Below are 121,896 nucleotides of genomic sequence, written 5' to 3' on the forward strand. Positions count from 1 at the left end.
CTAGAACAATGTCACTCTGTTCCAGTGACAGAGTTATTCTGTGTTTTTGTGTCATGCAGTGTGATGCCTTTCTTTGCTTCATAGATTCACCACAGTTCTGCCCCTCTGGAGTTCCCATGAACCCCACCCAGCTCAAGTGTGTGTCCATTACTAATTTTCTCTTAACGTCTTTCACTTCACATCCCCATGCTGAACGCTTTCCGCTGGGAAGCAAAAATTATGGATTTATTTGGCAACTCAGCAAATCCAAACTTGGCAGAGTGGAAAAGCCCTTTGCAGCTAAATTCTCCTGTCACACAAACACACAGAAGCTGAGAGACGAGAATTCCCACTCTTGTTCACTCATATGTTCAGAGTGATTCTGGAACTTTTTCTTAATATGTCCCTGGTCTTAGTGTGTACAAGAAAAAATGTTTTAAATACCTCTAAATATTTGTTTATTCCAAAATACACCATTTAAAAGTTTAGGGTCGCTAAGATTTTATTTAATTTTTTTGTATGTTTTTGAAAGAAGTTTTACCAAGGCTGCATTTATTTGATAAAAAATACAGTAATGACAGTAAGACTATGAAATATTATTACAATGAAAATAACAAAAATAATCGTTTTCCATTTTAAAATTTAATTTATTCCTGTGATGTAAAGCTGAATTTTCAGCATCATTTCTCCAGTCTTCAGTGTCACATGATCCTTCAGAAATCAGTCTAATATGCTAATTTGGTGCTCAAGAAACATTTCTTTTTATCATCAATCTTGAAAACAGTTGCACTGCTTAATATTTTTTGTAAGTTCAAGATAACATTTATTTTAAATAGAAATCTTTTGTTACATTACACAATTTTGACCAATGATATGCAGTCTTGCTGAATAAATCTTTGAATTACTTTAAAAAATATGTGTGTTACTGATCTCAAACTTTTGAACAGTAGTGTAAGTCATAATGTAGAATATTGCGAAATGTCATGCCATATTGATTTACAGTGACAGGACACATTTAGGGTTTCAGTGCTTTTTCTGTAGCCATAGACCAAAGACACACACACACACACACGTAGCAGGCTTGACTGGACAATAGTGACACAGCCAGTGACCCCGGTCATATCTCTCTCTATTACTGCCGACCCTTCACTGATTCCCAGACAGCTGCCTGCCCACACACACTCATTATCCCCTTCCAAACACACCAGACAAATCACATTCCTCTGCAGAGATGCAGGAAGCTGTCCATGATGCTACATAGTTTCAATGTGAGAAAACACACATTCACAGGCTCGACTAATTTCAACCACAGGTAAAAAAAACACTGGTGTAATGTCTTTAGCATTGTGTGGGAATATTAAGGTATCGGTGCTGTTATGTAATCCTTCCCAATCTTGCCAAAAAATTTAACTGACTTCCTCGTAAACATCTCAGACACACACAACTTTGCCTCATGCTCTGATCCACATGGAGTATCTGCTAAACAATGTTGCCCCATTGGGGCCCTTTGTTCAGTTTTGTCCGGAAACACACACACATTTTGACCCTTTCATAGCATTGAAAGAGGTAAAGTACACACCCTCTTGCTAAGCAAGAAGGTCAGTCTGATTGTTTAAGCTGAAGTCTGGAGCTGCTGGTACTGATTTGACCTTTAAACATTTCTGATCTTTGATCTTTAGGTTAAACGCACACATACATATTTGGTAAAATGTGTCTTGTCAACCCTAGATTTGATCTCTTTGTGTGTGTGTTTGTGTGTGTGTAGGCTCTCAAGAGTCGGATAGCTCCCAGACCGCTAAGAAGGACATGTTGGCAGCTCTGAGGGCCAGACAGGAAGCTCTGGAGGAGACGCTGAGACAGAGAATAGAGGAACTCAAGAGCATCTGCATCAGAGAAGCGGTAAGGATCGAAACAACTTCTCACTTCTGCATAACGGCTCTGTTGGAAAACCTGAGCTTACGTGCTGTATGCAGTCTACATAGGAAGCTGTTTTGAAACATTTTGATATTTTTTAAGTACTTTGTTTAAATATACAGTCAATCTTAAAACCTTTAATTGTATAACAGAATCTCTTAAATAAAAATCACTTAAAAGGTCATAAATTAAGGGACAAAACAAACCAGGAAAATTGCAATATGGGTTCTTTATTAAAAGAAAATTGTGTTGCAAATAGTCAAGCCTGGATTTACTGCTCACAGGTGTTGATCAGAGCTAGAATCTTGCTCTCACTCACTCAAACTCACACAACAACAGCTGGATTAAGAGTGTAACATAGTGTGCTGTGTTTCAGGAGCTGACAGGAAAACTTCCGAAAGAGTACCCTCTCGACCCCGGGGAGGAGCCGCCCACCGTCAGACGTAAAATTGGCACTGCCTTCAAACTAGACGAGCAGAAGATCCTGCCCAAAGGAGAGGTCAGTGATTATAGTATTTATAGTGTGATTTAAAGTTGGTATCATACAACCTCTGAACCCCTGACCACAGCAAACGCTGCACAATAGTTTGATCATAAACTGCTCTTCAAGCCACTATTAGATATTCATGTATGTGTGCAGGGGTTTATAAATAGCTCCAGTCTGGCATGATCAGAGGAAGTGGCGATAGTGCAGTGTATGCGTTGAGTGTCAGCCAAAGGAGCTGGATTACAAAACCCAAAAAAAGGGCTTAGCTGTGTGAATGAAGAATGCTGATTTATGTAAGAGGTCACAATGTCATCTGTGCCTTTGTATGTGTGTTTTACATGGCTGATGATTGTTGATTTTGGGTGATTAATCGAAGGCATTGATAAGAGGCCACAATATCTTAGCTGTCTCAATGTGTGTGTGAGAACTAGACAACTAGGCGGCCGTAGTTGTCTTGTTATTCTGATGGAGTGTGTTTTGCTCATTTCACAAAAGGGCAATTTGAATGATTGTTTTTTTGCTTAGTTTACTCATTTGGTGTGTGTTTACATCTGTTTTTTTAGGAAGAGGAATTGGAGCGATTGGAGAGGGAATTTGCCATCCAGTCTCAGATAACAGAGGCAGCGCGGCGGTTAGCATCAGATCCTCACATCAGCAGCAAAAAGCTGAAGAAACAGAGGAAGACGTCGTATCTGAACGCTCTGAAGAAGCTGCAAGACATCGAGAATGGCATCAACGAGCACCGCGTTCGCTCTGGGAAGAAACCCACACAGCGTGCCTCTTTAATCATAGAGGGTGAGGAATTCTGTTCTTTGTGTTTGTTTGGACGTTTTTGCAGCGCTCCTGTGAGTTCATTAAGTGCTTCCTCCATAAAGTCTTTCATGCTGAGAGCAAGAGTTATTGCACCTCCCTATAGACCTATAAAACTGTGAACGTATGTGTCTGTGTGTAACCTCCGCTGTGAAAATTAATTTAACGCACTTTTGTTCATGCTCAGGTTGCAGAGATTTGTTTGACATGTTGGTGTGTGTGAGTTTTCGCTTTTAAGTCGTCGTTGTCTTTGTCTTTGTTCGGCAGAAGCGAATATTGGCTCAGAGGACAGTTCATTGTCTGACGCCCTGGTGCTGGATGATGGTGAGTTTTGTCAACTTTTTATGCATAAATATCAATTTTAAATATCTGGTTTCAAATTGAAGCAGAAAATTAAAAAATAAAAATTCAGGTCAGGGTTTGATTATATCCATCTGTAATTAACTGGATTGTGAAAAGTGGGTGTTGCAAACCAGATTGAAGCCAACTTAACCACGGTTTTACCTGAATGTTATGAAAGACTCAATAAGCTATTCTTTTGCCAAATATTTATAATAATAAGAGGTTTACAAATACAAAACAGACATTAATATTCATTAATTTGGTCCATTTATATTTATAATAGAATTTGATATGTTTTTCTACAATAACTTTGATAATGACTAATCGAATCAAATAATACACACCAAGGCAATTTACGAACCATTTTCTTTTTCTTTGCTTTTGATTTCTTTGATTTAATTTTGGTTATTATTTTTAATTTTTTTTTGTAAAATTGGCGTTTGGATATCATCAAGATGCAATAAACAATTATTTAGCCAATTAATACAGTTTACATATACAAACCAGGCATTTGCCTCTTTAATAATCATTCTTTCTGCTGATTAATATTTAGTATACAATTTAGTTTTTACAAGAACTTTGAATGTGGCTCATTAAATCAGATAATACACATCAACTAATTTTATGAACATTTTACCAAAAAGATGTCCTTTGATTTCATTTTCTTAATTTCTATCTTTTCTTTTAGCAATTTTGTCCTCAAAAGTAAAAGGAACATACACGTGCACCATTTTAACATTAAAGGTACACTAAGCGATTTTTGCCAAATGATGTTGATATTTGAAAGCACCAAAACAAACACGCCCATACCCCAACAGGACCTCGCCCCTATTTTGATAACTCCACCCCACACATACAAACACAACCCTGGCAGCAGCGGTGGAGGAATCTGCTGTGCCTGCCGTCGAATGTCGTCCAAAAGTTGTGTAAAAAAGCAAAATCCTTGGCGTCCGGTTCCCTTCCGTTCCTTGAGTTTCTCCACAGCTGGAAAGCTGCACTGAGGAGAATATTAAACTGCTTCAGTGCCTGATCGTAACCCTTCTTTTTAATGTTTTGTTCCTCAGAAATGTTCCTCTTTTTTTATCTGCCATCTCTCGCTATCTATAATCCTAATATCCGTCCTGTGCACTCACTGAACGCTCTCTTCTCTCGATCATTACTAGACACGCCCCTTAATGCTGATTGGCTGCGAGTGTGTTTTGGGACTCGGTGGTCAAAAGCGTTTTTCAAAAATCGCTTAGTGCACCTTTAAATGATATATATATCTAATTTCCTCTCAATCTTTTCTCCAGATGACCCCCAGGTGACAGGAACCCCCACGTTCTCTCCGGCTGCCTCCCCACACAAAGGTCTCCCTCCCCGACCCCCGTCCCACAGCCGGCCGCCTCCCCCACAGTCCCTGGACGGACTGAGACACCTGCACTACCAACGCAGTGACTACGACAAGTCCCCGATCAAACCGCGCATGTGGAGCGAAAGCTCTTTAGACGAACCCTATGAACGGGTGAAGAAACGTTCCTCACACTCTAGGTACGGAACAGTCTGAAAATTTATGTTGGTATGACTAGTGTGGTGCACATTTAAATGAATAAATTATGTTTATTCAGCAGTAGTCACAGGCGGTTCCCCAGCACTGGCAGCTGTGAGGCCGGAGGGAGCAACTCTCTCCAGAACAGCCCTGTGCGCTCGCTCCCTCACTGGAACAGCCAGTCCAGCATGCCCTCTACCCCTGACCTGAGAACACGGAGCTACGTCCACTCGGCCAGGTGCTGTCATCATGAGAACATCACCTATGGTTTTATTTAACATAATATTTACATAGTTATATTCTTAGGCTATACAAGTTGTACATTCTTATTTTATATGAATGGTTCATGTTTTAATACATTCATATTTTATATTATGTAATAAATATAAAACTGGATTTCATATAAAATTAAAACCAAACATAAAATCACCATGCAAATTCAAAATCAACTCTATTTACTGTCCCAAAACTCATTTATTCCAAAGAAAAATTATGTTTGTTTCTAATCATTCTTCAAAATACACTACCTGTCTTTTATTATCATTATTATTATTATTTATTTATTTATTTATTTTATGCTTTTGAATTCACTTATTCTCACCAAGGCTGCATTTATTTGAAGAAAAATACTGTAAAAATAGATGTATTGTGAAATATTATTACAATATTATAGAACTGCTTTATATTTTAATATATTTTCAAATGTAATTTATTCCTGTGAATAAATTCATTACTCCAGTCTTCAGTGTCACATGAACCTTCAGAAATCATTCTAATATGCTGATTTGCTGCTTAAATATTATAATATATTATTGGTGCTCAATTATTAATAATATTTCTTCTCATTATAAAAACATATTTTATTACTATAAAAATATTTACAACATTTATTTAAAATAGAAATCTTTTGTATCATAAATTTTTACTGTTGTTGTATTTTGATCATTTTAATGCATCCTTGCTGAATAAAAGTATTTTTTTTAAATATAAATATTTAAAAAATAAATAATCCACTAAATTTTATTTATTTTTTTTCTTTCTCAGTATAACTCAGCCATTCCGTGGCCGAAGTTCCAGTTTAGAGTCTCAGGGGAAGCTGCTATCCTTGGAGGCGGACACAGAGCCGGGACTTAGCCCTGACCTGTTTCTATCAGGACCACAGAGGACAGGAAGCAATGGCTCTGTTGTCCCCGACGACTGCTCATCTTGCACCAGCCACTCCAGTTCAGAACATTACTACCCCTCATCCATCTCCAACCCTAACTACTGTACGCTGGCTGAGGACTCGCCCTCCAAAGCCCGACAACGGCAGCGGCAGCGTCACAAGTCTGCCGGACACCTGGGTGCGTCCAGTTCTGGCAGTATGCCCAACCTAGCAGCCCGCAACGGGAGCACCCACGGAGGGGTGTGCGGAAGCCATCAGGGGGTTTACCTCCACAGCCAGAGCCAACCTTCCTCACAGTATCGCATCAAAGAGTACCCACTGTACACGGAGGGCAGCAGCCCCAACGCCGTGGTTGTCCGCAGCCTGGAGAATGACCAGGAGGGGCACTATAGTGTCAAGGCACAGTTCAAGACCTCCAACTCATACACAGCTGGGGGGCTTTATAAGGAGGGGTGGGGCTCCGGGGAGGATGGGGAAGTGGGTGGTGGCAGCGGGAGGTTGACGCCCTCACGCTCACAGATTGTGAGGACTCCATCTCTAGGCAGGGAAGGAGGAGGAGGGGGACGGGCAGCGGTGTCAGAGGAGCTGCGGTGCTGGTACCAGCGCTCTTCTGGATCACTGAAGGAGCACAGCCGTGTCACGCACACCAGCTCCAATGCTTCAGACGGCCGTGGAGGACGAATAGGGACACTAGTGAAGGGGTCACCAGGTGAGAAAAGATATATGGATACCTGCCAGACCTCAGTCAGAGTAAACATCATAAACATCATAAATTAGATGCAGGGTTCCTGATTGTGGCTTTTTGTGTGGGTAATATATATATCAATGTTATACCGATATATAGCCAAGGTCAATATATCAGCTGATATTTGCAAACTTTTTTTCAAATATCGGCATTGGCCGATAAGTTTTTCTGCATTGACGATGTGTTCAAAGCGGGACTATTATTTTGACGGCACCGAGAAGTGTGTCCTTTTTTATCCAGCATGATCGCGTGTTCTCTGTGTGATGGTCGGTCCGTGTTAATTGAATGCTTTAAACTTTAAACTCGTGATTTAAAATTATGCTGTCATATTCATGTCATTTTCACTGTGTGGTGTATGTAAAATGAGTGTTACCCTGGTTTTATTTGAAAAATATGATTCCCAATGAACACAAACTTCCCAGAATACTGAGTGCCCTGTTGGTTACAGTGTTTAATTCCATTTTAATTATATTTTTATTAAATATTTATTTATTTGTGAAAAATACTTTGTCATCTAAACAAATTTATTTTTTAATCCATTGTCAAATTATTTCAAATTCCTTAAATATTAATAATATAAAAAATTATATCGGCTCTATGTCGGCTATTGACCCCCCTACTTTCCAAGATATCGGCATCGGCTGTCAAAAAAAAAAAAAACAATATCGGTTGACCCCTAATATATATGGCGCAAACTGTGTTTCTTAACCTCACAACCCTGATTTTCATTAACATTTACGTAAGGCCTGTACATTTCACTTCATTGTGTACATATTTATGCTACTGCATTGATTTAGTGTGTGTGACAGAGAGAGAGAGAAAGTGGTGAAATGAGATCTATTTTATGTGTCAACTTCAGTACATTGCTGTGAGTTGTGTGTGTGTGTATGGAGGCTGTCAGGGTGGTCTGGTCAGTGTGTGTGTGTCGTTGGGATTAGCACCTCTCCCTGGGTGGCAGAAACACTCAAAACGTTTTCCAGAAGCTCAAGAGGGTGTTGGCAGCAAACAGTCAGCTTTATCTCTGACAAATTCACCACGTGCATAAGCATATGTGACTATAGTTCAGCTGTATGCATTAATGTCTTACAGTGGAGTATGTGTGTGTTTCAGCTGCATCTCCACACAGTCAGAGGAGTGGAACTCCCTGCAGTGACCCTGCAGCTACACCCCCCTGCAGCCCTCAACACATACTCAACTGGCAGAGCGGGTAAGACACTATATATATACTTTTATATATATATGCACACATAAATGGAAATGCCTCGTAGTCCAATATTATTTTCTTGAAATATAGACGGTCAAGAAGAAACTGTAGTTTATGTCTAATTAGTAGTTAGTTAATCTAAGTAACACAACATAGTATCTAGTATTCCAGTGGCTCGATAGATAAAGTAATGCATCTCTGTAGTTTCTTAGATGGACTGACCAATCAGAATCATGTAATAATACTAAATAAGTAGGTGACACTTTTTCAGACTAATACAAAGGACAAATCACTTTAAATTAGCTTAGTTTTTTTTCTCATAATTAAAATTGCATTGCAGTTAATTTTTATTTGAAAAAAATCACTTGCAATATTATTTGTCAGTGATTTCCGTCACTCTAGACATGAGTATGCTTTTAGACAAGGCTTTTAAGGTTTTCCTTGCACTAAACTTTGACCAAGAATGTTTATATATATATATATACTTAATATTTTCATTGGCTTGGTTTTCCCGTAGATTGTACAGCTTTGTTTGTCAGTGGGTATTTACTTCAAAGAACTGTATAAATTCAGACATATTTGAGGATGTTGGTCAAAGTCTGGGTTAAGGAGCACATTCTCTTGGTTTAGACGTCTACCTAACTGCACCAATGCTTTGTCTGTGTTGTTCACTTTAATAGTGTGTAACAGAACTACCTGTGTCAAAATTACACCACTCACTCTACATTAACTGATCACGGCTACCCACAAACGCTAACATCTCTCTCTCTCTCTCTCTCTCTCTGTCTGTGTCTCACTAACCCACCTCTTCCTGAATGTGTATGTGTGTGTTTTCTCGGGGCAGTGATACGACTGAAAGTCCTCCTAATGAAGACCGTTCTCCCTCTCACCAAAGCACTGAACAGTAGAGAGGTACACTCTCTCTCAATCTCTATCTCTCTGCATGTTCTGTATCTCACTCTTTCACTCCTTCACCTCTCTGACGGTGTCATTTGCTTGTGTTGGAAGTGGATTTGTATTTCAGAATACAAATTTTATTTAAGTGTTATTTTATTAAGAAATTACTGAAACAAAACTTAGTTGTGGGCAGTATGACCAAAAAATTGTATCACAAAATTGGAAATTTTATATTATGTGGTGTAACAGTTTCTTTAGATTTATATTTAGATTATATTTTTATTTCTAAAAATAAGTTTTTAAATATTTTTTTTATTCATTGGTTCCATGTGCAAAAAACAGATGCAGGTGTTCCCACTGTTATCCAGGTCCAGACTAAGTTTTTTGCACTTTTTACAAGCACATGGTAGATGGTACATTCTACATGGTTAAGGATAGTTTTCCTGTTTATTCAGATGACATTCAATTCCGTATGGGTCTTCTGATAGTTGCACAAAAAATAAATCTAGCAACCAGAGTATAAATGGTACAGCCTGTTAAATATACCTATTAAAAATGTCACTTTCCTCTACTTCATCATCTGCAGATCGCCGTTCACCGATAGTTGTTTCCTGAGCAGTCCCCTGTGCTCTGAGATAGTGGACGTACAATGGTACGGGCACGAGAAGGCAAAGCCGGGAACACTCGTCTAAACCGTCATCCCTCACCCCTATCTCTTTAAAAGAGTGTTCAGAAGGCAGGCCTGACCTCAGTCTGGACTTCAACTCATCTGAAAACACCTATGGCTGGAGCCAGTACCACCTCGCCCTCTCCTTCCTCTCTGTGTCTCTGTATATCCGGCGGTACAGTGCTTATGAACTATGGGAATACAAGAGTCTGAATGAACTGAACTTGACCTTGTCTGACCCTCCCACTCTTGACTTTTGAACTTTGACCCAGTTAGCTGGCAGCCGGTTCCTCTGTATGCACAAACCCTCTGTGTTTGATCCATCGCTGGATTGATGTGCATAAGAGAGACGTCTTATGCGCGTTGTACTATAAGTGAACCCCACTCATGCACACACATGCTAAAACAAATGTTCGTCACCTGCTGTCGTGTGTGTCCCTCTGCACTGTTGTCAGAGAGCCGCCGTCGTTCTCTCTCATGCACATGACATGCACAAAAAACATTCCAATGGATTGCTTTGCCGTTTATAGAACCTTTATAGAACTTTATGTTCTTAGTTCTGTTTAAAAAAAAAAAAAAACTGTATGTGACCACAAGCCCCTCCTTCATACTACAGCACCCCATCTGATTGGACCGGAGTGCATCATAAGCCCCTCCCACTGTCTGTGAACTTTGATATTTTGTGAATAACAATAGAGCATTTAAAAAAGGCAGAAGCCTTTCTTTGGTCGTTCTGGATTGTACGATGAGCCCCGATATCATATCGCTCAAGATTATGATGTCACAAGTATGTCATTTCAAGGAAATTCAAAACATTGTGGTCTTTGTGCGTAATGTTGATTTGTCATTCTAAATTTCATTGATTCTGGTCCAGGAAGTTTAACCATTTTTGCAGAACATTAGCTAACTTAGAAGCCATAGCTGTAAAACAAATCTGAAACGTTAGAGGTTAGCATGACCCTCGGCTTTGAGTGACTGATCTGTGAAGTACTGCAACTCAGGCTGCAACCGGCAACTCGCCACCATGGTGCTCTGAGCTTGAACTGCACATCCCACAATGCCCTGCTGTATGCCAACACTGCATGAACAGTCACAAACCCCTGCGTATAGTGTTGTGACATCAGTGAAGTAACGAGACACACAAAAAACCTTCTCCAAACACTCCTGGCCTTATCGGGTTTCTGTTTTTATGTATGTTTTTAATTCAGGATTTTACTTAACTGTAACACCACTATGACATTACGTTCAATATTTATAAAACAGTCAAAAGTCAGATGAGCACAACGCATCGTGGCACACCAACACAATATTTTAACGAAAATGACATTACCTCTTCCGTGACCTGTTAAAGGCTTTCAGGAGAACAGCATTCCAGAATGTGACGTGATTAAAGCAGGTGCTTCATTTTAAAAGCAGCCGGTGAGAAACCACAAGCTCAGACAATACAGGGTGTTTAATGCTTTTATCATGCAGTCAATAAGATCCGAAACCACGTGTGCCCCTCACCTCGATCGCCTGACCGAGGAAACATCAAGCCATAATGCTAAAGACCGCATTTGTTACACATTCTGCAAGATACGAAACATTGTACACGCAAAGTACCTTAAGAAACAGGTTGCTAAAAGCACACCCTTTGCTGTTACAACTCAACAGATCTTCAAAAAGTCAACAGTTTGTGCATTAACATAAGCAGTCATTACAAATGTGTATTTGAAAGGGTCCAAATCACCAGACATTCAATCTAAAAGTCATTCATGTTCCATGAAAGGCCTATAAGTAAACCAGATGTTTTTATCTGCCCTAAAATTGATTGTTCATTATTTTTGTGCATGCTCAGCACACTGTGTTATGCATCTTGATGTTAAAATTAAAACAGCGTAGGGGTGTAAAAACAGCCCTTCATTTAGAGGTCGTTCAGACCTCGTATCCTCTTAGGCCAATGTGAGCTCACTGCTCTCGTCTACCTGTACACTATAACAAAAGCATAAATCTTTTATATTAAAAAAAAAAACCTAACACATTTATCATCATTTATAGGCAGGACTGTGGAAACTGGGTTCTTTTAAAAGAAAACATAAAACCATTCAATTAATGATTTTTATAAATCGGTATTCGTTTTATTTTCGGGTCTTTAAGCTGGGAAATAGCAACAACACGTTCAGGTGCTACAGGAAGACCAGTTACTACTTTGGTTTCCTAGCTGTAGACTTTTCCTAACTGTTGTTAATAGTTTTAATACCAGTGCAAAATGAAAAGGACGTTAGTTACTAAACTGTCTTCACACTTCATCTTGACAATAGAGCATGTTTCATGAGTTCATTTTCAGACATAACCGGACAAAATAAAATGGTGTTGTAGAAAAAACTTAAGTGGAATTGCTGGGCGGGTTAAATATAAGCAAATTCCACAGTTAATTTATTCTTTTTTCTATTAAGAATTTGTATAGTAACATTTTTCAAAAAAACGTGTTGTTGGCAACTGATACTGAATTTTCCAGATGAGAAATGTGGTGGTTCTTGAGATCCTGAAATAAATTATTGCTGAATGTTCTCTAAACCAAAGCGTGAAATCACTTTATTGCTGTTTTTCAAATCTCTTGTGTCCCGTGTGAGTGAGTAGGCATGGTTAATGTATATATATTGTTATTCATAACACAACATGCTGCTTCAGGTGGATGAAGGTGATGATCTGCTTCCTCCAGGCGTGATTAAAATTCTTCCACACGTCACCTTTGTGGATTATGTTCCTGCATGTGTAATGAGATCAGCCGCAGGTGAAGCTGACAATCACACCCGCTGATTGAAATACCAAGTACATGAAACTGAAATTTGATTTGCCAGATTTGAATGCTGCTTAAGAATATGCAAATGTATGTCAATGTCGTGTCATGGAAAACATTAATAATTTTAACGGGGGAAAAGAGAAAGAAAATTGTTTTGCTTTGATCCTTCATTCAGGGTCACACATATGGGATGTCCTGTTTTGGACAGAAATTACAAAGTTTTTTTTATTATGTATTCTATTTTTATATATTTTAAGCTTTTTTTTTTTTTTTTTTTTTGTCTGACCATACATATACACACATATTCACAAAAAAACTGACATTTGAAAGAATAAAATTATAATATTGATTATAAAATATAATTAAAAATAAGATAGCTTTTAGATTTTAATTTTATATTTTATTCAAAGGTAAATAAATAATGATTGACCCGTGACATTTCTATTCCTTAATTAATATTTACAATTTTATTAAATTATATATAAATATTAATCTTTCATCTATATTTAAGTTCCACGGAAGAAAGAGAATCATGTTTGGAACATCATAAGGGTGAGTAAATGATGACAGAACTATTACTTTTAACTCTGATTGCATACATGCAAGTAATTCTCGTAAGTCCCTGTGACCACTTCCTGTCTTAGACAGGACTCTATATGCGATGCCTACTAAGGTTGTGATCATCTCCCTACAGTCTTCTTGAATACTGTTAATATGACTCACAGGTTTTGTGCCATCATCCCACAGGAAGTGTGTATGTTTGTGTCCTGGACAATGGCTTGGGGTCTCCCCCGGCAACAGGAACACAACACTGGAAAACCAAACACTGGAGATGTGGCCACTATTATTGTGCTAGCGGTCAAGCCAGTGTGATGCTGGAGCTGAGTCTATTGTACCTACTGCAGCTGTAATGTGAACAACAAGAGACGCTGTGTTTATGTAGAAATCTTCCATTTCCTGTGAAGCTCAGTGGACGCTTTGTTGAATTAAATATTTTCTACACTGAATCCATGACATTCCCCTGCTGTGTGCGACAGGCTTGAGGAACCCAGAGGAATGTTGTTTTCAGTGAACATGAAAGCTTGACTTCATAGGGCATCACCGTGACCCTTAGTATGGAGGGTCAAGGCATTTGGAGTTATTTTGGAGAATTTTTCGAATTTGGCAGCTGACTATAGGCCAAAATAAACACTAGAGGCTGTAGAAAGCACCACTGCTATCAGTTCAAGAAGTGGTGGGATGTAGTATTGAAAGATCTGGGCTCGAAACCATAAGGTAGGTGGTTCATTCTCCACAAGAAATGATTTATCAACCATTTAACATTGTACCCTTGAGAAACACACTTACAGTTACTTGAGTCCAGGAAAACCAAACCTTGTCCAAACTAGCACAACATAGTAAAACAACGTGTCTTTGAGGTGAATCAGATTTAAATTCATAAACTACTAGGGTTTTTCAGTGATTCTTTCTGCAAGTATTCTTTCTGAATCGTCCATTCAAACCCAAACATAGATTCACTGAGAATGAAAAAAGAAACTGCCACTGATCTATATAAATATAGACTCTATTATAATATACTCTATTACTATATTCTATTCTCTGATCTGTATTATATACAGTGTTGGGGAGTTACAACAAGTAACATGATTACGTAATTTAATAAAATAAATTTAACAGTAATCTGTTACAGTTACTGAGAAAAAATGTAATTATTAAAATGTGAACAATAACAAAGGGGGTTATAACTGAATATTTCCACACACACACAAATTTGATCAATTTCTTTCCCAAATTGCACTGACTACTCTAAAATCTGAGATGCCAATGTTTCAGGAGTTTAGGACACAGAATAGGACCAGTTTTGATAACTTTTATTTCCTATTTAGGTTTATGCATATGCTTTTATTTATTAAGGGTAACTGTTTTTTTTTTTTTTTTTCCAAGGCAACAACAAGAACAAAGAAACAGTACCTACAATTTTGAACGCAGCAATTGGATCATCCAATTAACCGATTAGCTGATTCTTTCAGGAAACGATGAGAACGTCACTTGAATCATCAAGCGAACCGATTCATTCAAAATACTGAATCGCTAATTCATTCAGGAGCTCCACTTACTGCGTGTTGCTTGGAGACGCAGGACAGTTAACTTCGTTTGGACCTATTATCTTTGTCAACACTGCGTCTGAAATGTAAGTTAATCAATATTAACTTGTTTACTGTACTGTTAAACGCACTAACAACCAAATATATCAACCATAACTTTTTTAGAAGACAAGACAAAATAGAAGAAAACTAACGTACGGCCTCTACTTTACTGCGTCAATGCATTTACCGGTTACTTTCAAGCATATGTGACGTTAGTCGCTAATAATTCATTTGACGCATAAATACCCACACACTCGCTATACCATGCTAAGAAAGCCCATTCTTCCAGAATAATGTTTCTGTTTGAAACCTGCCAGGTCTGGAGCAGAGCAGTTTATTCTGTTACAGCTTTCAGAAGCAGCTGGAAGCCGTTATTCTCTCGTGTGATGAAAGTGCGCGTATTGTCAGGGTTGCCAGGTTTTCACAAAAAAAGCCCGCCCAATTGCTACTCAAAATAGACCTATCGTGTTTCGTGGGGTAAAATCATACAGTCTGTGGGTAAAATACACGTTTTTTTGGCGGGTTTCCCCTGATAAAATTCGCAATCCAGCGGTTATTGGGGTTGCTTCAACCCGCGGCGGCAACATTGTTAAAGTTTAACCCAATTCCGCGGGAAAACCGCGTACTTGGCAACACTGGTGTATGTGTGCGTTTCTCCTACAAAACGTGAGAACAGCGCGCGTGCTGGAATGCTGTGTGAAGGAAGGGACGTCCTGGGAGTTTGGGATTGGTGTGTTTATGATCGTAACTCTTTCATCACCGTGGAAACTGCAGTAAGGGGTGATGGGAGCTGGAGTCTGGAGTTTTTCCACAGACCTGAGAGAGCTCTGTTCTAGCTTATGGTTATGAATATTTATTTTGCAACATTTTAAACAATGAACATATAGAGGTAATTATGATTAAAGCAAAAAAATCTTCATCTTGATTAGCTAATGGCATATTGTGTAAAAGGTTATATTTAAGGCTTTGCTTAAATATATATTTCCCTTGTTGTGTCTTTGTGTTGAGTATTAAGGTAGTGGCCTATTTTTATTTAAAAATGAGTAAGAATAGGTTTTTGTGGATAAATAATTTTTCATATGTTAACTTGTAATACACAGTATTTAAAATATCATTATCCCAAAAATGTAATCTTTTTCTCTGATGTTACATTGCAACATTTGTTAACACTTTATTTTAAAGTGTCCTTGTTACATGTAATTACTATTATAATAACAATTACATATGCATAATTACATGCAAGTAACCCTAAGCCAAATCCTAACCATATAGTAAGTACATGCAGTTAATATTACTCAGAACCAAAAGAAATTAATGCTTTTTATCAACTCACAAACCCCCTGCAGTTCCCTCACTTTTGAGAACATTTTAGATCAACCTCTTAAGTAAACCTCTTAAATTCAAGGAAATCTGATTTGGTCCCAGAGTGAGGAAGTCAGTCGACTCTTCCTGTGACTCAGGACTTCCTTTAACTCATCTCAAGAGGTCAGATTAAGTCATGAGATGTTGTTTTAGCATTTGGACATTTTTTGATAGTGACTCAAATCACCCTTAAAAGGAATATTTCCTGTGTGTAAAGGAACAGACCTACTTCTCTTGGTTTGCTCATGAATGTACAGTTTCTGTAGTGTTCAGCTCAGTATCTATGAGACCTTAATATTAAAATGCATCAAGCATCAGTAAATGTAATGAAAATATCACTCCCGTGTCCGACAGTAACATTATCATTTATTAAAAAAAAAAAAAACACTGTAGAGATCCACGCGTTCTCAAGATTGTTGTATATTTACAGTAAATAATTGATTTACAGCATGAGCGAATGATTGACAGCCGTACATTATACAATATGACATGACTTTGAATGCTGCACGTCACAGGGCTTTGTACTCCACACACTTTGAGGGATCCGTTGGGAAATGTTTCTGACAGATTGTGATCAATCTTTTCAGCCCCTGAAAATACAAAAAAGACAATCACTGATCTGATGAACGCTAATATAATGCACACAATGCAATCACACTTTTATTCATGCTGTCATTTCAGACCTGAATGTACTTCCTCTGGGTCTCGTCGTTGAGCACATGGGCGACGTGTTTGGAGAAGATCTTCTCACGTCCAGTACGAGCGTGGATACCCACCATGGTCACACCGATGGGCCATGGAGCATTTCCTATAGCCATCTGCAGATAAGCATCATTTGCCTGCATGTACACAGAGAGTGTTAATCAGTTTCCTCACAAATATACCAATTACAAACTGAAATTCAGAGTATTGCAATAAGTACAACATACCTTAACATATTCTCTCTCCAGCATGAACTTTATGATGTCTGTGATGGACTCCTTAATATCTGCTGGCAAAATCTGTACATAGAAGACACAATGAACCTGTGGGTCTTTATCTAATAATACTGTATATTAAAAAAAGCTTGTAGAACAGCATACCTTCTTCCGTAGTTTTCTGAACATAGGTCCCAAATAAGATTCCGTCTGTTTTTGGGTGGCACTGGCGAGTTTGCCCTGGACACTACGCTTCACATGGTCCTCTCGGCTGTTTAGATCTTTAGCCCACACTCCTAGCAAGAACTATAATAAATAAACAAATAAAACTTTATTTAACTTTAAAAATAGGCATACAAGCTGACAAAATAAAATGATTACATTTTATAATTATGCATCAGATGCTCATTGAATCAATAATTAATTTTTGTAAACAAAATTAAATAATTAAAATATTGTCTAAATGCATTACTATCAAAAGTCAGTACAAGACTTAAACACTCCAACAGGGCTTGAAAAAAAAAAAAAATCAAATCACAGCTAAATGCAAGAAAAGAAGAAAAACATACCCTTAAAACTTTATTTATGACGTCCATGTCTCTAAAATCATCACCAGTGCCAAGAGACGCTCCCAAAGCCTGTTTAATACATGTTGTTAGAAATGAATGTAGCATCACATCTTTTGTTAAATCATAGCAGGAACAATAGTATCCATTACAGACAGTTATTATACCATTGCATTGCTAATTCAGGGTTCCCCAAACTTTTTGTCAGCTAAAAACCTTCGACCTAAAAGCTTTACTTGTAAGTACCCCCTTTTAATAATTTAACAACACATTTGCATGTCCACTGCTCTCTTTTGTTGGCTAATGGTCGCATTGCAAACAGGTAAACAAAATATTCTTATTAGGAAGTGTTTTATTGTAATGGTTTCTATTAAAAAATTATTGTAATTTCTACATTTTTGAGATTTCTTTAAATTACTAGTGTTTCATCACCACACGAACCCAGGTCTTATGAAGAACATTAGATTTCAGATGTAGGACTGTAGTGCCACCTAGTGGGACCATGATAGAAGTACTTCTCATCAGGCACATTAGTACAGATTCTGGAATTGATGTGCTCTAATCATATTGCTATGTGGAAGTGAGATTTTTCTGTGAATGTGCGAGACTTATTATTTATTAGCTGCTAAAGGTAAAAGTTTAGAAGAATAACAAAGTGCTGTAAATGGTAAAACTATTTGCACTAATTACGCTAAATGAAAATAATGATAACAAATATCAGTTTACAATGTCAAGCAGCAAAAAGGACTGTTTTTGTACAGCTAAAATAACCGGAAGCTGGCAACACCGGAAGTCTCGCACATTTACAAATGGATGCACCTGCTCTTATATTAAATATGAGGATGTGAATTAGTTAATGTTGTGAGTTCTTTGTGCCTGTGGGTTTACCTCTAGCTCCTCAATGGTGGTATTTTCTTCATGCACTTTGAGATCATGTTGTGTGTCCAGTTCAGCACCTTCTGTTCCACCGACAATCTCATTCAGATACTGCTGATCGATCTTATCCATGGCAGCCTTCAGATCATTCCTCAAACCCTACACACACAGACAAGGTAAGCCTTACATAGTGTGTAAAATTCTATCATATAGTATACTATATTCTTGAAAGCACATTTCTTGCAGGGAATTTTTTTTTTTTTTTAAATAAACATACACTATATGACAAGAATGTAAAGATGGCGAGAGGAGATGTGGTCTTACCTTGTTTACTTCTGGTGCTAGAAATTCAATCTTCCGGAGTCTCTGGAATGCATCATAATCGGATTCACCAAACAGACGGATCGGCTCACCACGTTCCCTCAGACGTCTGATCACCTGCACACAGCCACAAGATTTATTATTCATCCAAGAACAAAAACAACCTCATCAGGTGAGCTCTGATTGGACGACCCACCTCCTGTCGAGAAAGTGTCATTGGCAGCTTCTCCTCTGTGAGCTCCAGTTCTAATACAGGATTGGATGATGTAGATGAAGGCGCCTCCTCCTCAGTCTTGTCCAGTGAAAAAAAAATAAATACATTTTAATGACTGTTACATCATTCTGATACCACAGCAAAGCATATAATTGTGAGATCGAGAGGGGCTGCTTGCAAAATAATATTCATAAACTGATAAATAACAAAAGTAACAATCCTTACAAGAGTTTCCAAAATGAAAGACCAAAAACAAATACTTCTCCATATAATCATGCAGCATTTTTAAATCCTCATCTAATCTTATATAAATAGGAGTGCATAGAATTCTCTCAAGATGCAATAAGTGAACAGCAAAGAATTGAGCCTGCTGACCATGCTCTGACATCGAAGCTGTATCTTGACACTGGTTTTAATTTAACACACCATGCAAGCAATATCAAAACCAAATAAAGAAAGCTTAAAAACATTGAGCATTGCACAAATGAGAGCAGGCAAGGCATCTAGAATTCAAACAACTTGTGCTTTGCTCCTGGGTGGGCGTCTCTGTCACATAAGGGCACTGATTTTACTATGATTATTATGCGGCTGGGCTGAGAATTCAGATAGTGCTGCCTCCAGCTTTGTGCAACACTGGGAGCAAAGGCAATTAAACACACAAACGTTCTTGAGTCATGCTGAAACCCGGTCAAACATCTGTCTGGCAGCATGCATTCTGTCTGCCTGAGCCCTACCTGTCTCACAGGCTGCTCATTAGAAACCTACACTCACAGAACACACACACACACAGACAGACAGCAGGAAAGAGAATATGAGAAGAGATACACAGCAAACAGAAGACACCACTCCAGGATGAGAAGAGAACTGGAGAGAAAGAGCTTTTTGAAAGAAATAGTTAGCCAGAAATCAACATTTGCTGCAATTTGATTCACCCTCAGGCAATCCAAGATTTAGATCAGTTTGTTTCTTCATCAGAACAGATTTCAAGAAATGTCGATTAATCCATAATTTTGTTTTGTCCAGTTAAAAAGTCAAACAGTCTGAATCAGGAGAGAAATATGCACAGATCAAGCACTGTTTACAAGCGAAAACAGTTCTAAACAAATATGTCAGTCGATTTTGATTGAAAAGGACAACAGTGGATGGACTTTTTTCCCTGGAAGAACTGGTATTATGAACTCGGAGTGACTAAATTATAGACAATAAAATATAGATAACTCACATTTTAGTTTGAAGCAACAGTTTGAAGTAAAAAAAAATGTCTTGATGGATTTGTTTCTTACAAACAAGCTTTTCACTGCACAAGACATTAATTGATGGACTGGAGTGGTGTGGATTATTGTGATGTTTTTATCAGCTGTTTGGACTCATTCTGACGGCACCCATTCACTGCAAAGGATCCATTGGTGAGCCTGTGATGTAATGCTACATTACTCCAAATCTGTTCTGATGAAGAAACAAACTCATCTACATCTTGGATGGCATCAGGACAAGGACAATTTCAGTGAGTGAGTGTGTGAGTATGGGATGGAAGACACATTATTAATGGGACAGTTATTTCTTTTAAAGCCACAGCGGATGACTGACAGACAAGTAGATGGTCCCTGTATGTCATCTAAAACTGCGGTCTGGGAACTCCAAGGGCCCAAAGAGAGTTAGTGGAAAGGTAGAGAAAAACAGAGTAAAAAAAACGAAATAAACAAAGACAGAAATTGATTAGAATAAATAAAAACACTATATTAATAAAATAAAAAAATGCAATTATGTAACAATAAAAAATAAATATTTTCTAAATAACATTTTACATATATATCAAATATTTTTTTTACTGCATCAATTGTGTCTTTATACATGAAAATATAGTTGTAGTTGCGTTTTAAATTTTAGGAAGATCATATTTGGGATCCGTCGCAGCTAAAAGATTGAAAACTAAAAACGTATTAAACGGATAACACTACAAATACAGTGTGGTTAAATGTGTTTCTGGGCAGCTGAGCTCAACCTCATGAGGAAATGTGTGTAAGTGAAGAAGTGCATCATGAGGAAATGTGTGTAAGTGATGATGGAAATACATCATGATGTAATGTTGTCTTCTATCACAGCTGGAATTTATACCTTGTATCCACATCTCCTGTAATATTCCTCCTCTTCCTTACGCGCGAGATCAGCCCGTTTAAAGTATGTCTTTGAGTCCTGGAGAAACAACAAGAGTACATCGTTACACGATCCACACATCTGCTCACAGCAGCATTAAGATAACATCCCGATCTGGGGTTCTAGAACAGTCGCTAACGCTACTCACGTCTACCAGCTCTTTCTCCTCTATGTGTTTTCTTTTCCTCGCGATCTCTGCTTTGAGGATGTCCATAACTCAACAGGTCACAAAAACTCTTTAGATTGTATCAAAAAGTGTGTCTCTTTTCTACATATTACATAAACAAACATCCAACGAGAAGCAGTTTCCGCTTCCGTTCACCGTTCCTCGTTCATCTGCTGCTGGAGATCACTCTGTGTAATGAATTGTACCGCCATCTAGTGAACAAATGTGAGACTAACGCTGGAAAAAGTTTGATGAGCGCACGTAATCGCAAACTTCATCTCCGTAATCGCAATATAAATTACAAGAACGAAGGAACACTGTATTTTTATCTTTTTCAGATTAGCTGTGCAGAATCTTCTTCATGTCATATATTAAGTATTATTTTTGTAGTAAGAATATTAGTTGAATTGAAATGTTAATTGTTTTAAAATAATTATTTCAGTTTGTTTATTTTAGGTGGTATTGTGTGTTTTTTTTATTTATTTGGTCCATGATGCTTTTTAACTGAATAGTTTTCATTCACTAGGCCTACATTATTTTTTTATGGTGATATTTCAGGTTTATTTTAAATGGATAAATGTTAGGTTTCATTTGATCTATTTCTATATTTTAAAGATTATAACTTTCAATTATCTTATTTATTTATTTATTTATTTTTAATTTCCGATTTTGCTTCCCGTTCTCCGTTATTAAAACACATATATGATTAAAAAAAAAAAAAAGTTTACACTTTTGAACGCATTACTCCTTTGTGAGAGTAGTCGCCGACTGCCAAAAACTGATAGGAAAGTTTCTTCTCCTCTTGACAACAGAACGCCAGTGACTCATTTCCTCCAGTCTGTCCAATCTAAATCTGGACCCCACAAATATTAGCGACCATCAGGTGGCGCAAAGGAATAGACGTGACGAATTCTGAAAGAATTAAGAGGTTTATTTATTTACACCATAAACGAGCAGCCCCGCAGGAGAATGTAAACGCGTCCTGTCCGTCCTCCTCCTCTTCCTCACCAGCACCATCATCATCTTCATCAGTCCAGAGAGACCCGCGCTTATGATTAAAGCTCAGGTTCGCTTCACTCATCATCAGCTGGACTTAATGAGTTTGTCAGTGATTAAAGAGCCTGTGTGCTGCTGATGAACTGGGCTGGATTCTGCCTCTTCACCGCTCTGCTCTTAAAATGGAGTTTGTGGAGAGGAAGCGGAGCAGGAAATCACAGAGCTTTAAGCTGGTGAATGATGCAGGTAAGCAGACAGACAGATGACAGCAGACAATAGAGCGCATCGGAGGCGTTACGTCAGCACTCTGAGTCTGGAATGCACGTGTGATACAGTGTTTCATTCCCTCATTGTCCTGCTCGCGTCATCACAATGTCAGACGCTTCATTCTGTTCGGGTTATTCGTTTTGTTTAATCACATGTTTTTCGGCAACGTTCACAGTAAAAACATTTTCATCTTCTAATGCGTTTAGTCTGTCCATGTGCACTTGTTCAGGTGTGATGGAATATAATAAAGGTCTGTTTGGTGCTCTTCATAGTCACGCAGCCTACAGGTGGTCCTGCAGCACTTCTGCAGCGCACAGACGTCAGGCATGCACGCGACAGTAGTGCATGACCTCTCAGGCAGCGTCCTGCTGTACTTCATCTAAAAGTATTTAAGACGCTTTCAGAATTATTATAGATGCATTTTTAACAGCTCATACAATTGAGAGGGTATATGCAATATCTGCTATTAAAATGAGTTTACTGTAGGATTGTTAAAAAATGCTAAAAACCCTTTATGTTCTGATAAGAACTCAATAGTTTTTATTTTTCCTCACTTTTTTTTTTCTGACCTAATCCAAACCGAGTTGGATCATTGCATGCACTTTCAGAAATTTGACTGATATCCATTCTAGTATGTTACACTTTACATTGTCATAAAAAAGTTATTATCACATAGCCGAGCAAAAATAAAAACAAAAAAACTAAAAAAATCTAAATTAAACAAAATCCATAATGATTTTATACCATTTATGTATGGTGTATAATTTATTTTGTCTTGGGTGATCTTTATCCTCAGCACTGTATATATATGTTTGGGAGAAAGAAATAATACAAATAAAATACTAAAAATACAAAAACAAATAATAATAAAATAATAAAAGAAAATTAAAATAAAACGGTTTATTTTAAATATTGTTATCAGTCAGAGATATAATTATGTCAAAATTCATAGCATTTTCATAACATTCATTTCATGTATACTTTATATATCATCATGAAATATAAAATTTAATTCGAAGTTTTTATAAGAATAGTCACATACACTTAAGCTTATACTGAAGTGTTAAGCATATTTTTAAGCCATTGACATGATCTGACATTGTGAATAGGTAGATAGCTAGATAAATAGATAGATATGTATTTTTCTCTACTCTCCTATGAATAAAAGGCTAAAAAGGTGTTTTATAAATGAAATTGTGTCATGAGCTCATAATGATGTGAAAACTCTGCTGTGATTCATTTAGATTTTAGCCATGAAATGGATGATGTAGACCAGAATGACACTGAAGGAGATGCCTTGGATGCTTCTGAGACTGAAGGTAGCTGTTGGTCATCGTAACACACTTCATGACTGTGTGCAGGCTCTATGTGTTAACTGTGTCTCTCAGTCTGGTTAGGTGATGAAGGGATGGAGATAAAGAAGCAGATAACAGGCATGATGCGCTTGCTGAGTGACAAGACAGGACGAGTGTACCAGCGCGTTGGACGAGAGGGTGAGACCCTCAAACAGGAGCCTCAGGAGGAGCCTGTGGCTCAGAACCCGGCCCCTGAACATCTCCAGTGTGACTGGAGCTCAGTCCTCATGGCTCAAGGGCAGTACGGCACCCGCTCCAAAACCCAGAGACTGCTCAACCACTCGAAAACTAACGGTGAGTCTCTAAACAATGAAGTGATTTTATTACAGTACCTTCAGAAGGTTTCTTAAATGAGCAAAATCTGTTTAAATGCAAAACAAAGCATGTTTACCTGTGTTCCTCACACTATGATTATATTTATATGCAGTGGCCCCAAAACATATTTGGACACGGAAGTCATGCTTTAAAATGTATGAATCTGAAATCAATGACAAATGCATTGCATTGGATAATAAGTTGTCAAAATAAGTGACATTTATTTTAAAGAAATATAGCACAAGCACACTTTTCAAGCAAACATTTCACAAAAGAGGTTTGGTAGGTGTTAAATGATTGCATTTACATGCAGACGCTTTTCTCCAAAGCAACTTCCTCTGCATTCAAGATAAACATTTTCTTAGTTCACACACTTTCATGACCTTGGCATTGCTATGCTTGTGTTTTACTGTTTGAGCAACAGAAATGCTGTTTTAGCAATTTATTTATGCAAAATACAGTTTTATGTTCTGCAACAAATATTCATGGCCAGCACATTTTCTCAATTTACCCATTTACTTAATTCACTCAATTCATCATTACCAGGTAAAACAGGTTTAGCGCATTTAATTTAATTTAGTTTTATTTTATTTTCACTTAGCTTAGTATTTTATTTTTATTTATTATTTAAGTACATTTATTATTTTTTGAAGTTGTTTATTTTAGTACATTAACTTTATTATATTTTATTTTATCTCTTAACCTTTAGTTACTGCAGTTTATCAAGAGGTTAACTTTGAGTGGCTCTGCTGTTTCTTTCTTTCTTACTTTTTTTTTTTTTTGGTATTAAACTCAGAGAAGCTAAGAAACATAGGAACACATAGAAACACAGGAAGATATTACTTGAACCCCTATTGGGATTCTTTCCAGGGGAAGTTGTTTTATGTGACTGTGGGCTACAGAAAGATGTGCAGTCTGCCACTGCAGCAGCCAGTGTCTAGACAGCTCTGGATAACACCGCAAACACGTAACGTCTTCCTTCTGTACACACACAAAAAGACACAATAACTCCCTTACTGTCAGTCAGACACACACACACACACTCACACTGGAGTCAATTAGTCAGACAGCTTTAGTGCCGGATGCTTGGAGCCTCTGGGTGTTAGACATCATCAGTGATGGCCGTTGTGTTGACGATGCATGTGTGTTCTGATTCAGTCATGGCCTTGCCCCCTGCGCCTGCTGCCATGGCAACTGAGCCCAGCTGCTGTATGTGCAACTGCAAGAGCACCCTGCAAGCCATTCTGCTGGAGTTACGTACCATGAGGAAACTAATCCAAACTCAGAGAGGTAAATCAAACAGAACTACACTCAAACTCAATTGAACACATGTACAGCCGCATTCACCTGTGTTCTGCCATACTCTCAGGATCTCAGGACAAACAGGGCTCCCAGGTCTCACTCTCATCCCGAACCTCCATCTCCAGGAGGAGGACCCGAAAGAGGAGGCCGGGTCACAGAGTGACAGTTCTGGCCACGCCCACTAAAAGAACCACACCTCCGCCGCCACCCACTGAGGCTGATGCTGTTAATGAGTGTAATCAGTCAAGAGAGGACACGCCTCCAACAATGACATCATTTATCCCAGATCTCATTCCCAGTTCCAAGACTCCTCCCTCTCACTACAGCGACACCAGAGGCCAAAGCACCACAGAGGTACACTGTGAATAGATTTGGTAATGAATTTGTGAATGAAGAAAAACTGCTTGGCATATATATATATATATATATATATATGATATATATATATATATATAGATATATATATATATATGTATATATATATGTATGTATATGTATAGACAGTACAGGTCAAAAAGTTTGGAAACATTACTATCTTTAATGTTTTTGAAAGAAGTCTCTTCTGCTCATCAAGCCTGCATTTATTTGATCAAAAATACAGAAAAAACAGTAATATTGTGAAATATTATTACAACTTAGAATAAGAAATTTCTATTTGAATATACTTTAAAAAAATAATTTATTCCTGTGATCCAAAGCTGAATTTTCAGCATCATTACTCCAGCCTTCAGTGTCACATGTAACATCCAGTCTATCACATGATCATTTAGAAATCATTCTAATATTCTGATTTATTATGAGTGTTGGAAACAGTTCTGCTGTCTAATATATTTGATGAATAAATATTATGAGTGTTGGAAACAGTTTTGATGTATAATAAAAAATTCTAATAATATATATTCTAATAATATATTTTCTTAACTATCACTTTTTATCAATTTAACACATCCTTGCTGAATAAAAGTATTGATTTTATTTAAAAAAAGAAAGAAAAAAAAATTACTCACCCCAAATTACTGACCAGTAGTGTATATTGTTATTACAAAATAATTATATTTTTAAAAACATAGCTTCTTTTTCTTTTTTTTTTTTTTACTTTTTATTCAAAGTATCCTAAAAAAGTATCACATGTTCTGAAAAAATATTAAGCAGCAGAACTGTTTCCAACTTTTATAATGAATCATCATATTAGAATGATTTCTAAAGGATCATGTGATAATGATCCTAAAAATTCAGCTTTGCATCACAGAAATAAAAGATAATTTAAAGTATAATAAATTTAAAAACAATTATTTTAAATTGTAATATATCACAGTATTAAATTTTTTTTTTCTGTATTTTTGATCAAATAAATGCAGGCTTGATGAGCAGAAGAAACTTCTTTCAAAAACATTAAAAATAGTAGTGTTTCCAAACTTTTGACCTGTGCTGTATATATATATATATATATATATATATATATATATATATATATATATATTTATATATATATATATATATATATATAATTTCAATTAAATAATTATTTTAGTATTTATTAAAGTAATAATTATTAATATATATTAAAATATATTCATATTCATTCAACCAATTAGTTCAACAGCACTGATTTATTCAGGAATGAATCAAACGGCTTTCTTTATGAATGAGTCAGTGTATCGTTCTCGTAACCAAACACTATCTGTAATTTCGGTTCTGCTGATGTGGTTTTGTTCGGAACTATTTTCATTGGCATGTCAAAAGCAGACAAAGTAATTGGCAAATTTTTATATATATAATTATACTATCTAGTTAACTACATAGTTACTATGTAGTTAAGTCCCTATACGTACACACACACAAGTTCTGAAGTTGGCAAGTCCTGATTTTGGACCATGTTTGCACCCATCAGACTGATAGCCGGCCATGTCTCCCTCTCTCAGCAGAATCAGTGAAGGTTCGAAACAACAGAAGGAGAAGGAGTGTATATAAATATGGTTTCACAGTTGTCTACGTTATGTTTATTCTGAAAAAAGTGTTTATGTATGAGTATATGTCTCAGAAAGTATTGTTAATATGATCTTCTTTTGTCTCACCTGACTAAAAGTGAAAATTTGGATGATTACAGCTTGTGTGTCAGTGTTTGTGTTAATTCCAAAGTACACGAGTGTGTATTAATTCCTTTTATTAATATCTCGCCCGTCTGTCTCTCCCAGCCGGAGGTGCAGTTGGCCGAGGATTATGACGTATTTATTCCTAAAGCACAGTTGGACTCTATCTTACTGAACTACACTCGCTCTGGCAGCCTGCTCTTCAGGAAACTGGTGTGTGCGTTCTTTGATGATACCACACTGGCAAACTCACTGCCCAACGGCAAGAGTAAGAGAGGTCTGAACGACACCAGGAAAGGACTCGATCAAAACATAGTCGGAGCCATTAAAGGTTTGTGAACGTAACTAAACCAGACCAGAACTTACATCAGTGTAGAGGAGAACATTATCATGAGTTTTGCCTGACATTGATCACTGTCATACATATAAATGGTCCTAAAAAGTAATAGTAATAAATAATCAAGCCATGTGGTGTTTATTTAAAATATTACATTTTTCTTTCATAACATTTCACAGGAAGATGGTTAAGTGATAAAACTCAAGATAAAATGTTTTAAAAAGTGATGTTAGATTTGAGACTTATGTAGAATTTGATTTGATATATTATAATAAAAATATATAAAATATATGAATAAATGTTATTATTTATGTAATTGCATTTCTTTGACATTTATTATAAATTTACTATAAATATTTATTATTATTACAAATATTTTTTATTATTTATGTACTTGCGTTTCTTTGTAATTAATTGTTACATTTCCTAAAAATTTCTAAGTGAAAATTGTTTCTATACCGTTGTTGTCGTAAGCTGTATTTGTTTACTTGTATGTGTATGAATCTAGTGTTCACAGAAAAGTATTGCACAGCCAATGGAATTGAGAAGCTTCCTGGCCCTAGAGACTGGGTCCAGATTCTGCAAGACCAGATTAAACTTGCCCGTCGACGCTTAAAAAGAGGTGAGAACATGACAGAAAGAGAAAAAGAAAGAGAGATAGCGGTGCCGTACATTACCAAGGATTCAGAGTTGTAACATAAAGCTGTTGCCTCATGATTGATGGTTTGCTAGATGAGTGCTGTTAAAACAATTAATTGATAATTTAAATGTTAATTTAACAAATGCCTAAATGTCATCATTTATTTGATTTATTTTTAATGATTTGCAGCAGAGACAACCTCAGACTGTAGTGATATTCAGCACAAAACAGGTATTCAGACACACTGACCCAAACCCACACACAGCATGAATGAAAGCACTTCAGATTGATGAGTGTCCTTCACCTCATGATATTGCAATATCAAACAGTCTATTAGAATGATGTCCATGTGTTAAAATATTCTAAATAATATGCTAAATAACTTCAGAGGGCAACATTCCATTGGAATATTATTCCCATTAGTATTTCTGTATGTTATTTTTCAGAGAACTTTCAGCAAACTGTTGATAAAGTGGAAACTGTGACACAAAAAGGTAGCAGTCTTTAATATTTCACTCTCAAAAAGTGGCATTGTTCTTAAGTAACCCTTTCTTCTGTACCACAGGTGCTGCTTATGAGAGAACAGAATGTCTAGTTGCTATGGACACTGCCTGAGAAGAGATTGTTTTCAACAAAATGCAACCTCCGACTTCTGCAAAGGAGTCATTTTAATTGTTTTGTCCGTCTGGCATGTATGGAGAGACACTGCTTTGAAATTCTCATGGTCAACTGTGCAACAGACAGAAAGTTTGTCTGGAAGGAAATGGCAACATTTTGCTGATCAATTGGCGCTCCCAACAACTATGGACACACTTTTATAACACAAGTACTCTCATTTGATAATTTTAAAGTGGGTTGTCCCAGGTGTCACTAGTTGTCTTTTATGAATATATGTACACCCTGGAGCACAAAACCAGTCTTAAGTCACTGGGGTATATTTGTAGCAATAGCCAAAAAAACATTGTATGGGTCAAAATTATAGATTTTTCTTTTATGCCAAAAATCATTAGGAGAGTAAGTAAAGATCATGTTCCATTAAGATAATTTGTAAATTTCCTACCGTAAATATATAAAAACTTGATTTTTGAGTAGTAATGTGCATTGTTAAGAACTTCATTTGGACAACTTTAAAGGCTATTTTCTCAGTATTTAGAATTTTTTTTTTTTTTGCACCCTTAGTTTCCAGATTTTCAGATAGTTGTATCTCAGCCAAATATTGTCCGATCCTTACAAACCATGCATCAATGGAAAGCTTATTATACTCAATTTAAAAAAACTGACCCTTAGGACTGGTTTTGTGCTCCAGGGTCACATATGGAAGTGTTTGTAGGTTTTCAGCTTCATCCAAATGCTTCACCAACAAATATCAGCAGAACTGCTGAGAAAACATGACTGTGCCTTTAATTCACTCTGCCATACCAAGCAACAAACTGATGTCATTTCACAACTGTGCTGTTTATTGACACTTTCTGGTGAAATATGTGGCATTTTCTATATGAATAGTACTTAATTTAATATTCGCTGCACATAGTCTTACTAATGTGTTGTTGGTAATATAATCTGGCAGACTGGTTATGTAGACATGTAACTGTTTGACTTCCTGTGTAAGAGGATTTAGTGTATTGAATGTGTACAAATGAGTGAATATGAGCATTGTCCTGCGTCTGTGTAACAAAGGGTTTTTACCTCACGGTCAAATGCTTGAATAACTATTCATGTTAATATTCGGGTTAAAAAGAAGTAATGCTTTTTAGACAGCATCTGGGGCTTGATTCATGTCTCAGTTTGTAAAAGCAATCCTAAAAACGCACATACGGAAATGCACTTATATTGTACACCTGCCCCATAGACTTCCACTGTAAGTGCATAACTGAAACTCAAACTGATGTTTGCTTTGATGAACTGAGATACGAGTCAGAATGAATGCCTCTGATGCTGCTGACAGAGCTGAATCATTCCTTTAAGAGCACAGATATTGCGTCTGGGCCTCCGTTTTAATATTCCTGTTTTACAAAAGCTCAACTTTATGTTTATTAGTGGAAAGTTGTTTGGTCTGAGATGTCAAATAAACATGGCTGTGTCTTACATGGTTGACCAAAACTCATTTCAGATGCTTCCTTTCTTTCGTAAACTTTTTCATGAACGTTTTTGATTTTTGCATAAACTAAGATAATTTACACTTACAGTAACGTGTCCATATTAAAGAAATTACTAAATTAAGTGTTCTGCTTTTTTCTTAACCTCACACTGATACATTTATTTATTTATTAATACACTTAAAAGACAAAATACTTGAACAGAAAAAGGGCAAGGGTAAGTTTTTGATTGATTTGTTAACAGATTTTGTATTTATATCTACATTGTTTAATTTCTTTCATGAAACTGTGAAAAGGGTCTTAAAATTGGTATATTTGCATGCATAATTTATAACGAAACAAAATGTACAATAATTCATTCATAATCACTTATATAGCAACCAAAACAGGCAAGACCACAGTAAGTTTAAAGGTACAAACTAATGCAGACATTTTTTGTTGCCACACTCCGATCGCATTTAAAGGGGAGGTGATGACGTCACGCGGGAAAGAAGGACCCATGTAGAATTTTGACTTTTTAATTCAAATATTCAAAATATCAAATATTTCATCAGACACACAAATTAGCTCGCATTGGTCTTCGAAAGGGACATATCACCGCCTGCGATGCATCGTGAATATGGTGCTGTTCGTCAAGAAAAAGGCTATTGACTTCAGTGTCGGTCTGTTCAGGCACATTTTCCAGGCGCCCTTTCTGCGCGCGGTGCATTGCGGGAGCGTCGCGTCTCTTGTATCGAGCGAAACCGGTAAGCGCAAACCGAACAACACAATTAAAGGGGAAATGGGGCACGAATATAACTGTGCCACAATGCATTACTTGTGAGGAGAGCTATCTTAATTATTCAAGTAGAAGACATAATCTGCGGAATCTGTGTAAAGTGCACCAAATAATTTTAATTCTATATTATTACTCAGTTGTGCACACTGCAATCATGGCGCGGGCGCTTTAAGGGTTAATTTTTTCCACCGCCGACATTTTTATTAACACTAACACACTCGTATTAATTTGATTCATTTTACGTTATACGCGTTTTCTGCTTAGCATGCATAAACTATATTGTATATTAGAAGCGATGAAATGTAATCGAGCAGCGGGAGGCGTTGCGTTGGCTCGGCGCGTGCAGCGGTTTTAGTGATTCTTGAGGGAATCGTTCATTTGACTTGATTCTTTTTAGTGACTTGTTCAAACAAGCGCTTGACTCAGCTACGAGATGTTTGTTATTGTTGATTCTTTTATATGTTTGCATTCATAAATGCAACTCTATGAAGTCAAGCCCTTATTTTTCGCGTATCTTGGTAATCGAGCATACCAAAAATTGATAAAAGAGAAACAATTCAACTAACGCATTATATTTTAATCGTGTGCTGATGTTCTAAATAGATAGTTTCGCTGTCTGATGTATTAGTTCAGTGTCTGAATCGCCATTATACATGTTTTATATTTGTTGTGCTCAATGAAAACAGTTGCGCGGAGACCTTCGGGAACTCTTGGATTATGGCTAAAAACGAGTCGCGAACTCTTCAAACGAACCGAATCACTAAGGAGATTCTATCTTGGACAGAGAGCGCGCGCCACATCAACTATAGAATTCCAAGAACCCGAAACCCACATATTTGCTCATAGAAATGAATAACATTATCTATTTTTTTTAAAGAACACATTAATTATCACAATAAATAATAAAAAAAATAAATAAAAAAAAACAGAATACGTTATATACGTATGCTTGAGTGTTTTGTTCTGTATGCAGTACTGAGCAGGACAGTTAACAGAGACACATGTTACCATGTACACAAAGCAGGCTGGACAGTGAATTCAGCTCAGCAAGAGCTTTGAAAAGAGCTGGTGTATTATAAGGGGAGGATCACCTCTGAGCATCTTTGCAAAGACATTTGAACAAGACTTGCATTATTATGATTCATGTTTAGGGTGAAACCGCAGGATATTCATGCTGTATTTATTATTATGACCTGTTGCATGTTGTTTGCATGGTCACACTAAATGTCCTCATCTTGTATCCCTTTATACACTTTAATGTTTGTTTATTTCTTCTTCAGATTGACTGTACCATAGTGTGAAGGTGGGTGCCAGTGAGGTTTTTAAACATGTCGGTGCGGGAATCTTTTAACCCGGAGAGTTATGAACTCGACAAGAACTTCAGACTAACACGCTTCACAGAGCTCAAGGGAACGGGCTGCAAAGTGCCTCAAGATGTGCTCCAGAAACTTCTAGAATCCCTGCAGGAAAATCATTATCAGGAAGATGAGCAGTTCCTTGGGGCTGTAATGCCCAGACTAGGTACACAACTATACACACACTCACAGCTGGAACTGAAGGTTTTTAAGATTAAAAACAAACAAACCCAGAAACAGTTACTCGAAGGAATGGTTCAGCAAAATGAGAAAAATCTATCAGTAATTACTCTTTATTTAGACCTTTATGTAATATCTAAACCTTTATGACTTTAATTTGTGGAAAAGAAAACAGACCTTGTATTTGCATGAACCGTTAAGCTTCAACACTTCAGAAAAAACACAAAAATTATTTGAAATAACAATGTTTATTTTAAACAGGCATTGGTATGGACACCTGTGTGATTCCGTTGAGACATGGAGGCTTGTCACTTGTGCAGACCACAGACTATATCTACCCCATAGTGGACGACCCATATATGATGGTAAATACTCACTTTAGAATATCACAAACGATCAAATGCATCATAAACTGATTTTATTTTTCTTCTTTCTAGGGGAGAATTGCTTGTGCCAATGTGCTGAGTGACCTGTATGCTATGGGGGTAACGGAGTGCGATAACATGCTGATGCTTCTTGGTGTCAGCAACAAACTCACAGAGAAGGTGAAACAGAATATGATCCATCAGGCTTTTGAAGAACGTTTATTTTTCCATCTCTCAATCAGGATTGTATTGCATTGCATTATGGCAGATTTTTTCCCCCTTACAATAAAAACTACAGAGCTTTAATTGTAAAACAAAGCACTCCAATATAATATAGAGTGGCAACTGATATTTCTATGCATTTTTGTATGTAGTCTGCAATGCTGTAATAAATATCTGATTGGTTTACTTTACAAGTTATCAGAATTTTATCTTTCTTTTTGGCCATATGAATGCAGCAACTGCTCCAAATTGCATATTTCTGCTCACTTTGGGCCTTTGAATAAAAATTTTCCCTCAGGAATAAGCTCCATGTTCTTACTATATCATACTATATAATAAACTGTTCTATTTATAGAAAAAAAATATATTTCTGTTATACTGATATACCAGGCTTTACATGGTTAAAAATGTGGTGTTTTCAGAAGGTGATGATGATGTAGGTATCCAAAACAGAAGTCACATTACCTGTGTGTGTGTTTTGTAGGAGCGTGATAAGGTCATGCCTCTGGTCATCCAGGGGTTTAAGGATGCATCGGAGGAGGCAGGAACCTCCATTACAGGAGGTCAGACTGTTATAAATCCTTGGATAGTCCTGGGAGGCGTGGCCACAACAGTGTGCCAACCTAATGAGTTCATTATGTAAGTTATTTTATGCACTCTTGTCTGTTGTTAAAACATGCTTAACTAAAATGTGAGTCTATTCCTCTAACTTTGTGCATGTGTTTTTAAAGGCCAGATAATGCAGTCCCAGGGGACGTGCTGGTTCTCACCAAACCTCTAGGAACACAAGTGGCGGTCGCAGTGCATCAGTGGCTGGACATTGTGAGTGTTTTAGATATTTTTAGTTTTATTTTATAGCTTGGACAGAGTCTAACTGCTTACCGTCTTTCTTTGGGTCTCAGCCAGAGAAATGGAATAAGATAAAGTTGGTCGTCTCTCAGGAGGACGTTGAACTGGCTTATCAGGAGGCCATGCTGAACATGGCTCGACTCAACAGAACAGGTCAGTGTGTGACGTGTTTGTGCGGCTCATAAATAACAGATTCCAGCAGACGTTTGACCTTTATCTGTGTCTCTGTCCAGCGGCCGGCCTGATGCACACCTTCAATGCACACGCAGCAACTGACATCACAGGGTTTGGGATCCTGGGTCACGCTCAGAATCTGGCCCGGCAGCAGCGCACCGAGGTGTCCTTCGTCATTCACAACTTGCCGGTTCTCGCCAAGATGGCCGCTGTCAGCAAAGCTTGCGGCAACATGTTTGGCCTCATGCACGGCACCTGCCCGGAGACCTCAGGTATAAGATCTTTGTTAAAAATGCTACTTATTTATTGATTTATTTATTTTATTTAAATATACTTCATGATGAAAACTGTATAATGAAATACTAACACATGAAAAATACTCAAATATAATTTAAACTCTAGTTTAATAAAAGCCTTATGCATTTTATTTATGATAAACAAAAATAATAAACAATTAAAAAAACGAATCAGTTAAAAAAATTATATAGAAAAAAGGAAAATGTTCTTTAAAATTGTTTTTATTTTAGAATGAATTTTCCACATTTTATACATGATAAATTAAAAGTAATAAACTATAATTTAATTTATTTTAATGCCATTTATATGTGAAAAAAATGATAAAAAATAAGGCAACATCAATTTTAAAAATTAATGTGAAGAAAGGACATTGCTTTTTATTTATTTATTTTAAATTAGTTTTTTTCATATTTTGTATTTTATACATGATGAAACCTTTATAAGGAAATAATAATAAATGAAAAATAATCAAATAATATTTAATTTCTAATTGTATTTAATTAATTCATTATATATATATATATATATATATATATAAAACAAAAATAAATTAAAACAAAGTCAAATCAACTAAAAAAATTATATTTAAAAAGTGATTGTAGAACAAAAGTTGTAATTATATGTAATTCTATGCAGTGGCATTCAAAAGTTTGGTGTCGGTAAGATTTCTTTAGAAGTCTTTTATGCTTCAACAAGGCTGCATTTATTTGATCAAAAATACAGTAAAAACTGTAATATTGTCGAATATGATTGCAATTTATAATAGATGCTTTCTATTTGAATATCTTTTAAAATGTATTTAATTTCTGTGATGCAAAGCTGAATTTTCAGCATCATTACTCCAGTCTTCAGCGTCACATGATCCTTCAGAAATCATTCTAATATGCTGATTTGCTGATAAAGAAACATTCTTATTATTATCAATTTTGATAAAAGTTTGTCTGCTTCATATTTTTTTGGAAATCTATTTTTTTTCAAGAGTCCTTCATTTTATTTGAAGGTTTTTTTGTTCATGCTATAGCTTTCTGTTTTGTGTGTGAGAGAGTGACGTGACATACAGCCAAGTATGGTGACCCATACTCAGAATTCATGCTCTGCATTTAACCCATCCAAAGTGCACACACACAGCAGTGAACACACACACACACACACTGTGAACACACACCCGGAGCAGTGGCCACCCATTTATAGAAAATAAACCCCGGGGGGGTTTATTTATGTTTTAATTATGTTTAAGTTAAAATAGGGAAGAATGTTTTCAATGTGGTCTCAAGACATTTGTTTCCACTGTACCTTCATTTTATCCCTGTGTTCAAGTATTCTTAATAAGCTGTTATTACACATTCACTTTATCTTTGCAGAAACATCAGTCTGAATCGAATCTTAAACAAATGTTTCTCTTCTACTTTTCTGTAGGAGGTTTGCTGATCTGTCTTCCACGTGAGCAAGCAGCCCGTTTTTGTGCCGAGATCAAATCTCCCAAGTACGGCGAGGGTCACCAGGCGTGGATCATCGGCATCGTAGAGAAAGGCAACCGCGCGGCACGGATCATCGACAAACCCCGCATCATCGAAGTCGCACCGCAAGTGGCCACACAGAATGTCAACACCACCCCAGGAGCCACGTCTTAAACCTGACCCCGTGACCCCTGCGTGGCCCGAATGGCTAGTGTACTCTAGCCTCAGCTGAAAATATATCAACGTAATGATATATAAAACATCTGCCCACCTTGGCCTTCGGGGCAGATTCCTCTACATGGACACGGTTATAAAGCAGAAGAACATTTCACAAAGAAAATTCAATTGCCTTTTTATGTCTATAGATTTCTGTTACATTAACCGAACATGCACCTGATTGTGAGGCAGCATCCAAGTAAAACGAATAATTAATAGTATAATTCTTACCCGATACTGTTGATTACTTCCAAATTTCTTCTGCTCACACATCACCTGCGGTTCCATACTTAGCCATGGTGTGTTTTATCCTTTCCTCTTAGTATGCACAGCCCATGTGGTAGTACACATCATAATCTTTGCCTCGACAAATAGTTAATGAAGCTGCAGTGATGAGGAAGAGTCGGGAAAGGATTGCTTTTTTACTTTTGTATTATCCCTCGTATGTTGGATTCAATAACCCTCCATTACTGTTCGGTGGAAACATTGGACTGAAGGAATCCAAGGTAATACCTCTCTAATAAATCAAGTCCTCATATTTTGGGAAATGCACTCCTGCCTTTAACGGCGGTGCTGAGGTTTCTCAAAGAATGTGCTAAACATTGGAGATGCAGTTTATATTGTGTGATATTCACTGTTTCACATGAACATCATTAGTTCTGTTCTGTGGTAGATCTGTTTTTATATTCTGTACAAAGGTCATACTTTCTTGTGCTCTCATTTGCTAATCATTATATATATAAGCATTGAAACCCCTCCAATAAATCTGTTCTTTTTTTTTTTTAATTCTTGAAAAATGTGTGTGTGATTGTGTGCATGTTAAGATCCAGATGTACAGTTTTTCAGTTTAATTAAGTGCAGAGTAAATTCAACATTTTAGAAGTAAATATGCACAGATTAAATATTTACAGTGATTTGCCAAAGACTACATGCTAAAATATTTACAATTAAATACAGTATGTGTTTTTACACTTTCTTTTCCCCAACATAGATCCCTTTTGCTCTAAAATATCTGATGCACTGATTCACTATAAATGTATATATTATATACATGTTTATTTAATACTAACATAACCTACTGGTTGCTATTTGTGGTGCTTGTTCAGATTATTATCTTTAAACTGGTGCTTTCAGTTTGGGTCAGCTTTGAAATTGAAGCTTTCTGTTTTTAGGAGTCACATCTTCTTCTCTTTCAGGTTAAATAGAGCTCTTATGTCCAGCATGGCCTGTCTGATGTTCTGCCCAAAGCGGAACGAGTCCTGAGGACAGAGAGGAAGATAAGGAACAGATTCAAAAGTGTACTATAGTGATACTAAATCAGCATATGTATACATAATAATAACTGGATTCATATTTAATCCAGAATTTTCTTTAACAGTTTTGTTTTGTTTCACAGAAGTCATGAGCTCTGAAATATTTGAGATTGATGACAGAATTTTTTATTTGTACTTATTTATTTTGCATGTACTTTTGGATACACTCAAATCGTTAATTTTTCCTGTTTGATCAGCATCTGAACTTTGTGTTATTACGTTAAAAAGGCTTGTTTGCACCAAGAACTATAAAAGTGATTTTTTTTTTTTTATATAAAATTAAAATCCTCAAATGACCAAATAATAAAACTGTAATGATGAATTCAATATTAAATGCAATTTGTTTGTCAGGATCATGTATTCACAAGTGGCACTTAGGAAAAATAACAACGTTTGAAATTCTCTTACCGTCTCGGGGCTGGAGAACTTGCTGGAAATGTGGAATGTAATGAGATTCTCGGCGACAATGATGTAAGAAACACCATAACCATCATCAGCAACCTGCATATAAAAAGCTTTCAATGAAAAATCATCAAATGCCAGGTTCATTCATTCACTAAACTTGTTGCAATGACACGTTGTGTACTGTAGGGGTGTGAGTGAGACGCACAGGCCCAAACCCGCCTCCAGCTCCCACATATTTGGGAAACTTCTGGATGTCGATGAGATTGAGCTGCTGTTGAGGGGTCTGACTGGTGGAGAGGCGCCAGGGCTCTGACAAAACCTGTTAAAAGAAGATGTCCTTGACTTAAGCAAAACTAAACAGGTATGTCATATTCTACACTCATGAACGGACTTCTACAGACCTGTTTGAGGAAGGGTGAGTCAATGCCCATTACTTTGGACACAATGTAGAGGCAGAAGAGATGGCGGTCGATCCCGGCTCCTGTCATGGCCAGGCGGTACATGTTCTGATGTTTATCTGCAGCTTTTTTGAAGAGCGCCAACCTTTGCTCATTCTGGTAAACAAGAAAAAGTCAGACAGGTCAATTTAAATTTCAGAAAGATTCAAATTAATACAGATTTTCAAATCAAAGCATATACCATTGCTTAAGTGCTGATATTCCACTGGATTTTTAAACAGTGGTCTTGAAAAATGCTGAAATCTTTTAATGTGAATGCAGCATTATGCAAAACAAGTTTTTAGTTTACCTATATATATATATATATATATATATATATATATATATATATATATATATATATATATATATATAGGTAACTAAAAACTTGTTTTTAACTTTTTATATATTGCTCTCACCGTGGTGCTCTCGTCCTCCATTGCTCTTACAAACGCCGTGGACTCACAGGTGCATGAGCGCACAGTTTCCGTCCGGCCCTCGCGGAACATGCGCGTCATGGACGATTCATAAGTCAGACAAAATTCACCCTTGTCCTACTCCAACAAACATCCTTCATTAAACAGTTTGTTCACAATATACAGACACATTATTGCAGAGGGATTATACGTAAATATGTGTGGCTTGTACCCTATAATGAGCTAGCTGCAGTGCCAGCTGGATAAAAGCATCCGGACTTGTTCTGCATTTCTTTATCAGGCCCTTCCCAAACTCGTTAAACAAGCAGCCATGGAAATCCACATCATTAGCAATTCCCTTTGCAATCATATATGAACTTTCAATAATCTCCTGGCACTGAGAAAGACATAAGGAACTTTAATCACTTATCAGTGTAGAAATTATTTTACAGTTATCAGGATGGATGCCAGGACATAAAACCCATTAGAATTAGTTCTTTATAATAGTCCATTATTATTAGTTAATTTATACCGCTTTTGGGATGTCCCATTGTAGTCTGGTAGGGGTTGCCAGACTTTTGTTGATATCTCCTTTGCAATGTCCCTCCGCAGTATATCCTAGCTGGAAACAGTCTGTGGCTAAAACATACTAAACAGAAAGTTAAAATGCATGTTAATTCTTACAGCCCAATAGTGTCATTTAAAATAAACGTATTTGCAGTTATTATTATTGATTGTTTACCTCCCACATATGTCCTATGATAGGGGAGTCAGCCCATGAATGCTCAGTGTTGACACCAATTTTACCATTCTTGTAGACAATCAAAGTGAAGGATTTATCAAACCACCTGACAGGCGAGAGAAGATGTTTCAGATGTGTAGACGTGCAACTGGTCATGCTCACCAAAAATAATTATCAGTTAATGAGACTTAAAAGTGTTACTTGCAGCGTTGCTGTCATTAACAAAAATGTCAACTATTTTATACTGAAAAACTTTTTCATTAATGAAATAAAGCTAAAATAAAAAACTAGTACTAAAGTGCTTACATTAATAAATTTCATATAAGATAAAGCTAAATATAAATATTAAAAACTAACAAAAATGAACATAAGAAAATTACAAAAAATTTAAAAATAAAAACTGAAAACATAAAAATGAAAGCAAATACAGTGCTATTAACAAAATATGAATAAATACCTTGAAAATAATACTTGAAATAACACTGGTTCCTACCTGTCATAGCACTTTCCATGCAGTAGTGATTTGGCATTGAGGTCTAGGGACCGTTTGTTCTCTGGATCGTATCCATGTGCTTCATCGTCCAGGGTCAGAAAAAATGCAGCTGTTTCAATGGCCTCCAGAGATGCCTGGTTGATGCCCTCAGTGAAGTACTTTAAACGGGCCCTGGCCCAGGGAACCCTGGATATGTGTTAAAGCAGAAGATTTCATTCAGCATTTATTCACTCTCGTTTTGTTCCAAACATGTACTACTTTCTTTTGTAGAACATAAAACCAGATATTTTGTAGAATTTTAGTAAACAGTTTCAGTTCCCACTGACTTCCGTTGTATTTTTTTTGTCCAATACATTGGAAGTCAATGGGAATTAAAATGGTTTGGTTTCCAGCATTCTTCAGAATATCTTCTTATGGGTTCCACAGAAGAGAGTCTGTTCAAACTGCCTCCTGGACCTCATTTTGAAAACCTCTGGTCTAGTACACAGTCGCAGGACTATAGCGAGGTCATCTTCACCTGTTCCCGGCAGTCAGTGAAGGCAGCTTGAGCTCTCCTGGTTGAGGTTCAGACTTGTCATCCAGGATACGTTGAAACTGCAACTCAAGCTCTGAGGGCCAAAGGTGGCGACCACCATAGTATAGCCACACCTTAAAGAAACGGCCACGATGGTACACAACCAAGTGCTTCCTGTCCTTCAGATGCTGCACGAAATCTGAGCATGAACATATCAGTATAAGAAACCATCATGTCATGGTTTAAAATAAGCATCTATGAATCTGTAGGCCTACCGTTAAGTAGTATGTAAAGCTGGAAATATAGGAAAAATGTCATTACCAGTCTCAATGCCAGGAATACGGGTGGTGTTGAACATCCTCTCATACTGAAAGGAGCACATGGGGACAATCCCAAGAGCTCTCAGCTGACAAGAGAGAACAGAGGGCATGATGGGAAACTTTCCTATATTTATATTTTGCATGGCAATTCATTGTTGTGGATGAAAACGCTATTTTGTGTTTGTCAGTACCGGGGTGAGTTCTCCTCGCTCCAGCTTACGCCGATACTGCAGCATGGCATGAACTACATTTCCTGCGCGTGCAGCCTGTCTGTGTGTAGGGATCACATAGAGCAAATCCTGGCAAGTGGAAAGAGAGTAATGGAAACAGTTTTAATAAATGAGGCTATTAAAAAGCAATAGCTATTAAAAAAAAAAATGTTTATGAAGGTCAACTGCTTTTTCCATAGTTAGTCAGCTGGTGGAGCCATGGACCTCTTTTAAATTTAGCTCACATGAATTTCGCCTTTCCATGATTGATTATTTTTTATATTTGAGATTTCAATTTAAGTAACTGTTTGAGTCACTAATTATTGTTTTGTCACCTGTCAGGTTTTCAACTTTCAAAATGCATTCAGAGATCAAAACTGGACTTTGCTGGCTTTTATTCCATTTTCTGCTAGTGTTGTACTTAAAATTGACAAAATTAACTTAAGGCAAACTTATAATGATTTAAAATGTACAGTATTTTTCTCTTATAAAATAATACAAATTTTAAATGCCAATCTAACCTCAAAACCACCTTGTGTCTGTGCTTCACGGCCTTGATTTAAATAAAATAAAACTGACTTTTTAAAATAAAAAGATTCTCTGCATACTCCTGTTTCAATAGGAAGTATGTCAACACAGGAATGAAAACTGCATTCCAAGCCAATTCATGGGCAACATTCTCAGTGCCTGATAGGTTTGATTAAAAACTAATTAGGCCTACGTAAAAGCCTTGTGGTTACACTGTAAGAGATATGCTACATGAAGATGTCTGCTCACCATTGTGTAGAAGTTGCTGTTGACCATGATGGGGTCCCGTCCTCTCAGGTAGATATACTCCTCCCACCAGTCACTCACCTGTTAACACACGCAATGACAGACCTGTTAGATTGCCAGTAATTATAAGAGCATTTCCACTGATTTATAGTCCACTCATGTAGAAGATATCTGGCTTTGTTTGCTTACATAATTTGTGGCCCACCAGGATTTGAGTTTGAGGTGTTTTTGGAATTTGGGTGCAGGATCCTTTTTGAAGTCATTAGCAACAGTCTCCATCTGTTTATATTGCTCATCATCCAGAAGAGGTCGAACAGATTCCAGATACTAAAACAATGAAAAGAAGAAATAACATAAAGGAAAACAGCCAAAAACAGAGTGTAATACTCCAACGCAGCATAAAAAAAAGAATGTTTAATGATTTTAATTTATGCTGACTTATGCTGATGTTAACATTACAATTTTTTTACCAGACAAAATGGCACTTTTTTTTTTAAACCAGCGTAAATTAAAAGCAGCATGACAAATATTACTTTACAATTAAGTTGTATAAATACCAGCATTTTAAATAATACTTGTGTATGCCAATGAGAATGACATTTCAAACCCACATGGCAAAAAAAAAGAAGAAAAAAAGAAAAGTATATATATATATATATATATATATATATATGTGTATGTATATGTATGTGTGTGTATGTATATTTATGTATATGTATGTATATATAGCTTTATATATACATATATATATATATATATATATATATTATATATATATATATATATACATATATATATATGTGTGTGTGGTGTGTGTGTATGTATGTATATATAGTACATATATATATATATATATACATATATATATATATATATATATATATATTATATATATATACCATCAAGACGCCTCACTGAGGGGGAAGTACATATCAGTATATTTTACCCTCCTGATTGTGTCATCAATGCTTGGTACTGGTAGACGGGGCAGAGATGCCTGAAAGCTGTAGAGCAATGGTCGCCGACCAGACAACAGCTTTACAAGACTCTAAAACAGACAGAATGATTCATAAATCTAGCCACATTTTCAACTGCACTATACATACATTTAATTTCATGGGAGACGCACCAGCCAGATTTTAGTAGAGAAGCTCATTTTGCCATGTGACTCAAAGATCCAGCTGTGATAGGACAGGAGAGCTTTCAGGATGTACCGCAGCAGGAAGATGAATGATAACCACAGGCCTGTGGCAAACAGGATGGCACTCAACACCATCTGAGTCTGAACAGTCATAAACTCACTACATAGGGAAAAAAATATATATATTATTAAAAAGTTATATATATTAAAATAACATTTATTAATAAATTATTTAAATGCATGCAATCTACACAAGGCCCTCTTCACAAGTTGTTGTTTAGTACTGTTTGTTTCAAAGCTGCTTTAACCATGGATGACACTGGCTTAGATTTATGTATCTGTGTTTATACATAACTATCATGGTTGTACCTGACATTTCCATGAAAGTGTTAATAAATTACCTCACAGGTAGAGATGTCTTGATCCTGTCAATCATGCCCCTGGAGGGGTCAATCCTGGCATACATGGTGCTCATTATCGCAATAACTACAATTAACCAGCTGGAAGGACTGGCGGGATACACACCTGTGAGAACACCGTTCTGCTCAAAATAAAATAAAATATAATTTTTATTAGATAGATAGATAGAAAAATAGACAGAGAGACAGACAGACAGACAGACAGACAGACAGACAGATAGACAGATAGACAGACAGATAGATAGATAGATAGATAGATAGACAGATAGATAGATAGATAGATAGATAGATAGATAGATAGATAGATAGATAGATAGATAGATAGATAGATAGATAGATATGTTTGTTTGTTTTGTTAGATAGATAGATAGATAGATAGATAGATAGATAGATAGATAGATAGATTGTCTGTCTATCTTGTCCATTAAAGCTGAAAACAACAGACATGGTCAATGCCATCAGGTGTGACAGTGAACTGAAATGCCACTGCCTGATGAGCTTCTGCCATTTTACAGGCTTAAAGCACAGCCTGAGGAAAGAGATGGGTCATCATAAAGTACCATTTGTAAACACTCAGTGTATGCATTGTTTACATGCCATTTCAGCTCAGCTGGTGTAGGCTAGTGGAAAGATCTGGGCTAGTATGTGAAAGGTTATGGTCTGGATAACTGATGGATTATCACCATTGTGCTATTTGTTACACTTAACCTAAGGTTGAATGTTTTTGTGATCAATGTATTGTAATAAATAATAAGTAAAAAAAAAAAAAATCTTAAACTGCTTAAATTCTAATAAAATCCAGAGAATTTATGTCCTTATGGAATGCTTGAGTTTGAACCCTGGCAGGGGAAATTTGCACACTGTAAGATCAAAGACAGGTCCAGATCAGCTGGAAATATCCCATGAAATTTATGAACGGGAGATTTATTAAGATCAATCACCATTCTCCAAGGAGAATATGCTTTAATAAAATTCCTGTCTTATTAAGTCTCTTCTAGGTTATAAGATTCTGATAAATGACAAAAATACATTTATGAGAAACTATGGACTACAAAGGACCTGTATCCCTCTGGAGTCACAGAGTTCAGTAATGCAGTGCCACGGTCAAGCTTATGTTTCTTTTTCCATGTCATATGACTGCAGTCAGAAGAAGTGGGGCAAAGTTGAACGGTCAGAAATAACATAGCAGGACACCTGAGAGGACTGAGCTCTTATGTGATTTCAGTGACACTGGCCAAAACACACGTGACATCTGATGCATGACTGCGTAGATAATATATTATTTTTTTAATAGACTATGTATTTTGTATGCTTAAAATAAACTTTTTATATTAAATTTGGCAGACATCGCTATATTTGTGAATGGTAAATTTTGTTGATCATTAGGCTAATATAAACAGTATGCCACGTTCAAACACAAATATGCAATAAAACATTACAATGAAATGCATATTTAAAAATTGTTCTTTAGTAAAACTTTAACAGTTGCTAAATATTTACTACTAAGAAAATATTTGCGATCACCAAAATAATTTTACAGAGACAGCTAGACAAGACAGACTCTGATGCAAATACACAAAACTCAGTTTAGCACAATCATGAAAGATTATCAAACAGAAAGATTCAGAGTGTCTCTAAAGGATTTTAATAAGACAAATAATGAATTTACATTACCTGCAAACACTGTAAGTCAAACACTGTAAGTCAGAAGAAACTTAATGGATAAAAAGATCCAATTTTCTTTCACTAGGGCTGGAATGTCCTTTATGGGAGTTAACTGTTCTTCACTCTTGTGCCCTTCAGTCGACTCCTCATCCACTCTGGGAGGAAGTCTGTAGCTCAGTGACTAGTTATCTCCTCTTCTACTCAAACTTTCTCCTCTCCCTCCCTCTCTGTTTTCCTTTATTTTGCCAGTTGCCTGTTTTCTGTGAGTGTTGCTTTCTTCTTGAACTACCTGTTCTTCTCTCTAAACTATCTGTTACATAGTGACCCTCATAAATGCTATGTGTGTAACTGGATACTTTCAGGGCAGAGTTAAACTGGTGGCGTTACAGTCAGTACACACACTGTATGATCAAACACAGGCCCAAATCTTAACAGTGCAGCTGGAAATATCCCACGGCTACATGCCAGAGCCCTCTGACGATAGTTGAGATTGAGAGACTTTATGTAAATGTGTCTTTATAAAGTATCTTTGAAGTGAGGCTTGTAAGTGTGTTATGTAATAGATCAGGCATCTTAGAGCCTTTTTTTTAAAATATTACATAATAGGGAACTTGATGGACAATAGCAGAAAACTGGATTTGTACATTTTGTTAAGAAAATGTGGGCGGTGCTTGTCAAAAACCTGCTGCCATAATGCCAGGGAGTTGTAATGTGATTGCCAAAGTGTTCTGATTGATTTTAGATGATTGCTTACTGATTCAATTTAAAAGATCCCACTTTAAAGTTTCTATACTAATGTGGGCTCTAGATATGGTTTGGTTCATCTTTCAAAATAAATCTATGGGATTTTTTGCCCTTACATTTTATTATCAGGTGAATTAATTCTGATTGATTTGAAAATTGGTATGATTCATTTTATATATATGGTTTTTTTTTTCCCTGTTAAATCTGAAACGGTTGAAGTATGTGAGCTAACAATTGGTCTGAATTACAGAAGATTACATTTCTGAAAAACTTAACCTCACCACTAATTGTGTACACATTCTGTGTAAACTGTAATTATGCCAAAGAAAGATTATGCCACAATAACAGATTCTCACAAAATTCTTTCCTTTAATCAAGTTGATACATTTATTTATGAAATATTTTGTTACATTTTGTTGCAATAAAACAAGAAGAAAAAGAAGGTCAGAAGTAGAGGTGGAAAAGGCTCTCGTAGCAGGTGGTGACAGGAAGGGAAGGAAGAGGACAGAGGGACAGTGAATGCAGGTTCAGTTTAATTACAGAATTGTCCTTCATCCCTGACATGTAGACCTCATTATGCAGAATGGTGCCCTGACCAATTAAAGTGGTTCTCTCCATTGCTCTGATACGGCCCCACTTATGAGAGTCCACGCAGAAAGATGTCAGCATGGTTTCAGAATTGTTCCCTCCAATTACAACCAACTGACTATTAGCAGCACCCAGGAAGTTCAAGATGGGGAGGTCTGCACTGGAGCGGGTTAGTGTGGGGAGCAGCTCACACCAGCAATCTGAGAGGAAGAGAGCATTGTTACAAAGAGAATGACAGGTTAAAGTCAGCATGAAATAGAAATTCACCCTCTCTATTTTCTGAATGCATCTTATTAATCTTGTAAATGATTTATCCATGCATATGACAATCTGGAGACATATGCTGTAAGTAAGTTTCACTTGAATGAACATAACAACCTGCTTAGTTCATATTTCAAAGCTAGAGGCTAAGAGTCACCCTTGAGCAACCTTACATCTTAAGCAAGGAACTCAACGGCAACAGCTCATGGATCAACCCTGAATGTTGTCTGATCCTTTCAGTTACCACCTCAGATCTTTAATCACTCGACTACATCACACCAAATTGTACCTTGTCTAGTATCGTAGCGCAACACCAGTTTCTCTCCAGTTCTCTGGATGTTCCCCAGTACATAGAGGCAGTGTCCCAGGCTGGTTGTGAGTGGGGAATCATGGGAAAGGGACAGGCTGAACTGGAAGTCTGTCAGAGGGAGAGAGGAAACAAATTCCCAGGTGTCCTTCCATGGATCGTACCTCTCTACAGCAGTGTAGACGCCTGTGCTAGAGTCAGGAGTCACAAGGGAATCCAGATACCAGCCGCCCACAGCAAAGATTCTCCCCTCACACACAGCTGCACTGAAGTGACGCCTGTGCTGAGAGGGATCATGGACAGTCACATTTGAACTATGACCTTTATTCCTGCATATCTGATACTTATCAGCTGGGAAACGTGGGTTTTGTGAATGAGACCTTAAAGGACAACATGTTCCAGGCAGAAATCTGTCAATGCTAGGTTATACTATTATAGGTCATCAGGTTGGAACATGCTAAACTGGTTTGTTACTGGTCAAAGGTGGTCTACAAGACCCAACCAACTTGACCAAGATGGTCTCGCAGTACAGTTCTATCTATGTAAACCACCTTGGACCAGTTTGAAATCTTAAGAGTAGATGAGTATACTATCATTGGCAAAGATATTGACCTTTATCGTAATGTTCATACCTTAATTAGAGGAGCTGTTGATACCCATTGATTGGTAAAAGGGTTGTAGCGGAAGGAAGCCATCTTGAACTCATAACCCTTCTTTACACGGTGTCTATAACCCCCTATGAGATAAAGGTAATTATAGAGAACCGCTGTGGTAAAGCACCACTTATCTGCACAAAAAGGCAGATCTGTGAGAGAACTCCATTTCCGATAATCCTGGTCTTCCTCCAGCCTGAAGAGCTTTCGAGCAGCATCTGTTTCTGGGTCATTCCTTGAGGTCAAGTTCTCCTTTCTCAAGCAGCATAAGTGTGGAGTTCCCTTTGACCTTAATCTGAGAAGCTTAGTTTTAAGGTGCGGATCCAAGCCCTGGCACAGGTGTGAACGCTCCAATAGATACTTGCTCAGGTATGTTAGCACAGTCTCTTGGAGCTCCTCACTGCAGAGTTCCTCAGCCAGCTGTAGATAGCCTAAGCAGGTGTGCTCTGTTAGAACCTGAGAGAGGGCAATCAGTAGACGATTGGTGAACCCGGAAGCAAGCAGGTAAGTGCTCACCCGTAGGTGTTCCCCAAGGAGGTCTTCAGAAATGCAGAACTGCTGTAGGAAGCAGAATTGTAGAAGGTTGTGGAAGACTATAGAGGGAACATGGTCAAGGTGTACCAGCTGTTCGGATGTCTCTCTCATGCAGGAGTGAGACAGAGCCTTGAAATACTCGCTGCAGTCTGCAAGCTTCTCCAGATCCACCTGGAAGTAAGTGCCGAAAAGCATGACATCATGTGTTTGTGGGCCAGGGTTGTTACACAGTCTGTGGTTTAGGTGTATGCCTATGTAGATACTCACATGGAAAGTATGTGTGCTGGTTTGCACCATTACCATTGATCCATTGCTCTGGTTCCGATAGGTCCTGTACTCTTGATTTGTTCTCCAGACGTCTGCCTGTATGTTATCAGACTTCTCTTCTACAGCATCAGAATCTGCCTGTCTGAACTGAACCCAGTTTAAACTACTTTTGAAGCACAAACATCTCTGTATCTGTTCTAAACTTCTTTTCAGCAATGTGCAAAAGTACATTAATGCCACAACTATAAACTGCCATACATTAGCCATGTTCTCATTTAGGTAGAATACCCTAATACTTGTAGGACTTAAAAGTTTTGTATGCCTCTTCAGCTGCAATTTGAATGCAGTTAAAATGTTGCATTTGGAACTTTTCTAGACTATCATGCTAATCCTGACTCACAATCCCAGCCAAGGCCATGTCATTCCATGGTGGATGGAGGATAAATCCAGCCTTTTTTTCTTTGGTAGATCATGCATAGAGGTTTTCAAGGCTTAATATGGCGCCTGTGTGCAAACGCAATCGCAGTAGAGCTATTTTAGGGGATTGCTGAAACAGGAAACTAAATATGGTGGCCCACTCTGTTCAGTTTACTGAATTACACAACACCTGAACCATGTTGGGAACTGATGATGCTCGATTACTGTACATAATATGGCTCTATGTATTTAAAACATTGTTTTTCTCAATTAAATATTTGAACTGGCACAGAAGTTGTTTTGAATAGTGCATTATCTTACATATTCTTATCTTACATAAAATATATTAAACTATGACATGTTATGGCAGAAGTTAACAAACAATCTCTACATAGGTCATTGCTACTTGAAACTGAATTCATAACCCTTCATAACCCTTCTGCTAACAACTCAGATCGTTAATCTTTAAGTTACTTGTATTTACAAGTTCAATTACAATATTCACACCAATGTCAGTATGATTTTTAATGAGCAAAATGAATGGATACCTGCATTTTCAAAGAACAAAAGGAAACATACCAGAGACGAGTCTACAGTATAACTTGAATTGGCCAAAGCAATTACAGAAATGAACATTGCTTCTAACAGTGTCATTGCTTCTTAACTCAATATTAAGAATCACAGATTCAATATCAACAGTGATATTGGAAGCATGTTAAATTGGTCTAGCCTCCAACATTCATGGTCTCTCAATGTTCTTTTTGTCTCTGAACTTGCTAATACAGGAAATAAAACATTGTGAAAATTATACAGATACAATTGTTTATAGACAGGGACAAATACAAGAGCATCAGTTTGACCATTCAGATTCTCCAACATGATTCCTACAAAATACCTGGATTCTTAAGCTGATGATCCCACTGATTCACTGTATAATGCTACTATCCTTTATTTGTATTTTTCTTCTTTTGACACTTTTCAGTTGAAGACTTATACAGAGATGGTTTTACCATTTGGTTGAACTTAAAATACAGTATACTTGCTTTGGACAAGTAAAAAATATAAATAAGCATAAAACAATCAAAAACAGAAAACCACATCAACAGTTACATAAAATAACTTTGTGTTTAGAAATGGGACAGAGGCATTTGTTAGTAATTAAACTTCTGTTCTTGAGGTGGCATTTCCTTAATGTGCAGTTCAAACTGTATATAAACCTATATAAAAATGTTTAGTAGATGGCTGCAGACATTAGTTATTGCCACATATCAATATGAAAGAGCAAAGACTGGTCAAATCCTAAATAAAACACAAAAGCATAGCTCAAAACATTATTTCCAATTATTAATATTTTTTTCAATTTAAAGTTAAATGAAATATAGCCATCAAATCATATCATAGAAAAAGAGTATTTTATGTGCCATTCTGAAACGAATTGACAGTGACTCAATGTTTAAAAAAAGACGTGTAATGTATTTCACAGTATGTTAATATTTGGAAGGATGCAATATGATCTGCATCCTTATCCAATATGATGAATATTTTTAAACTCTGGGGGAGGAAAAATAAGCAAACTACTACATTGTTTTTGGTTTCAGATGACGAGACAAACAAATATAGTATATGAATCTAGGACACAAAAATGAGACGACATCATTTGGACCCTGTGGTTTACACAGAAATTATGATGGATGGATTGATTCTTGATAGAATTAATAGATAATGTTGACCACACACAAGTTAGATAAAATGTAAACACACATTAAATATTCAAAAAATGTAGTTACATTGTAATAAATAAACTGACAAAATTAATTTTACAGTTTGCCTTGTACAATGAAGACGTACAAACTGTACAAGAAGAATTATATCTAGGTTTCAGTCACAAGTTGCAGATAATTTGTAACATTTTACCACAAGTTTTTTGGAAGGGACAAAAACAACTATAAAACCCTACAATGTGAATTTAAGGCAGGGTCTCTTTGGACTTTTTCATGATTTAAGATTAATGTTCCCCAGGATTAACCGTTATTTAAAAAGTCTTGATTGTTTGTACTGTGCCCTTTCTTGAATGGTTAAAAAAAAAACTATACCTAAACAATAGGTGATGCAAAATGATATCCTGAAGCTCATGCTGCAAGTGCGATTTAGGAAAAGAGCTTCTTCTGTTTGAAGTATGTGTCAAACCTGTGCTGTGCATAGTCCTGGGGAAAACCAAAAAGAGACAGAGACAGAAATGAGGTGGAATGGCCTTCAGATCAGTGATGAACAGAAGGGATTTGTTCTGTATGCATACTTATGTTTGCTGTATACATAACTATGATGCTGTTTCACCGCCCCCCTTAGAATTTAAGTGTATTCATCTGTTTTTGGGTAATTGACAAATAACATGGACGTGTACTACAAAATTTATATGAATGTATGAATGAATATTTATATAATTTAGATGCTGTACTGTACTGGCCGTAACTGATATGAAATTCATTTTATTAACTATCAAGCAATGACAGTCCTAAAAAATCATTATACAAGGATTAAAAAATATGTGATATTGTGAGGTTTATAATCTGTTTGTGTGTGTTTACCATGTATCCAAACTCGATTTTGGAGATCTTGGCTTGAATAATGGACCACAAACCCCAGAGGAAATGAGACGCTAGGGCAAACCTGTTTGTGTGCATGTGATTTTGAGACAAACAGATGGAAAGGTTACTGGGTAAAGGTGAAAATTCATCAAATGGTACACAGTAGCGTTTTTCGCATGTTATGTCAATAAAAGTCTGATAGTAAATACGATTCATACCGGTTTGCCTCAATGATCATGTCCTCTTCTATCCTGGCTTGGTCTGCAGGTGCAACACCCCTCCTTTCTGACAGATAGTGTCTGATAAAATGTAACTGAAAACAAACCACAAACAGGCTCAAAATAATATTCATAGGAATATCTATTTTGTTTTGATATTTAAAAGGTACTGTTTTTTTTTGATGTTTAATGAGGAATGATTTTGTTGATTTCTAAGTGATTTATGATTCTGTTAAATATTAACATTGTATCAGTCAAGCTGCTGACCTTATTGTGATAACCTTTGACACACTTTTTATGTCACGTCAGTTCCAAAACTTTCCGCTAGATGACAGCATTACCAAACTACATGTACATTATGTCCAACACAAATGATCTCTTACAACTGTATGACAAGTCATTTGACATCAATTTGTTAGACAACTACCAAGCACAGATTAATGTCAAATATAATTTATGATGAGGCTCTATTGCATGTGCATAAGAAAAAAAGTATTAAAAAAAATTAATAATAATAATAGTCTGGCATATTATACTGATCCTCAATTTTACTTTCTATCCTGTGTTTTATTTGTTAAGCTTATTTGGATTTGTACAACACAATATCCAAATAAACTGATATTTTGTCTTTCAGTTGATCATTTAGAAATGGACCTTTGTTAAGAGTTGTTGTTTTTTTGCTTGTCTCATCTTGTGTAATATTAAGGCCATTAATGATAGGCAGTACTGTAGTGTGTGGGGGAGCATGCTGTGACTCACCTGCTGTTGTCTGTTAGGGTAATTCTCCACCTTTGCCTTGTAGAAGGGCCACTGGTCATACGTGTAGTCATATATCCATTCACAGAAATGATTCCCAAAATCGAAGCCTCTACACTCAGAGCAGACCAAATTCATCAGAGCTGCATTTATTATAAACTATAAAATGATAAGCACATGTATGTTATATAGTGTAGTTTTACCTGTAGTTATAGCTGCTGTATTCAAAATCAATAAGCATTAGTTTGTCAGATGAATTCTCCCGGCCATCCAACATGAGGATATTGCCTGAAGAACAAAGAATGATTTTATAGGTGAAAGCGCAGATGTGTTGCATAATGGTACAACACAACAGTGACTGACAGACCTGTATAAGATCACCAGATTAGACAGCTGCCAGAACTCTGGAATGTGTGTATGAATGTAAATGTGAGATTGCTTACCTTCCTGTACGTCATTATGACAGAACACGACTGGAGAGGGAGTAGCTGTCAGCAGTGACCTGACAGAGAGAGACAGCACATGGTTAAGTGCTACTTTATCACATTGCTCTTGTAAACCTGCTTTTAAAATGATTGTTTTTATTGTTTAAAAGCCCATTGAACAAAAAGTGCAAAAAATGGACAGGAACACAAGCAGAACACTAGACAAGCACTTAATTCAGAGAAAAGTTTCTCAATCACGCACGCGTGTGTGCGCGTGTGTGTGTGTGTGTGTGTGTGTGTGTGTGTGATTGACCAAGCAAGCTGAGTATGCACAGAGATTTTTTTTCTTTGAAAGAAATGAATACTTAATATATATTAGAATGATTTCTGAAGGATCATGTGACACTGAATATTGGAGTAATGATGCTGAAAATTCTGCTTTGATCACAGGAATAAATTACATTTTGCAATATATTAAAATAGAAAACAGTTATTTTAAATTGTTTTAATATTTCACAATATTACTGTTTTACTGTATTTTTTTATCAAATAAATGTAGCATTGGTGAACATGAGAAACTTAAAAAATAACTTTCCAACCCCAAACTTCGGACTGGTAGTGTATACATAGCCTACACTTAAATACTTTATGAATTCAATGACCTTGGCCGTTTGCTGTTATCTGGAAGTTTGAGTATCACAACATGCTTTCCATTCACCCTTTCAATTCTTTTTATTTACATACCATCTTTTCTCACCTCAGATTCTCCAGTTCTGCAGGAAGATCATACTTAATTAGCTTGTTGAATTTCTTGATGTGAGCTTCACGCACAAATTTTATTGTTTTAACTTGTTCCATGTACCTGTTCAGAAGAACAAAGTCATTTCAACACTGATGCCAATATAAATATACACAGCAAACATGATAAACCACCTTCTGATTATTTTTAAATATAATTACAAAAACACATTAAGGCAGATTTCTTACACTAGCTCGATTCTGTTATCTGGGGCACATTCTGTTATTCTTTAGATAAACAAAGTAATTAAAGCTTGTATTTTCTTGGTTACAATTGCAACAAAATATGTCTGTTTAAAAATGTCTATTCCCAAACAGCCAAACTCTTTGGTTCAGCCAGTGTTTCTACACTTAATATCAGCTAATGTTTTGATTGTTAAACAGTTTTTAAGTATCACAACAAATACTAATCTGCATATTCTGGGATAAAAGCATGTATTTAAAAAAATACACAGGACAGTGTGAGACTTTTACCGGTCAATGGTGCCAAACAGCCATTTGGGTTCCTTGTTGAACGGCATCTCCATCCCATGGAATCGTGCCATTTTACTGGCTATTTCAGCTGAGATCTCTGGGAACCCCAACTGCTCCGTACGCAAGCGATCACTCTGTGGAAGAGAAACAGATCTGAATACCACTCTTTGATTATGCATACAGAAATATGTGGAATGAGAAATATTTTATCTGTTAATAAGGCATGCAAATCTCTCTGTAGCTTGACTGCATTATTCAAGTATAGCTGTGTTTAAAGGTTTATTTTAAACCATGCATATAGGATCAGGGATTTTGATTTAAGACTCACGGGCAAGTACTGCTCTAGACGGCCTTCTGGGAAAATGCCATAGAGACGTGGGCCCAACTCTCTCTCTGCTAAAATGGCAAACATCACACTTTCCAAAACAATTGAATCCACTCCCTGTGTGTGTGAACACAGAGACATGATGCATATGGCCAAACATGCACAGCATGATTAGATGACATCAGGGAATTGACAGCACTCGGCAATAAATATCTTGCCCAAGATTTGGACTCTTATCATATCACTCTTATCGTAATATGGTCAGGGTGGCACACCTGTAGAATGGCCCCGTAGATCCGGAGCAGAACTCGTCGAGGTTCGACTCCGGTGGGCTCAACATCATCGGGTAAACTGCACATGTACAGCAGGTTACTGAGTCCTCCACTGTGTGCACAAAAAAAAACAGTATTTCACTTTATTTATATGTATATGTAAGGTGTGTGTGTAGTAGAAATATAAATCTATACACAGTCACATGCATACATACATTACATACACTATACTGTATGTATACACACACACACACACACACTATAGGACAAATCACATTAAATGTTGGTTTTATTATTTTAAATATGAAAAGTTAAATGAAATCATTTTGAAACCTAAATATCTGTAAGGTCTTTTATAAATAGTTTGATCACCTGACTATTTTGATCTGAAAGTCATTTACAGATATAGCCTTCCATGATCCGGAAAGAAAGTCACGGCACCAGCTAAACGCCCTCCTTCTAGTATCCGGGTCCACAGCCACGTTACGGCCGTCCTGGTGGGACTCCGCTTCAGAGTCATCGTCCCCGTTCACACCGCGGGGACTGGCAGATCTCGGATGTCTCTCTTCGGCCACCATCAGTGACTCTCCGCCTGCAGGTCTGTCTGAATGCGCGTCATCCTCAACGCATCTGCCTGCACTTCCAGCTCCATCACTCACGCGCTCCACATTGTGGCCCGAATTCATAATCTTACGCAGTAGAAATCCAATGCTCCTTAAAGAAAGTGAGAAAACTGAAACCCTAAGTAGGCAGACCTATCCGCCCGAGAAACAGCTTTAACTGAGCGTGAATAGACGCACATGCACCACTGTCAAGAGCGCTCGCGATATCAGACACCGTTTACCGCGAGAGAAACCACCGTTAGATAGAAAAAATTTACTCGCTATTTTAAACACATGACCTTTGCTTAACTGTTATATTAAATACGCAGACGTATTACCAAACTGTAAAGGCTGCTGTCAAATAAATATCCTCCCACTTCAACTTCCACTACTTCCTTGAAGTAACCGCTAGCGTTTTCACTGCAGATTGACTTAAGAAGATTGACGTTTATTTTAACCAATCAGTTTTGAATACCGCGGCACGTAACACATTTCTAGTACCGCCCCCTAAAAGTCAGAGCGCTGATAGGTCGGTTCTTACACGACTACAATGAGTAGTGGGAAGTGTAGTTAATTTAGGACACTACGATATGTTAGCATATTGAAAAGTATAATGTCACAATAAAATCTATTAATTAATTAACTTCCACTGTAAATATTGTAAAATGTGTTTTTTTTTTATTTTTAGAAATATACAATTATGATTTGCCTTATTATTGAGAACAAAAATACATTAAACAATGGAATATGCAGGGGTGCACATATGAGAGCACCTGGAGATCTGGTTTGGTGCTCACACTGCACATAGCGTGACTCATTAAATATAACTATGAAAATAAAATAATGATAGTGATAATACTATTATTGCACTTTATTTCGTATTTTAAATAAAATAATAGACTAAATGATAAATAGACTTTCATAATACTATTATATTTTAAGATAAAAAGTGAGTATTAAATAAAAATATGATAATTTTAGAGTAGGCAAGGAAGCTTTATTTATATAGCACATTTCATACACAATAGTAATATATAAAAGGAATTAATATAATTAAAATAATCAACAATAAAAGCAAGAAATTAATTAAACAGCTAAGAATAAAAGGTGATGAATAAAAGTTGCTGACAAATGGTCTTTTTGGGAAGCCCGGTGAGGAGACCATTATAACAGTGCACCTGCTGGTGATAAAGGCATGAACAATTTTGACTGGTATTAAACAAAACATCTAATTCTTGCAGTGTTTTTGAGATAGGAGCTGATTAAGTCATTGGTTTTACTCCAAGATCACGCCGATATTCTTGACTTGACTTGTTATTGTTGTTTGATCCCTAGAATCAAGATATGCATTCACCTTGAGAAATTCATCTTTGTTTTCAAACGCAATTACTTCAGTTTTCTCTTTGTCTAATTGAAGAAAGATTTGGCACATCCAACTGTTAATTTCATGAATGCACTGGCAGAGGGCTGTGGACAGTTGCTTATAGCGCTGTCGAGTGAAGAGCGTCAATGAATGAAATGTTTTGAGTTTTGCGCTGAAACCGTGACGCATAGCCTAGATTTATGCTTTCAGTTTGAACGGAAATCTTATACAGTATTACAGTTAGTCGATCTAAAACGGTGAATGTACATTAACAGCTGACAGCAATGTAGATGCGCAAATGAGCGGTCTGAACTTATTTACACATGCAGCGCATTTATTTTGGTCGCGCATCTGCGCACCACTTCTGTGCACCCTTGTTTATGTGGAAAGGGGCATTCCCAGAATTCCTATCATTCACAAGCCATCATATTTTCAGTTTTACGTTACATTGTATACTGTTTAGCAAATATTTGTAGGGTTATTTTAATGTAATGTGTGTTAGTGTGATAGTGTTTGTATGGGTAACGCTCTGTTATTGTTTATCAGAAGAAAAGCCAAGTTTTAGGAACTTTAAATCATCACGTGGCCTTCCATTGTATCACCTAAAAACAGCTACCAGATTTAAATCAATGAACATCAGGCCTTAATGCCTATTTAAAAATTATGTTTCTTAAAACCAGCCTGGTGTAAGAGGCATTGCTCTCCTGAAATATGCTGCTGTTACTTTAAAGATTAAACTTCATATAATTTTATGATCAGCTCTTACAGCACTATATGCAGCTGAAATTTAAGTACTGTAAGGAGAATTCATCTCTCACAGTCTAACACACCGAGAAACATACATTCACATTGATCTTCAAATGAAATCGTCAGCAAATATTTTGTCTGTGCAGGAAACCCCACGTCCTAAAACGACCTTCATATCTGAACTGCAGCACACCGTGTTCCCTGCATTACTCACTTCCACCACTGTTTCTCTTACTGTGAGCAAGGCTTTCAGCACCACTCACTGAACAGCTCCTCTGCGGCGGAACGAGGGTAAATGATCCAACTAAATGATACTTCATGATCGTTACATAGACACCTGTTTATTGATATGAGCAAAAATGCTGTGCTTGATAATAAACCTGTTAGTTTACTGCCTATCCCCACATCCCAGAGAATTACATTTCCACAATCTTTCATATGAACATTCTGTGCATACTTTTTTAAAATAATAAAAATATTAAATTTACAACAACTTACGTTATTCTGAGGTAGGCTACTTTAAAAAGCATATGTCCATATGCCCTATATAGGCTATACGTCCAAAAATGTAGTAGCCTATCACCATGGTACTTTCTAGTACTTTTGAGGTGTTATTTCATAAATAATTAACTACTAAGAGAATTAATATTATTTTGTGCTTAAACGTATAATTAGGCTGTTAAATATTGGCGAGTTATTACATAATTGGTTTTAGAGAGCTGAAAGCACATGAGTTGATAGAGTGACTGTAATGACTGAACGGTCAATTTTCGGCAGAGGGAGTCTCTCTGTGTTCTGACCACTCGCAACATCGTGCTGCAAAATCTTACGTAGCTCCTGAACGGGATTCGGAGGCCGATTATTGAGCAATTAACTAGCTACTAACTATTTCAAAAGAAACAGAAACGTTCATCCTCTAGATGGCGCTTGGAGGCTCAAAATCTATTAATTTCAATAATTAGTTTCTGACATACAAAAGCATCCGCACCTAGCAAACTTTATTATTATTATTATTATTATTATTTTAATAAGTTCGCATGTCATAATCACATACGAAGCCCGTATGATGCGTCCATCTCGCCCTGCTCAAAGAAAAGTAACTGGCACGTAATATCAGGTTTATTCTGAAAAATGGGGGCTTTTTTTGTGCCTGACAAATATGTTTAAACTTTAAAGACAGTATTTCAACGATTTGCTCCTTTTGTTATCACTTTGAAGAAATAATTACTTATTATGGAAGTGTTTTGAACCTGGTTTTATAATTTTGTAAAAGAAATTTCCCCCAAACTTCTAGCTAGCCAATATTTAGTGCTTTTGGTTGACTCTTTTTGTATTAAGTTTATTATTATTTAATCACTATTCCTTGCAAAATTTAACATTCATTAATGTATATTTTCAAATAAATATATTTAAATATTTATTATATAGTAGCTATATTTGAGTTACTTAACATAACGCAGAATTCAAGAAGTCTACTTGTGAGATTCTTCTATGTAATATTTATATTTTCAGAATCGCATGTATTGTAACCCTCTTAGAATATTTAGTTTATTGTCTGTGTTTAAAAAAAAAGAAAAAAAAGAGAAAAGTATAAACAACGACACCTGCTTTTACTTTTTTAATTAAATAAAAATCTTAATAAAATAATGCATAAAACGCTGTAAAATTTGCAGTTTATTCCCCAGGTTATTAAAATTATGTATATAATATATTAAACAACTGTCATAATTACCTTTTGAAAGGATGTAAATTCTTTAATTTCCTTTTTCTTTTTTAAGCAGAAAAAGACACTCAGTTTGTGGAATGATCCCCTGGACAATCATTTACACCTGAAAACGGCATTGAGAACTTGAATCGACATTTAATTCGATGAACAGTGCAGACATAAAAACAATTCAATAAATTATTATTATTAATAATTCGAATTGACCCATCAACCTGTCCAATCACAGACAACCTCTGGACCTCGTCTAAGCCACACCCACTTATAGGCCCCGTTAAATGTTCAGTGGAATTCTACCCGCTCGTTCTATTTCTGTGAGATCCATGCACGCGCCTCTGCCCCCTCCCTCATCAGCATCAGCATCATCAGAAGCGCGCAGATCACGCCGAACAGCGCACTGGTTCATCAGCAGGTGTGTGACTGAAACACAAGATAATCGATATCAATACATCGCCACCTATGTGCCTAATCTGACTCTTATTTCTTTGGATCAGCTATTGGACCGTTTTGACGGTTTGATTCCCAGCGGGCGACAGCAGTCAGTGTGGCCGAGAAGGAAAGAAATTAGCGAGATCATATTTAATATCCGCTTCTCCAGCGTCTGTGGATGGGCTGCGGACATCTGCATCTGCAGTCTCTGTTTTTGAGTCACTAAGAAGATGGCGGACAGAGCAGAGATGTTTTCTCTCTCCACCTTCCATTCCCTCTCCCCTCCGGGATGCAGGTAAGACACGCAGTATTTCTCTCGAGTGTGCGCGGGGTTTCCTTTTCTTCTGGCATTTTTATTCTTATAAGCGGGTCATATGTGACCATCAGCGCTGTTTATGTGTCTGTGATGTCCTCAAACACATCCAGAGATCAGCATCAGCATCATCAGCATCCGCAAGCAGTGATGCTCGGCATCCTTGTGCTGGTGATGTGGATCAGCAATAACGCCCTTGTTATTGTTTATTTTATTTTTTTCTTGTCTTTTTTCTGGCACTTATTTAATGTGTATGTAAATCTATGCACTTATATACATGAAATTAAGCAAAGGACAGACGATTGATTTTTCATTCCTGGCATGTCATTGCCTGACGCATTCTCTCTGAGATAGTTGGCATGTACTGGAAAGGCCCACGCCCTGTTGTGATGCTCATAACTGCATTTTAATATTTGATCATACATTACAGCGTTCCCATAATTGTGTAATTATATAGTACTGTAATTCTAATGAACAGTACTTAATTGTGTTGCGGAACTGCTTGTGATTTGCACGTCATTATTAGTATTATTGTAATAATTACAGGAACATCTAATATGTGTATTTATGTGTAATGCAAAGTGTTATCTCATTCTTCTATCATTTGTTTACTACAAGTAACATGCAATGGATTGTTTTTAAAAAAACACTTTTTATTGGCAAAGAGATGTTAATTAAGAATGAGTTTTGATGTTCAGTGCATTAACTTGGCCAGTAGATAGTTCATTCTTGGCATGTGAATGTACCTAGTACAACTTAGTATTAGTCACATCACATTCTGAAAACAGTGTATTCTCAAATCTATTTCATTGTAAAAATTGCAGTTGCTACTGTAAGGGGCCGTGAAACACAATATTCAGGTTTATTCAGACATATTAAATAATATATCTGACTTGAAGAAAAGCTGTTCATTTAGATGTTTCTGCATAAAGTTAATTTTTAGGTTATTTGACAAAACAGTTTTTATAGTGTAGATAAGCAAAGTGCTTTATAAGCGACTGTTGGTGCATTATTTTTTTTCACCCGTTACCTGCTAAAAAAAAATTGCTGAAAAGTTACTCACCTTCAGGCCATCCAAGATGTAGATGAGTTTGTTTCTTCACCGTAACAGATTTGGATAAATTTAGCATTACATCACTTACTCATCAATGGATCCTCTGCAGTGAATGGGTGCCGTCAGAATCCAAACAGCTGATAAAAACATCACAATAGTCCACAAGTAAGCCACACGACTCCAGTCCATCAATTAATGTCTTGTGAAGTGAAAAGCCATGTGTTGAAACAAATCCAGAATTAAGATGTTTTTAATGTCAAACTGTTGCTTCCGGCTAAATACAAGTCTTCTATCCATGATATTGTCATATTGACAGACAGAGAGACAAAGCAATCGATCCACCTTTATACTGAACTAAATTTCCCTCAGTACTTGTGAGCAGACGTAAAACATTCAAAATGTCCTAAGCTTCCTGCAGAATGAATCAAGAGGTTCTGGTGGGTCAAATCACATGTCTGACAGTCAGACGATCTCAGGTCAAGCGTTGACCTAAAGTCACATGCTGGAATAGGTCTTTGACAGGTTTCAAAAGCAAATGCGATGGTTTTGTTGTCAGCTCAAATTGATGTACCCCTCTTTCTTTTTCTTTCTAGCTGTTTTTCTCTTAATCTTCATTTTTGTAATCCTTTTTCTCTCATTGTTTATTTTACAATGGAATTGTGGGTTTGTATCCTCTCCTTGTCCTCCCATAAACTTGTCATCTCTAAGAGTAGAAATAATGGGCTGCGGTCTGCATTCTTTAATGCCTCAGGATGATGTTTTAAGAGATAAACTTAAAACTCTCTCTTCAGATTGAAGTAGCGTTACTGGAATGATAAAAAGGCTTTGCACATTGTACACATTTGTACACTGCATTACATCTCTGCCTCTCTGTTTGTCAGTACCAGCAATGTTTATGATTGACATCACAAATACTTTGTACTATGAAAAAATCAATTTTCACTTAGAAATTGCTAGTAAATTTCACAAATAATAACAAAATGGAATGGCAAGTAACACTAAATTAACCATGAATTTTCTAAGTTGTAAGACATAAATAGTATTTTCATGTAAAACCTACTCCAATAATTTTTGTTTTAACTGCAACTTCAAAAAAAAAAAAAATGTAAAAAAAAGTAATAATAATAAATATAAAAAATGTGAAGCATTAGTACATAGAAGAAGGGATTTTCCCATTTCTCATATGGTGTGTGGGTTGAATTGTAGAATGGATTTCCACTGGCCAGGGAGCATAGTGTCTCTCTCTCTCTCTCTCTCTCTCTCTCTCTGTGTGTGTGTGTGTGTGTAATACACATGGCTCAGCAGTACTCTAAGGTAATACATTGTTGTCTCAGGGCTGATGCTCTCTACAGAACCTAAAGGTTTCTCAAATCAGGGGCGTCGGACTGGGGGTAAAACCAGTACTGATTACCAGGGCCCCAAAGGAAGAGAGGGCCCTTGAAAAGTCTGGAATATATTTTATTTTACATGGATATTTTCATGGGGTGGGGCATGGGGGCCCATCAGTACTGCCTATGCATAGGGCCCGGGATCTTGTGCAACGCCCCTGTCTCAAATAGACACTATATAGGGGCTGAATGAGACACACATAACACACAAACATACTAATGCAGTGAAGAATACACTCATGAAAGCAACCTCTCCTTAAGCTGTTTATGTAAGTCTACAGCTGCTCCCTTTGATATACAGAAATTCTATGAAAATGTTTGTGTGTGTGCATGCTGGAGCGGCTTCTGAAAATGAATGTTTTATGTTTGGCAGCAAACATCTGCTTGGTTTCAGTTAGAATATTACTGCTGGTTGCAAGGGAAGTCTGACATGTAGGTAAAAACAAAAAAGCAGTTACTATGCAATACTTAGTAAAGTGTAAATGACATATACACTACCGTTCAGAAGTTTGGGGTTCATAAGTTTATTTATTTTTTAAAAGAACTGTTTTCTGTTTTAATATATTTTAAAATGTAATTTATTGCTGTGATGGCAAAGCTGAATTTTCAGCATCATTACTCCAGTCACATGATCCTTCACATGATCCTTAAAAAATCAGCTTGTGATCACATTCTTTCATAAATACAAAGTTCAAAAGATCTGCTATTATTTGTAATATAATTAAAATGCTGATTAGCGGTACAGTATGATCACATGACATTATCATATCATATATAGCATATGAGAATGTTTGGTGACCTACCTGTAATCTAATTAGCGTGTGTAATCAGAATATTGATTGTAGTGAAAGGTTCACCTTAACTAAATTTCAGCTGTTTTGCTGTAAGTCTGATGTCACATATGATGCTCTTAGAAATGATTTTTGAAGCATGAGCCGTTATATAACATATCTTTGAGTGGTGTAGTATGACTTAAATTTAAATTGACACCCTGCTGTGTTTGTTCTGGCCAGATACACTGAAGTTAAGTAAACAAATTGAATTCATACTTGATTGGAAAAACACTGTATATGCACAATATATGTATATTACAATATTTGACCAAATGTGGCAGTCAACCAATCAGAATCAGTTATTCTAGAGATAAAAGTTCTAAATATTCACCCAACCATAAAGAAACATATCAGTGGCTTTATCCTTTGTCCTTTTCTCTAAAAATTTTAGCTAGTCTTTTGCAAAATCTCTCATGACTCGTCTAACCTTTGTCTTGCTCATTTCTCTCTCCCTCTGTCTCCTCATTTACTGTTCTGTCTTTTCCTTTTCTACTCCTTTTCTCATAATTAATGCAGACACGTACAGTCAAGTACTGTGTAAAAGTCTATACTGAGTGAGCTTCCTGCGGTTTTGCTTTATTAGTATCCCTTAATTCTCAATTCATCTTCTTTGTCTTTTAGAAGCAGAACTGGGGTGTTCAGTATTTACAGTGATAACATCGTAATTGTTGTTCTAATTATATGCAAGCTGACAGTATGTCACTCAAAAAAAAAAAAAAAAAAAAAAAAAAAATTAACCAGTCCAAATGCATTCACTGCATGATGAAGCTAAAATGTGGTTAGAATGGTTATATAATTCAAGTTATGAAAGCAAAAAATAACCCTGTATGTTTTTTATTTATTTATTTATTTATAAGATATGATATAGTTCATAGGTCTTTAATCCTGCTCCTGGGGACCTAGTGTCCTGCAAAGTTTTTTTCCCACCAGCTTCTGCGCACCTGGCCTGAAACAAGTGATCCTGAAGACCTTGTTTAGCTGGTTCAGGTGTGTTTGATTAGGGTTGGAGCTGAACTCTGGGTCCCCAGGAGCAGGGATGAAGACATATGATATAGTCGAGTAATATCACAAGAATGCCGTTTTCACGAATATCAGTGTATGAGTGCAATCACGAATGATATTGATTTTACACAGTAGTTCAACAAATAAATTAATACTGAGTTAGTTACATTTTAGACACAAATATTGTCTGTTTTATTGTCTGTTTTTGCCTCAACGAATCTGTTTTTGAATGATTCATTTGAATCAATGATTCAGTGATCCGTTCATAAAGGCGTTCGAGTCAGCCAGTTTGAAAGAAGCATTTGAACTAATGATTTAAAGTGCCCTTATTATGAATTTTTTTAAATTACCTTTCATACAGAGTGTAACACAGTTCTAAGTGAATGAAAACATTGTGCAAAGTTTTACATCTGAAAGTGCACCGTGTATAAAGTTATTGTCTCTCAAAAGAAAGAGTCGACTCTGAATCATTGAAACGAGTCGTTTTTAAAACGAATCCCAAGCCGTTTCATGTTGATGTCAACATGAAACATTAGCATATTGCCCGCCCACTTGTTGGTCACTTCGCATTGGTCTGAATGAAAATGCAAATTCATTCTTTGCCATTAGGTGCTGGTTTTGGAGCGGTAAAAATAGCGGTTTCCCTGGTTATGCTGTAAACAAAGCAGCACTGTGCTCACAAACATGATGTAATTAAAATTAGACCAATTGGACCAATCACCGCAGATTAGCATTACGCAAAAGAGGGGTTTGGAAGTCATTGAGCAAATAAGGTAAAAATTAAATGCATATTATAAAACAATGAAAGTGTTTTTTGACCTTGAATGAATTTTTTTTTTTTTAGCTTTCAAAAGTGTTTTTTTTTTTGATTTTTTGATTGTCAATATTTTGGGCACTTTAATGAATCACTCATTAAGATGAAGAGACTTGCCGCCACCTACTTGTGGTTTTAGTGTCATATTTATTTATCTATCCATTACAGGCCTAAACCAGTACCAGACCAAAAACACAGTTGGTAACAACAACAGCAACAACAAAAACGTTTAATTATTGTTATGGGGAAAAAAGAGAAAAAAATCCATATATATATTAGCAATATATTTGTCAATATCACACAGCCCTAGTAAGAACAAGAATGCATGTCTGAAGGAAAGTTGTCTGTAGTCTACAGTATGTTATGGTTGTTTATTATTAGCTGAAATCAAATACATTAAAAATCACTGTTTAGGTAGTTTCTCATAGTTATATTGTTATTTTATTTTGCACTTATCTGACTTGTTATTGCATTTGGAATGTATTGATTTTTTTTAGTGCATGCAACATTCTAGAAGTTACCATTGTTTGAAAACAAACCAGCTTGGTGAATAGATGCATGATTCAGCACATTAAGCCCATCTCTGGTGGGATTTGGTTGTCATGGTGACAGCTGCAGAGGTGACCTCACCCTACTTAACCTGCAGTGTGTCTCAGTGGTGTTCTGTTAATGGTGTGACATCACCCCTTGCACAGCACAGCTACTATGGCAACAGCCAATGATTGACAGCATACGTGTGTCCCCCAGGGCCTAAAGCATGCCCCACCTTTTGTAATTAGGATTAACGGGTTTGGAGCGGCCAACTGGTGGTTGCTGGGAAGATGAGAGAGCAAAGAATTGGGCTTTGGGAAACAGTCAAACATGAAGAGCCATCGAAATAATTGAGGTTATCAATAAAGAATCTTAATAGATAATCTCTTCATTTATAAGATTGATGAGGCTGTGTATGGAGAGGTTAAGAGTTCATTGAGAAAACAGGTGTTTCGTCTTTGATTAATTATGTAAATAACATCCCATCAGCAGCCCTGGAGATGGGACATACAGTACTAAGTCTTTTTGTCGCTGTGACTTAAAGTTAATCATCTCGCCTATTCGCTCACATATTTTTTAATTTATTTAACAATAAATAATCCATTCCTTATCATCAGAACACATAGTGTTTGCTCATGCTGAAATGTCACCAAGGTGTTGCTATGTAGTTACTAAACTGCTTTGAATGTTTTTTTTCATGTTTGCGACCTTGGTCGTAACGCAATGCCTGGATGGTTACAGGCTACTGGGTGTTGTAAATGTAGTTGCGAGGGTCTCGATTCTAGGGTGCTATGAGGAGTTTTTAGTGTCATTTGCCATTGCCAAAATATTTGTGTTTAAAATATAGGTGTTTTGTGCATAGTAATGCAGTTACTGGGATGTTTTGAGTGGTTGGTAGGGCATTGCTATGTTTTGCTAGGGTGCTTGTTCTGAGTGGTTGCTATAGGGCATTGCTCTGTGGTTTTATAGGGTATTTTGTGCATAGTAAAGCAGTTATTAGGGTGTTCTGGTGTTTACTAGGGTGTTGCTCTGTGGTTTTACAGGGTGTTTTGTGCATAGTAAAGCAGTTATTAGGGTGTTCTGGGTGGTTGCTGGGGCACTGCTAGATCACTTTGGGTGGTTGCTAGGTGACTCGAAGACTACCCCAATCTGTAAGATATTCTGGTTCCTTTAATTGAGTATTTACTTTTTTTTTTTTTTGCATAAAACACTTTTAATGAGGTAAAACTGACTTTGAATATCTCGCCACTTACTGTAGGTTCATATGCAAAGATGAATGTGTTTGTAGATGCATCCCATCATTAGAACTGCTGCTAGATCTGGTTTTTGTGAACTCATTCATAATTCATGAATCACTGTGAGTCTGTAACTAATATCATAGAGTGGTTCTGAGTCTAGAGCACTGCTTCTCCCAGGAGCTCCTGTACCGTCTGCCGTCAAGCCACAGGTTAGATCAGAGCATGGAAATAGAGACCTGCTGTAGATCTGTTTTTTGAAGATTCTTTTGTGTGTGTGTGTGTTTAAACGTGTGAGGCGTTGAAGTGGCATTGTACCCTGAAACACACACACATGCACACACTGGGGTTGACTTGCTCAGTGGAGTGACATTCCTCTAAACCCTCTGATATTTCAGTGATTAAACAGAAGCTCATTAAAGAGCATCTTCAAAGCACAAAATCCACTGTCTGGATCCTGGAAGTTTTTCTCGTGGATGTGGGATTATTTCTGTACTCCCATGTTCTATCTCATGGGAGGGTTATTAGAGGCTCATGTAGAAATGTATTGAGCACTGAAATTCCTGTAAATGGTGCTCTGATTAGGATGGCAGGTTGACAGAGGTTAGAGAAGTATTAGCTTTTTCAGGAAGCTTTTCCAAACTCAGAGATTGTTAAGCTGAACCATATTGTTAGTTTACCCAAAAATTATAATTCTGTCATTATTTACTCACCCTAATGTTGTTGCAAACCTTTATGATTTTTTCTTCTTCTGTTGAACACAAGAAGATATTAAAGTCAGTAGCCAAAAAGTTGCTGGTAGCCATTGACTTCCATAGTAATTTGTTAACAGCAACTGGTTACAAACATTCTTCAAATACAAAATATATTCAAAATATTTTGTGTTCAACAGAAGAAAGTTTGGAACAACTTGAGGATGAGTAAATGATGGTAGATTTTTCATTTTTGGGTGAACTATCCATTTAACATTGTATATATTTTCCTTTTCAGAAAGTTTGAGACTTTTTGGAGCATCTGGGTAAAAGAAAATCATCAATGATTTTGCTTTATTAAGTCACAGAAAAGCAAACACAGCTTGTTAGAAGCATGAAAAAAATCCACTCACTTCCTGCTTAGAGGTGAGAAATAGTTAGTCTTGGTTCACCTTTCCAGTATGGTTCTGTTTTGCTCCAGTAGAATAAGGGTTGCCATTTTCTGTTGCCAGTGTCAACAATAGCCTGTCATCCCGGATTAATCCAGGCCATCTCCTGTTCATTCATCTGGAATCTGACCCACAGGTCAGCACACGCGATGAGATTCTACACACTTGATTTCCCTTGTGCTGTGCATCAGGGTTTGACAGACAGGGTACTGAAGCATTTCCACAGCTGTTTGACTTTGAACAATTTTCCGATATGTTTTCAGGTTGATTCAGTGTTATTAAATACATACTGTATATTTTTAAGTGTAATCTTAATCTTTAAACTTGTCTCTCTTTCTCTATCACATGAAGTATATTTTTAAGTTAAATGACAAAACATTTTACAGTGCAGGTGCAGATGTTATAGTAAGACTTCTGAAATGGAGTCGTTAAATAGAGTTTGTAGTGCTTGTAAGGCTTCATGTTAAATGCAGATTGTGGTTTAGCATTTGTTTTGGAGGTATACTTTATTGATGAAATGATTTGTGGTTCTTAGAAGAGGGCTGGTAACATTTGTGACCCTGGACCACAAAACCAGTCTTAAGTCGCTGGGGTATGTTTGTAGCAATAGCCAAAAAAAATATTGTATGGGTCAAAATTATCGATTTTTATTTTATGCCAAAAATCATTAGGATATTAAGTAAAGATGCTGTTCCGTGATGGATTTTGTAAATTCCCTACCATAAATATATCAAAACCTAATTTTTGATTAGTAATATGCATTGCTAAGAACTAAGGTGATTTTCTCAGTATTTTGTTTTTTTTGCACCCTCAGATTCCAGATCATCAATTGAAAGCTTTTTTATTCAGCTTTCAGATGGTGTATAAATCTCAATTTAGATAAATTGACCCTTATGACTGGTCCAGGGTCACATTTTTGTCAGAATAGTTCAGCAGTTTTCACAACAACCGGGAATAGCATGAACATTGATATAAACCTTGAACAAAATGACTCATTATTGATGAATGTGATTCACTTAAATGAGTCTTGTGAGTAAAAAGGATATGAGTTCCAGCGGAGATGATCATAGAATACATTAACAGACAAAAACAACACAAATGCGCAAAAGCTGGAATCAGGAATTATTTCATCACAGTATAAATCACGTTTGCCCACATGAAGCTGTTTTTATGATGTGCATAGATGATATTGGTTTACAAATTGAAACGGGCTTATACACACAAAATATGGCGGGAACTGCCTCCTTATAAATGACAAAGTGTAGTCAGTTTTACTTTATTTGTTTTCTATTATTCTATTTAAATATTCCATTTCTTCTTAAATTACATGATTAGCTCAATGCAGGTCTTTGATCAAGTATGAAAACGTTTCCAACCATGTCAATTCATTCATTAATAAAATAATATGTATTTATTTGTTTATTTATCCTGCATAATTTTTTTTTGGATTATACTGACAGTCACAGATATATAGAATTTTTTGCAACAGCTGTGAAAGTGGCACATCCAATCAGATTTTAGAGCCGGAACTAACCTTTATATAACGTGTATCATCCTATGTCATAGTTTTCATCCTCTGTTAACTATTAAAGTTCTTTTTGTAGCAATATTAGTAGATTAATAGCTGTATCACTTACTAATTAAAGCATAACAACATGGCCTTCTGATTCCAGAGATATATTAAAAAATATCAATATTTTTAAACAAGGGCACCCAGTAAACAGGTCTCTCTCCTCCTCCCCTTTTCTCTTGTTCTGTCTTGAATCCTCCATACATTACAGATCTGTGTGATTGTGGCGCTCTGACTGTGAAAAGCTGCATTGCAGCACTGCTGTCAGCTGAGTGGAGCTCAGCTGAGATGAAATCGTCCCTGCGTTAGCAGCTAGCATACACCAGAATCCGGGTTAATGCATTTTGCTGAGCCAAAGCAGAGCCAAATAAGGCAAAACAGAAGCTGGCCTTATTTAGCAGCATGCTAACCCACTTATCAATAATGAACGAGGATGGTGGAAGAGAGAAGTTATGTTGTCTAAAGGTGTGATGGCCATGTCTTAGCTGGTGTTGTGCTTCTGTGTATGTGTTTTTGTGAATGTGTGTGTGTGTGTGTGCATATGAAAGAGAGTGCTAATCTGAGTGACCTTGTGGATTTCTTAGGTTAGCTACCTGCGTGTGTGTGTGTGTGTGTGTGTGTGTGTGTGTGTGTGTGTGTGTGTAATCAGCTGACATGTCTTGGCAGCTCATATTTCAGATCAGACTTCCACAGGGACACGGACACGGACACACACACACACACACACACACACACACACACACACACACACACACACACACACACACACACACACATACATACAGAGCTGATTCTATTTCCTAACCCTCACACAAACCTGCTGATTTTAGTACATTTAAAGAAAATCATGATTTTATTTATGAGTATTTCAAATAATGGGAGAACTGCTGTGTTCATTATTTTGTTTCTGTTTGCAGGCCGGCTCATGACATCAGTCTGGAAGAGTTTGATGATGAAGATTTGTCTGAAATCACAGATGATTGTGGCATAGGTCTCAACTACGACTCTGACCCTTATGAAAAGGTATCAACCATTTACAATGCATGATTTTATTTTATTTTTTTATTTATTTATTTTTTTGTCTATTTAATCTTATCTATCTGTCTATCTATCTATCATCTTGTTCCATCTGTCTCTCTGTCATTATTGTCTTGTCTGTCCGTCTCTCGGTCCATCATCCATCCACCCACCTTTCCATCTGCCAGTAATGCCTATAAACCTTCAATTTTAACACTTTTTAAATGTTTTCCAAAAAGTCACGATTCAAAGTTATTTGTTATTTCTTTAATTTTTAATTTTTTAATTTTTTATTTTATATTTAGTTATTTGTAATTTCTCTGAATTTCAATTACTTTGAATCAGTTCTACTTCCATACTCTATTCTACTCACTTACAGTACATTCAGATTTTTGATGCAGTTCTGTGTCCTGTTTGCTACGTCAATTCAAATTCAACACAAATTCAGGATTTACCTTTAAAAAAACATTCTCAGTTGAATTCTGAATGTAAACATCCAATGGAACGAAAACATTAATTTATACTGAACTACTGTAAAACACCCAAATGTAGGAGTGTGATTGTGGAAATATTTGTATTTGATACTGTGTGTGCCAGCTGCATTGAGGGATTGTAAATGTTTTATTGCGGTGGCGGTGTGCCACGGCTGCAGTAGAAGGGCTGGTGACCCAGTGAAGTTTGCTTCTATGCAGAGCTCTCTTCTCAGCTTTCTGCACCTCAGTCCTATTACAACAAAACCACTTCCTCTTCCTCACACTGCTCCTGATTTTTTTCTGCTTGTGTTCTCTGCAAAATGTTCAAACATTTGTGTATTGCTTTGATTATAACACCTCATGTACCTTTGGTGTGTCAAAGTGATTTAAATGCAGTGATTCGATCCACACATTTGCAGTCTGTGGGCATCATAGCATGCAGTGACCTCAGATTGTTCAGTATGTAGGCAGACTGATTAGTTGGTTCTGGATGGTGATTAGACGGTCCATAGGCTGGTCATTTATTGATTGGTTGGTTGATCTCAAAGTGGGCGGCAGAGTCCATCTAGTGTGTCAGGCTACAGTTTTTCTTTTTTTTGTCACAGTTAGCAGCTCTAATTCAGCACACACATTACACAGGATTATGTCACGTGAAAGCAACACTGCATCGTGTTTGAAGGGCCTGTCCCTTGTGTATACAACTAAAGACTACGAAATCAGGGAAGACATCCTCTGTGCCTCCAATGTGCCACTAAGAGCAGTTACATAAGAAACCTTCAAGGTTTTTACGGACAATAGTTGAAGGTTTGGAAATATTCTTATAGATTTCATTGGTTGTATTAACTTCATATTAGTATTGCTTTGAGGTTTCATCACTAGTGATACACATTTTTATGTGATTTTGGAGAGAGAAAAAAAGAAATATCCTTTTAACTCTTCTTATTATGTTTTTTCAATTGAACATTTAAAGAAATGTAAAAAATAAATAAATAGTAATAGTAATAAATAATATTATTTGAACCCTTTTACATAAATTGTAAATTAAAAAATTAAAAAATCTTATTTGTTATCTGTGATAAGTTTTTGCTTTGATTCTCAATCAAAAATCTAATTTGTCCAATTTCACTTTTCATATGTAGCCTTTCGTGGCATACGGTAGCCTTTTTTGGTGACTGAAAAAAAATATGCAATTGCTAGGAATGTTTGATAGGTTAGCAACAGTAACTAAGGAGGTGGAGCTTATATTTGTGAACTGATTGTAATGCCGATTTTTTTACCATGCGGATGTGTTCCTGACGTAACAGGGATAGAAACGATATTTGTACTTTTTATACTATTTGACATTATTTGCCTACTATTTGACAAAGCTCAGTGAGCTTTCGCTGGCTGCGTAACAGATCTTTTCAGAAAGAAAAAATCTTTGTAAAATCTAAAAATATGGTGTTCTTCTACTTCTCTAGTAACAGATTAAAGTTCTGCAGTTACAAAGGAAGAGATACTGTATATCAGACTCACCTCTCTAGTGAAGACCGCTCATCTGGTTATCTCTTAAAAAATCTGTTTTGCAGATTTTTGTTTTATCCATTTTTCCTTTAATGCCTTATGTGAAAGCATTATTTTTATTTCTGTGATTTCTGTTCATAGAGTCCACAATTTAGTATAGTAATAGGTGTTCATATTTGTGTAATTTTCCTTTTGCTGCTTGAATCAGTTTTTGACATTCCATAACAGATATCTCATGACAAAAACACACCTACACACATGCTGTAAAATATAGATAAATACATTTTGGCGGTGTGCATTGTGCCAGTAAGAAACGATTGTGACATTTTGACATTAACATTTCTAGAATGATTCTTGTACAAATCATTTCCAGCCATCAATTCCATCCTTCCAAACACTCTCACTCCCTCTCTTCAGCTTTCTCACCCTCTCTCTCACTTTCTTCATGGATTATTCATTCTTTCACACAGAGCTCCGGCTCTCAGAGTAACGTTACATTTAACAGATTTGGGTTTCTGGGGTTTCATATTACAGTATGCTGTTGATGAACGGTAACTAAGCAGAGTGTGCAGTATTGGAAAAACTACATGAAACGGCAATCACAACATATTTAACTTACGTAATGTAACATATTTCATAATGAAACAGAATATATAGCTTAAAATCATGTAGTGATTTGATTGTCACCTTTTGGGTTTTCAACTTTGTAGGCTTAAGTGAATAGAAAGAGGAAAAAAAAAGAAAAGAAAAGAAAAGAAAAGAAAAGAAAAGAAAAGAAAAGAAAAGAAAAGGAATTTAAGACTAGGAAGAAAGTTTTGATATAAACAATTCTTTTTTTATTATTAAAAAAAGTGCTTGATATTGGTTTCAGAAGAGCACATCATGAATGTAATTAGGATCTTCATTAATTTAATTTTTATGATAAAAAATGTTCCCTAGCTGTGCACCCCTTATTAAGATAGCTGAAAAGATTGCAAGTTATTTCTAACTTGGATATTCTTACATACATACATATATTAGAATCGCAGGCCCTAATAATGTGCTCACACTAATTAAATATGGTCAGTTTTGATTGATGGAATAATTTGTCGTTTTATCTTGTTGTCTACTGTATTTATTTGCTTGGTCAGTTTCGTTGTTGGTTTTGGTTCTTTTTCTGTTGTAAGCACATTTGAAATAACTGAAATCATTTGGCAAAGTGAAATGGACATGTAATGCGGTCAAAACCTGCCTGGAACTACTTTAGCTGTGCATTTCCCTGAAAATAAATGCACATCTTAGAACATTTGTCAGTCGTTCCTCACAATATTGTTGAGATGTTGTATTTAAAGACATTCGTCAGGTTTTTTTAACCTTAAAATGCTGTTGTGTGTAGGATTATTTTTATAGTCTTATCTTATCTTATTTCTCATCCCACACTTCCATTGCTAATTCCAAAATGATATATTTTGATTTCTTACCATCTTTAAGGCCCACTGGTGTAGAACTTAAGTGCATGTTTCAGGGTTAAATCTGCAATTATAGTGTTTGATGACTGTGTGTGTGTGTGTGTGTGAGAGAGAGAGGGAATAGCTAAGCAGCATGAGATGTGTCATCTTAGTGTCTGTCCAAACTTCTTATAATAAGAGATCAAAGACAAGAGGGTGAGATGTTTTTCTTGTCGAACTCTGTGTGTGTGTGTGTGTGAGAGAGAGAGAGAGAGAGAGAGAGAGAGAGAGAGAGAGAGAGAGAGAGAGTGAGAGTGAGAGAGAGAGAGAGAGTGTGAGAGTGAGAGTGTGTGTGTGTGTGAGAATATTCAGTACGTGTTTGTTGTTTTATATACATTTTATTGTGCATTTCTGACACATCTGCTTTCTAACTCATGTATACAGTGGAAATTATTAGCTGGTAACATCACATTGCAATCTGTTAAACTGAGTGGCACTGTGGCTCAGAACTACTACTGCTAACACTGTATAGACCTTTATTTCTGCTTCTACAGTATTTTATTATTGGATCTTTTTTCATTTGCTTTATTGGATTTTATTATTATTATTATTATTATTGTTATTATTATTTGTATTTATTATTATTTATTATTTAGTATTTTATTATTGGAATCTTATAAAGGGTTGCATATATAGGGTTGACCATGGATAGATACACGGGGAAGTCAAGAACTTTATCTCAGGTTTTAAGTAAAAGCTGACATACATTCAGACAAGAGATTTGATAATGAACTGTATAATGAAAGTAGATTTTAACTGAACATTTTATATTTTAATTCATTTTTCTACAATTACTAAAAAAAAATTAAGAGCATTAAATGGTAGATTTTCAGTACTGGGACATGCTGTCATAATGTTTTGTCAACGTTTTGTCTTTTTTTTCTTTTCTTATAAAATGTATTTTCTTCTATTTATAAAAAATAAATAAATAAACATAAGCTTCAGAAATATGTATTGGGGGGGAAAATGTGAAAACTACCCGTGGTCTTCCCTATTAAGATTCATAATAATATACTATAATATATATTTTGTTTTATGTCTAATTTAAAGTAAACAAGATATGATAACCTGGAAAATGTAACAGTTTTTTTTTTTTTTTGGTTAACTGTAATAAATCAGGCAACACTGATGGACTCATTCAGAACTGATGAATAGGTTGTGTTATGAATTATTCAAGATACCTCAATTATGCAGTGCTGTACTATAGTTAATGTCTCTGCATTAGTATAGATACTCGTCTGAGACATCAGTCGACCCACCTCCTTCCTGCATTTACTGCAGTATACAGCTGATGTGTGTGTGTGCTGTACGTGTTTGTGTGTATGTGTGCTCTTAAAGGTTCTCTTTTCTCTCTATTTACAATCTTATGGTGTTTCCTTTACCTTCTAACACTGCATCTTTTATTTGGTCCTATTCATATCTCTCTTGCTCTGCCTGTACGGTCAGCATCGAGAGCACTGCATTCATTCATGACTTCTGTGTGAGTTCGGCTGGCTCAGCAGAACACTTTTTGCTGGTGTAATGCTGACTCTGTCTCTGAGCAGGGATGTAAATCAGTGCTGGTCAGGGGTGAGGCCTCGTCCTTGGAAATATCAGAATGATTCAACGAGTTTCAACAGAGGATTTATACACTAACTCATGCTGGACAGCTAGAACTACGTCAATACAGCATTATGGCATGTATGTCTCTCTCCTAAGTGTGGTTATCAGTCATAGTGTGTTTGACTGCTGCTGGTTAGGGGTATTGATTTGGTTGGAGAAATGGCGTATAGATTCAGGTCCCTGCAGTGCCAGCTGATTGTGAATCTAATGCAGTGTGAGACTTTTAATGACATCACCCACACACATTTGCCAGGCAACAAACAGAATTGTAACTCTAGTGTGTGCGTTCTTAATTGAGGTGAATATCAGACGTTAGGCTTATGTAAGTGCATTGACTTGTTTTCCTGGAAGGGTGCTGAAACCTGAGGAGCTTTAGCATCGATCACCATCTGCCCTTCCCCATAAGACATGATTCTCTCAGCTTTGTTCAGTCCATCCACAGTCCATCCACTTTCCCTTTTAAACACAAAATTTGTTTAAAATTCATCCTATTTACATTCTTTATACATTGTGAATGATTAAACTCGACTCTGACTTTGAATCTGACTCTGTTTTGGTGTAACATCCACTTTTTACTAACCAGTCAGTTACTGATCGGTAAAATCTAGTCCTGTCCTACACTTAGTATATGCTCTACATTTAGTTTTATTACTATAAAGGAATATACAGGGTAAATAAAAACAAGCTTCTAGTAATGCACTTACAATTATCGTTATTGTTATTTTAAAATTAAAATAAAGAATTGTATGTACCTTATGTCCTTAATTTTTTTAATATAATTGTCCCATAGACTTCAATTCTAAGTGCATTCCTGTAAATACATTGCAACTGAAGGATGCCTAAATTATTTCCTGTTGTAACAACCTCAATTATTTATTTATTTTTTAAATCTAAAATATACCTTTAAACTCACTGTTAGTTTCAATATAACAGTCATAAACATATGCTGTATTTGTCATAAAATATATCTGCAAGATAGAGTTTGTTGTTCCTGTAACACATAGTAACACGTTTCAGAAATTATGGCCTGGCTAGCAGTCAAGTCTTCATCCAGTCCAGGGTGAACATATGGCCCAACTAATGGATGGAACACAACATTAACAGCATAGAAAAAGGTCATGCTGAATCATGCATGGTAGACAGATATTGAATTCTTGTGTATAATTGCTCTTAACTGGTTCATTCAGTCACCTCTTTCAGGCTGCAGTATTGATTTATGGTAATGTTTTACAGTGCTACACCAGATATTATTTTCAGGTAAAATATTTAAAATATTTTTTCTTTCCTTTCTTTTCGTCTTCTTTGTAAAGGACTGCTTAATTCTAGAAAAGAATGATTTCCACCACCCAGTGTGCTCATTCCAAAATGACTTCCAAGAGTTTGAGATGATCGATGATGAAGATGAAGATGATGAGGAAGAAGAAGAGGATGCAGATCCTGATGCCCCTCCCTCACCATCAGCATCTCCTCCCCCCTCTCCTACTCTGGGCACCCTGAAGAGCCGCCCAACCACTCTAAACCTGACTGCACCAGTTTCACAGGTACCTCTAACTCACACCTGACAAAATCAATATATATATATATATATATATATGTGTATGTGTGTGTGTGTGTGTGTGTGTGTGTGTGTGTGTGTGTGTGTGTGTTTTTGTAGGTACCTCTAACTCACACCTTATAAAATTATTTTATATTTTTTTTGTGTGTTTGTTTTTGTGTTTTTATAAGGATTTGTTGTACAACAACAGCAATGTGGCACCACAAAAGTCAAGCTGGCAGGATTCTCTTCAAAACCCGACTTCACAGGGTAATTGTTTGTTCATATATTATATATGTAACAATAATATAAAATAATCTAAAACAGAATTCCAAAACAGATTCCAAGATTCCAAAACATATAAACAGCTTGCAAAAAAAAAAGCTCTATACAAACTTTAACTATTCATACAATTGTCTACACCGATAGCTTTGTTGGCAGAGTGCCGACATACTGTACAGCGCTGCTGTGCTTCGGGCGTCCCATGTTCAAATCCCGACTTGAGTACCTTTCCCGAACCTGCCCCCTTCTCTCTCTCCCACTTCGCTTCCTGTCATGTCTGATCTGTCCTATATCACAATAAAGGCAAAAAGGCCAAAAAATAGACCTTAAAAAAAAAAAAACTATTCATACAAATATTGCATCAGAATGTCACTGATCATATTCTATTGTTTAATATCTATTCTTGACATTTCTGTAGCTATAAATGTAGCCCATTGTTAATAATTTTACTCAACATTTTAGGTTGTTTGTCTCCAAACCACTCTTGCCTTGAGGATGGTTCCCATGTAACTACTACATGCCAGGGGGCTCCAGATACCACCGGCTCTGCCAATGGTACACCGTCAAACCCACCAGGAAATTGTGTTCTTCATCAGTCACCTGGCAGGCCGCTGCTGTATGACTTTGAAGGCAACAGACGAGAGCAACCAGAATACGGTAAGAAGTCTGATTGTGTTGCTAATGGCTAATCCAAATTAATATACAATATATCCATGATGTTGCTTGTATTCGATGCCTCCAACTACATTTTTAATTTTCTCCTTTCCTTGTCAACTTATCTAAATTCCCCTCCATCTCTCTTTTTCTTTCTATATTTTTCTCGTCTTCCAAACCAGGCTCCTTTGGTCAGCATAACTTGTCAAGTGGGTCTGAGGCGAATGAGGTGAAACCTGATGTTGAGGAATCCACTCTAAGTGAGCTTGTTCCCTCAGTGGATGACTGCACTTCCCAGTGCTCTGACACTGAGGTCGACCATGACCTGAATGGTCATGCCAAACGTCGACCTTGCCGCTCTCGACCCAGTGACACTTATACTGTGACCACAGAGAGCGCTGATGACCCAGAGCTGGAAAATGATGGCACCAGTAGGTGTCTGTCCTCAACCGCACCTCTTGGTAACGATGCTGAGACTCCGCTATCGGATGAGGAGCTGGACAAAGAGTTTGACATTGACTTCATAAGTAAGGATACCTATGATCAAACCTGCAAGGAAGCTGAGGCCTCTTCTTACGTTGAGTTCCCCTGCATTGAACCAGCTGAGTCCATTTCTGTCTCTAGCTATGTTTCGTCCAGTCGATCAGATGTGCTTGATGCTATGGACGAACCTCGAAACATGCATCTGGGTCAACCTGCTGCTGCAAATGACACAACTTCTCCTTCTTCTGATCCTGGTATCGCTGATATGAATGCCAAACGCTATGCGGAGTCAGACCGCCACAGCGATGACCTTAGCTCTCCTGGATCAGACTCTGATATTGAAGGGGAACTTGAGGCTGCGTTTGCATGTGATCCTCTTGCGAGTAACATGATTTCCTCCATCTCGGAGACAGAGCTGGACCTGACCAGTGAATCTAGCAGCGGGCGTTCCTCACACCTCACCAATTCCATTGAAGAAGCCAGCTCCCCAACCTCAGACCAAGAACTTGACCAGGAGCTGGACCCTGAGCAGGACAGTGGTATTGTAGGTCTAAAAGCTTCTCTTCTTCTGGGCCAATCTGAACCAATTAAACAAGAACCTTCACCAGGTCTAGATCCCGGCCCAGACATGTTACAACTAGATGATGGCCAAGCTCTGATGGGCCTGCAGAATGTAGACGATGAACAGGGTTATGAGCACCAGGCTGATCCAGACGAGACTCTTCCCCCTGCTGTCCCCTGTGAGGATAGCGGCTCTCAGCAGCTGTTGTTGAAGATTGAGCCTGACCACAGTCTTGAGAGCTTCAAACGCTCGTTCTATTTGCCTGTTGGCCCCAAACTCATGCCCTCTGTGGACGAGTATGATGGTAACAGTGAAGGAGAATCAGAGTCAGATTCAGAGGACGAGCTCAGTGAAAACTCTGATTCTCCTTGGCTTCTCAGCAACCTGGTCAACAGGATGATCTCAGAAGGCTCCTACCCAATCAGCTGCCCAGAAGAGTGCCTCAAACGCTCAGCCTCCATCTCTGACACCATTTCACCCTCATCGGACCTGGAAACAGATACTTTCAATGAGAAGGATGCCTGCGATTCACAAAAGCAGAAATCTGAAGAAAAGTCACAGGGGGTGACCTCTGAAAAGTCAGAGATGAGACTGGATGAAGAGAAGGAGAGAGAAGCCAGCTATGTATCTGAAGAGGGACAGAAGGAAAGCAAGAGAACGGACTCTTGTCTGTACATGAGCAACCCCATATATGGCAATGCTACACCCGTCTTTACCGAGGGATTCGAAATGAGGGCAAAGAATTATGAATCGGAGGACTTCCCATCCCAAAGCTCCTTAAAAAACAAGCAGAAAGAAGAAGAGGAGGAGCCTAATAATGACTTGATGATGGAGAGAATGAAGGAGCTGGAGTCTCCCAGCTTGAGCGAGAGCATAATCAGTGACAAGGACGAGGGACGGGAGACACGGATCGATCAGATCACTTTGCAGCGAATCACAGAAGTCAAAAACAGCCTTACGCTGGACATCCCAACAGCACAGACCAATCACTGTTTCAGTCTTACGTACTCGACAGATAATGATGAAGATGAGCAAGATACCTCCCCTTTTCTGGAGGATCTTCACAAGGTACATTCACCCTATGGAAACGAGGCTTACTTGGACAGCTCCCCACCTATTGACGAAAGTGTGCGAGAGTTGAGGAACATAACTTCTGACCGGCCCATCGATGACTCCTTGGCATATGATTCAATGAAGTACACCCTAGTGGTGGATGAAAACACAACCCTTGAGCTGGTGAGCCTGAAGCGCTGTACCTCTGTTCTTAGTGAGGACAGTGATGGACTCTCTACTATCTGTGATGAAGAAGTTGTTGATGAAGATGAAGACATTTATGGGCAGGGCCAGATGGTAGGAGGCATGAGACCAGATTTGCTGTTAAGCTCCTCTGAAGAAGACTCCTCCCCCGAGGCGGATTTACCTTTCTCAAAGAAGTTCCTCAATGTGTTTGTCAACAGCACGTCACGGTCCTCCAGTAAGTGAAAGTTAACATTGTGCACAGTAGAGTTAAGGGATAGTTCACCCAAAAATCTGTCATCATTTACTCACCTTCATTTCATTCCAAACTTGTACACAAAATGAGATGATTTTAAAAAAGTTTTTTTTTTGTCCATACAAAAGTCGAAAGTCAGCGGTGTGCAGTGTTGTTTTGGACCCCATTAACTTTCACTGTATGGAATGAACCATTGATTTTGATTTCTTTGAAAGATTTCTTAGTGGCAAAAATCCATCCTTTGTTATAGTTTGCTCTCTTGTGCGATTAAACTAATATGACTAATAAAGCAAAATTTTTAAAGCTACTGTAAAGGTTTAATACACAAATATGCACAAGTAGGTAACGCAAAATAAATGGTTGTATATTACTGAAAGAATTACCAAATTTAATTGACTCCCATTCACAGATCCATTTTGAGGTCTTTTAGTTCAGTTTTAGAGATTTAGATGATCATTTTACATAATTTAGGAGCCTGTCTCGCTGAACAGGAAGGATATTTAATAATCCTAATGAGATGAGATCAGAAGATGAAGGATTTTGTATGACCTGCTTCTAAATGAGTTTTGCAGTACTCTGTGACACACACACACACATGCACACTCAGAGAATCTACCTTGGGGCTTATATCTCAGTATACAGTGACATAATGCATCTGCATTATGTGTGTTTCAGGCACAGAGTCCTTTGGGCTTTTCTCGTGCACTATAAATGGAGAAGAAAGAGATCAGACTCACAGAGCAGTCTTCAGGTGAGCAATGCTGCCCACACTATAACCTAAAACACCTACAGTAGCTCTAATAAAAAGCTCCAGTCTGGTTTAATGTCCAATCACAAACTCTCAACGAAATCTTCTTTTGTAATATCTATTAAAACAGTTAATTGACTGCTCATAATATCTATTGCAAGCAATGCAAATGCAAGTTTTAATGTTCATGCTGCAGGTTCATCCCACGACATGCAGATGAGCTGGAGTTAGATGTTGATGATCCATTATTCGTTGAGGAAGAGGAGGATGATTACTGGTACCGTGGGTACAACATGCGCACAGGGGCCAGAGGAATTTTCCCAGCGTACTATGCCCACGAGGTTGTTGGCCAAACAAAAGACCTGTGTGTTTCCATAGCAATGAAGAGGAACCCTGCTTGGATGGAAAGCTTCCGAGTGCAGTTCCTGGGTTCAGTGGAAGTTCCTTATCACCAAGGCAACGGCATCCTGTGTGCTGCCATGCAGAAGGTACCATAAACAGGAAATGTATCAGTTTGTGCTTTACTTGTGTGAGACTTAATGAATGCACAATGTTACATCATATGATGCAAGCAGGAACTAATGTGTTAGTTTTAGTGCGGTCAAAATTAATGCGTTAACGCATGCAATTAATTTTTCCAGTTTAATAGCATTAAAAATATTTAACACGGTGCTAGGGATTGCAACCCCACTCACAACTGCTGCTTCTGTCTCTTTTTTCTTGACAAGAATTGCATTTTTGCATTACAACCACAACAGGCGCACGCACAAATTCGCCAGTGTGCTGCATATCATTTCATATTAAAGTGCAAAATAAACTTAGAGCATGCAATGTCGTTATGTCACCAGTTAAGTCACGAAATTACCAAAAAAGGCGATTAAAGCCGCCTTCAACTGTGCATGTATGTAAATATTTGTTAAATATGATTCACATTAAGTCACATGTCTCTCAAATGCAGTGGTTTTCAAAACTCTCCCCTTAACACACCCAATTCAACTCTCAGCTCATACGAAAATATTAATTGTGTCAGATCCACATCATGTTCATCAGCGGCAGCTCTTAAAGTAATAGCAGCCAAAATAACCTAATAAACCTGCTGCTGAGATGTCTGTTCATAAAAAGAACAAAAGAAAAAAGAGGAAATCAATAACTTCTGTAGTATTAAGGATTCATCCATGTTTAATTTAGAATTTAGTGTTTGATGACTTTATTCAATTCCTGTATATTTCCTACTTGCTGAAGGGCATAGGTAGCCAAATATGACATTCATTATAACAGGCTTATGTTAAGATAGTTTTAAGTTCACTTAAATTAGAAGTTGTTATTTTTGAAAGTGTAATTGTTAAAATTGATAGCTCTAAATTATACTGTAATGTTGAATGGCTATAGTCAATGGTTTAATATTAGGGGGAAAAATTGTTTTCAGTAGTATTGGTATCAGTGATACTTGCCTTCAGTCACAAAAAAGATGCCACTTAACAAATGTTTAAAAATATACTGTCTCTGTAATTAATTTGAACATTGCATGTGTAATTATTGCAATTTAAATGTTTAAAAACTTTAATGTTATGTGGGATTAATCGTGATTAATTTCAGAAATAATGTGTGATTAATTTTTTTTTTTTTTTTTTGATTGACAGCACTAGTTTTTTTGTCTTTTAGATCGCTATGGCAAGGAAGAGGACGGTGCATCTTCATCCCCCATCTATTTGTGAGCTGGAAATAAGCCTGCAGGGTGTGAAACTAGTCATGAGTTTGGATGATGAGTATGACCTTTCAGGGGAGGTAAGAGAGAGAAAATTTAAAGGTGCAGCTTTCAATAAAAAAAAATTTAATAATTTTTTTTTTGCCCTGCTGGATATGAGTATGTACAAGTCATGTGATCTCATATACCTTTTTATATTTATTTATTTATTGTTTGGCTATTGAAACTCGTGTAAATGAATTTGAATTTAATTAGAAAACCTTTTAATACATAGATGCTTAGTATACATTAGGAGAATTTATACATTTCAGTATTTTGCTTGGATTTTGATATTTATTATAATTCCTCTTCTCATTTCTTTTCATAGTTTGACAGATGTAGTCACTTCTTCCAAATGAAAAACATCTCCTTCTGTGGATGTCATCCTAAAAACAACTGGTAAATACACACGCATACATTACCACTGTCTATTTCTTTTAGTAAACCCCAAAACAAGTCTTCAAGTCTTTATGCATTTTATCAATTTGGAAGATTTTGCAGGTCAAAATAAGACTTGTCCCTCTCTCTGTGTGTCTCTTTGTAGTTATTTTGGTTTCATCACCAAGCACCCGATGCTGAACAGGTTTGCATGTCACGTCTTCGTCTCACAGGACTCCATGAGACATGTAGCTGAGTGTGTGGGGTGAGTTTAATGCACTTAAACGTCACAAAAACATTCACAAAAATCTTTTGAGACTGAGAATAGCGAGCCAAGGTGAAAAGAAGAGAGGAGAAGAGAAGTAAATACGAGTGATCGATCTCTGCACCATTATCAAAGCAGACTGCTGTGTGAATTATTAAAGCTTCTCTCTTTTGGAGAAGACAGTAGACCCGAGTTATGGGCCCCAGCAGGAGGCAGCTAGCTCTGCCACAATGCATAAATATAACCTTATGAACATATACAATATGATAGCCTTATCATTTAGCACAGAAATGAAGAGGAAAAAGTTAAAGAACAGAAACTAAAGATGTTTTGATGATGATACTTTGTTTTCATCATGTTAATTACACAAGAAATAAAGATAAAAAGAGAGAAGCTCATCAACCTGTGCACTTGTACAGACTCACAGCTTTAGTTTTCTGTAGAGTTGAAATTATTTTGCACACTTTATGCAACTAGAAAAGCATCCTGCTATGTAGTTAGCTGGTGTGACTAGCTGTGTTATAGTGTGTGCTGGGCTTAAAGTAGACTTGAAATCAAAATTGACCTTATTTAAATTTGTATTTAAATCCTGGTTTATTGTGAACAAATTGGTGTATGTTCAAAGGTGTATGTTGTGATCACGTACTGTATGTCCATGTGTGCTTGTTTCAGACGGGCATTCCAGGAGTACTACCAGGAGCACTTAGAATACGCCTGTCCTACCGAAGATATCTACCTTGAGTAAAGGAGGAAAAGGGTAACCATGGCAACTGGCTGTCCCTCACGACAGATGTCTGTTCCTGGGCTTGGCCACTACGAGGCGCCTGGCAGCCTTCTCAAATGTAACATAGGCCTCATCTCTTTATTCTCTTCCTCAGTTTCTCTTGTTCTCTCGACATGAACTGAGCTGAATACTTTACATATAGGCTCTTAGTGGTCTGTCTATTTATTTAAATGTTTATCAGTTAATTTAATCTCTTCACTGAGATGGATTGCTTGTTTATTTAACTTTTCTACTATATAATTAGGGACATGGTTTTGGGGTGGATACATCAGTTTTAACTTTTCTACTATTATATATATATATATATATATATATATAGTCCTGGTGTAGAAAAGGCAACATATGACTTCACATGTTTGATTGCATGGCTTTCAGGGTTATGCTCACAAACACACATACACACACACACAGGAGATCTAACAATGTCTAAAAGCAAAAGGCGATCAGAGGTTTGAATCTGAAGACCAGGATTTTTTGTAAATATGTATTTGTCCGATTCTGATACATTGCTGTACTGGGTTTGTACTAAAGAGAACAGGGCAGTAGGACGTGACCTGGAATCATTGATGGGTCTACAGATTGTCTGTTCTGATGTAGTAGAAGGCTTACTGTACGTTTCTGATTTTACTGCAATGTAAATACTGTACAAATAGAGATGACTGTAGGTGAATACAGATGCTACAATACATCACGGTATGCAAATATCCTGCGCCATCTGTCTGCGAATGAAAAAGTGGGACGGATTGCAGGTCAGCAGGCTGGGTGTAGATGGATCTAGAGATGGTTCGGTGAGTCTAATCAAGTCATATCTGGAGCATATTTGACCCCAAAATCACAATAAACTATTAAGAAATTATATTTTGTGGAAAGATGATTATTTTTTGCAACTGTGACATTACATTTATATCAATGTTTAACATCCACAATTACTGTAATTCATCCAGATGTTTCAGTTTTTGAGGTTTTGTGTATAATTTTAATTATTTACATTGCCATTGTGACATTTCCATCACAGTTAAACACACACAATTATTGTAATGCATCCAGATGTTTTAGTTCTGGGTTTATTTTTAGTTGGTTTTCATTGATGATTCTCAGTAATACAGTTACAAAAATCATCCTGACAATATTTTTTATTTCAAATCGGCATGCAATTAGGGCTGTGCTACAAATATTACCATTATATATAAATAACTTACAATGATTGTATCATTCATATCAATATTTATTCAAATCATTAATAATAATAATGGAGAGTGAGGTGAGGGAATGTGCTATATTGTCATGAAACAGAACAGGCTTTATTTTCGTGCACAATAAAAGTTATATATTTTTCATTTAATTTTGGGGTAAAATATTACTCAGATATCGACTTTGTGTGATTCACCCGGTTGGCTATGCTATAGCACAGTCCTTTGGGCATTCAGTCAGATAATATTTCTCCAGCTCTCAAACCTGACAGCCCCTCTACTTACCATTGTCTGCTGTCTTGTATGATCGTCAGGTTGAAATGACACGTTTAAGCCTGATATAGCCCACCTCTCATGCTTTCAACATTTGCAGGTAGATATTTCAGAGAGATGCAATGCTTACAGACAGTAAGCATAATGAGTAAAAAGACTGTCCCAATTAATTGGGAAACACACTGAATGCAGGAGTATTTTACCAGTGGACTGGATAATTTACTGCTCAGTTAATTTGCAGGACAAATACTGCTTCATATTAAACCGCTAAAGAATGAAATACCCTTATTCTGTCCTGTGAAACAATGAATAAGTGAATGTTATTTATGTAGATGCCATGTGATTATATAATAAGCTCAGGACATCTGAAAACAATCTTCGTGTATTGTTTTGTCTCAGCTCTCTTACTTCTAACTAGCCCTTGTCCTGACCTTGACCGCCGCTGCTGAGACTGAACAGAACAGATCCCCCTGCTGGCTTCATACAATAATGACCTACAATAATATTTACCTCATTCAATCTGATGAATGCAATTCAGGGCCATGCAACAGCTCACAATCAGAATCATGATGTGAAGACATTCAGGTAATATTACAGGAAAATGTGTGTAGTTCTATTTAAAAATGGCTTGATTTTATCCAAGATGCTATATGTGGTACATGGATAAGTCAAAATTATGAAGAGATTACATATTTTTCATCACACCCTGTCAGGTAACTTCCTGTTTTATTATCTAGAAATGAAGGGCTGCGTTTGGAATGAAGTGGAATATTAGCATACTGCATACTACATACTGTGTAAACCTCATTACATTACAAAAATCCGTCTTAAGATTTATCAGTCTGTCAAAATAATAAATCAAGGAGATTCAGCATTCAGCATCCTGGTCTTTGTGTTCTTTTATACTGCACATTTTGGCAAAACATCTGAATTTTTCATGCACACTGCATTGGGGGTATACTAGTATGCATAGTATGGTAGTATGCTATTTTGAACACAGCCCAACGTTCCCTGCACACGGGACTGTATGCTCCAGCATCCTGCAATCTGTTTCCATGGTTACCCGTTCATTTGTGACGGTGACACTCTCACGGAAGGAGTTTTATGTTTTAAATGTGTCTTGTTTTTGGTTAGATTGCTGTAAATATTCTAGAGTCAGGATCACCATGCTGTGTCCTTTCTGTTTAGTATGTTATTGAGATTAATATGTAAATTTAAAAGAAATAAGATGATAATAATAATGTCGACGATAACAATCTTACAACCAAAAGCCAACTGTGATGGGGTGAAAAGATATAAATAGCTTTGAATTGGTATTTGTATCTTTCCTTTATCTGCTTTACATCGGTATTCATCTGTTGTTGGATGTGTGGTCACCATGTGCGGAATAACATGCAATCGCTGACTTTCTAACAGATCCGCCGTGTCATTCAGATCTTCATTCACAAACAGACATGCATCAAATGCCCAAAAACTCATTCATCATTGAATGTAATGGGTCAAATCAGCAATTTTGTCTCATTTATGAACAAATATAAATCAGAGCTCTAAATCCTTAGTTATGACTGTTACATGACATTTTTTTGGTGTGTGTGTTCATACAGTAAATGAATATCTTAAATATTTTAGCCTTCACTTCAGCAATTTGTAGTGACAAGTTGGCTGTGAAACCCCTAACACATTCAGGCAGAGCATCTAATACTTCTTGATTACTTAAGCTTGGGTAGCTGAAATACAATTACAAGAAATACAAAGTTCTGGACTAAAACGTACATAATTCAGTCCTTCACTGTATAACAGAAACAGCTTCAGTATGACAAAACTATGTATCTTGTATCTTTAAAAATTACAACTTGTAAAGAAAAAACAAAAAACATGAAAAAAAAATCTCACTGCCTTGTCATGGATTTGGTCTTATGAATAAAATACTATATGCTTGATGTCACCAAAGTGTTTCTAAGAGGTGTTATTTTAGTATATTTTAGATACTGTTACAGAAAGTTTTTTTTTATTTTTTTTTATTTTAGTCATTGTGTTGTGGTTTATAATTTTTTAAAAGATGTTTGCATAGTTTTTGTTTGTTTTAAATTTTATTTATTTTGGCGCATTTTGTTTATGTTTTTCAGTTAACTTTCATTTTATTTCAAGCAACATTATTATTATTATTATTATTATTTATTTTTTAGATTCAGTTAACTATAATAACCCTGCTTATGAGTTTGCTTGGCAAAGGTGACACTTCGGCGCTTTTGGGACTGATGCTGGTGGACGACAATTCTGTAAGTTCTCTGTGTCATGTTTGTCATCTACATTTTAGGCTGTCTTTAAACGGCAAATGTTAAGATTCAAATGCTAAAAAACACAAAACCATATTTTTTTTTTACTCCTCAACTATTGTTTTATTTAAGAACATACAGTGCTTAACTTCAGGAATTACAAAATGTATCATTAATTTAATATCTCGTATATTTAAGATATCAATATTTTTGGTGGGGTAGGGTTTAGATTAAAGATCTCTGCCCTAGTAATAAAAAAAGACCTTTTTAATTTGCGCTGTTTAATTTCGACCATGCAAATATAATGTGGTAATATACATATTTAATTAGTATATTAATATAAGCAATTTTCTATACTCTGTAATAAATGGGTTGCCATTCAGTTAGTTCAGCCTTGTATACTGTACATATTACAAGGAGGAATAAAATATATCAAGACCATAGTTCTTTAACTTCCTTTTATTTCTAAATATCACTCCATAAGACTGATATTGAATGAACCTCAAAAGACAGTATGACATAAACATTCATACATTTGTGCTTAACAATACACACCCATCATAACTCTAATACTCTTCTATTCCCTTTGAAACCAGTCACTGTTAACAGCCTATTATTGTTTCAGTGAACTAGTCAGAGCCACATTTTGGTCTTCAAACTGAGAGATAAGTGAGACAATAAATAACTGAAACATTGTTTTTAGCATTCATAATCATTCTATGCACTAATTGGAGTATTTGTAGACAAAAAAAGCAGAAGGATCAACTTCATTTTTTATTAAATCTTTTAATTTGTTTTCCTTCATCAAAGAACCTAAACTGAAAAAGATTTCAGAAATGTTCAAAAAGAAAAATCAAGTAAACACAGTCAGTCTTTCGGAGGGCTGGTGAATTGTAATTTCATGTTATTGTGGTGGTGCTGGGATTTGGCAGTGTGCTTCCATTAAAGTGCAGAAGTGCAGTGGCAGCATTCGGGTTTAGGGGTGCAATTAGGAATGCAGCAGGGCTCAAGTGCAGAGTCTCTCCCTTTGGCAATCTCACTCTCTCCAAACACCATAGAAGCCTCAAAGTGCTCCTTCGCGGCCTGGATTTGCTTGAGTACAGAGTCCCATTCGGAACTGTTAAGGTTATAGTATTCTGAGGGATCTGACTCCAAGTTATATAGTAAAGGAGGATCATGATGCAGGAGAGGAAGTGATGAGCAGTCGCTGTCTGGGGTGCTTTGACTGTGACTTGCACCTGAGTTATGGGAGAAAAGACAAAACAGAAATAAACAAGAAGGAGAGGTAGGAAGGTGAGGTTTATATAGAGTCTAAGAAACGGTGAACTTACCCCGTGTATAGTAATGCGCTTTGAAATTTTTCCATCTCACTGCAAACACGCTATGCTTCTCACTTGGATCAGTCGGGTAGTAAAAGATGGTCTGTCTTTCACTCTGAAACAATGACATTTTGGCTCATTTTGGAGGAGTACATGCAGTTTCAGGTTTATTTGTCACTTACTTATCCTTACAAAGGTAGTGAAAAAATAATAAAAATCTAGACAGTGTAGTGCAACAGAGTAGAGCAGGGTCTCAAGAAAAGTTTTTAAAGTGCAGGCTCATTGTCAGTGCTTGTTCAGGGTAAAATAGTAATTAAGTAAAATAAATAATAATGACAGAGATATTTGGTAAACTATTTCTTTAACCATTTTAAATATTTATACATAGTGTCTCCAAAATCTATAATCGAACAATACACTATAAAACAACTGAGATTCTGAGATGCTAAAAAAAATATGTCTAATGGATGTATACGAAGGTTAACTGACTGAAGGCAAGAATGCTTCTTGTATGCTACGAAAAAAACATAAATATATATATATAAATATATGTAATATAGCCTATATATATATATGTACAGTACAGGTCAAAAGTTTGGAAACATTACTATTTTTAATGTTTTTGAAAGAAGTTTATTATGCTCATCAAGCCTGCATTTATTTGATCAAAAAATACAGAAAAAAAATAATATTGTGATATATTTATTACATTTAAAATAATTGTTTTAAAATTTATTATACTTTAAATTATCATTTATTTCTGTGATGCAAAGCTGAAATTTTTAGGATCATTATCACATGATCCTTTAGAAATCATTCTAATATTGATGATTCATTATCAAAGTTGGAAACAGTTCTGCTGCTTAATATTTTTTCAGAACATGTGATATTTTTTTAGGACACTTTGATGAATAAAAAGTAAAAAAAAAAAAAAAAAATGGAGAAGCTATGTTTTAATATATATAAATATTTTGTAATAACAATATACACTACTGGTCAGTTAATTGGGGTCAGTAGTTTTTTTTCTTTCTTTTTTTTAAATAAAATCAATACTTTTATTCAGCAAGGATGGTGTAAATTGATAAAAAGTGATAGTAAAGAAAATATATTATTAGAATATATAATTAGAAATTTTTTTTTTATTTTGAAATAAATGCAGTTCTTTTTAACCTTTTATTCATCAAATATATTAGACAGCGAGAACTGTTTCAAACACTCATAATAAATCAGATATTAGAACGATTTCTAAATGATCATGTGATAGATGGATGTTACTGTGACACTGAAGGCTGGAGTAATGATGCTCAAAATTCAGTTTTGCATCACAGGAATCAATTATTTTTTTAAAGTATATTCAAATAGAAAAACTAATTTTTAAGTTGTAATAATATTTCACAATATTACTGTTTTTTATGATATTTTTGATTAAATAAATGCAGGCTTGATGAGCAGAAGAGACTTCTTTCAAAAACATTAAAAATAGCAATGTTTCCAAACTTTTGACCTGTACTGTATATATATATATAAATATACACTACTGTTCAAATGTTTAGGGTCAGTAAGATTGATTTATTTTTTTAAAGAAATTATTATTTTGTTCAGCAAGGATGCATTAAATTGATCAAAAGTGACAGTAAAGATTCTGACAAACACGTTTTTACAAAAAAAAGAATTTTTTTTTATATATAATCAGCATATTAGAATGATTTCTGAATGATCCTGTGACACTGAAGACTGGAGTAACGATGCTGAAAATTCAGCTTTGCATCACAGGAATAAATGACATTTTATAATGTATAAATAGAAAAATAATATTTCACAATATTACTGTTTTTCCTGTATTGTTGTTAAAATAAATGCAGCCTTGGTGAACATAAAACACTGCTGTGAAAATCACGTTTTACTAAACTTACTGACCCCAAACTTGTGAAAAATAATGAATGTATAACTGTAAGTGTTCATGTAAATATATTTCTCTTTTGATCATTTGTTCTCTTACCGGTCTGTGATTCAACAGGATGTTTGTCATGTCGAACCCGTCCAGTTGAACGTCAGGTAACGCAGCTCCAGCCAGTTTGGCAAAGGTGGGCAGAATGTCCAAAGAGCTGGCCAGAGCACGGGTCACACCTTTGAATGATGGGAACATATAAATTAAATCAATTTCATAAAAAAATTGTATATTTCTTGCTGCTGGATTCAGACGCAGAATAGTTTATCTCTCAGCACCTGGTTGGATGGATCCAGGCCAATATGCGATGGCTGGCTCTCTCATTCCTCCTTCATAAGTCGTGCTTTTGCCACATTTCATCAGTCCTGCGTTTCCCCCACGAGACTTCCGCATGAGCTCTGGCCTGCGAACGCACACAAATATAGATGTTAAGGCAAACAGAAAAACACAAAGCATGGACTAAGGAGAAACACTTACCCGTTGTCACCAGTGAAGAAGATGAGAGTGTTGTTGATCACACCCGTCTCCTCCAGAGTTTGCAGAATCTTCCCCACAGTGCCATCAAACTCCATCAGAGAGTCACCGAACGGCCCACGAGGAGACTTCCCTGCATAGTCTGCGCCTGCATACTGAGGGTAGTGTGTGTGCTGGAGAGACAGAGACCAGGCAAAAAGTCATTAAGCACATACTCTGAGTGTGTTTATAAGAGATCAGAACATTAAAACTCCCATTTATTTTAAAACACATTTTGTAAATCTTTCAAGAAAGACCTACTATGAGCTACTTTGATGCTAAACACTACAGAAACCTTTAGAAAAATCAGTGCAATTTCAACTTTTGATTTTAATTTTATTTACATTTAAAATGGAAAAAAAAGTAAATTTATCTTTATCATTTATTTTAATTATTCAAATAATAATTTATTAATCGTAATTATTTAGTTCATTATTATTCAGTTCATTATTATTTTCAAGTCATGTTCATTCTCAGTGAAGAACTACACTACCCACAATCCTCTTTGACTCATCCAATCAGAAAAGTCACTGTTACCAAGGAAATGGAAATCGTGCCAAAAAGAAGTAATCAAATTACTTCAATAAAACATTACTAATGACATAAATAATCCTCCCTACACTCCCAAACAACTTATATTTTTGTATTAAAATAAGTTATCAAATTAACTTAAATGAATTATTATTATTGAATTAATTATTCTTCCATATATACGATATTATACATAATATTATATATATTTATGATCCCGAACTATAGCATCTGAGTAGTTGTTATATATCTTTTATTTTGTTTTCTTTAAATTACAACATTCAAGTGTTGGGATGTGTCTTCATACATTCGCAGTGCTTCATGGGATGTCTTCATTAAATTATTAAAAAATTAAATTTAAGTTAATAGCATCTTTCTTCTTTTTGACTCTCTCGACTCATTTTTTAGTTGGTTTTTATTAAAAGTTGGTTTCTTTAACATTTTGAATTATTTGTTTTTTTATTAAGGAGCATTTTTAGAAACATTATTTAGAGGCATTTTAGAAATTGTTTAAAACATTACAAAAATGATTTGATTGAGATTGTAGTTTTGACTCACATGTGAAGGATAGTACAGGAAGAAGGGGTGGTTATTTTGGACAGCATCACTGATGAACTGAGAGGCAAATTCGCTGTAGGCCTTCTCCAGCTGCAGGAAGTCTGCAGGCTGCCGCTTGATATTCTCATTACACATGAGAGGTACAGTTACAACACCCTGATCACAGAAGCCATAGCACTTCACATCCGGAGGGAAACATGTGAGATTCTGACAGGGGCCCTTTGATAGAGACAGAGCAACAAAATTAATCAGATGAAACTCCTGCATTAAAAATATATATTATAACAATGCTATGCAATTTCTTGGTGAAAACTGTGAATATTTCAAGAAAACCTAATGACCTGGTCGTGTGAGTATGGGATACCGAGATAACTGTCAAAGCCCTGTCGAGTGGGCAGGTAAATGCCATTCGGCCCGACGCCCAGGTGCCATTTGCCCACTATGGCTGTAGCGTAACCCTTAGATTTAAGCACCTCTGCGACAGTGGTCTCGTTGAGCGGGAGACCCCCTTTTGAGCCCGGATAGAGCACACCAGGATAGATCCCGGATCGAGTCTGATAGCGACCTGTTAGCAAGGCTGCCCTGGACCAAAAATAGTATGTAAAAAAGAATGCTGCCCAGTAGTATGATTACTTGTCAGAATGAGGGTGAATTTTGATGTTGGTTCATGAAAGGTCAAGCTTAACAAATATACAATTTTTTAAATTTAGGTCATAGTATTTCTTGCATACAGAAAATACATATGATATGCTTAATATACATCTTGAATACTGCAGAAATAGTAGGCCTATTAGTAGGACGCTTATGATAGTTTCGAAACAAAGTCGATGAATATTACTCTGTATTCTGGCGCCATCTTCTGTGCAAGGCACTAAATGATCAATTATGGATTATGTAAAGTCGGTGATGATTATATATCATCAAGGGATATATTAATACATAACAAATCAAGGGACATTTTTTGTTTTTGTTTATAAAAAAAATTAATTATAGCAGAAATAGCAGTTGGCCTGTTAGTACTATGTTTAAAATAATTAATAATAATAATAAATAAAATAATAAAAAAATAAACATTTTATAATTATTGCAGAAATAGTAGGCCTAATAATAGTACAATATGATATGACATCTATAAGAGATCTAATCAATAAATCAAAGGAAATGTTTTGAAAAACAAAAAACAAAACAAACAAAAACAGAGCAGCCTCAAACTACTACATATAAACTAAAATAATAGTACAATAATATATATATATATATTTTTTTTTTTTTTTTTTTTTTTTGAAAAAAACGACATTTTTTAAAAAAACAAATATAAAAATAAATAAATAAATAAAGCTGGAATGGTGATTCAAAAATTCTCAAAAGCAGGTGTACAAATGAATGCACGACTATAAATGAAAGTATACTGATAATAGGCTGGATAACAGGTGGATTTGGTTTTACTTTTCTCAAGAAACAAAAATAATGCATTTGGTTTTACCTGGAGGGGCTGCACACGGCACTCGTGACGTAGAAGTCGGTAAACCGCAGCCCGCGCGCTGCCAGTCGGTCTAAATTCGGGGTGAGAGAGCTCGGGTGTCCGAAACACCCCAGATCACCGTAACCCAAATCATCGGCGAACAGCAGCACAAAGTTCAGCGGCGATGCGCGAGCACACTGAGCTGTGATCAGTGCAAACAACGCAATCACACTCAATAAATCCATAATCCGACACGCAGGTCAAAAAATCTTTACAATTTATGAAAACGTTATTGAAAGTTCCTGCTCGCTAATTAAGTAATTAATCTTATTTGTTCCATAAACAGCCTTTGTGTTTTATGTGATAGTTATTGAGAGGTCAGGGGGCTGATGGGATATGTGGTTTATTATCCAGAGACGGTGTACATGTGCGCCATGAAGTTCGCTTTGAATAATTGTTGCGGGTGGATTATTATTATTATTTTTTTCTTTTTGGAATATACATTCACCTTTCCTTATTTTAGCAACAACATCGACAACATTCTTCAAAACTTTTTAATTCGTGTTCTACTGAAAAGAACGGCGTAAGCAGCAGCATGATGGTGAGTAGGCCTAAATATTAATATAATTTCCATATTTGTGCGAGCTATGCCTCAGTTTAATGCCTTTAATGGGGAAAGAATTTTTATCATTAAAAATCAGTAGCAAAAACTAATAATAACTAATAAAGTTGGCCATTTATGCAAATATAAATCTTACCATTGAAAAATCAAGCGTTTATCAAAGGGAATCAATTAAAATGGTATGCTTGTATCTAATATTTCAGTGTATTAAAGAAATTAAATAATTTTTGTGAAATACAGTGGGGTCCAAAAGTTTGAGACCTCATAGTAAAATGCATTTATTTTGCATTCTTTATACATATTTTGTTTTTATGATTATATCATCAATATCATATGAACAATTTTTTTTTTTATATATAATTATTTCGGCATTTCATAGTATTTTATCAGGCCTTTTTGCTTTAATGAAAGCAGCACTCAAAATTAAATGAAGGAAATATAGTAATAATCTTTTTTAATGAAAGTGTGGCTTTGAATTTGTTGTAGTCATACATTTATTTATTTAGCCTATTAAGTCCTATGGATTCATGGTCTTGGTGTTTTTGACAACATTAATTAATTCTTTAATTGAATTCAGTTAAGTTTATTGCATTAAATGTTATGTTTGAACAACCAATAGCAGGTGATCAATCTGGAATAATCTCCAGAATGCTGTTGGGCTATCTTCAGTCTTCTGTGGATGTTTTAAAAGCATTTCATTGTCAACAAGGGTTGCTCCTGCTTTGTGTAGATGCACATGAGACTCAAACTGTATTTTGAGAGCAAAATACTGCTATGCAATGTCCATCTGATTACAGTTCAGCTCTGTACCACTGTAGGTCACTGTTTCATAAGCGCTGGAGCTCAGTGTAGTCTCAGCACACTGCAGCTGCAGCAATGGATGGCTTCGACCATTAATATCTCATTAGAGGCAGAGAGAGCAGAAGTGCAGTGTCCGGCCGCTGTCCTTTACATCACCCTGAGCTTGCTTTGCTTGTGATACAACGTGACAATCAGTCAATTAAAGGAATGGGGGATAAAATAGATTGCTCCACTAGCTGGAGGAGGTGAACGTCAGTGCCGATTTTCAGGGAGAGAAGGACATCTAGCATGCTCTGCATTTGAATTGCATGCCTTCACAGTTCACTCACACAGAAGTGAGAGATGGGAGGTTAGATGTCCTTACCTGAAGAAGATTTCAGTGCAGGAGTAAGAAATATTACAAAATCAATATGCTTGAATTAGGAAATGCCAAAAAAAAAATTAATAAAAAAAAATCAGACTTGAGGAATTAATTAACATAATGGTCTCTGTTCAAAGCATTTCATGAATACTAAGATTTATTATGCATGAACCCTCACTCTTTTGAGAACACTATATCAGTGTTTCTCAACCATGGGGCCGGGGCCCACTATGGGTTCTCAGGAAATTTCCAAGGGGGCCGCAGGATGATTTAAAAGTATTGAAATTAATAAATAATTATTAATATATGAATCAAATTCAAATTAATCTGTAATATTATTATGTTATTATGATAATATTAGATCGCATATCTTTTTTATTTTTTATTTTTATATATTTTTTTTTTTTTGGAGCATACAGTACTTAACTTCTAGGATCACAATCATGATTCATGATTAATTCATTTAATATATCAATATATTTTTGGGGGCTAAGGGCCTTTGAATATTGTGTTGGACAACAGAGGGATTTCAAGTGGAAAAGGGTGAAAACCACTGCACTAAATGGTTCAATTACAACTGAATCAAATGATAAATCACCCTTCATTGTCAACCTTTAGACTCACTGAGGAGAGTTGTACTGTTGCTTTTCAGTATTCAGACGTCTTTTGGTTGGTGCACAGATATAAAGAAGTATATTACAAGATGTCTAAATGCACCTCTTTTGGTTTTGTTTTTTTGTTGGTTTTCAGTATTCAGACATCTTTTGGTTTTAAAAGTAGTAATATTGTGAAATATTATTACAAATTAGAATAGTTTTTTTCTATTTGAATTTATCTTAAAATGTAATTTATTCCTGTGATGCAAATCCAAATTTTCAGCGTCATTACTCCAGTCTTCAGTGTCACATGATCCTTCAGAAATCATTCTAATATGCTGAATTGCTGCTCAAGAAACATTTCTTATTAGCACAGCCTGCTTAATATATTTTTATGGAAACTATGATACATTTTTTTTTCTTATTTTGTGATGAATAGAAAGGTCAGAAGAACAGCATTTATTTAAAAGATATAAAATAAAAGAATAAAACTGAGTTCTGCACAGGCAAACATTTATCACATTTTCGGTAAATGTAGAAATCTGCTTCCACGTGCTTGTGTGTGTGGTGTGATTTGTGTTTATGCATAAAATGTGAGGGGTGTGTTATGTGACCTTCCACTCCTGCTCATAGTGCACAGGGATCTGCACATTGATAAATTGTTTTTATTCATCATTCATTTTCACATGCCCATTCAGAGATGACCTACATTCAGTTTGGCACAAGTGTGTGTGTGGTATTAGAATAATGAAGGCAGGTGGAGAGAGAATGAGAGGGAAGGGAATGAGAAACCATGAGATGCTCTAAAATGTCTCCCTTTTGCCCTTTGTTGAAATATTCTCTCTCTCTCTCTCTCTCCCTCTCTCTCTCTCTCTTTTGCATGCCTGTTCGCTTCCATCCCAAGCTGTTTTTTAATTTATTTTTTTTATTTATCATCTCCAGAAAAGACAATTATCTTTGCCCCAGTGACTGGCGGCCATGTTAGATGACTTTAACTGAGTCTGGCTGTGTTCCTGTTGGCGGAGGAAGAGCAGGCCCTTACATCACGCCTGCATCACCACCGATACATTTGGCACGCCGCATTGATTCTTGGGGTGTTAAATCCTGGCTGCAGTGTACAGTCAGTTTGGATACCTGAGGAAAAGGATACTATCTCATCATCTCACCATATTATGTAGCTAAACTTCGGCCACTTGACTTCTTTTCTTCCAGGTCATCGTTTGATCTCTGATTCCATGTTGATGAGTTCGTTAAGTAATTGTGAGTTGAGCAAACCTGACCTTTTAAATTTGCTTTAAGTACTAAAATATGCCATTCCAAAGAAAGTCTTCACATTTCACCAATGCACGAAGTGAAGATTTTGTAAAGATCAAAGATCAGCTGATGGTAATTTTCTGTAATAAGTCCATGTCTGGTACTTCAGGAGCCATTCGCATTGTGTGTGAGTAATTTAAACATACTTTACAGAGTATCCTGCAGACAGATGCTCATTAGTCTCGCAGAGCCAGTCTTTGACTATCAGCATAATGTCTGGTGCACTTTGCAGCTTTAGTCTGGCCAAGAAGTGCCCACTTAAGAATCTGACTTGCATGTAAAATGATCAACCACAGTTTGTTTTTATTTATTTATATGTTACTTAGGAGCAGGTAAATTTGAAATTGATGATGAATAGCATGGTAAAAAGGACGGTAGTGTCTGCAAGTGATTGATTGTATGGACAACTATTATTTATTTATTTTTTACATTAACATTAAATACACCAGGCAAGTCACTTAAGAACAAGTTCTAATTTTCAATAACAGCCTGACATTGTGTGGCAAAAATATGTTTTCCATCTGAATTTTTTTTTTAAATATCTTATATTTTTTGCTGTACAAGCTTTATAAACAATGAGCTCTTAAGTATCAAATATATATATATAATATGTCTATTTTATCTATCTATATATCTATCTATCTATCTATCTATATATATATATCTATCTATCTATATATATATATTATCTGTATGTATAAAGCATTTATTAGATATTAAATAATATACAGTATATAATCTAATATCTAATAAATGTTATATATATATATATATATATAAACATTTATTAGATATTTTATTTGTTAAATAATTCAGATAATTCATCTAATTTTTAAAATTGAATTTTAATAAAAAAAAGTAAAAAATAATTTAATTATTAAAATAATTGTAAAAAATCTGTCTATATGTATACATTCTATTTATAACTGTGTATTTTTAGCTTTTAAAATATTTCAATACCGTTTTAAAACACAACGCTTAAAAACAGTATTGAAAACAAGTAAAAATGTATATTAAAAGCTCAATATATTTAAAATAGTTTTTGACAATGTTTGTCCAGACCCCTGTTTCTTTTTGTTGTACTCCATTTATGTGCTTTTGAATGTGTCTTATGTTAAACACATCAAATCAGAGAGAGGAAACTGGCCTAAAATTGTTCTGAGATTCTGACTGATTACTTGGTTAGTAAAGTCATTCATCCACCTACAGGTCAATTTTGTAAACATGTAGTATTCAGACCCAGCCAATCAGCATAAAACTCTGTTTTAAATCACCCTCAGTGTTATTGTGTGTACAGTGCATCAGACGGTCTGTGGGCGAGTTGTGCTGTCTGAGACTTACTCTGGATGCTCATTAGCGACTTAAGGGAGTTTTAATGCTTTGTTTCAATTCTATGGGCTTCATTTTTCTTCTAGTTCTGTGTCTGTCTTAGATGCGTTGTTTATTCTCGCAGAGCTGAGCAGAGTTATAGATGTCATATTCTGTAATTGTATGTCTATTAGTGGAGCTAAAGCAGAAGCACTCAAAGACGTAAATCCTGAAACAAAATCTGTTGTGTAACCTAAACTAAGACAGTGATCTATGTTTATTATGCACAAATTCCAGTCTTTATGCTGTTGGAAGCAGGAGCCCATTTAGAGAAAAATGCAACTCTAGCATCAAATAATTACTCTGGACACCCATATATCTGGACATTATATATATAATATATAATATTGTTATTATTTATATATTTAACAGATAATCCAAAGGAGAGAGAAAGATCATTTTAACAGAGGTTGTCTATTTTGAAATGTTTGCTATTGCTTTTTTATTACAGCTAAAGACTTTGTTGTAAACTATTACTATTTGAAAGTGATCTGACTTCATAGTTTTGCCTGGCGAATGATAAAATCTGCAAAAAGTCTTTAGGACTACATAATAATTAGTGAATAATGATTTACATTTTGCCTGTTCCTCGCATAATATGCTTTCAGTAAACTTTGAATATAGTGCATTAGTAGGGTCTACTTTTTTGATGCCTTTTACTGCTTTTTTAATAACTAAGGTCATCATATGGAAAAGAGCAGTGTAAGCGTTCTTTCTTAATAATTCTCTTTTTCTGTTCCACTGAAGAAATAACAGGTTTGGAATGACATAAGTGTATATACAGTATAGGTACTGTGATTTTTGGGTGGATTATTCCTTTAAGTTGCATTCCAGTAATCTTCTTAGAGGTAACCTGTACTGCAAGTGAAACAGACAATGACTTTCAGTGTATAGATCTTAACAGCAATAAAGGACTAATGAAGTCTGTATTTAATGAGACAGATGAAGAGCCACTCATATGCTTTACCTGATGCTGTGTACACTGAAGTATGCGAAGGGCCTGAGTTTGCCTTTAGATAAGAACTTTATATTCAGGATGTGTGTGGCAGAGTCTGACAGAGAGAAAGAGAGAGAGAGACAAACGGATACAGAGAGACAGGTGAATATCTGCAGGGCTTCAGTCACACTGAGTGGAGTGCTGAAGAGTCTGGTCCACTTTATCTGTCTCAATCAATCAACATTTCCAAATGCACTGAAACATTTCCTAACTGAAAAGCAATATACAAAAAACAAATATACAGTGAGTAGATGTTGTGACATTGAAATCAGTCGATCACCAAACACCATTTATCAAAAGACCTGCATTCTGCTCAACTAACCATCAATGAATAATTGAACAATGACGTGAGGGAGAAAGAAATATGACGAGGGAGAGAGAGAGAGGAGGGATATTAATCTTAACCTCTCTCTCGCTCTCTCTCCCTGTCTGTTGTTGGACAGCAGATAAAGCTGTTGAATAATTCAGGGCGTATTGAGTGCCTCCTTTTGGCTGTTTCTGGCTGTTAGCTGCTCTTTGGCATGCGGAGAGAACAAGTGCTTGAGAGCATGAAAGGCACTCTGGAGAGAGAGAGAGAGAGAGAGAGATACAATCCTGCTGTAATATTATAAGTGTATTGTTTTACAGGGGAAAATGTGACCTAAATGTTGAAAACGAGGAGCAGACAAGGTGGTTAGAGGGTGAAAATAAATTGATGTGCTGTATCAGAGAGATTTGTCAGGTTGTGAGGGGTTGCTGTTGATGTCTCAGAGAGCCTTTGTACGTATATACATTATACCATATTTGATTTTTTTTTTTTGTTAATAAACACAAGGCTGTAAAAGAGATCTCCACAGCCCGTTCAATGGGTTGTACTGTCTTAACGGTCTCAAGTCATGTCTAAATTTTACAAAATAGAGTTTTGGAGTGGAATGTAGTTTTGTGGTACCAGGAATTGTTTTGTAAAGATGTGTGTTCACTATTGCATCAGCTCAAATATCAAAAGCAATGAAGAAAAACAAAACTACAACCCTCACAGACTCATTTTCATTCATGAAAAATTAAATATGCCATCTACCCTGACTCCAATGCAGAGGATTTTCTATTTTTCTGTAAAACTGAAATAAACTCTGATCCACTATTCCAGTGCAAACATAGTCCACTTCCATGATGATGCTGGTGGTGATTTAAATGATCTGATTTCTATCTGTCCCGAATGCATCTTGGGCACTTGGCCTTTTCAAGAATCACGATCAATAAAAATGACATTAGCAAGTCTAAGCACACCCTTTTATTGCAGCGTTAACAAAGTACTATTAACTTCAGGTACACCTCATCACACTCTAGTAACCACACCTCTCTTCTTAATCAACGACTGCAGGATCATGGGTGGCAACAGGAGGCCAAGACAATAAAATGAAGGTGAAATAACTGAATCTCGGCAGAATAACCTTGAAATCTTACTGGAAATGTCCACCGTTTTACAGCAATATGTCTAATTTCATTTGGCGATTCATTTGATAGAAAAAAGTGCCGTTATAGTCACTCATTTTTAATGAAAATTAATTTTTACTGCAAATGAAAGCTTGAAATGAGTCTTGTAGCATCCAATGACACATCAAACATGTGATATTTAAAGCTGATAGGGGAGACACCCTCTGAAAGGTGCACATTAAACAAAACGCACACCTGGAGTGACAAGCTGGCCGGCAGAAACACAGCTGTGTAACAAATTAAACACATGCTAATTCTCTCACCTCCATCAGACTGACACATGATTGGGGTGGTTTTATTGTTCGACACCGTTTGAGTCTGTTACTCTGTTATGTGAACAAGCAAACAGTGCTCGCTTTGATATCAGAGCGATGCTTGGGGTGACCCAGAAATGACGAAACGTCAGTATGCGATTTTGGATGGAAATAAAGAAACGCTGTGAGCAAGACTTGAAGTGGCACATTGACACAGCAGTGATAAAATGTCACACCGGCTCTGAGTCGAGAGCGAGAGAGAGGAAATCTCTGGACAGGTTCTGCAGCAGGTATGATAGGGGTGAAGAATAGTTGAGGCGGTATTTTTCAGGGCCATGTGACAAAAATGACAACTCTGACCTTTTAAAGATGTTGATATGAAGACTTTGACAGGAAGCAGCGCTGAACATACTAACGTAGGGAATACCTATCACTCCGACGAGGAACTTATTTAAATAAATGTCTTTAAATATTAGCATTTAGCTTGTTTCAATTACTCTTTGGCCTTCATCTGATATTGCGGTTTGGACAGGTGCATATGACTTCTGCAGACATGGGAAATAAAGTCATAACTGATTATTAAAAAAGCAGACAGACTTCAAGGTCAGTGTGTGTTATTATTGTAGTACTTTAACGGGTAACCCCCAAGGCTCTGTACTTGGGCCGGGTTTATTAAGTGCTTTGTGCTGAGCAGTAGGTCTGCACTTTGACAGAACATTTTAGTTTGTGTCCTTATGGGCACAGATATTTATTGTATTTTTAGGGATGTTTGCTTATATTATTATTATTATATGTGCTACAGACTGGATGATTCCTAATCATGTTGCTTGTTAACAAGTGTGCTAGTACCAAGCAATATTTTTTACACTAAAACAGGTGAAAACTCCCATAGAGGTGATCATGTGACACATACTTTATACTGGAGTAATGGCTGATGGAAATTCAGCTTTGCATTTCAGAAATAAATTATATTTAAAAAGATATTAAAAAAAAAAAAAAGATATTATTATATTGTTTTTATTTTTTTAAAGTTTATTGCAAGATTACTGTTTTTTTCTGTATTTTTTTAATCAAATAAATGCAGCCTTTATGAGCACAAGAGACTTCTTTAAAAGTAAAGTAAATGAGGAATATTTTAAACTGTATGTCTTGCACATGATTTTTTTGATATGATATTTGAGACAGACAAAAAAATTATTATTCTAAAATACCTTGAATAATAATAATAACCATCATCATTTAAATTTTTATGTTACTGGAAATTGGCGTATGATTTATTTTGGATTTTAGTTGTTTTTTGTATTATATGCATAAATATGCTTGTACTGTATGTTACTACATTTTAAAATGGGACAAAAAGTTGATCGCAAAAAAAAAAGGAGAAGACTTTTTATGCTGTGATAAATGTGTACAGATTGGATGTTCTAATGAAGAAAAATTCATGTATGATAAATCTATGCTAATTTGCATTAGAAAAGCGAGTGCAATCTAAACAGAAAAAAACAGACCACATGTAACAAAAAAAAATCAGACCACATGTAACAAAAAAACTAAAAATAAATTCTAATTTTTCCTTGCAGTGTAAATAAAGCTGTAGAGACTTGGTTGTTGACTCTTGACTTGGGCCAATAAGAAATAACCACTGAGAAATAACCCAGAACAGCTTTCCAGCTGATCTGTTTACTGTTTACAACACCTTATCGTCATGGCAGCGAGTTTTGCATGGCACCACTCGTGTTTTTTTGTGTTGATGTCAAAATCTAGTCATGTATGTGCATTGCAGTGTTGATTATGTTACATTGGGGTATACTTGGTGTGTGTGTGTGTGTGTGTGTGTGTGTGTGTGTGTGTGGGACATTGAGGAGTTTTCTATGTTGTTATCAAAGTTTAGTCTAGCTTGAATCATGTTTCTCAGTTAGGGGTGTGTGTCCAAGGGAAAAGACCAATCTTTCTAGATCTGTCCTTTGAGGCTCACACATACACACATTCTCTCCGTCGCTCCCACCTTCACTAACACGAGAGGGTGTGGTGGTCTGTAGAAAAACTGAACTTCCTGTCGGCAATCCCCGCATGGCATCGTAACGGATGGGTTTACATCACCGAACCCAATCTCACTCTCGGAGAACATCAGGAAATGCTTCTCTCCAACACGACAGCAGAAAGCGCTTATTTTTTTGAAGGAAAAGTGTGATAAGCCCTAAACACTCTTTCTGTCTCTCTCACTGACACTCACTGCTTCTCTGAGGAATAGAAGGGACAGACTTTATCACCAACAGATTAAATATAGAGAAGGGAGACTGAGGAAAGACATCCAGCCTCGAACATCCAGTACTGGTGAGTTCAACGTACAAGGTCTGTTTTGCTTAATTTGCAGATAAAACTATGAGTAAGCCTATGAGAAATCGAATGTGCTGCTATTAAATCAGTGCTCTGTTTGTTTGAGTATCCTGACATTAGCTCAGCCAATGGTGTGAGTCTGAGGTGGGATGTCTGTTGGAAGATGGGGGGAGTGGTCAAAGTTTGACTTTTTAGCATAAGTCACTTGGTCAACTGTATATATGTACATACTGTACATTTTACTGTTCAAAAGTTTACTTTTATTCAGCAAAGATCAAAAGTGTTAATAGAAACATTCCTGACATATAGATTCCTGAAAAAGAAAAGCATCATGGTTTCTGCAAAAATATTAAGCAACACAACTGTTTTTAACATTGATATTAATAAGAAGTGGTTCTCAAGCACAACATATTAGAATGATTTCTGAAGGATCATGTGACACTGAAGACTGGAGTAATGATGCAGAAAGTTCAGAGTAAATAGGAATAAATAGAAAACAATAAATCATATATCATAATATTACAGTTATGGTTGCCTTCTGTGGCAAAACGAAGAACAAGAAGATGTGGGCTGAACTCAAAGTAAACAGTCTTAATTAATCCATCACTGGGTAACTAAAGGCAGACAGAGACACAACATCGACGTTTAATAACGGACGCTAGACTGGAAACAATACAGGGCTTAATTAATATGGAGTAAACTAGATAATTAAACACAGGTGGAGACTAATGAACTAATAATGAAACAATGAGGACAGGAGCAGGAACATAACCAAATAAGGGCATAAGGAAACACGAGGGTGAACTAAGACATGGGCAGCACATAGACAGAAAACAACAACAAAACGGGAACATAAGTCTGACAATTACTCTTTTACTGTATTTTTGATCAAATAAATGCAGCATTAGTGAGCATAATGACATCTTTCAAAAACATAAGGTTACACTTATTTTAAGGTGTCCTTGTTACAGTGTAATTATGCATATAAGTACTGAGTAATATTAATTAACTACATGTACTTACTGGTGGGGGTAAGGATTTGGTTTGGCTTAGGGTTACTTGCATGTAATTATGCATTAATAATTGTTATTATAATAGTAAGTACATATAAGTGTTGCAAGGACACCTTAAAATAAAGTGTTACCAAACGTAAAACAAATTTCCTGACCCCAAACTTTTGAATGGTAGTATATTTATAATTTCACTGTTAAATTAAATAAGCAATTAAAGGAGTAGTCTATAAACGTGAGTTTAATACACAACTTATTGTGGTATGTATAAAGCTTACATTACATAAATCTTAATGCAGATAAATGGAAGTATTTAGAAACATTTTAGTAATAAATTAGTTGGAGAACAGTAAAGAAGAATGGATAATTATGAAACTCTGAAATTACACATATTGTGATTATCTGTAAGCGAGTGTTGAAAATGTTTGGGTTTTGTAATTAACAGGTTTAAGATGTGCCCATCAGAAGAGAGGGAACCATACTATGATCTAACAAACGTGGTCCTGATGCTGCTGAGCCCACAGGTGTGAGAAGCCATGACTTCTGGAGGAATCGATGGCTTTGTGTGGCTGATGTCCTCAGAGACTCTGGTAAGTGTTATCACACAGGTCTTTTCAGCAGTGCTGATATGAGCACCAAGCCATAAAGTGATGCTGAACAGATATTCATGACCCAAGTGAATGTGCTTTCTTTAGGCTTGAGTATATAAGGCTTTAGGCATAAGCATAGAACACTCATAATGTTTTTGTACTAATGTTTTTTAGTAAAAAATAGTTAGTAATTTAATAGTTAACAGATAGTAATTTAGTTCATTCATAATGCATCATTCTGTTATTTAAATATAATTGAGTAGGCTGTTTACTGTCATTTTGGAGTATGTTGTTGCTGAACATTTAAAAAGCATCTCAAAAACAACTTTAGATTCCTGACTGCTGAAAAAGACCCTGCTTAAACCAGCCTTAAATTCCAAGGTGGTTCATTACTCCAGTTTTCAGTGTCACATGATGCTTCAGAAATCATTCTAATATGCTGATTTGCTGCTCAAGAAAAATGTCTTATTATAAGTGTTGAAAGCAGCACAACTGTGACACTTTTTTTTCAGGATTTTTAGATCAAGAGAAACTTCAGAAGAACAGCAATTATTTTTTTTAAATAATTTAACTTTTGAATTATAGTGTACTTACACCTTATTAATTTGGCAGACTTTTTTAACCATAGTGACTTTTTTGTTTTGACATGCCCTGACATTTGTGCTTTTTTTCAGTATCTTAAAAACATATGAATGTTTAAAGTCTGATTACACTATATTCAGCATAAACTGTGCTACAATAATATGTGAGCAGCATAAATGTACATGTTTGTGTTTTTGAGAAAAAAACTGTTTATGCATGGTTAGTGAAAAAGTACAATTACACGATCTGTAGCTCTTTGAGTGCATAAAATCATTAGTAGAACAGCAGAAACCTGCCTGGACTGTGTCGCTGCTGGTTAGTAGTTTTTGCTGATTATTAGTATGATTTCTTAAAAGTCTCTGAAACCAAACTAATTAAGCAATGCATCTTGGGGATTTAAGATTTTTATAACCAGAGTAAAACATATTTAACAGAGTCATACGGTATTTCATGAATTTAATTGTACCTGAAATTCTGTTGTTCTATGATTTTACGCCAGTAGTATTCCACGCAGCTATGCTTCAGGCTCTTACTGATATTATTTGTTTTGGGAGAGTGACGTGATTTTTCCCACAGTGCTTTGAGCGCTACATTTCCTCATATTGTGGCGTAGATCCATTAGTCTCATCTCTGGCTGTTAGTGGCTGGTTTTGGCACTCAGAGTGGGGTAATGCAACAAAGCCCAACAGCACACTCTTGTTAATGTTTAAAGAGTCATTTGGGTAGCAAGAGCAATTTAATCTAACTTCAGATGCTGCTTAGCTTGGATCATTTTCTGGATCTGACTCTGGTGTGCAGCGGTGCTGGGATTAATATGTGTGTGTGTCTATAAGAGAGTCCATCTTTTTATCCAGGTGTATATGTGTGTGTGTGATTGTGCTCGAGTCACTAGAATCACTCAGGATCAAGTGTGCTAATTTAGTGTACTTCTCTTTGGTTCCAAATAAATATAATTACAGTGATTGCAAAGCCAAACTATGGCTGCTTGATTAATTGAAATAAAACTGAAATGGCGATATGATTTATTGCGATTATCAAATCTCTAAGGCTGTGATTTTAATTAAATAAATATATGCTCTGCGTGTATCTTTTACACACAAGCAGCCCATGATCTGGTGGGTTTTTTTTAGTGTATCATTTTGTCATTTACTGTATCATTTTGCAGTAAATACTGCTCCACACAAACTCATCTCTGCATCTGCTCTGAGTTTGGGTCGCTTTACGCAACATGCATCAACCATCCTCCAAAACTTGTAATAATAAGCGCCTATAAACAGGCTATTGATAAGAAAAGAGCTTTAAGGGCTCCCTGTGGTTTTCCATCAAAAATAAAATCTTGATGGATTAATGTTTGGAGAAAAGAAAAAAATGTTAGTATTGCAGTCTTACAGTTGTATTGTTAAATAAATTCATTCTTTTTTCATAAACACTCTTTTTTATCATTCAATGAAATATTAAAATGGTAATATTTATTTAAATTTTTTCATTTAATTCATATAATAAAATTCAGTAGTTTAACATTAGAAAATTAAGAAATTAAGACTAATATTAGTATATCATTTTTAGTTGTACTTTTAGTTGAAATATGTTAGTATAGCAATTTTAGTTGTACTGTATATTACATTTATTGTTGTTTTCTTATACTCTTTTTTATTATACAATGAAATATTAAATAGTAATATTTCCTATTATGAACATAATAATAATAATAATAATAATAATAATAAACTGTTTAAATTATAATAATAATAATTTTAAATATATAAATAATTTTAAGAATTTTTAGTTATTTTTGTTATAGGTTTAACTAAGATCAACTGGCAAACTAATTAACAAGCCTGTCTGAGATTGATACCAGTAATCTAAAAATATATGGGAAATAATACAAGCAAAAACTTTCTTTGACAAGCTAAAACCTATATATTTATTTTACTGAAATTCTAGTGATGTCACAGTTTTTTTTTGTCTCCAAATCGTGCAGCACAACGTCAAACAAAAATGTAAAATTTTAAGGATATAGTATTAACACTTTTCATGTACCATTATAAAATGATCTTGCTGACCAAATATACCCCTTTAAATTAGAGCCAGTTAACTCTGTGCTGTATTTGAATCATCTTGTATGCTAAAATAAAGCAATAAGCCCCAAGAAGCCGTGGTTTACAGTGAATTTATAACAGCTAATGGGCGTTGTTATAAAATGGTTATTCCATATACGTAGTAAGGTTTCTCAAAATAAAACAGTGCAAATAAAGTGTAATGATATTAATAAAAACAGTATTCTTCCGCCAAAAAATGTAGTTCCTCAGAAATGGTTGTGGTTCCAACAAAGTGGTTGCCGAGTAACACACAAATGTAAACAAAGGTGTATGTTTGTAGAGTAATTTACAGCAGCGTTAAACTTGGCTCAACCAATCAGAATCAAGGACTGGAACTATCCATTTAATGTTTATTCCTGACCTCCTTCACTCTGTCTGAAGCAAACGGACAGGCCTGAACATCAGTTTGACTCCTTTGACCCCCAAATTGGAAAGGCTACAAAGTCCAAACCATGACCGGTCTCCAGATGTTACCTCATGTCCAACATCAGCTATCACCCAAATTAAACGCACCATCTGCCTGTACAGACAGCTTCATTAACTTTCTGAATGGGATTCAGTTCCCATCTTTCATTTTCCCTGCCGGACATTTGCCACTGCTATCATGTTTATTAAACATCCAGAGTCAAAGAACAGTTAGAAGTCTCTGGATCCCTGCAGAGGGAGAAAATGTTCTCATAATTCAGCTGGCCATAATATACAGAGGATAATCTGCCCTCAAACCACCAACACTATCAATCACCACAAGCTTTCCTAGCCCTCATAGACTTTACAACAGCTCTTTTCTCTTAAACTGTACTAGCAGTACTATAGGACAGTGATTGCATTAGATGGTTATGCCATCTTTGTACTTTAATTATATAACAGTGTTGTGGTGCTTTCACGGTACTCCTGGGTCGATTTTGAATTATAATTTGTTTATATTTCCTGTTTTTGTTTTAATTTTAGTTAGTGTTAAGGGATTTTGTGTTTTTGTCTGTTTTATTTTTTTTTTTTCATTTCTATATCAGTTTATGGTTATGAAATACCAAAACTAAATAATTTTTTCTTAATGTAATTTGTTTATTTCAGGGATGTCAACTTTCTTTGTGGTGTTTAACAAGCAAGAGAGTAATTTTACTATTGTTTATATTGAATGTTAGTGATTTGAACAAAGTGTTACAACAGTTTAGCTTGTCCAGTTTGTGCTGCTGACATGAACACATACCTTCATACTTTGCTTGTCTTTTTACAGAGTGATGTGCTATTAATTTTATATTATAAATCAAATAGACTTATTAAAAGACATTAAAAAGACATTAAGATTTTGGGCCCTATTTTAACGATCTAAGCGCATGGTCTAAAGCGCACGGTGCAGGTGCACTTATCCGAATCCACTTTTGCTAGTTTAACGGCGGGAAAACGGTCGGCGCACCCAGGCACATGGTCTAATCGGGTTGTCCCTATTCTCTTAATGAGTAATGGGTGTTTTTTGGGCATAATGTGCAATAAACCAATCAGAGTCTCATTTCCCATTCCCTTTAAGAGCCAGTTGACAGATTTGCTATTAACACAGCGGAATTGGCAAGCGCAAAGACAGAACGCGTCTCTGAGATGAAACGGAGCTGCTTGTGCGTGAGCAAATAGGTAGCTTAATTCTGATGACTATCCATTATGACATGCAGGCATTTTTATATTTATGTAGCCTACACAATAATATTATTTTGCATTGTATTTCTTTAATTTTGAATATTTGGCATGTTTGTGTGCTGCTGTGCGTCCCTGTTTGTTTAATAAGCAGCATGTCGTTGTGGTCCCGCCTATACTAATGCGCTCTTTAAATAACAAAGAAAAAACATTGCGCCAGACTTTAGACCAATTTTGAGTTGGTCTATGGCACAATCTATTTTCAGTTCCTTAAAATAGCAATGCACCAGCAATGTGCCTGAACACACCTCGTTTTCAGATCAGCACGCCCATGAGCCCACAAATGGGCGCCAATGCATTTGCTATTTAAACAATGCGGCGCAGGATGGGAAAATGAGAGCTGCGTCGGGCTGAAACTAGCAAAAACCCTTGCGCTGCACCTAGAGCCGCATTGTGCCAGGTGTATGATAGGGCCCTTAAAGTCTCTTCTGCCAGTAAGCAGCCACTTATCAAAAATGTAGGGTTCAGGTAGGGATGAGAGAACAGGAGCGATGAGCTTGGTTCCCCCCCTCAAAGCCTGACAGACCCACAGAGAGGCTATTAGCAAGCCGAATAAAGAAGTATGAAATAGCATTAGCTGTATCCCACAGCAAACTCTCTACTCTTTCAGTAGATCTTTTAAGCCATAAGCCATGGCTGTAAGCCACACATACTTTTGGAGGGTAATCCACAACTTTCTTGAACAGCGTCTACATGACGTCTCCCTTCTTGAGTTGGCAGGGTTTCCCTTATTATTGTCAGTAAAAAACATCGTAGAGGATGCACACTCTTTGAGCTAAGAATATTTCAAATGTAAGATATGTTATAGTGAAAGCATATTTAACAGCAATTTGAATCAGTCACACACAAACACATAATATATGGTGTAGTTATAATAATCAACGAGATGAGGTTTTGATGCATTTATTGTGGATGTCTGTGTATTTATATGTGTATATAATGTTTTTCAATTAATTTGAAAGACATATTGCAGTTCAGAATATTTTATGTACATTATAATGTGTCCTGTTTATTTTTATTTTTTTTTTCTGAGCAAAAAAAGAATAACTGTCATATATTTTAACCATAATCTACAGAAAGAAAAAAAAGTAATGCAGTGTAACAAGAGTTTGCATACCAAAAAAATCTTGTCAGGCATATTATCTTTGCCAGTCTTTGTCACTATCTTTCAAACCACTAGGTTTTACCCATTTGTTGGTAAGAGAATATTTTATAATTTAAAATATACTAAAATTTATTATGATCAATTATTCTTTTATATATTTTAATAAGTACAGATCAAAAGTATGTTGTTTCATTTTCAAATAAATATATCTGTTGCGTTGAATAACAATAGAACATTATTTCACCCATATTTTGACATTTTATTTTCACAAAAGTTATTTGAAACATTAAAGTAGACCCGTTACTTGCATTAAATTGTTTTTTTTTTTTTTTTATGTATATGAAATCACTTTTGTAAATGCGAACATCAAAATGGGATGTCTCGTCTTTGACCCATTGCCTGAATAGAAAAGGTGTTTCTTAGTGCTGGCCTGTCTCTCTTGTGTGTTTTGGATTGTTAGTCTAGTGGGCCAGATTTTGACTTCAATCCTTTTCATCTCAGTGCATCTAAACGCACACAAACACACTTCCATTCACAAAAATGGACTGTGTCCAAACACTGAGAGGCTGCTGTAATGACTGTTGTTGTAAGTGTTACTTGTCTCTTGCTGGGTGAAAATCCTGTTGTGTGTGTTCTTAGATGATATGAGCAATGACTGTCATCATTTTGTGACTTTCTTGCCACTGTGATGCTTCAAATACCACTTAGTTTAAACCAGTGCAACGCACAGACACATTCAGGTCATACACCTATTTATGAACAGCCACCCACCCATAGCAATCTAGTGCTATCATTTGGTTTTGATTTTTGATTTGGCATGGGTGGGGATAATGGTAAAAATATTTACTTTTAGTTATTATTTTAGTTTTTAATTTAATTTTTGATTTTCAACCTAAATCCATTTTATTATTATTTTTTAAATTATTTTGTTATTCAAAATATGCTTTTTTGTTTAAATAAATTTAATTTTAAAATGCATTCTTTTTTTTTTAGAATTTATAATTGATTATACTAAATGTAATTAATTATTATCTGCATTTTACCTTTTATTTTATTTTATTTTATTTTATTTTATTTTATTTACTTCAACATGCGACACAGGTTAAAGTAATTATAAGAAATATAATTATTGTCTGCATTTTCACCCATAATATTTTTATATAATAAAGTTTGACATTTTGTTTTGTTAAACAATTATTTATATATATATATATATCATGCGACACAGGTTAAAGTAATATATATATATATATATATATAATATATATATATATATATATATATATATATATATATATATATATATGTATGTATATATATAATATAACATTATTATTATTATTACTATTATTATTGTTTAGGATACTGTAACATAGGACACAGTTAAAAATAATTATTTTATATTTATGTACATCAACAAGTGACCACCATTATGGTTGTTTCTGGTTGTTTGTTTTCATCTCATTTGGGTGTTTCATTTTAAACTAATTCATTTTTAAGTAGAAAAATGTCAACACACTAAATTTACATACTGATGTACCATTACTTCAGGAACACGGCGGTATGCTAGCTGGATCACAGATAATGGATTCTAATTAAAAACATTAAAATCTTCATTACATTCAGCACATTACCATAAAACATTGTGTAGAAGTTAACAAGACTCTAGAATAACGAGACCAAACAACCCCACACATGCTGACACAGACACAATGCGAGTGCAAGGACAACTTGAGGTCAACAGGTCCACTGGAGTTGAATATTATTAATAACTCAAAGTTACCCTTCCTGTACATAACTCTGCCAGCATCTATTATCTTGAAGGCCAGGATCTATTATCTTTAACTGTTTGCCATTCTGCTCGTCTGATCTCAGTAAACCCTCGCTTTCTTCCATTTCCATATTAATGGAAACAAGTATTACTGGAGCTTTATCATCCTGTGGCAAAGCTGCACTTGTAATCAGAGGTGTCATGGTTGTGTTTTTCACCCTTGAGCTCTCCCTATTGTCTTTCCTTTGATTGTTTTATTTATATATAAATTATTGTTATTTTTTTTTTTTTTACATTTGTCTACTCATCTTTTTATGACCATAGTCTCATTAGTTTGACACTGGCAGGACAGAGGAGGAGAGCCGGTCTTCATTCTTTCAAGGATGCGTTTTTTCTCTTTCCACGTCTCCCTTCATTATTCATAGTGCTTTACCTGTGTGTGTGTGTGAGTGTGTGTGTGAGAAAGAGAGAGCGATAGAGAGCATATCTTGATCTTCACCCTCCTTGAGCTAATACATCAGATCTGTGTTGAATTACTGATGTGATATCACATCGGCCTTCACAGATTATAGCTTTACCTCCTCTTCTCAGATGAGAATCTAATTGGTTGTGAGATGTTCCTGATTGGTTGATTGACTTTTATTGACTGCGTCTGAGGGACGTGGATGTGTCATTTTTGTTTGAACTTGCAGCATTTAAAAGTTTCTAGATTGTATTATCCATGTAGCTGTTGTATTTACATTTACTCATCCAGAGCAGCTTACAATTAGTTTTATAAAATCTAGAATCTAAAAATGTCTGGTCTTAATCTGAACTCTGTTTTACAAGCACTGTACTGCAATGCTGTAGTAGAACGAAAGCAACAAACCATGGAGGATGTCGGCATTTCAGTCCCTTCACTGTGAATGGAAGCTGAAACCGGAGACAGGAAGTTATGGAGAGGAATAGATGCAGCTTCTTATTTAATCTTTTTAATGATCATATGCTGCTCTCCTCCTATTGCTCATTTCTGTGTTTGACTCTCATCCTGTGTGTATCCTGTGTGAGAGAGATTTCAGCAACTGTACTAAGCTCATTAAGAGCAGCAGAGCAGAACACAGGGATACGTCGCTGCTCATCCTCTATAGTCCAGAGACGGCTGAAGCAGTAAACACACACACACACACACACACACTGGTACCTCTGTCATTATGAAGACTGTTTAAGACCTGCAAAAATGATTTTTTTATTATTAAAATTAATGAATGATGAGGGTGGTTTGTTGTTTTTTGTGGTATTATTATGTAAAATGACTAAAAACATGACTTATAGTTAAGATACAGATTTTCACAAAAAACTAAATAAATTATAAAATGATAAACCTCACAGTTCAGACCATTTTTTTTTGATGAGTCAGAAGTATGAATTATTATATTAATTTAAAACAGGATTATATGGGTGGATTTTCGCATCCTGCAGATGGGCTTATTGAATATTCAAATTGATTCTCTGCGCTCATAAACACTACTTTATCAGTTAAAATGAAAATGCCATTGGAACTTTTCTGAAGAAGGTTCGCTTCAGAGATACATTCATATAAAAACACCTGTGCCGCACCATTGCTTGAATTAGTTAGAATGAGGAAAGTGTGAAGAAATATAGCATATATTGTTGAAAATGTATGAGGAAAGTCCACTGATGAGATACCAGCGTAAGCCTAACCTAATTTAACCCCTGTATGTGTGTATATACTGTATATATACACTTGTGACTTTATCTACCTGCATCTTATCTGCATTTTAACATTTTTATTTGAACAAGTATCTGCAGATTATTGCAGTAACTTATTCTAAAAATATTTCTCTGTTACTCTGTCTTATTCAAGAATCCCCAACTTTCATTTTCTCTTGTCTTCTCTTTCTCACTGTATCCTAAAGCGGCCTCATCTGAGAATCAATTACCCTTCCACTGGTAGCAATGCTGATTCAATTTCTACCTGTCCAACTCGATAACAGCAATCGCCTCCTTGTTCCCCATATTCCCCTTGTCCCATTCTCCTTGCTGTTCAACATTTCACCCTTTTCACCCAATTTCTCATTCACTCTTTCTTCACGAGTCAGTATGAAAGGTTCAAGCATTACTGTAAACATTAGCATAGCGGCAAGTGGCGTTGCCATTGTAACAATTGAGATTGTTAGCATAGAGCTGTCAGTTTTCTGTTCTGAAGGTTAGCGTGCTGTGGAATAGTAAAACAAAACATACACACACACGGTGGGGCTTGAGGGAAATGTGTATTCGCTAATGCCGGTGGATTCATGAACAGAGGAATAGAAAGTTGCTTCTCTAGGGAACTCAGAAGGGGAAACAAACACCTTGATAAGAAATGATTGGATTGTGTTTGTGATTATAAGAGTGTGAAAGATTCTCCGATGTTTACTAGCCGTGCTCCGACTGTCACAGAGTCCCAGACAGGAAATGGAACCAAATACATGTCAACTTTTTTCTGCTCTGCTTGTAAATGATCTTTTTAGAGAGTCTCTGAACAGATGTGTTGTGAGGATCAGTGTGTGTTTGCGTCTAACCTTACAAAAGAACTACAAAGACAATACATTGGCACTGGGATGGTGTCAGACAATACCACTATGCTACTTTATACCATCATTCTCTGATTACTGGTACCATTTAAATAACGTGACATGTTTTTTTTTTTTGTCCAGAATAAAATGCTATGGAAATATTATGGTAATTGTTCAAAACATGGGTTTATCATGGTTGCTTGTGAAAAAAAAGTAAGTTTAACTGTATTGAGTGTGTGCTTGTAGTGTACCTCAGATCTTAAAAGTATACGTATTTAAAACACATAGTTTACATAGTTACCATAAATTGTTTTTTAATGACAGTACATTGTCAGTACACTTTAACCATATTTCAAACACAATATAAGTAATTATAATATTACATGTACTAATGTGGGTCAATAAAAGCACTCTAAAGTCCAACCAATTGCATTTAATATAAATTTAATTAGGTTCATATATTTGCAGTTCATGTCTGAAAACATTATATACAGTTTATGTATTACATGCATGCATTTAAGTATATTCTTTAGTACAATATACATAATATTTCCATAATAAGAACTCTTTTTAAAAGTATGCTAAAATACGCTTATTTTTCCACACAAGGTAATATGTACCATAATACTGTGGTAAATTATAAATGGTGTTCTAAACCGAAAAAAGTACCATGGTACTGCTATGTTTTTGGTGTTTCTGGATGTTAATGCCATTGTACATTCAATTACTACAGTAGTATTACTATGTGATACCGTCTATTTTGCAAGCACTGGTATCCATACATTTTTGGAAACTGTATTTTTAAGCACCTTGGCAAATTGTGTAAAACCATGGTATATGAATGTGGTAATCTTTCCGCTTTCTTTGGAAGGATATACTGCATGAAGGGGTGTGTTTGAAATGACAGGGTTAATGTTTCATTGCGTGGGCATTACATGTTGTTGCACACACTTTGGTGTATCTGTGTGCTCAAAGGGATCATGAAATGTGAGTGTGTGTGGAATTCTCTGTACGGTAAATTGTGTTTTTTACAAGATTATCTCCCTCTCCATGGTACTTCATTCACACTCGCAGCATGCTTCAGAAGTAGATAAACATTCTGTCCTTAGGGAGAAATATCAGTCTGAGCAAACCACAGGAGGTCTTCAGCAGGTATTTTACAGTCATTTCTTCACCAAAAACTCTGGTCCACACATGCTGTGATATATTTGCACGTAAACACCACTAAATTTATTTGAGTTCTAGGTTATTGATCATATTAATTGCATTGATCATAATAAATGTTAATATTCACAATAATTGTGCATTTTGACTTTAAAAATGTTTTAATTATTGATGACTGATAGCTGTAAATTGACCCAGTTTAAAAGGTGACCAAACTACATTTTCCATCATTCACTTTGACAGTTCAGGAATCATTTCCTGGTCATTTAATGCTAAAGGTATTCCTGTATTCCTTCACAAGAAATATGAAGTCTTGTTCATTGTATTCTGAAAACTTGTTAGATTTAGTTTTGTTCTGGCCACAATCTCTTGATTGATTTTCAAACTTCAAACCTAAGAATCTCCCGGGATGACTTGCAGGCAGCATACATGGACCAGACCTATTATTTATTATGATCATGAACTGCCCGCTTAGACAGGAAGTGCCTGTTTCCATTATGTTTTTGAGTGGCTAAATCTGAAATCGATGAAAATAACAGTATTGCAATAACAGTGCAAAACAAAGTGCCTTTGTTAAAGCTTGTACAGACAACACCAAAGAAATGAGAGGCAAATGGATGTGGACTGTGTGCTTGGAATTTCTGTCCATTCAAGTGTAATAAGTATTGACAATTTCACTGACATAAATCATAAAGCAAGTATACAGTTGCTCATGGATGTCTGGTTTCATTCCTCAAGCAAAGGTGTTTATGCAAGATATAACACACATTGTAAATATGTTTATATAATTTAATAGTATGTAAGTTCATTTTATTTATATAGCACATTTAAACACAGCAAACCTACCAAAGATATGAACAGATAAAGAAAGTGATAAATAAATAAAACAAAAACAGAATTTTAAATGGCTCTTTTAAGGGTGTTTGAGCTGTGGGTCAAAGGTTAGACAGAGTCTGTGAACGGTCTAAGGTCATTGAACATGACATCTCAGGACTCAGAAGAGTCTTCTCTCTTTCTCACTCTCCATTGCATCATGCATATTTTATTCCATCTTTTTCTGCTCCGTTTAAAGACAAATGTGTCTGACAGCAGTAGGCTTTAACCCCATACCTGCAAAATGTCTGCCTAAAACCATTCTCACACACACATAATGGATAACACTAATGTGAAATGATAGCAAAGTAGCTATTTTATATTTCTTCATGTTTTAGCATCAGTTTAAATAGGTTTGTTAAATGTGTCTCGCTATAGATATTAACTTAAACTAAAATTTAAACTAAAATACAAGCTTGTTGCATATTTATTGGAAACTTTTGTGTGTGTGGGTGCACTTAACAGTTTGTGCTTGTTTATATTATAATATTAAACAGGTTTAAGTGGCAATATTTATACTGCAAAGACCTTGCCTCTCCTCTGTTGTCATTGTGACCTAATATGCATCTAGGGAAGAGTTTCACTTCCTGTTAAAGTTTTATGAATCTCATTTCAGAGTTATGACAGTCCATGAAGTTCTGCATGCTGTAAAATTACTGACCAGCAGACACTCAGACATTGATTAGCAGCTAATTTTGCAAACATAAATGCAGCAGGAAGCATGTGTGTGTGTCTAAAAAAAATATTTCTTATATTCTAAATAAATTATCTCTTAAATTATTAGAAATAAATTATTTCTTTATTTATAATGGGTGTGGAAAATAAAGACTCTGAAATAGCTCTGCGGTGTATCAAGTACAAACAAGGTGCTCGTCATCTGTAGGATGTGCCACATCTTCTGCACTTTTTGGATAGTCTGCTTTGGCATATGTAATGGATGTGATCTTGTTTGGTTGCATCACAGCTCACTTCATGCATCTGACATGATGTAGGGAAAAAAATAATGTTATTTACCAAGTTTGTATAAAAATGTTTCATACAGTATTCCTTGTGCTCAGGTTGCATTTCAGCAAATTATAGTAGTAGGTCATCTGGGCATTCCATACATACTGAACATGTTCATAGTGTACATGATGCATACTTCAGCAATTGCATAAGTAGTATGTCACTCCGAACACTCCCAGATAGAGAAACGGATACAAAGAAGGACTGGAAGTAAGAATGTATAATGAATGAAGGTGTATGTTACCGTTCTTTCAGACAATTCAAATTTAAGACACAGTGTTCTCATTCAACAATCGCATTCATTTGTCAGCACAAACACTGTACAGTAGATATATTAACCGATATATGACTCAACTGAAAACTATACGTCTGTATTTCACCTTGGATGCTGTTAGCTACTGCAGCACTTTAGAAAAGATCTCTGCTTATGTGTGTGTGTGTTTGTGCTCAGGTATGGTCAAAAACGAAGCCTATCTTCACATAACAGCAATGTGTTGACAGGTCTATTTCACTGACTGCCCCACCGCCAAAGAAAAACACTGCCGCCATCTATAAACCATCCCAGCGAACGGTGTAGCCTGAGCGAGCAGGTATTGTTTTCATCCCCGACTAAGTACAGATCCTCTTACCCTGCCTGCTATCAGCTGCATACAGGAGGACAATGTGAGCTCATAGAGGCCTGCTCACTGACCTGGGACCAGCTTCACCACTCTTTCTCAATGGGTTTTAATTCAGCGGCTGATCGGCGTCTGATCGTTGCTCCACAGGTGAATAGCTCACCTCCTCCTCCACCTCCTTCCTCCCTCCCTCCTTTCCTCTGCCTCTCTTGGATGGTCACTGGAGTCAGTTAGCGGATGGAGTTGAGTTATGCCTGAACTTTGTGCTCCTGAGCTATAAGCTTTTGTGACAGAAAAAGACAAACGTTCTGGATTATTCTGTATCATATTTAAGGTAAAGTGTGATAGCATGAAATGTTGTTTCATTCAAGATGATGACTGTTATCAGATATGTTTTTAAATCTGTTTTTATTGCACTCGAGTGCTTTTGTCATGTGGTTTTTGGAGCATCTAGATTGGGTCTGTTTTCCAATGAAGATCAAATGTGGTGGTGATTGTTGTGTATGATTTCTGCCTTTATCTGGACAATGAAGTGCTGCAATTTTAGAAGAGACTGTAATATGCAGTTTTATAATGCTTATAATCTTCCTTTTAAAAACTAAAGGTTCTTCAGTGGGTTTTTTTAATGTCCACCAGACTTAGATCAATATTTATATTGTTTAGAAAAGTAATGGTGCAACAAGCTAAGCAATTTGATATACTGTATTGTTCATATCTTAAGCACAAACATTGCAGGAGACAAGTTGTGTGCCAAAGTTTAATACTTGATGCTAGGGATCAAGTATGAGCAATAGTAATAGTGATGGTTGTCTTAGATAAATGCAGTATATGTTTAGCAGTGTGTGTGTGTGTGTGTGTAGACCCAGAGCTCGTGCCCTGCGGCTGTGCCTCAGATTCTCCATCTGTTTCAATTAAAGTGAGTGCAGGACTCACTGCACTGCCGGGTTTAAATGTCACAGTGAGAGAGCTCTCACCCTGCCCACAAATAACACCACTACACAACACACTCTTACAGAGCTCCTCAATAAATAGATTGAGAAGGTGAAATATTGCACCGATTCTTGAGACATGAGGCCAAACAAAGCCATACCTGCTGTCAAATGTTTCAAAAATTGCCACAATTCCACTTGATATTAATCAGAGATGATCACAAGAAGCCATATTTCAGTTTTCTTAACACTTTGCGAAAAGCTTTCATTCATTAACATTAGTTAACCGCATGAAATAACAATGAACAATACAGCATTTATTAATCTTAATGTAATTTCATCATTTGATTTTGAAGTAAAGTTGGAACTGTTAACATTAGTTAATGCACTAACATGAACATACATGAACAGTTGTGTTTTTTATTAACTAACATTCCCTTTTTTGGATATGGAGAAAATTAATTGCAAGTACCAAATTTTTACTTTTGGAAGAATTTAGGTTAGTTGCCATCGTGTCACATGTGGAGTGAAAGTGTGCAAGATTAATTTATATTAACAAATCTGTTAAATGCTGTAAAAAAAATATCGATTGGTTCATGTTACCTAATTCTTGAACTAATGAGACCTTATTGTAAAGTGTTAACCTTTGATTTTCTCTGTATCAAAACTGACATTATCACTACAGTAAATATTACATTTAATAGGAATTTTATTTATAATACTAAATATGAACTTTAACATGCAAAAAACAATACCTCTTTGTTCTGACAGATGGTGATAAAAATATTATAAAAAATATGCTGTTTTTAATCTTTCAAAGGTGCATCCTGAAGGTCTTATTTCCATATTTCTCCTGTTATGAATTTATTTATTTATTGTTTGTTTGTTTGTCAGAAATATAATGCCATTTCTATCACAACTTGGAATAAAAATGAGAAAAAATAGTTAGGGAATTTCA

At 36.0% G+C, this 121,896-nt stretch overlaps 9 protein-coding genes and 1 long non-coding RNA gene across 27 annotated transcripts in view; 5 read left to right on the plus strand and 5 right to left on the minus strand.

Annotated features, from left to right (window-relative positions):
- Positions 1-12,294, plus strand: part of LOC109065548 (FERM domain-containing protein 4A-like) — a 137,498-nt gene extending 125,204 nt beyond the window's left edge. For 10 of the 14 annotated variants that reach the window (XM_042775595.1, XM_042775596.1, XM_042775594.1 and 7 more), the window contains 9 exons: positions 1,745-1,878; positions 2,270-2,392; positions 2,944-3,175; positions 3,458-3,514; positions 4,825-5,062; positions 5,140-5,298; positions 6,105-6,934; positions 8,081-8,177; positions 9,658-12,294. In XM_042775595.1, coding sequence (XP_042631529.1) covers positions 1,745-1,878; positions 2,270-2,392; positions 2,944-3,175; positions 3,458-3,514; positions 4,825-5,062; positions 5,140-5,298; positions 6,105-6,934; positions 8,081-8,177; positions 9,658-9,763 — 1,976 coding nt within the window. In that variant the 3' untranslated portion in view covers positions 9,764-12,294. Of the gene's footprint in view, positions 1-1,744; positions 1,879-2,269; positions 2,393-2,943; positions 3,176-3,457; positions 3,515-4,824; positions 5,063-5,139; positions 5,299-6,104; positions 6,935-8,080; positions 8,178-9,018; positions 9,087-9,657 lie in introns of all 14 variants that reach the window. The other 4 variants (XM_042775588.1, XM_042775587.1, XM_042775590.1 and 1 more) reach the window with 3 other exon arrangements.
- Positions 12,295-16,375: 4,081 nt separating this feature from the next.
- LOC109065670 (pre-mRNA-splicing factor 18) lies at positions 16,376-21,429 on the minus strand. Of its 2 annotated transcripts, XM_042775602.1 has the most exons (11): positions 21,226-21,429; positions 21,039-21,116; positions 19,658-19,684; positions 18,906-19,010; positions 18,713-18,826; positions 18,401-18,547; positions 17,516-17,584; positions 17,112-17,252; positions 16,959-17,030; positions 16,713-16,868; positions 16,376-16,619 (listed from the first exon to the last, which is right to left on the minus strand). In XM_042775602.1, the coding sequence occupies exons 1-11, from the start codon at positions 21,289-21,291 to the stop codon at positions 16,539-16,541; spliced, it is 1,056 nt and encodes a 351-aa protein (XP_042631536.1). In that variant the 5' UTR covers positions 21,292-21,429; the 3' UTR covers positions 16,376-16,538. The 2 variants fall into 2 exon arrangements, with proteins under 2 accessions (XP_042631536.1, XP_018938215.1); XM_019082670.2 differs by lacking the exon at positions 19,658-19,684 and having other exon boundaries at positions 21,226-21,427.
- Positions 18,750-29,177, plus strand: LOC109077895 (BEN domain-containing protein 7-like). 2 transcript variants are annotated; one of them, XM_042775600.1, is made up of 11 exons: positions 18,758-18,881; positions 22,255-22,485; positions 23,751-23,825; positions 23,895-24,155; positions 25,335-25,466; positions 25,546-25,832; positions 27,674-27,899; positions 28,414-28,527; positions 28,735-28,776; positions 28,992-29,039; positions 29,111-29,177. In XM_042775600.1, the coding sequence occupies exons 2-11, from the start codon at positions 22,422-22,424 to the stop codon at positions 29,158-29,160; spliced, it is 1,299 nt and encodes a 432-aa protein (XP_042631534.1). In that variant the 5' UTR covers positions 18,758-18,881; positions 22,255-22,421; the 3' UTR covers positions 29,161-29,177. The 2 variants fall into 2 exon arrangements, with proteins under 2 accessions (XP_042631535.1, XP_042631534.1); XM_042775601.1 differs by lacking the exon at positions 22,255-22,485 and having other exon boundaries at positions 18,750-18,881.
- A 2,057-nt stretch (positions 29,178-31,234) lies between these two features.
- sephs1 (selenophosphate synthetase 1) lies at positions 31,235-37,317 on the plus strand. Of its 2 annotated transcripts, none has more exons than XM_019122008.2 (9): positions 31,235-31,387; positions 32,700-32,940; positions 33,216-33,319; positions 33,392-33,499; positions 34,026-34,180; positions 34,273-34,363; positions 34,444-34,543; positions 34,624-34,836; positions 36,278-37,317. In XM_019122008.2, exons 2-9 carry the CDS (start codon positions 32,748-32,750, stop codon positions 36,490-36,492), a joined length of 1,179 nt encoding a protein of 392 aa, XP_018977553.1. In that variant the 5' UTR covers positions 31,235-31,387; positions 32,700-32,747; the 3' UTR covers positions 36,493-37,317. The 2 variants fall into 2 exon arrangements, with proteins under 2 accessions (XP_018977553.1, XP_018977554.1); XM_019122009.2 differs by lacking the exon at positions 31,235-31,387 and adding an exon at positions 31,393-31,514.
- Positions 37,318-37,367: 50 nt separating this feature from the next.
- Positions 37,368-45,677, minus strand: LOC109108895 (carnitine O-palmitoyltransferase 1, liver isoform-like). Its single transcript, XM_042775603.1, has 20 exons — positions 45,392-45,677; positions 44,165-44,246; positions 44,032-44,085; positions 43,700-43,874; positions 43,287-43,458; positions 43,104-43,205; positions 42,347-42,484; positions 42,161-42,238; positions 41,366-41,473; positions 41,176-41,260; positions 40,858-41,053; positions 40,341-40,526; positions 39,848-39,953; positions 39,638-39,754; positions 39,338-39,502; positions 39,109-39,243; positions 38,654-38,806; positions 38,458-38,571; positions 38,256-38,348; positions 37,368-37,793 (listed from the first exon to the last, which is right to left on the minus strand). Exons 2-20 carry the CDS (start codon positions 44,223-44,225, stop codon positions 37,710-37,712), a joined length of 2,322 nt encoding a protein of 773 aa, XP_042631537.1. The 5' UTR covers positions 44,226-44,246; positions 45,392-45,677; the 3' UTR covers positions 37,368-37,709.
- Positions 45,678-46,547: 870 nt separating this feature from the next.
- On the minus strand, positions 46,548-49,548 carry LOC109108894 (kelch-like protein 42). 2 transcript variants are annotated; one of them, XM_019122005.2, is made up of 4 exons: positions 48,737-49,548; positions 47,915-48,640; positions 47,265-47,565; positions 46,548-46,914 (listed from the first exon to the last, which is right to left on the minus strand). In XM_019122005.2, exons 1-4 carry the CDS (start codon positions 49,001-49,003, stop codon positions 46,571-46,573), a joined length of 1,638 nt encoding a protein of 545 aa, XP_018977550.1. In that variant the 5' UTR covers positions 49,004-49,548; the 3' UTR covers positions 46,548-46,570. The 2 variants fall into 2 exon arrangements, with proteins under 2 accessions (XP_018977550.1, XP_018977549.1); XM_019122004.2 differs by having other exon boundaries at positions 47,915-49,548.
- A 115-nt stretch (positions 49,549-49,663) lies between these two features.
- LOC109108897 (choline/ethanolamine kinase-like) lies at positions 49,664-56,030 on the minus strand. Its single transcript, XM_042775605.1, has 11 exons — positions 55,379-56,030; positions 55,010-55,118; positions 54,738-54,851; positions 54,410-54,543; positions 53,895-53,999; positions 53,156-53,214; positions 52,916-53,000; positions 52,716-52,824; positions 51,957-52,051; positions 51,739-51,820; positions 49,664-51,357 (listed from the first exon to the last, which is right to left on the minus strand). The coding sequence occupies exons 1-11, from the start codon at positions 55,690-55,692 to the stop codon at positions 51,301-51,303; spliced, it is 1,263 nt and encodes a 420-aa protein (XP_042631539.1). The 5' UTR covers positions 55,693-56,030; the 3' UTR covers positions 49,664-51,300.
- A 3,721-nt stretch (positions 56,031-59,751) lies between these two features.
- Positions 59,752-88,167, plus strand: LOC109109449 (C-Jun-amino-terminal kinase-interacting protein 2-like). Its single transcript, XM_042775606.1, has 12 exons — positions 59,752-60,165; positions 70,669-70,774; positions 77,144-77,374; positions 77,559-77,637; positions 78,112-78,306; positions 78,486-80,822; positions 81,516-81,591; positions 81,785-82,076; positions 83,251-83,373; positions 83,661-83,731; positions 83,877-83,975; positions 84,648-88,167. Exons 1-12 carry the CDS (start codon positions 60,101-60,103, stop codon positions 84,718-84,720), a joined length of 3,747 nt encoding a protein of 1,248 aa, XP_042631540.1. The 5' UTR covers positions 59,752-60,100; the 3' UTR covers positions 84,721-88,167.
- A 797-nt stretch (positions 88,168-88,964) lies between these two features.
- On the minus strand, positions 88,965-95,131 carry LOC109082893 (arylsulfatase A-like). Its single transcript, XM_042775607.1, has 8 exons — positions 94,851-95,131; positions 93,709-93,949; positions 93,368-93,586; positions 92,243-92,412; positions 92,044-92,168; positions 91,817-91,944; positions 89,830-89,932; positions 88,965-89,736 (listed from the first exon to the last, which is right to left on the minus strand). The coding sequence occupies exons 1-8, from the start codon at positions 95,072-95,074 to the stop codon at positions 89,441-89,443; spliced, it is 1,506 nt and encodes a 501-aa protein (XP_042631541.1). The 5' UTR covers positions 95,075-95,131; the 3' UTR covers positions 88,965-89,440.
- Positions 95,132-95,219: 88 nt separating this feature from the next.
- LOC122148608 lies at positions 95,220-121,222 on the plus strand. The gene is made up of 3 exons (XR_006162503.1): positions 95,220-95,430; positions 106,408-106,552; positions 119,894-121,222. It is a non-coding gene; the product is annotated as an uncharacterized LOC122148608 (long non-coding RNA).
- The last annotated feature ends 674 nt before the right edge of the window (positions 121,223-121,896 follow it).

The sequence above is a fragment of the Cyprinus carpio genome, chromosome A18 (genome assembly GCF_018340385.1).
Source record: "Cyprinus carpio isolate SPL01 chromosome A18, ASM1834038v1, whole genome shotgun sequence".
Classification (NCBI taxonomy): Eukaryota; Metazoa; Chordata; class Actinopteri; order Cypriniformes; family Cyprinidae; genus Cyprinus; species Cyprinus carpio.

What these genes read in the sequence shown, in the direction of transcription:
- LOC109082893 (XM_042775607.1), bottom strand. Translation starts at nt 95,074, where the DNA reads ATGGATTTATTGAGTGTGATTGCGTTGTTTGCACTGATCACAGCTCAG. An exon ending in GCCGTGTGCAGCCCCTCCAG is followed by an intron (nt 93,950 to 94,850) that starts GTAAAACCAAAT and finishes TTTTTGGTCCAG; the next exon opens with GGCAGCCTTGCTAACAGGTC. An exon ending in TCCCATACTCACACGACCAG is followed by an intron (nt 93,587 to 93,708) that starts GTCATTAGGTTT and finishes TCTCTATCAAAG; the next exon opens with GGCCCCTGTCAGAATCTCAC.
- LOC109108897 (XM_042775605.1), bottom strand. Translation starts at nt 55,692, where the DNA reads ATGAATTCGGGCCACAATGTGGAGCGCGTGAGTGATGGAGCTGGAAGT. An exon ending in GCAGAACTGGAGAATCTGAG is followed by an intron (nt 53,215 to 53,894) that starts GTGAGAAAAGAT and finishes TCTCTCTGTCAG; the next exon opens with GTCACTGCTGACAGCTACTC. An exon ending in AAATCGAGTTTGGATACATG is followed by an intron (nt 51,358 to 51,738) that starts GTAAACACACAC and finishes GGTTTTCCCCAG; the next exon opens with GACTATGCACAGCACAGGTT.
- LOC109109449 (XM_042775606.1), top strand. Translation starts at nt 60,101, where the DNA reads ATGGCGGACAGAGCAGAGATGTTTTCTCTCTCCACCTTCCATTCCCTC. An exon ending in ACTCTGACCCTTATGAAAAG is followed by an intron (nt 70,775 to 77,143) that starts GTATCAACCATT and finishes TTCTTTGTAAAG; the next exon opens with GACTGCTTAATTCTAGAAAA. An exon ending in TGACTGCACCAGTTTCACAG is followed by an intron (nt 77,375 to 77,558) that starts GTACCTCTAACT and finishes TGTTTTTATAAG; the next exon opens with GATTTGTTGTACAACAACAG.
- LOC109108895 (XM_042775603.1), bottom strand. Translation starts at nt 44,225, where the DNA reads ATGGCAGAAGCTCATCAGGCAGTGGCATTTCAGTTCACTGTCACACCT. An exon ending in CCTGGTGGGCCACAAATTAT is followed by an intron (nt 42,239 to 42,346) that starts GTAAGCAAACAA and finishes GTGTGTTAACAG; the next exon opens with GTGAGTGACTGGTGGGAGGA. An exon ending in AGTTCTCCAGCCCCGAGACG is followed by an intron (nt 37,794 to 38,255) that starts GTAAGAGAATTT and finishes CTCTGTCCTCAG; the next exon opens with GACTCGTTCCGCTTTGGGCA.
- LOC109108894 (XM_019122004.2), bottom strand. Translation starts at nt 49,003, where the DNA reads ATGGCTAATGTATGGCAGTTTATAGTTGTGGCATTAATGTACTTTTGC. An exon ending in CAACAGCTCCTCTAATTAAG is followed by an intron (nt 47,566 to 47,914) that starts GTATGAACATTA and finishes GATCCCTCTCAG; the next exon opens with CACAGGCGTCACTTCAGTGC. An exon ending in GCGCTACGATACTAGACAAG is followed by an intron (nt 46,915 to 47,264) that starts GTACAATTTGGT and finishes TCTTCCTCTCAG; the next exon opens with ATTGCTGGTGTGAGCTGCTC.
- LOC109077895 (XM_042775600.1), top strand. Translation starts at nt 22,422, where the DNA reads ATGGAGTTTGTGGAGAGGAAGCGGAGCAGGAAATCACAGAGCTTTAAG. An exon ending in TAAGCTGGTGAATGATGCAG is followed by an intron (nt 22,486 to 23,750) that starts GTAAGCAGACAG and finishes TGATTCATTTAG; the next exon opens with ATTTTAGCCATGAAATGGAT. An exon ending in GGATGCTTCTGAGACTGAAG is followed by an intron (nt 23,826 to 23,894) that starts GTAGCTGTTGGT and finishes TGTGTCTCTCAG; the next exon opens with TCTGGTTAGGTGATGAAGGG.
- LOC109065670 (XM_042775602.1), bottom strand. Translation starts at nt 21,291, where the DNA reads ATGGACATCCTCAAAGCAGAGATCGCGAGGAAAAGAAAACACATAGAG. An exon ending in TGACACTTTCTCGACAGGAG is followed by an intron (nt 18,827 to 18,905) that starts GTGGGTCGTCCA and finishes GGCTGTGTGCAG; the next exon opens with GTGATCAGACGTCTGAGGGA. An exon ending in TAGCACCAGAAGTAAACAAG is followed by an intron (nt 18,548 to 18,712) that starts GTAAGACCACAT and finishes CTGTGTGTGTAG; the next exon opens with GGTTTGAGGAATGATCTGAA.
- sephs1 (XM_019122008.2), top strand. Translation starts at nt 32,748, where the DNA reads ATGTCGGTGCGGGAATCTTTTAACCCGGAGAGTTATGAACTCGACAAG. An exon ending in CAACCTAATGAGTTCATTAT is followed by an intron (nt 34,181 to 34,272) that starts GTAAGTTATTTT and finishes GTGTTTTTAAAG; the next exon opens with GCCAGATAATGCAGTCCCAG. An exon ending in GGCTCGACTCAACAGAACAG is followed by an intron (nt 34,544 to 34,623) that starts GTCAGTGTGTGA and finishes GTCTCTGTCCAG; the next exon opens with CGGCCGGCCTGATGCACACC.